At 42.2% G+C, this 144,179-nt stretch overlaps 4 protein-coding genes across 4 annotated transcripts in view; 3 read left to right on the top strand and 1 right to left on the bottom strand.

The window, feature by feature from the left end:
* The first annotated feature begins 8,938 nt into the window (after window positions 1-8,938).
* GYG1 (glycogenin 1) lies at window positions 8,939-32,564 on the top strand. The gene is made up of 7 exons (XM_024208510.2): window positions 8,939-9,015; window positions 15,682-15,817; window positions 18,447-18,621; window positions 18,923-19,085; window positions 25,454-25,580; window positions 29,468-29,687; window positions 31,711-32,564. The coding sequence occupies exons 1-7, from the start codon at window positions 9,009-9,011 to the stop codon at window positions 31,894-31,896; spliced, it is 1,014 nt and encodes a 337-aa protein (XP_024064278.1). The 5' UTR covers window positions 8,939-9,008; the 3' UTR covers window positions 31,897-32,564.
* Window positions 32,565-46,807: 14,243 nt separating this feature from the next.
* HLTF (helicase like transcription factor) lies at window positions 46,808-101,751 on the bottom strand. The gene is made up of 25 exons (XM_024208520.3): window positions 101,613-101,751; window positions 96,538-96,748; window positions 95,380-95,546; window positions 87,515-87,648; window positions 86,256-86,353; window positions 85,334-85,408; window positions 84,883-85,074; window positions 84,698-84,793; window positions 83,550-83,598; window positions 79,599-79,689; window positions 78,212-78,291; window positions 78,085-78,129; window positions 76,880-76,969; window positions 76,546-76,643; window positions 73,946-74,089; window positions 71,649-71,787; window positions 68,308-68,443; window positions 67,830-68,009; window positions 66,549-66,673; window positions 63,974-64,152; window positions 57,930-58,055; window positions 56,568-56,680; window positions 56,115-56,295; window positions 53,106-53,186; window positions 46,808-47,387 (listed from the first exon to the last, which is right to left on the bottom strand). Exons 1-25 carry the CDS (start codon window positions 101,630-101,632, stop codon window positions 47,235-47,237), a joined length of 3,003 nt encoding a protein of 1,000 aa, XP_024064288.1. The 5' UTR covers window positions 101,633-101,751; the 3' UTR covers window positions 46,808-47,234.
* Window positions 101,752-131,323: 29,572 nt separating this feature from the next.
* On the top strand, window positions 131,324-132,256 carry LOC112112625 (G-protein coupled receptor 55-like). Its single transcript, XM_024208604.1, has one exon. It carries the CDS (start codon window positions 131,324-131,326, stop codon window positions 132,254-132,256), a length of 933 nt encoding a protein of 310 aa, XP_024064372.1.
* Window positions 132,257-140,509: 8,253 nt separating this feature from the next.
* Window positions 140,510-144,179, top strand: part of LOC112112498 (tubulin alpha-3 chain) — a 9,201-nt gene continuing 5,531 nt past the window's right edge. The window contains exon 1 of the mRNA XM_029911103.1: window positions 140,510-140,645. Within this exon, the coding sequence (XP_029766963.1) occupies window positions 140,525-140,645 (121 nt within the window). The 5' untranslated portion in view covers window positions 140,510-140,524. The remainder of the gene's footprint in view (window positions 140,646-144,179) is intronic.

Consider the following 144,179-nt stretch of genomic DNA (forward strand, 5'->3'; position numbering starts at 1 on the left):
AGTCTTAGTACAGCTCTCTGGCCCAATGACTAATCATTGTCACTATGAATTACAGTACTATGATTGTAATGATGAATGACTATGAAGTACCACTATAAAAGACAATGAATAGCTATTGGGCGAGAGAGAAAGAGTAACAATTCTGTTATAATTCAAGGGTGTTACGATGCTCACATAGAATGCGGGGTACCCACGTTTATAGGTTGTGAGGATGAATGTTTGTGAAGTGCTCAGATACTACGGTGATGACCACCACAGAAAGGCCTGAAGATATGGGCCAAATTCTATGATCCTTAATTAAGAAAAACTCCCATTGACTTCAGTTTTCAAACTGGCAGTTTTGTTCAATGAAGGACTATTAAATTTGACCCTAAATATATACTGCAAATACAGATGGGGGCATGACACTCCTCTTACAAATACAGTATAATGATATAGGTATTTTTAATCAATATCAGAACATAACAATGGTGGGGTGGGTTTTTTCCCCCAAATCTTAACCAATTGACTAAATGGGGTCCAAACCCAACTTTCCAAAATATTGAAAATAAAATATTCTCACTCAACCCAGTGAAAGGCCTGCTCTGAACCTCAGGGCATTAGCAAACTTTTCAATGTCACTGACCAGCTTTTCTAGAGAATACTCGGAACTCACTAGATCTTATAGGTAAGTAACCCTCCCTATGAACTCAGTATGATCTCGGTCTATTCAAATGTTCTCAGGGTTTCCCAATCTCTAAGAATTAAAAATATCATTCTGAAATCATCAATAAGTATAGAATGCAAAGTCTTTCATAAATTTACCTTTTTCAGAGGCTGACTGTAATATGTCATTCACAGTCTGTAGAAAAACTACCTTTAGCTTAGGGGTTCCCAAACTGGTTCGTGGCTTGTTCAGGGGAAGCCCCTGGCAGGTCGCGACACGCTTTGTTTACCTGAGCATCCGCAGGTACGGCTGCTCGCAGCTCCCAGTGGCCACGGTTCGCTGTGCTTGGCCAATGGGAGATGCGGGAAGCAGTGGCCTGGCCCGAGCTGTGAGCGGACGTACCTGTGGACACTCAGGTAAACAAAGCATCTCATGGCCTGCCAGGGGCTTACCCTGAACACGCCGCAAACCAAGTTTGGGAACCCCTGCTTTAGCTAAACTAAAGATGCATCTGACTCTGACCCACAAAGTTTGTTTAGCTTTGGATTTTGGTTTAGGCAATTTTAGAAATGAAGCAAATTTCAAATCCATAAATAAACTTCTCCAAACTTCAGGGTTATCAGATTTGGTATTTTGGCTGGGCTCAATTCTAATCTAACAGATTCTGAAAACATAACCATCTGAGCATGCCATTTTCTTTCGTAAGTTGTCACTTTAATTTCCTTTGAAGACATACAGCTTTTTAAATGTGGGGTTAAATTCTTTGTCAAGAATAAGAAGCTGTAAGGCTGCCAAACAAAAAAAATACTGGTCTGAACAGTAACAAGCATAAGTGTTTCCAATATTTTTTCTAAAGCTGTATTAACAATTTTCATTAAAGATTTCTTAAACCAGTGATCAGCCAAGACCATTTGCTTTGGGAATGAAACTGGATACCAGAGGGCCATGATTTTTTTTATCTTTTCTCTGCATCTGTATGTCAAATGCTGCTTACTACACAGCTTTGTATTAAGGTATGGAAACTGAATATATTTGCACTCTGTGAATGTTGGCTGTGTATAAAGTTGGTTTTCTGTTTCTCTGCCTTGTTATTCCCTCAAAAATAATAAAAAATATTTGTATTTTAATTACTTTTACATGTACATAACAAATAGTTTCCTTTCCACACATGTGACAACGTGGCACAATTAAAGTCTTTCCACGTGTGACTCAAATCTTAGCTCTGGCCCCCAAGTAAACCTAAAATGTATCTATAATGGGTAGGGGAGGGAAGAGCAGTAATTTAAATGGAGATACTGATATTAAAGGCAATTCCAGAACTAAAATATCTCTATCATCTTTCTTCAGAACTGTAGTTTTCTGGACCAACTGAAGTCGACTTTCTGTTTATTTTTACTGACAGAACAAAACGTTTCCCCAATCCATGTTCACGTAAGTGATGCTCAACTCTATCTATCCAAATGGTCTTCCTGAATATAAGCCATATCAGCATTAAGTGCTTAATACAATACTTGCTAAAAATCTATGCTCTCTCAGCTGGACAAGTATATCCATTAACATTTAATGAAACAGCTTTAACTTCATCTATAAATGTATTCCATCTTATTTTTCCAGCAACTTTCATAACACAAATCACCCAGTATTAGAAGCAATAAAATAAATTTAGATTTAAAATAATGACTGTGAAACTCCCTAGCTATATAAAAATAATTTAAAGAAGTTCAGTAAAGTAGGCATGCTCTCAGTGGAAGATGGGATTATTTTAAAGACATTTTGATCTAAACTATGCAGCGTGTACCTTGTAAACAAGACTGTTTCAAGGTTATAGAGCACCCTCTCCAAATATGAAAACAGGGGCCTCTGAACCATTCAGAAGGCAGTGAAAACAATTCCCACTTTAAATGGTGCTTCTGTTGAGAGATACTGGAGAATTGTGAAGTGGGAGGATCTCTACAATCTATAATTACTATTTTACACAATGTAAAATTAACCTGTAGAACTCACTATTACAAGACAATACTGCGGCCAAGACTTTAGCAGGATTCCAAAATGGATTAGACATTTTATTTAAATAATAAAAACACTCACAGTTACAACAGACAGGATTCAAAAATTATCAAAGACCAAAAAATACTCAAAGCCACATGCCTCAGAGAATAAGCACTGACTGCTGGGGTCATGCAGAAACTTCCACAAAAAACATGGTCTTTGAAACTTGTCCATTATAGGATTTCTTGCATCTTCTTCTGAATCACCTGGAACTGGCCAGATACAGGATACTGGACTAGATGGACCACTAGTTTGATTTGGCACCAGATCCAAACTTCCACAGAGTTTGTATTCAGGTTTTGGTTCATTCCATTACAGAGCTATGGCCAAGCCATCTAGGGTTAACCAAACCTTCATGCAAAATTCACTGTTGTTCAGATCTGAGGGTTTGCTTTAGGCCCATCTAGGATTTTGACATTGTTCAAAGCAGGAAACAAAACATGTTGTGAAAGACATTGTCTTGAACTTTAAAAAACAATTAATAAATTTCAGTAAATATATATGTGTAGAACAACATGTAGAACTACCATTCAGCAACATGTATGTTACCACTGATCCTCTCACAGTTACACTATTCCCAAGCAAATTGTTTCTCTCCATAAAGAAAGGCTCTATGAAAAACTGCACAAACCAGTTTCTTGAAGCATGTTACAACTGTGAAGTTTATTTCACAATTTGGTGATATCAAAATAATATTTATAAAGCCTCTACTCAACCACTTCAGACACTGTGCAATACTGTAACTACACTATGAAGCACAAAAAAACATGGTATTAAAGAAAAACTTTATCAAAATTCAATGGAGTCAAAAAATAAGACTAAAAATGGGGAAAATATGCAGGGAGTAAGATTAGAACTATGGGGCCAACAGTAGTCAACATAAATAACATCTCAGAAAAGAAAAAAGTGAAGGAAGGTTGTTGTTGTTTTTTTAAAGTGGGGTGATATGAACTGAGACAACAGAGAAGTGAGTTACATTCATTATGGGCCTGTCACCTTACACGTGGCAAAGACAGGTCACATAAGAGTGCAAACAGCCATCAAGCCAAGTCATGAAAGAGAGTGCAAATGTAGGCTAGGTCTACACCATTAAGGGATTTAAAAATCAACAACTTAAATTCAATCTGCCACTTTATAAACAGCTAATGCAGAGGAAACAGGGCAGGTGTGATAGGACTGCAATTGCTCAACCCAGTGAGAAAACATGCTGCTCCATTCTGAACAATCTGCGAGCAATAGAGATGCTGAAAACCTGATAAGAAGGAATTAAGTCGTGCAGCGAAAAGGACATGAGTTGCTGTTGTGAGGTTGTCATGAGATAAACAATTGTGTGGTCTGCGCAAACCATGTGGAAAAACACCTTTATACCATCTCTGACACATGGGGGCTAATCTGTGGAAAGGGCACAGTCAAAAATGATACCAAGTTTCTTAACTTGACTCACTATTTTAAAGAGACAAGGTGGGTGAGGTAATATCTTTTACTGGACCAACTTCTGCTGGTGAAAGAGACAAGCTATGGAGCTACACAGAACTCTGAAGAAGAAGAAGAGCTCTACATAGCTCAAAAGCTTGTCTCTTTCACCAAAAGAAATTGGTCCAATAAAAGATCTTCTCTCACCCACTTTGTCGCTCTAATATCCTGGGACCAACACTACTACAACACTGCTATTTTGAAAGCATTTTCAAAAATGCATTGGATGTATGCAAGACACTTAGGTACAGTTAACAGATACGAGGACTGTGACACAGGGAGTAAATTCAGATATTCAACAGTTAATGTAGGGGGAATTATTTGGAGTGATACAGCTGAGATGGCAAAGATGCTTGGTACAGCTGTTATGGAAGCTGTAAATGTGACAGTAGGAAGTTGCTTTCTATATTTTGAAGCAAAAGAACAATTATTTATCTTATAAGAGCTATTCTACTACTATAATCTGATTTGGGAGGGAATCCTTGGGGCCTGGTTTAGTTAACATTTGCTTCTGACCCATGTAGTCATTACTATGGCAGGACACCTTCCCTTCGGTGATATATGCTGCTTACATGGTAGGCTTTAAATACCATCAGTGCAGCCTGTTTGCACTGCTATACAGATGATAAAAGGGATCTCTCTCCAATCATCACTCTAGTTTAAGCCTTGACTAATGAATGGTAGCTTTTATGTGCAGACCTGCAGGTCCTAGAGATTTCAACTTTATGAAACTGAACTCCTATAAAAAGGAAGCCTTATTAATCTGCCTCCATGCAGACACACCTAGGTCAAGAACCCAGGAGTATCTACCTGCAAGCTCACACTAAGTCTACTGTGTTATATGATGAGCAAAGGCTTGATGACGGAGTACAGATTGGGGAGTGGGTTCTTCTGAATTCTGATTCTAGCTGTGCCACTGATTTGCTGCATAGTCTTGGGCAAGTCACTTAGGGCCAATGCTGCTCTAATTTACACTGGTATAAGACTGAAGTAACTCCCTTGAAGTCAATTAAGATAAACTCCAGATTAATGCCACTGTATTTTTACACTAGCATAAATGAGTAAAAAATTATGCTCTTTAATCTCTATGAGCCTCATTTTCTTCCTCTATAAAATGGGGATGATAATACCTGCCTCATAGCTGTGAGGATTAACTGATTAATGTTTATAGAGCCCTTTGAAGAAGGTAACTGCTAAGCACTATTCTTACTGTACTCCCTATCTTGCAACACTGAAGCTGTTTGCACTTTTGGAGCATGAAATGAGTGGATGTCTCTCGACTTGACTACAGCAAATGAGTTTTCTCAGTGGGGTGTAACTGAGAGTCAAATTAATACAGTCAGAAACAAAACTGCTCAAACTTTCATTGGGTCAGTCATTTCCAGCATGTCAACCCTTTTCTCAATCACTGCACCAGCCCTTAGTGAAATCCAGGAATGGCCTAACTGGGTGGGGGAAAACAACCAAGGAAGTCTCATCACAAATATTAAACCAAAGCATTTTCTTAGGTTTGATAACTATGGGTAAGTATCACCCCTGCTTCTTCCCAAACCCTAGCAAGATGCCTACACTTCCTGATCTTGAAATTTCAGAGAATCTCACCACTTTCTGTGTTGTTGTCTTCAAATCTTGTGAATTTCAGGGCTACCTGGCATGAGGGGTACAATATATTCTGAAATGCAGGATGCCTTGCAGTTCATTCAGTGCTAAGACAACAGCACAACAATGCTCACCAGAAAGAATACAAGACTTTAATATTATTATTCGTAGCACCTAGAGACCACAACTAAGGAGAGGATAAACTAAAGCTTGCTGAGTAGTCTGGGGCAAGGTTGGTTCAGATGATAAATGGTGGTTAAAATAAAGCATGATGTTCAGACATATAGTAAGAGACAGTTCCTGCCCCAAACCATTTATAGTCTAAATATATAAAATGGGAGGAAACAAAGACAGAGAAAAGTGAAGCAACTTGCCCAGGGCCACAAAGCAAATCAGTGGCATAGCTGGGTTTAGAACTCAGGTCTTCTAGGTCCTACCCAAGTGACCTAGCCGCTAGATCGGAGTGGCCAAACTTACTGACTTGCTGAGTTGCATATGATAATCTTCAGAAGTTTTGAGAGCTGGGCGTGGCAGCTGGGGCTCAGGGCTTCAGCCCTGTGGGGTGTGGCAGCTGGGGCTCAGGGCTTCAGGTGCCTCCCGCAGGTCTGAAGGCCCAAGATCCCCCTCCCTGCAGGGCAGAAGCCCCACCACCCTGCCACAGGACAGAATCCCTGAGCTCCCCCTACCCCAGTCTGGTGGAGAATGGGATGCGGGGAGGGGGAGCGCCGTGAGCCATACTTTAACTGTAAAAGAGCCGCATGTGGCTCGTGAGCCACGGTTTGTCCACCTCTGAACTGGATTATACTATCACCCATTTGGAGCATCACCAAAGGTAGGGATTATAGAGAGGGGCTTGGCAGAGTTGGGGTAGATCCATACTAGGAAAAAAGGTAATTTTTTAAACCACATTAGCTAGGAGACAGCCTAATGTTTACCTCAATGTGCTAACCTATGTTAAAACTGTACCTGCCTTGTCCACGCTAATATTCTAATATATAATAATATAACTAATATTTAGTTAGCTAATGTGGTAAAAAAAACCATCTGTTTTCCTAGTAAAAACAAGGCCTTGGAGAGGGAACTGTGGCTGTTAAGAAGGAGATAATAGAGTTCTGGGGAAAGATGGGGTTTTTGAAGGGAATGAGGAGAATATAACTGACTTTGAAGCAGGGAGGGAGAAGGATCATTGGTAGGAGAAGGGAACCTTAAAATGTTTGAATAAGAGAGAACAAGCATCTAAACTGTTTGACTGTCTAAACAGAAATTTTTAATTTTTCAGATCTCCCATAGACTCATCCAAACTTGAAACCCTATCAGAGTTAAAATAGTGCACTGATTTAAGTTTTCTGTGCACACTAAGCTTTTAAGTAATAAATGTTCAAACTATTTATTTGGTGTTTCTATGTTCACAACTATTCACTTCAGTCCACCACAGCCTATTTTCTATGGGCAAGGTTCTTATTTCAGGTGCACCTGAAATATGTAAAATGTGGAGTAGTTCAGTGATACCACTGGAGTTTTACACTGATATAAATCTAGATCTGGAGTAACTCCCTTGATTTTGCTAAAGTTTACACAAGTGTAATCTGGAGTAACTCCACTGACTTCACTGCTGTTCCTCCAGATTTTACAGCAGTTCAACTGCTATAACAATTTGTCCTTACTACAGAGTGCCCACAATGTTCAACAAAAAATTTTGATTTCAGATCTTTAGTAACTTTGTTCCACAGCTGCTGAACCTTGCACTTCCCCTGCACTGGGGCTACCATAATGTAGTTCTTAGTATTTAAAATGCAAATATTTTATCTTTAGTATTTTACTTTCTGATTCTGAAGGGAGTATGAGCTATTCTGTTCCATAATCAGCTGTGATTGTTAACGAGGCATATTGTATGGTTTAGTTGTACTATTTATGCTTTGTTTTAACCACCATTTATCATCTGAACCAACCTTGCCCCAGACTACTCAGCAAGCTTTAGTTTATCCTCTCCTTAGTTGTGGTCTCTAGGTGCTACGAATAATAATATTAAAGTCTTGTATTCTCTCTGGTGAGCATTGTTGTGCTGTTGTCTTAGCATTGAATGAACTGCAAGGCATCCTGCATTTCAGAATGTATTGCACCCCTCATGGCAGGAAGCCCTGAAATTCACAGTGTATCAGTGCTCATCCCTAGCCTAAAAAAAATGTCCACCCTCAGTATAGTGTCTGTGGGCTAGCTGATTTGAGCAATTTCATCAAGCTCCTGTGGAAATTTATTGTACTTCTAGTCAGAAAAATGACTGTAAAAATGTAAAGCAAATTTACTTCCTGTAGCTGCTCACCTTACTGAAACAAATAAGATTGTATTTGTGTTATCCCTGCAGAGCCAACACAGCTTTGGGACAAGCAGCTGGATTCTCTCTCTCTCATATGCACTATCAACAGAATATTTTGAGTTGCGATTGCCGAAGTAGCAGCAGTGATGCAAGCAACAGGCAAAATCCAGCTTGACTCTCAGATCCCAGGTGGAGACTGCAGCACTAGGAGGTAGAAAACATATATTTTTATTTGTAAGGTGAACAAACTGGACCTGGAAGTTGTTGAGAAAGAACAATACAAAAAACTCATGTCATTTTTACGGGGTCACTTATCAGAACATAACCCCTGGCTGGCCATAAGCACAAGCAAAGCACAGAAGCTGCTTGGCGTCCCATTCTTTGTGGGAGTCTTGCACCCCACACAAACCCTGCAATTCAGGCCACAAAACTCTTTCTAGCAGTGGGAAAGGAAGAGGAAGCAATGCCACATTCACCACCACCACCCCCCTTCAGCGAAGCAGGCGGCAACCCAGATACCCCAGCAATGAACGCGGCTAGCACCAGGTGAATCCCCAACGAGGCCGTCAGGGCAGCTTTCCGGCAGCACAAAGCACCTGGGAGAGGAATGGAGAATCTGGCTTTTAGCACACGGTGCTGGGTGCGTGCAAAGCAGATACAGGGAACGGAAGGAAGGAATTAGCCCGAGGAAAGACTGTTCTCGGGCAGCCCTGGCACAGGGGCTACTCCTCGCCCCGTGCTGGGAGCCCCAAGACCGGCGAGTCGAGTCTCCCCACGCCGGCGCTAGCGAGAGGCTGCGTACGTGCCCCACGTGGCTCCGCCCGCCCAGATATAAAGGGCGGCTCCGGCAGCGGCTCGCGAGTAGCCGGCGGCCGCAGCATCTGTCCCGGGCGGAGGGGCAGCAGTACGGGCACCGGCACCGGCACCATGGCTGGTAAGTGCGCCCCGCCCGAGCCGGGCCCGCCCGCCCGCGGGGGCTGAGCGGCGCAGCCCCTTGCCCGGCTGGGCGATGGAGCTGCGGGAGGGTTACCGGGGGCGGCTCCTGCGGCCGGGCTGCGCCGAGCCCCCTGCCCGCACTGCCCCGGGCTGGCGCTACCCCCGGCTCGGGCCGGCTCGCGGGAAGGCTGCCCCTCCCCCAGAGCGGGAGCTGCCGCCGGAGGCTCGCGGAGCAGGAAGGAAGCGGAGCTCGGCCTAGCGGGGAACCCGGCGCTCGCTCGCTTATGGCGGCTCCTATTTTTAGGCTAGCTGTGCTGCCTGCCTGCCCCAGTGCTCCCCCGGCCAATGGGCGCCTCTCCTCCCCGCTGGGCAAGCCGCGCGCCCCCGCGGCATGCCCCCACTTCTGTCTCCCCCTCCCGGCTCCTGCGGGAGAGGCCCCTGCAGCACCACTGCCCCGTCACCCAGGGCCACCCCCGGGAGGCGGTCTAGGAGCTGGGGCGAGCGTTACCCCCGTGTGCACGCAACTAGGGTCAGCTTCTCAGCCACGTAACTTGCGGAACAGATGGGCCTGGCCCCAAATGTCCCCTGAACTTTGGGGAAAGGTCAGGTCTGGCCCTGACGCCTATGCCTTGAAGTGGAATCCAGGGGGTGCATCTCCAGGACGTGAAAGTCCTGTTCGGCTTCTTGATCGGGGCTTGTCAAACAGCTCAAGCTTAAATTAAAAAAGAGACAACTCGAAATCTAGTTGCCCTAAAACGACTTAAAGCTACCTTCTAGTGCTATGCCTATCCCTGGGGTCCTTGGCAAATTCCTCAGTGTTGTGCTCTTAAAGACAGCCACCCCCCGAGCTGTAACACCCCTATACATGGTGGAAACTGACAAGACCACCTACTCTCAACTGCATGAAATTTAACAACTCTGATCCTTCAGCTATAATAACATTAGCTCTCGCAATAGCAGGTATCTCTCAGAGAAGTGTAGCTAACAAAAATGGAGATACTTTTAAATGGGTCTGAAGATGTTCGTTTGACTCTGCCTTTCAAATGCTGAAGGGATGCTGTCTGCTCAAAACCTCTATTAATCTTTCCTAATAACACTTGTCATCACAAGAATTTTCTTAAAACTTGCCACGAGTAGATGATCTTCTGTCATCTCTGATGGCCCAGGCCAAGAAAAGTGGAATGAGGAAGTCAGTTTTGCTTTCAGATTATTAGTACTGCTATATCTGGGTTTAACACACTTCTTGGTAATTATTTAAACAACTTTCCTTGCATTTTTTTTCCCAACAGCTCATACAGATGCCCCATTGATCTTACATAGATTCTAATGAAACTTGTATTTACAGAATTTAAACTTGCTACTGTCTGAAACTCAGAGAGGTGGAGTCTGAACACCCCAAAAAAAAAAAAACCCCACCTAGCTAGAATGGAAACACAGGGCAAGCATAGACTTGTAAATATAGTGACCTCAGGCATATGTGAAGGAGGGCTGCTCCACAGAAGGTGTTGGACCAGTCACAATTGCTTAGCAACAGGTCAGTCCTACATAGCTCTACGCTGGCTAAGACAGCCTTTTGGAGGGAGACAGAAGAAGCTTTATGTTCAGGCAAGTAAAACAGGTGCCCCATGGCTATAGATTTGCACGTGTCCACAGTACCCCTCGGACACATTAGTGTGAAGGGTACTCCCCTGTTCAGCTGCTGTAGCCTATAAATAGAACATAAAGTGGGGGTGGTAGAAATAATAGCTAGGGGATGGAGTTGATGGAAGGATGTTACTAAAAAGTCAATTGACAACGTAGCCTGTTGACAGCACAGTTTGGAGCAACTTCATTGTTTCTGATAACTGTTGTGTGTTCAAATTTAAAAGAAGTGGCCTGAATCTTCCACACCAATACAAAGCATAATAACCAGCCTAGGCTTGGTGCTCCATAGGGAGGGTATATTCCATGTTAACACTAACATGTCCTGTTTCATACTGCATAGACTTGAACTATGTCAAATGACCCTCCTCTGAAGGGGTTGCCACACCACGCTTCCATTAAGCAAAAGTAAATAAAGCCTTGCTGTCCCAAGGGAGCAAAACTAGCAAGTAACTCAGAAGGGATTTGCCTTATATTTCTAGCTTTCCCTGTTGCTCATCCTCAAACTTAATTTAATGTTTCAATCAGACCATAAATCCTTATACATGTTACATTGGCCACTCTAAGAATTTCCTGTATTGCTCAGTGGTGTTGGGCTAGTAAATCCAGCAGTGTGGTACTTGAATATGCAGTTTCAAAAAGGCAGGCAGACCCCCTGATGCCATACAAAGGTCTTAACAAGTAAACAATGAGGGTGTTAGATCACTGGAAGAGCCTTGTAGCCTAGAAAACATCTGGACAAAGACTTTAGTTTGAATGATGGCACAAGTGATGCAGTCACTAGTTTGTCAAACTATTATTGTCTGTACAATCCCTGTTTTTAAATGCAATACATTAGCGGCTCACTGAGTCAGGCCTAGTGAATTCTTAGCTTTTCAAGACAAAACTCTTCATTCAGTGGGAAAGTGAGAAGAGTAACTTGCAAATCCAGGGACAAGAACACAAGTGTTTGCTCCTAGAGGAATGTTTACACTGCTTAAGACACTAACAACTTGCTTGTCTGATACAGTTAATGCAAGTAGTTTATATAATTTCTGTATTCATACTGGCTTCATGGGGGCAGAATGGAAAAATAGTTTTTCAGAATTTTTCCAGATAATTACATCTACAGTATGCATGACTTCTAGAGCTGTAGTTCAGCATTAGTGCTACTAGTTTCTGAAGTTCTTAACAGACTGGGAATTGTTCTATCTATACGGTCCCTAGACCAGGGGTCGGCAACCTTTCAGAAGTGGTGTGCCGAGTCTTCATTTATTCACTCTAATTTAAGGTTTCACGTGCCAGTAATACATTTTAATGTTTTTAGAAGGTCTCTTCCTCTAAGTCTATAATATATAACTAAACTATTGTTGTATGTAAAGTAAATAAGATTTTTTAAATGTTTAAGAAGCTTCATTTAAAATTAAATTAAAATGCAGAGCCCCCCGGATCGGTGGCCAGGACCCGGGCTGCGTGAGTGCCACTGAAAATCAGCTCGCGTGCCGCCTTCGGCACACGTGCCATAGGTTGCCTACCCCTGCCCTAGATGCACCAAGCAACATGAACTACTACAAATCACTACTTCTCAGTGAATTTAAGTAGGAAATGTATCCCCTTCGATGCATGACTCCGTAGAAACTCTTCTGAAGTCTAAAACTTGGCTAGGTTGGAAACATTTATAAATACTGTAATCTAGATGACCCAAGATTAATTTAATTTTGTTGCCATTCTAGCCAAAGGTTCTCAGATTGGTCTACAGAACTTGTTGACCACAATGCTGCTGGCTATGTAGGTTCCAGGTACTAAACTGCCTTAAAGTACATCAGACTCTTACAATTGCTTACAATTTGCCATATAGGCAACTGCTGCTGTAGTTGAAAAAAATTAACATGTATGCCTTAAAGAGGACCCTTTAACATCTCACTTGTAATATCAAAGATGTGGTCCACCCTATGAGATTAAGAATACCAGTTTCTTCATCTACAGCAACTTGGTTACACAAGTCAATCTTGACTCCACATAAAATTTTAATGCAAAAATATAAATAAAGTTGAGATAAAGTTCATATTTAGCTTCTAATATTGCATTTCAGCTGCAAGGGCTGGGTTTTATTGCAATAAGAATCTTAATTTGCTTCATAACTAATGTGGCCAATTTACTATAATTTTCCACTAAAATTTTAAGGAGTGGTGGTGGTTGCAGCAAAGAAATGGGGGGGAAGAATCCCCAGTTGCCATTTTGAGGCTAAGACATAGCTGCAGACCTCAGGTTCTAATCCAACCATTCTTGCATAAGAACTATCACAGCAATATGCACTACACACTCAGGCAACTCTCTGGATGGCTCCATAAATCTGCAGTTTGCATTGTGGACTGCAGAAAGTGAATGATACCTGCCACTGGGTTGCTCCACATGGCACTCAAAGCGTGGCCTCTTCTGTGCAGAACTAACTCCTGCAAGACTGTAGCCCTTTGACAGTGTTAGTCTACCTCAGCTTGTCACATCTTAGAGGTTTGTTGTGTCAAAGCTGTTGCCCTGGCAAACTTCTTAAGTGATCACTATTTCTTTTATTCTATATTTATGTAAAATGTGCAATCACCTGAGGTGCTCAGAAGTCTCTGGTTACTAAAGACATGAAGAACAGCTCTGTGAATGCTTGTCTCTCACCAACATAAGTTGGTTCAATAAAAGATATTACTTCACCCACCTTGTTGCTCTAAAAATACCTGCAGTCACATTTCTGTATCATTCAAAATATGAACTACATTGATAAAATCTAGCTAAATCTCCTCAAAGCAAAATAAAAATTCTGAAACTTGTTTCAGTAAACACAGTTCTCAGCACAGCTACCCGTCTTCCTTGGAAGCAACCAGGGTGGACTTGAAATTGGTGGTTTAAACTGATTTAAATCATTTAAATCAGCAAACAGAAAATATTGATTTACATCAATGATTTAAATCATGTTTTGCATTGTTTTTTTCTTTAGTAAAATAAAAATTGATTTTCACTGATTAGTTGCAAACAAACATTTTAATGGCTACCAAATAGAGCCTTCTAACCTTGTTGTTTCTCTTTGCTAACCAGAAAGAGGCCACACCATACCTTTACACATTTAAGTAATTCTATATCTTAAAGTACACTTGTTCAGATTAATTCCAACATTTTATATTATGTTGGAAAATGGTGAATGATTTACCAAATGATTAACCTTTTACTTTTGATTTGTCAAGTTCTTGAATAGGAACTCAAATTCAGTTACAATGCACAAAAACAGCGCTTTATTCTTTATTAAATAAAACTACATTAAGTGTGCTGCACACACTTTTTTCTTATCAAAACTTATCAAATATTTAGTATTTAAATCTAGCTGATTTATTTTACAAAGTAAGTATTACCTATAGTTATTGAACAGATTGTTTCTGGTCAGTGTCCTTCAAGACTTTAGAACTAGTAGATATATTCTTCTCACCTATTCTTATTAATAGACTGGAAGAGGAAAACAAGATTTCCTGCTTTTTCCATTATCAGCTGGTTTCTTAACTCTGAACTGAAATGAAACTAGGAAAATATTCTCTCCTCACCTTCAGAAGAGACTACCACTGTCAAAAGCTGGTTTGGCATGTCATACCCTGGTTACATGTGCTTGTTTTTAGGCAGTGATTTTCACCAGCTTAATGCATTTTTTTCTTTAAAACTTGGCAGCAAATATGTACTAATTAAGATTTTTTTATTTAATTTTAATTATTTTAGGCCTTTATAGGTTGTCATTATTTCAAATTTAATTTTAAATAGGTTTATTTCTAAAACTTTAATGTTGATTTAAAATCTGACTTCTACAAAAATTGTTTCCAAGGTGGACGAATAAATCTGTGAGCATGCTTCTTTGCAAAGCATCTTAATCTTCAAAGGATAGGTCAACTGCATAAATGTGACTAAATTGCAAAAATTGTTTGGTCAATAGTGATTCTATGGTAGGATTGGTAGAGATAGCTTGGCAACTAAAATATGCATTAGCTAAACGTGACTTTAAACTAAGTTCTTGTTGCTGAGTCACCTGACTTGATCAGGGGTAAATGAGAGGGGTATGTTAGTGTATCTAAGATTGTTGGGGCACCAGAGGGATGTATGGATGGTTTTACTGTAGTTTAAAATAATCCAGATATTGTTTGTGGTAGAGAACAATGTGAAATATAACTCTGTAAGTAACTCCTACAAGCCTAAATGTTGCCACCATTCAAGTTGTAATTCACTCCTTTTCATATTTCTAGATAGAAGATAAGACACTTCCCATTAAAAGTTTGCATTCTCATTGTAGTTTTGCAAGTCTTGCTAAACAAATAATCTGCAAGTTCCGATAAAATTTCAGAATACTGTTACTCCATATGTAGATCTCACATGTTACAGCAAAAGTGAAATATCAAATGTACTAACATAACTCCCTGGATATTCAGTTTTAAACACCTTACTGAGAGACTGACTCTAGAACTAAAGTAGTACTATCTGGCAGACAGATACTCACTGCAGGTTGGCCAGTACAAAAACACCTTACATTTGCAACTGATGTCTACTTACCCAGTTAGCAGTCCATGGTGTGGATTTTGAGTTCCTTCTAGATGAGGAACTTGCATCCATTCTAGTTTACACTTTGGATTCAACTCAGCTAGAACCTGAATGAAGTTTCTACTTGGTAAAAACTAGAGGATTGGATGTGGCAGTTGAATTTCTCTCCACACAATCTGGAATGTGCATCCTTCTACATTTAGGACCATGTCTGTCAGTGCACTGGCTGATCTAATCAAGACATGTTGCTGTAGCATATCTCAACTGTGCCAACCTCTTCCATAAATGTTGTGCATGCCTACTAATGTACAAGGGATCTTAAACACAGTGAGTGGTTTATTTATTCTTTTGAGGCTCCTCAACATAACTCTCTGCCTAGCACCTTCTGGCGTGAAATACAATGGTAGAACTGAATAATTTTAGCAAGCATACTTTGATTTAAAACTAAATGTGAATACTAACACAACTTCTCTTCCTTTTCAAGATCAGTCTTTTGTGACTCTAGCTACGAATGACTCTTATGTTAAAGGAGCACTGGTCTTGGGTTCATCTCTGCAACACCACAGAACAATAAAGAAACTAACTGTGCTCATAACGCCTCAGGTCTCTGCTCCCATGAGGTATGTCACTTCATGAGTATTTTCACCTAGTTGTTCATTGAATGCTCCTGTTACAGTAATTTTTAACCCCCAAATGAAAGCTCTCTGTCATGACCTTCTAAAGCTGGTCGGAATATTACAAAACACTAAGGGCAGTAGATGCCAATTAGTATTCTGTGAACTTCTATACACTTGCTGCTTCCAGCAGTAAACTATCCAATCAGAGCATACTGGTTGACAAGTCATACACTGAAGAGACTGACAAATAGCTAAATTTAATCCACTAGCCAACGAGAGAAAGGATGGTCTTGTGGTTAAGGCACTGGTCTGGGACTCAGATGAAAGTTCAATGTCTGGATCCACCACAGACTTTCTGGGCAAGTCATATAATCTTTCTCTGCCTCCCTTCATCAGTAAAATAGAGAGAATGCTTCCTCTCCTACCCCTTGTCTGTGTTGTAGTTTAAGGCTATGTCTATGCTACCACTTATGTCGATATAACTTATGTTGCTCAGGGGTGTGAATAAACCACCCCCGAGTGACATAAGATACACCGACATAAACACTGGCGTGAACAGCACTATGTCCACAGGAAAGTTTCTCCCACCAACACAGCTAACGCCACTCATTGGGGGTGGATTAATTATGTTGACGGGAGAGCGCTCTCCCATTGGCGCTACTGTAAGATCTCTAGTATAGACATAGCCTTAAACTACAGGTTCTTCAAGGTAGGGTCTCTTTTGCTGCCTAGCACAATGGCACAGTAGTTTAGGGCACTAGCCTGAGACTCAGATCAAGGCTGAGTACCCTGCTCTTCTACAAGGCTTCCTGTGACCTTGTTCAAGTCTTAATCTCTCTGCCTTTGTTCCCCATCTGTAAAATGGGGGAGACTAGTCCTTCTCTAACTCATAGATGTTTTGAGGATAAATGCATCAAAAGCCGAGGCACCTGGATAATCTAGTAACGGAGGCCATATAAGTAAATTAGATAGAACTTCAAATTTGAAACAACTCATCCCCCCCTTGCGAACTTTAATACTTACCTTTCATATTAAATTCCTCATGAAGGCAGGAAATAAGCAAGTTGGTTATAGCTCATCCTTTGAGCTTCTCAGTCTTATCTGTCACTGAATATATTAATGTAACAAGCCTGTGCTACAACAAAAGCTAAACTTCGGCATGGAACAGAGCTTAGAAATCTTTGACTAGATGAGTTTAACTTCAGGCCATGACTTCCCTTTGAACTTGGGAGTGGGAAGTAACTAGCTGGACTAGTTACATGACCCTTGTTATCTAATCCACAGGAAGCTGTCTTGGCCAAATACTGCTTGCTATAATGACAGGTGATTCCAGGTTTATCTCTACTATCTAACACAAAATGGGCTACTTAATCAGTCTCAAGGCTCTCAACTCGTGCCTCACTTATACAACAGCATTCTATTCAGGTGAATCATCTTCCTGTCTACCAGGCTAACAGTTTCCTCCTGAAGAGGAGGGCATGAAAGTACAAACTCCAACATAACAATTAAAACAAATCTATTTGGACAGCCAGTGGAATGTGGCATGAATAGAACTTGAAGATTTTATTATTGATCTGCAATATTCATCTATATTTTAGACGTAATTTTTTTTAACTTCCCTGGAACTAGAATAATATTGAATATCACTTAAAGTACAACCGTTGACAATCTAGAGGGTAAAGTTGTAGTTCAAGACCATTCAACTTATACAAATTTACAATTTAACTCCCTGATAGCAGCTCAAAATACTCAAGACGCTTATGGGTTGGCTAGCCCAACCTGCACTACTGGTATTAAACGTAAAATGTCAAGAAATCTGAAACCATAAGCATTAGTCCCTCAAAGTAGTCTGTAGAAATCAAGATACTTCTACGGATACTGATGTTTAATTTTAGTGGGTAGACTAAACGATGATAAAAACTGGACTTGCATAACTGCCAAGAGCTTTAAGAACTCATAGTATATCTTATTTCACTTTAGCTCTTCAGAATTAATATGATGCTTTTAACTTACAGTGGACACAACATTGCTCCAAGAGACTATTTCCAAGTAAAAGAAAGTAAACTAAACTACCTAGATGTCTACTGCACTCACTGCCACATGAAGAGCCATGGCTAAGTAAACACTCTCTTGATGAGCTAGATAAACTAGCAGCAGTTGGGTTTGTTCCTTGTGGCTTTAAAGATCAACAAGAACTGTTCAGGATTCAGCTGCTGTCCAAAGTCCTGCACAGACCAGTCTAATAGCTTCCTGTTTCTTAGCTATAAGCTTAAAATAGTCTGTCACCTCACCAAGAGGCAGTGTTCTCAGGTCTGGCTGAGACAAACTGTGTGGGAGGCTCAAACTACAAGACCTGATCTGCCTGACTTGTGTATATACACAGGGCTTCAGTTCTCATTGCTACTACTCCAGCACCAGTCAGGAGCACTAACTGGTAACTAAGGTATTTCTATGCTAGAAACTTGACAAGACTCTTGTGCACCTGTTTAAATAAAAGACTAAATACAAGACAGTCTAGGCTTCAAATCCTTATTGTGCACTAAGTGTCTAGGCAATACAAAACTATCTTGGGGTTGGGGATATTGGAAAGACTAACTTGCAAAAATAAATCAACAATTACTACTTTCCACAGGAAAGTGCTAGAAAAAGTCTTCGATGAAATCTTATTGGTAGATGTCTTGGACAGTGGAGATTCAGCCCATCTAGCACTAATGAAAAGACCTGAGCTGGGTGTCACACTAACAAAACTCCACTGCTGGGAACTGACTCAGTATTCAAAATGTGTGTTCATGGATGCAGACACAATGGTAAGTTATATATTTGCTATTCAGAATACAGTTCCTTCTAGTGGCTTGCAATAGAAACCTCTTCTTATTGGGGACCTGTAACTTGGTATGCAGGGAAGTGCTCTTAAGCCTACAAAACAACTTGTAATTGGCAGTAATAAGGGAATATATCCATGTCAAAGCTATCCTCCATAAAATGAGACCTTTGATATGAACACTTACCTTCATATCTTGGGGTGGATAGCAAAATCAACAAAACAATGCTATGAAGCGTTAGAAAGCCTAGAAAACAGAAAGCAATTTTTTTCCCCCCCACAACTAGGTTTTATCAAATATTGATGAGCTTTTTGAGAAAGAAGAGCTATCTGCAGCACCAGATCCAGGCTGGCCTGACTGTTTTAATTCTGGAGTTTTTGTTTATCGACCTTCCATTGAAACATACAATCATCTGTTACAACTTGCCACAGAGAAAGGCAGCTTTGATGGTATGTATTGACTCCAACATTCGAAGTTTGGATTGTTTAAAATGCTGAGGGGAGGAGGAATGTCTCAGATGGGCATGCCTTAGGGGACACCACTTACATTAGAATTCTAAAATTCCAGCACCTCATTGGAAAGAGTACTCATGTTTACAGGAAACTCATATGCATGGACTCCTATAAATTGAGTCTGACTTCATTATAGTCAGAAATCTAACATCAAACATTAATAAGCTTATCTTGTATTAAAGGCCTAGATGGACTTCAGAGGGACCTTAATGAGTCTTAAGTGGGAAAGGTAGGCCAAACTAAACAGCCATTTCTAAAACTTTCTCTGTAGCTCTCAACTAGAAGAATGAAGATTCTTTAGATTATAAACCAGTATCCCGCATTTTAGATACAAACTAGTCACTAATGGATTTGATTGTGTTGGTCACTTACTGATTAAATCAGTGAAAATAAGCTCCCATCAACTCAACTTTTCACAAAAATCATTTGTGGATATCCTTAGAGATAAAGTGAACATGATGTTTCCATCCAAAGTTGGACTGCTCTAAGTGGCTTTTTGAAATGATTTGTTCTGAAACATTTCTTCTACTCTCATCAGCTAGTCAAATAGCTGAGTAAAATTAGAGGTGTTTTTATTAATCAATAGCAGCATTTCCTCAAAAAGAAAAGGGGGGGGGGGGGAGATGTCTCTATGGAGACAACAGTGGTATTACTCAGAGGCAATGCATGTGGGGGAAGCATGTAGGGTCATGTGATTTCCCCCCCCTCTTCTCTCCTGCCCCCCCCCCCTTTGCTGCTTGGTTTGTACTGAGCATGCTTGGTAACTGCTGAGGTCAGCTGCCCTCATTCTGCCCCCCACACACACACTATTGGCAAGCATGGGTCATCTCTGGTGTTACTAACTAGTTTTAACAACCTTGTTCATGCTGATTGAGTAGCAAACTGTCTTGCAGGCTTCTTACCTCCAAAGAGAGTTCAGACCTAATAGTCCCAAGAGTAAATTTCCTGGCCCATGCAGTTCCTTGCTTTTTTGTATTCATTCTGGCAAGTACTGCTAATGGGCCCCTTAATCTAGAATGGTGGCCAAATGAGATTCTACAAGTGGCCTATTGACTGTAGATGACCTCTGTGTTAACTTCCTTTGGAGCACCATTTTCAAGTAAGTTGGTAGTACAGTTGAATTTGCTGCCTCACTGAATAACTGGACATGCCAAAAAAAGGGCTTCTGGTTCAGTCCAGCAATCCCATACAGTTGCTACATTGTGGACCAGCAAACTAAACTGGACTATCACCTTGAGGGTTAGATAAGACTTAATGGTGAAGAAACTCTGCCCTTACTCAGGTTTTAGCCCTCAAAAGCAATAAAAAGCAGGAATTTAGCCTTTGAATTAGTCAGTGGTAATCTCTATTAGAATTCTAGTAACAAGAAACTTTACAGACTGAAGATGTATTAATCACAGCCAGTGCTAACAAGTATAGAACTTAGTTGCAAGATACACAAGTACAAAATTATCAGCCATACAAGAATACACTGAAGTTAAACTAATCAGCTACTAGAAACTGCGTTTAGTATTTCTGTAGTACTGAAGCTTTGACTCTCAAGTGGCTACATTAAGTTCAAGTTCATGAAGAAAACAGTATCAAAAAGGATAACTTCAAGGCCGTGGGTTGAATAACCCCATGTTGTCACCTGGCTCTACTCTAGGTCCTGCTGCACTTCATGTTTTTACATATGCCATAGGCATTTTGTTTGACATGGTTATAAAATGTCAGTCAAGCAATATGCCTGTGGCATATGTAAAAGCATGAGTAAACAGGCTTTTGATCTAATTTAGTATCAAGAAATACCTCTCAAATCTAGTTGGGACAAATTCCTGACAACTGGTCTCCCACTAACTCGGTAGTATCTTTTAAAACCTTAGAGGAGCTGTGGTTCACTTGAAGCCCAAGACTCTTCCTGAGAGTAGCTATCCTAAAATACTATTTCAAATGAGGTTAGCTTGACAAACTGGTGTCAGACAGGAAGTTTGACTTCAGTCTCTATCATGCAAAATCCCCACTGTAGCCATAAAGAGCTTGATAAAGCAACTAGTGTAGCACATAATAAATTTAACAGAATAAATCATGGTTGTGCTGCTTTGGGGTCAGACAATAACTTCATCTGATGGTATTGACAATGATACTATGGCCAAGGATCTAAAAGTGCTGCTAACTAGCATGCCTGTCTCAAATTATTTCAGTGAGTGCTAAACTCAAGCATTCTTCCAACATGCAGCTAGTCCCATGTTTATAAAGAAGTGGTTCTCAACCCGCGGCCCATGGGCCACTTGCAGCTGAATCAGCACACATCTGCAGCCTATGTGACATCCTCAGGGCCATACAGGTAGTATTTATGTTGTGTGGATGCGGCCCACATAACACAGACTAGAGAGCTGCATATGGGGCCCTCAATGGTAAAGAAGTTGAGAACCACTGTTATAAAGCAAAACCTACATTATTGCTATGATAGGGACTCTAATGTGGTGTTCAAAAAATCTCACTCCTAAACATGGGAAATGAATTGTTAGTATGTCATTGTACCATCTTAAACTTTGTGCATAAGCATTATTAGATCAATAGGTTTTGATGTAATTGTATAATGTATAAAAAAAGCTGCTTTTTTGCAGACCTAGTTATAAGAATTGAATCTAGTAACAAAAAAGAAGCTTAAGGCTGACCTATAAGGGTAGTGGAAGAGCACTGTTAATGTTCTAACTCTATTCATACTGTTTCCACCACTTGGGTCTGTTATACTCCCAGACCCGTCACTCTCTAAAACAGGAGCACTTTATTAAATTTCTGTCATAATCCAAAAAAAGCTTGCACATGCCCACTGCTGAAGTCTTACAGTAGCATGCCATTCTGCTGTGATCATATCTGCTCACCAGAGCTATCTTCAGCAGAACACCAATCCTTAAGGGATAGGGTACAAGAAAATATAGCTCAGGCATTCCACCCTGGTAAACAAGATTCACACTACAATACTCATTTTAACTCAGTGCCACTTTCTACAGTAAGAAAGCAATTGTCAGTGGCCATAAGACTTGCTGAATATTTTAATACAGCATACAATAGTCACAACTCTTGGATACTAATTCTTTCTTAGGTCCCCAAGAAGTTTGTGAAAATATCTTCCAATATAATACTGCTTGCCTCAAATATTGGTATACATGACTACAAAGTATCAAAATGTCTATTTTATAAGACAGACTAAAAATGTCCACGAGTTTTCCATTTCTGGGAAATGATAAATTGATCTGATCTGTGAACTCAGCTGGCCTAAAGGTTTAGGATAACATGATGCCGTAATCTTGGTCCACGCTACTGTATCTAATGGGGAGGGAGAAGGGAAACTGAACTTAGTAACTGGAATGTCCGATGCTTGCCTTAGACAAGACTTCAGTGTTTTTAGCAAACTTCTAAAAACCTGGGGCTTTATGAATTTAAAAGCAAGACTAGCTAGAATAAAAAGTCTACCTATCTTATAGTTTAGAGGAGTGCAAGGGAAACTGGTTCTACTAGATTTTCTTCTAGCATGGGATCCAAGCTGGTATTCTAGCAGTTAATAGTTTCAGATCTAAAACAACGTGTAGATGTAAGATGCTAAAGTATTGATTATACCTGCAACTGTAGTAGCATATTGCACAATTATTATACAACACTAACTTGAACTGGCATTCCACTTTGGTGGGATTGGAGGGGCTCTTGGTTTTCAGTAAGACTAGGACACTGAAACAGTCATAACATAAGGAGCGAAGAATATGCAGTGGAGAGGAAGTATTGGATAATGGTGTTTGGGAGGAATTTAGTAACCTGTACTATGCAGGAGGACTAGTTATATGATGCAAAACTTACAGCTGTTCTTTGTGTCTACATGCAAATCTATTCCAAACAATCACTCAGGATAGTAGAATCACTTAGTCTAAACTTACAGACCAACACAAAACATGGGAGGTCTGGCTCCTCTACCTCAAACTGTTGTTGTAACAGAACTGTATTAAGATGTGTTCAGTTGGTAAAACACCATAGGAATATGCATCTCAAACATTTAGATGCAGAGACACTTTCTAATATGGTAGAAGTCTTACAAAATAAAGGCATGCAAGTTCCTAATATATAGTAATAGTTGCATATCTCTTGACTTGGAAGAGCTTTCCTAATAACATCGGATGACAAACTCACTTAGTTTCTGTGCTCTCTCAAACTTACCCCATGTCTGGGGTCCTACCAAATTCATACCCATGAAAAACACGTCACGGACCATGAAATTTGTTCTCCCTCTGAAATCTGTATAGTATAGGGTAAAGCCCACAAAAGGCCAGATTTCACAGAGGATACCAGTTTCTCTCAAATTGGGGGTCCTGAGTCTCTGACCCAAAAGGGAGTTGTGGGGAGGGTTGCAAGGTTATTTTAGGGGGGGCTGCAGTATTGCCACTCTTACTTCTGCGCTGCCTTCAGAGCAGGCAGCCAGAGAGTGGCAGCTGTTGGCCGGGCACCCAGTTCTGAAGGCAACGCCCCATCAGCAGCAGCGCAGAATGTTGGCAGTACTATACCATGCCACCCTTACTTCTGAACTGCTGCCTTCAGAGCTGGGAGGCTGGAGGGTGGCAGCTTCTGACTGAGGGCCCAGCTCCGCAGGCAGCAGCACAGAAGTAAGGGTGGCAATACCGTACCATGCCATTTTGCTTCTGCTGGTGGCGGCAGTTCTGCCTTCAGAGCTGGGCTTCCGGCCAGCAGCCAGTGTTCTCCAGCTGCCCAGTTCTGAAGGCAGTGCTACCACCACCAGCAGCACAGAAGTAAGGGTAGCAGTACCACCCCCACCCCCACACACACAATAACCTTGGGATCCCCCCACAATTCCTTTTTGGGTCAGGACTCCTACAATTACAACACTGAAATTTCAGATTTCAATAGCTGAAATCATGAAATTTACTATTTTTAAAATCCTATGAACGTGAAATTGACCAAAATAGACTGAATTTGGTAGGGCCTTACACATGTCACTTCTAACTTACTGCTGTATCAATTGGCTGCTTGGCAAAAAGCTAATAGTAAAACACTGCCATGATTTCTTCAGAATTGTTTTATCTTACCTTTTGGCTCTGCTAGTGGTGATAGTCTGGTTTCTCATACACCTTTTTTGCCCTGGCTGGCTGGCATAAATATAATGGAATTGTTAGTCATACTAACAATGGGGGGAGAGTAGTAATACAATAATTTTAATACTACCTTAATCCAAAAACATACATCAGGAATCTCACTTGTGTGTCAAAGCTGTCTACTCTTTACCAACATTATAAGATCAAATTCAGAATAGCACTATCATGTCCTAAAACAGAGAGAGTTCGAGGGGAGCTTGCGTAGTTCTTGGTCTGGAAAAGTGCTGAGGCTGTTTCTGTAAGTAAAGAACAAATGTCAAGGTGAACAACACAAGCAAAGTCTGACTAATCCACGTTCTCGTCAAATTCCTACATTCTGTTCAGCATTCCAAGTCTCTTAGGAAAACACGTCATAATGGCTCTGCATCCAGGCAATCATTCACTGACTTCTGCTGTTGTAAACTAGCCTACATTCAAAATGGGGGTCTGAACACCTATTGCATGCATCAACTGAAACATAAAACTTCTAGTTTCACATAAGCTTATGAAGCTAACTAGGAGCTTTAATATAGTTGACTTCTAGTGTGACATCTCTCAGAAAATGTAATTAAGGCCTACACTGCTTCTAGCAAACCAATCAGTCCTTGATCCAAAAAAGCAGTTTCATTATGTACAGGACTGCTGAGCCACATGTGGGCCTCTAATAATCAACCGGGGGTCAGAATTATCTTGGTTACATGTGTAAATCTGGAGTGACAGATCATAATCTAGTCTACTGTATTTGCCTCACTGCAACTGGAATAACAAATCTGACACTTCCAATGTTTACTACTCCAATTTAACTCAACTTCAAGTTGTGAATGGAAACTGAGTTGCATCATGCAAGACCAAATGCATGTTCACATGTAAATTATACCTGTAGGGATTCTAAGCCTTTGGCTGTCTTCTGGGAGGTAAAATAGCCTAAAGTATGACTTAAGTTTACAAATCTATAGCTGCCTCTGGCAAGAGGAAGAGGGCTAATGTGCCCTCCCAATGGTGAAAATGTTATAGTTTAAGAAAACTAACTTAAGAAAAATAGAATGCTACTGTATTGCTGATTCCTACTGGGTGTGCTAGCTCACATGACTAAACTGAGTCTTGAATCCGTGATTTAGTGAAGAAACTTAAAACAGGAATACTGATTGTGTTCATGCAGCCTGCTAACTCTCCATCTTTCCCTTTCAGGTGGGGACCAGGGGTTATTAAACACCTTCTTCAGCAGCTGGGCAACAACAGATATTAACAAACACTTGCCATTTATTTATAACTTAAGCAGCATTTCTCTATACTCCTACCTTCCAGCATTTAAAGCGTAAGTTCAACATTCTTTCTTGTAGAAAAATTATTCATAATCTAGTGTAGCCATTATACAGGCCAAATTTACAAGAGCTTTTGTGAAGCAGACCCATCTCTTACTAGATGATGAAAAGGCTGTATAAAATCAGTTCTTTGACTCAATTTCAGTGTGGAGATCCAAGGTTAGGCCAAATGAACAGTATGTGATAGCTAGTGCAATCTCTTAATTTCACTTTGAACCATATAATGGTTTAATTTAGATAAAAAACTAATTAAAATGGAAGTATTCTTTACATGTCTGTGGCCTAAACTACCTCTGTCAGTGGCAGCAGCTTATTCTTTGAATTAATTTACCTAGCATAGGTGCATTTGCTGAGGACCTGTTCTATTGCAAGAGTACAACTCAACACACTTTTAATCACAGGTATACTACTGTGACCAAAGAGGCATTATCTGCAGTTGTCCTTGCTAAAGAGTTTGGTTGAGTGAGGTTTCACCCAAGACAATGTGGGCTGAGTATGGTGACATCTATATAGATTATAATTTCTCTCCTTTTTTGGCCTGTTACTAAAACTAATCACGATACAAGCGTAGTTATTGGGTTGCCCCTTTTGGGAGCTGTCATCGGCGGCATAAATATTTGACTCAAAACAAAAATGCTGCAGGGACAATCATGTTATGCATCCTGCAAATAAGCAGACCTGGGTGTCAAACATGAGGTTTTTCCTCTGTTGCTTACACTCCACCTCACAGCAATCTTCCTAAACCTGCAATAGCCAGCTTCTAGGGCAGCAAGTAACAAAGCTTGTTTTTGTCCTTCTGAGCACAAACGCAAATCCCTGCCATTTCAGGTAACATTTTTCCCATGTAATGGTACTTTGTGTTACCAGCCTAATTCTGATCTAAACTCTAGGATTGTTACAGCATAAAGTGTGTAAAACTATTCAAATATGGGTGCAATTTATGATCTTTTTATTACAACTGGACCATGTTAACTTGCTTCAAAAGCAAGTGAGGAGCAATTGCATGAAAACGCCAAGTGATCTTTAGATGACATCATGTTGCTAGAGATTAATGCAGCAGCTAACATAAGCAGTATTGTTGCTGGCTCAAGTTCAAACCATGTCTTGTGATCTGAACATCTGAAATATTGTCAGGTTAAAATTAGAACGCTTATTTTAAGAAGAAATACATGCAAGCCAGAGTGAATACTCACTACTGAGTAGTCAGAATAAACAGCATTCAGTAAGCTGAAAGCTATTGTGATGTACACAGTAGTCTCCTCAGCTACTCCCTTGCTGAGATTAGTCATGTCGCAAAAAAACTTTATAATTGACCTTGATTTTGCCATGAGAGGTCAGCTGGATCTGTCTGGCCCAGGCAAAAACTTCCTTCAAACTGAACGGAGTTAGATGAACACAATGAACTGTTAAAGCTAGTGGTTTCTGGATTTTGCAAGTAACACATGGGCTGTCAGAGTAGGCATTCTAAATGAACATCTTTTTGATGTAGATGCCCACATCCACTAGACACAGTTCAATAGTTGTAATGAACCAAACTTTAAACCTACTCTGACATCAATATCTAATCCTTCAGAGTCTCTGTACCATGAGGCTAAGATTCACACCTGCATAGAAAGTCTTACATGCTGGGTACCCCTGCTTTTGGGGAGGGGGGGGGGGGAAGGAATACAACTAGTGATTGCAATCTGTTTGAACATACTTAAGTTTTCTATAGAAAATAAAGGCACTTTCATCCTGACTGACTCCAAAGAGAACAATCCAGGAATGCATGGAATGTGCTAATGTAACTATTGTAGAAGACCAGTTTCCTTTACAAGTCTAATCTTATTCACACAACAGAAAGGATCAGCCTAAACCAGTGTTTCTCAAATGCGGCCACCATAGGTACATGCAGCCACTAGGGGCTTTTTGTGCAGCCACAGCCTCCTGGGCAGTGATTGAGGGGGCAAAGCAGTGTTAACAAACAAATATCAATTTTCACAGAAACAGACTTGCTAGCTAGTCTTTTTTAAAAAAAATAAAAAAAACCCACCAAAAAAGCAAAAGAAACAACAAAAGACAAGAACGCACAAAGCACATTATTTGTTTCTATTCTCTTTAGGTCCGATGTAGCGCTGTAGTGTAGACTTACCCTGAAACAGATCCAATTGAGGGAAGACTGATCCTCAAGAGGACAAAATGGTGTTGTCTTAATTCCATTAAAATGGTCTTGACTAGCTTAAAAACTAAACTTGGCCATTTATTCTGATCCCTTAGCCTCTCGGGCACTGCACTTAAAGCCTGAAAACGAAGTTCTTCAATGCAATCTCTTGTATGTTCCTAGTATTTAACAGTGAATTTGACCTAAACTCTGGCAGCAAGATTCCTCCTGCTGATCATACAATAGCTTCACATCACTTTCAAACATTTATGTTGACACATGAAAACATACAATTTAATAAAATTTAGTTTTAAACTACCACAAAACACTAAACTTTTAACATGCTGCATATCTTCTCAATGGAGCTATGTTTACCCCAAGAGCTGAGGAAAGTGGGAGTATTTCCCAGCTGCTGAGGAGAGAGCCAGGGCATCCGGGAAGGTAACCTGGGCTTGTTGAATGATCTGATTTCTGCTGACATGATCAGAAGTGAAATGGGGAATATGGATATCAAAAACCACTGATTTAAAGTTTTCACTAAAATGAAAATGAGGCAGTTCACCATTGGGAAGATTTCTGCCTGCAGACTTGAGAAGACAGCGTACTGCTTGACTAGGTTCCTGATAGAAAGCTTCCTCTGCAACCAGAAGGGCTAGAAACTCTAAGGGCTTGTCTACACTGGCACTTTACAGCGCTGCAACTTTCTCACTCAGGGGTGTGAAAAAACATCCCCCTGAGAGCAGCAAGTTTCAGTGCTGTAAAGCGTCAGTGTAAACAATGCACCAGCGCTGGGAGCTACGCCCCTCGTGGAGGTGGGGTTTTTTTAGACTACACAAGCCACGTTCAAGCGCCGCTGCAGCAGCGCTTTAGCATTGCCAGTGTAGACTAGCCCTAACTCATACTTTGAGTGGAGGCAAAGTCTATAGCAATGTAACACCAAGAGTTCACTGGGGTGGGCTCTCTGATCCTACTAGACTACTACTAGCAAGGTAAAGGGACTTTAAAAAATACACTCACTATAGCTGCATGATGATTTATGTAGCCCTTCCATAAAAACTAAGTGTAATCAGACATTCTTGATCTACCTGGAGAGCCAAGATTTTAAGGGTTCTGAACAGCCATGTATTTGAAGAAAGAAATTTGTCAAGGCAGCAATGGGGGGGGGGGGGGAAGGGGGAGGGAGAATCATTAAAACACCTCCATGCAGGCTCACCATGGCAGGTGAGACAGACTGTATCCTTCAAGGATGCCTGGACTACCCGCTGCAGTGGCAGAAGCTTTCTGAAGCTGGATATTCTGACCAACTCAAACCTCCCCTTCTGTAGGGCTGAAGACTAAAAAAAACCAGTGATCTTGTCACTGATGGCTGATTAGCTAAGTGTATGGTGTCTATCTATTTGGATCACTGAATCTGTAGTGGAAACTCTCACTCTTAAAACTTGTTCTGATTGCAACTGCTGCTTGAGACTGTTCGATCCTGAGCTCTCCTGGACACCAAACTACCAAGAGACTGGCTGCTGTAAGTACTGAAATGGCCCAAACCACTAGGTTTTGGCTATTTTCAATCTCAATAAGCTATTTGAGGTAGAAGTCTATCTGCATTCTCCTCTTGCATAGTGATGCTTTCAGTGCCAGTAGGCAGTTGCAATTTCTTAGCATTCCATCTCCTAAAGAAAAAGCTATCATGTATGTACTTTTCCTGGACATCTGGTATCTAATTCAGATTCCTTTGTTTGGCAGGTTTGGTTCAAATGCTAAAGTGGTGCATTTCCTAGGAAGAATGAAACCATGGAATTACACATATGACTCTAAAACCAAAAGCATAAAAGGTGACACAAGTGATCCCACAATGGTTCACCCAGAATTCCTCAACATGTGGTGGCATACCTTCATCACCAACATCTTACCCCTACTAGAACAACATGGAATTGTTAAAGACGCCACTACAGGTGTAAAGGCGGTATGTCGTCATCTTGTATCTTAGATACCTGCATTGAAACATTCTAAATGCGGATGTTCTGTACTTCCCCCATCCCAGACTTCAAATTACTGAAGGCTTCAGGGAGAATCCATTGACTTGAAGCACAGCTTTTTTCAACTCCTTGTTTAAGACTTGAAATAAAGTAGAACAGAGGAAATAACTGGGTTAGTCTGGTCACTGGTGTAACTGTTTACCCACCTCCCTTTCTAAATAACTACACCTCTACCCTAATATAACACGACCCGATATAACCCGAATTCGGATATAACGCGGTAAAGCAGTGCTCCAGCGGATCAAAGCAAGTTCGCTATAACGTGGTTTCACCTATAACGCGGTAAGATATTTTTGGCTCCCAATGACAGTGTTATATCGGGGTAGAGGTGTACTGTGAACTGCAAAAGTGGCTACTAACAATGGTGTAGAAACCAAACTGGGGTAAATTTTTTCCCCCCCAACTACATACAGAGGCCTGACTCTCACTGACTTCAAGCGAACAGACTTGGTCTTCTAGCTCAAGCAGTAAAGGCTCATTGTTTTGGGGGTCAGTCCCCACAGATGATACCCAAACAAAAATGTTGTATGACAAAACAAGGAGTCAGGATCCTGAAGTCCTTAAGTAATTTGTAGCAACCTAACATTTGTACTAACTAATAGGAATTATCTGGCTGTTAACCAGCTTAAAGCTCACCAGATTAAATTCGAATAGTTCTACAACAGGTGTTCCCAAATATGCTGAACTAAATGTCTCTAACTTTCCAAAGTCCACACATCCCAAGTTGGAAAGTGCTTGAACGTGTGAGACTAAACTTTGTCTCTATTTACTTCTCGTACTGAAGTTCTGCTAACACTGTAGAAATATTAACCCCCTTATCTTTTTTAAAAGGATTTTTGTCTTGTAACAAAGTACTGAATTTTTACTGAATATCAAGACTTACTCCAGATATTCCGGAAATGATTCCATTCAGTGGAAAAGGCCATACAGAAATACCTTGTAACCCACCCTTACTGGCCAGAGTGAACCCCCATTTTATGCTCCCTAAAGACTGATGAAGAGCAAAATGTTGATGCTGAATGGCCTAAAATTAAAACTAGGATTGAGCAGAGACCTCCTGTGTTAGAGGTTCCCCCTTATCACAAAACTGAATTCTGAACATTAGGTGAGAACAAGCAATCTCATACAGTGGTTAAGATCTCTCCCTGGATGACAGTGTGTGCAATGATGGCCACCACTACAGTGATGTGATATATATGGGTGTGATCAGCCTTGCAGTTCAGAAGCTACTCTGTAGAAGTAATGTAGCTGCACTAATATTCATGCATCTCAGACTGAGGCTGCAGATGGTTATAAGCATGACTAAAAGAGAACTTGGCATACTAGGAGTGCTCCTGCGACACTCCACAGGCTGGTATTGACAGTCTCTATAGGAGGGAGGGGAGAAAAGCTAGTCTAGGAAGATTGCATCTGTAGAGCAAGTGGAAAGTATAGGTTAAGGTAACTTTCTATCTTTATTTTAATCTTTTACACATGGAGTTTAATAGCATGAATGGAATGCAGCTTTGCAGTAACTTTATACTAAATTTAGTATAACCAAAAATAAAGTAGTTTTAAGTTCTCAACCTTTCTAAGCCCAAAGTTACTGATCTGTTTTAGAGCTATGCTTTCTCTTGTCCATCTTACACCTTTCTAATGAACTATTTGCAGCTATCGGGCTTGGTCTATTCTCTGGCTTTCTCTTGTGGCTTCTGTAGAGAGGTATGAAGAACTTAAACCGATATTGACCAGTACTTTCCTGTGCGCTCTCCATTGACTTCTCAATTTGTTCATTTTTCTCTTTGGCTAGGAAAGTTGTATAAACCCTGCATTTTTTTTTTTTTTCCAAACAGTGCTTGCTGCTTTGCATGAGAACATCTCATTGGTTCTCCCACCCTCAGCCCTCTATTGCTTGCTTAGAAATAGGCCCTATAACTCTTATACAGTCTACTTACTATGCTCTCCTTCCAGGATGAGATTACAGAGGCAGTGTCCCACATGTCACTTTCAGCAGCAGCACTAACTTCGCCATCATCTCCCCCACCAGCTGAATCTTCAGAAGAACGGAAGGAGAGGTGGGAGCAAGGCCAGGCTGACTACATGGGAGCAGACTCCTTTGACAATATCAAGAAAAAACTTGACACTTACCTCCAATAGAAGCACTTCTATTGCCGATGTTCATAGAGATACAAGAACTTCTTCCAGAGCTATCGCAGCTAGGAAAGTGTTGAATGTGGTCAGTTAAGCTTGCCTAGTAGCTTGATAAAACTCATCAGGCTGAAGATCTTTGCAGTACTACAGGTGAGAACTGAGCAAAAGCTATAAAGTAGAAATCCTTGTGCCGGCTGTACCTGCACAATCCTGAAGTCTTCCCTTTTAAGTAAAACTGCTGGATATGCCTATTTAAAAATAAAAACAAAAAACTGGGGAACAGGGCACTAAACTGGCTTGACACTTATTCCTTTAAACCTGTAGGGCTGTGCTTTACCTCTTAAAAGATGAATGGCGTTACTCCTTTTGCTTGCTATCTTATATAGGAGACCCTATATTTTTGAGATTGTTTAGAAGTTGAAGTGGTTGTAACACTGCCTTACTGTAAATGTTAGTACTAAATTGTTCACATACATGCAAACTTAATACAACTTCTAACAGCAAAGGCACTGCTTTAGGGTATTAGTCTCACACTGAAGATCTTGACCAGGTTTTTATGTACAGTACATACAGCATGGTAGAATGTCTTTGTTTAGTTCTGTATACTATGGGACTATAAAACTGAGTTTTACCTGTAATATTGCACTCATTGCAAAATAAAAACTCGTGATGCATTTCTGGCTTCCCTAACTCAATCTTGAGCCATTCCAAGTAAAATATTGGAGAAATCTGCAGAGGTCTCAAAGTCCTGACTGTTAGAGATGGGAGACCACTGCAGTAATTTAAAAAAAACTAAGATTAGTGATACTCCTATTCCAAACCTTAAATTCACAAGCTATTCTATGAGCCTACAACTTAATGGGCATCTTTATTTTGGGGACATTGTAAGAGTGTTCCAAAAAAAAGGGACTCAAATAGCCAGCTGCCTGGGGCAAGCTCCCTAGTTTCCAGGTAGCACATAACTATCTGGTGTAGTTGCCACTGGATGGATAGATAGTGATGAGTAGCAGTATAAAACACTCACGTTTCTGCTGGTCAGACTAGGAGCAGAGGAGTCCTGTAGAGAGTACCTTTTGACACAAACTAGTCAGCTAAGCAGTCCTGAGATCCAGAGGATGTCATCCCTCAAATGTCAACCAAAAGTGCTTCAGGGAGATTGAGCATACAGGAGGTCTGCCTGCTGGAGGGCAGTGGAGGGGGCAGATCAGCAATCTAGCATACAACAGCTGGGAGAGACTAGACAGGTTTACTCCCCAGCTTTCCCCCCCAAAAAAAAAAAAAAAATCTAACCCTACAGCGACCTTAAAGGGTGCTCAAAGGAACACTTTCAGTAGAAGCTGTCATCTCTGCCTTGAGCAAACGCATGATTTTAAAGTCCAATACACCAAGTTCCAGCATAGCACCCTTGTATATAAATGTACTCCTGATGGGGAAGAAGGGTTACATAAGAATCATGCATGGAGTAAGACAAGGTACTGTGGCTTGCCTACTCACCTACTCCATTATTAGTTGCTGGCCTGAATAGCAAGGCAACAAGAGGTGAGGCAGTACAAGGCGGGAGCACAGGCACTGCAATAAAGCCTAATATAGCTCCAGGTACATGCCAGTTTCATGAAGTGTGTAGCAGGAGTAGGGTGGTCAGGAGAAGCTACATCTGTGATAAAAGAATCTCACTCATTCTGAAGGTTCAAGGGTTTAACCATTACTCCCACAACTTTCCATTGCCTACCCTTCAGCTAGTCCAAATCAGCCTGTATCTTTGGATGCAGACAATGGCATTAACTTGCAGTCACCAATTCATCCTACTATGCTAGTGCCTGATCACTGCTCTAATATTGCCTGTGCACATATTTAAAGGGGCATGTTATCTTACTCAAGATGTAGTGAAGAGTCCAGGCTAATAACTGTATTGACAGGGTTCCAGCTGCTAGTTCTGAGTTTAGCATCCTACTTAGCAGGACTAGCAAGCCTGGAGTTTGCCATTGTATGTAGCAGGACTAGCATCGTTACCATCAATCCCCTACTCCCAGTAAACAGTCCTCCAGAAGTTCTTCCATGGAGGCACACAATCAGTAGTATTGCAACAGCATCCATCTCTGCACACTAATTTATTTACTGCCTGAATACCACAATACTAGCATACTGGGCCTCTGCATACAGCTTGTGGTAGAATGTTTGTCAATGTACTCTTGCCCAACTATGGGTGCACAGTAGCTACAGCAATTGTTCTGCTTTTAAATAGAACACTCTCTACCAAGACTGTTTACATAGCTTTCATTACATGAATCTGAAAGGACTTAAAACTCAGCCAATGGCAGTCTGGTGTGGGCCCTAGGGGTATATGAAGGTCTGTACAAAAGCATCTAGATGTTTAGTTAGGAAGGAAAGATTTCCCATATCCTCTGCTCAGATATCTGCCCCTTTTTCAGACTGCGTGCATTTGAATTTAATTTTTTTTTCAGTATAAAGGAAACAGCCAGTTAAAACGAACTTGATATAAATGAATCTCAGCATTCCTTGACCATCCAACTCACTGAGGGCAAGGTCTTTTTCCTTCCAAAGGAGTTTAACAAAGCTGCACTCTCACTTAAAGCATAGGAGCTCTTCTATAGCTGTGTTCTTGCTACATTTACTGTAGATCTCAATACCATATTCGCTAAGAAAGCTGAGGCTTCACCCGTTTTCCACAGAAAAGACAGTAGCCACCTTCTGTGTTTCCACTGTTTAAGAGAAAAAAATATCCATGTTAGGTGGAGGATATACAATCAGAATTAAGATTGTACATGGAACCATACTACTGAATTAACAGTTTAAGGACCTCATCTTTTAATGAGAGTTTAAAGTGTGTTATTTCCAACTTGACAAGTAATGAAGCTTTTGGCCTAAAAGCTAACATGGGAGTTCTAATTTTAGGAGAGATTCTTCCCTGAAAAATATTTAGTGGCTACAAATATTTTAAGTAAATGTTTTATTAAGCAGAAAGGCTATACATCACTGCTCCAGAGAGCTAGGGAGCAGAAGCAGTCTGTTTAATTGCCTCCATTTATACCTGATAGAAGATGCAGTCAGTTCAGTAGAGTAGTCTGAAAATTTCTTAAGTATGAGCTCGTTTGAGCTCAGAACTTAGAAGCATCTGCTACCATTGCTGTAGACTGCAACTTCTTCAATCCATAGTTATCCTAGTTCAGTGAAACTTAAAAGGTCTATGGCTTTCTTCCAAGGCTGGGCCAAAGCTATTTAGCGTGTAGAGCTTAAATTTTATACAACAGGCCAATAAAACATTTTCAATTCTTTAAAAGTAGGGGAAGGTCATTCAAACTTGACACTACAAACTTTTATCTCAACTAGGCAGAGACTACCATGGCTTTAGTTTGACCAGCCACACCATGTGAGCAGATAGCTACATTCCCAGCCTCTGCTGGTTCATTAAATATTATTTCCAAGCTGCAGAAAGATGAAGAAAATACCCATTCCCACTACTCTGATCTTTTGGGTGTTACCAAAGTAACACCCTTCCTATCTCTACTTCAATTTCTGCACTGAGATACGGCCTCAAAATGCAAGTCTCAAATTTTAACAACTCCTAAGTGAAAGTGTACGGTATAAATGAGAGCAGAATTAAGGCAACACATGGCAAGAAACAGTGTAAAAGCTGAACAAAGCTTAACGGTAGTAGTATAAGTTGACCAGTATGTGCAGTGATCATTCTCTCAGCATTTTCCAAGTTTTAATATTGCATAGTCAAATTCAATCTTCCTGTCATACTCTAATGCTGAAGTCAGTGTTCACCATAGCAACAGAAAAAAGGATATAACACCTCTGTGCTCTCACTTGCATGTTTTCATGCAACTGTATGTTCTCTGCTCTTAGATTTTTGACATATGCACACCTCCTTCCCAAGTGATGTACATAGCTTGTGTCTTTGCAGACCATATGCCACTTTTGCTAATAAATCTTATTGATTCATGCTGTAGGTTAGTACCGCTTCTGCATTATCAACATGTACCAGTTTAGTGTGTTTTCATATGCCTGACATAAAAGTGCAATCAAAGATTAAAAGATCACTAGTGTGTGACATTAGTGCCCCAGGAATCTCAGCCTTCCTAAGACATTGTCAGTGATTCAAGCAGTAAGGCTCCACCTGCTAGAGTGACTGCTTTTATAAAGCACAATATTTGAACAGTTCATGCTAACAACAGCTGTAACATGGTAGAGAGAGCACTAACATACTCCTGTGAAAATTCTGCACCTCTGCGCATGTGTAGAATTTATGTCCCCTGCAGAAAAATGACTTTCTGACAAAGGAAGCAAAGGGAAGCCACACAAGCAGTCATGAGACTCTCCCCAGCAGTATGTTTTGGGTGCCCAGGGCAGCCGGCAGAGAGGTAAATCACTGGGGGGGCAGGGACGGGGCAGGGGAAGACCCAGCTAGTGGCTCAGCTGCTAGTCCCGGCTGGGCTGGGGAGGACGGGACTTCCTCTTCCCCTGAACGGCATCCAGGGCTGGGTCAGACCCACCCCCAGATTTCTCCCCCGGCTGTAGGAAGCTGCAGGGGGGGGAGGGCTCACTGTCCAGGTAGCTGTTTACCAATCTGCCCAACCACCATGCATCCAGACCCCCCTCATACCCAGACCCTCCCGCTGAGCCTCACCCCTCCTGCACCCAGAATCCCTGCAATGAACCCCGCTCCCCTTACACCTGGACCACTCCCAACAAGCCACTTGCACCTGGATACTCACCCTACCAAGTCCTCACCTGCTGCTCCTGGATCCCCACCCCAGAGCCCCACTCCCCCCGTATCTGGACATCCCCCCCCCCCCCCCCCACCCCTGCACACTTAGCCCCCCCCCACATCCACCCCACCCACCGCTGAGCCCCAACCACCTTCACCTGGACCCCCCTACAGAATCCCATTACCATTGCACCCAGAACCCTCCAACAAGACCCTGTGCAGCTAAATTCGCCCATTGAGCTGCTCTCACCCAGATTACCCCACACAGAACCCCCTCAACCCACACCTGGCTTTTCCGACACTAAGCCCCTCTACACTTGGATCCTGCCTTCCTGAGCCTACCTGCCCACACCTGGTTCACCTGGCATGGAGGGGCAGGCCTGGTCCTTGTGCTGTGTCAGGGCTGGGTGCAGGCTCACCGCTGAGTCCGTGTCCCAGGAAGGAGTTGCACATCTCTGTGCAGCCAGTGGCCTGTGCTCCCCAATGCCATGCTGGAGCCACATTTATTTGACAAAATTTGCAGAATTTTAAAATATTGTGCGCAGAGTTTGTAAGTTTTAGGCACAGAATGCCCTCAGGGTAACTAACAGAATGAGAAGCCCCTGACAAGGGGCATTTTAAATTGGTATTTAATGTTGCCAAAATTTGCACTCCAGTTTTTCCCCTATGAATTACTGATGCCCTTTCTTCCAGAATCAGACAAAAGCCCTATTACTCATTCCTTGGCATCCAGGGGCACTTCCAATGGAAAAGTTAGTAGTCCCAATACACATTTTAAGAGCAAAGACTGAAGCACATTGTTCTATTCCACCCAAAAGGGGTAAATAGTCACTTAGAACCCATTCCCCCAATCAATACCCTAGAGTCTTTTATTGCTCAGCCCCTTTATAAGTGGGAAGCCAACTCAACACACAGCCAACCACAATTAAGACAGGTACCTAACTTAGCTACATATACTGAAGGAAATACAGGCCCAGAAAAGAAAGCACTCATCCTGAGCTTTAACCATTCTCTTCTCCCAAACAATATACTCATACATAGGTGAGATCTTCCACTGGTGGTTTATAAAGTATCCCAGCACCATTGTATCTGAACACTTCAGTAGAGTGGGGAAGTAAATTCATGCTCACGCACAAAAGCTGCTGCAAGATGGCGGGTGTCGACTGGGAGGCAGAACTGGGAGGACTAGGGTGGAGCAAGTCTCACCATAATTTACCCTCCCCCACTCCCATGGCACTTTGTTCAAAACAAGCAGCATGACTGATTAAAGTTAATATTTGGTGGCCATATTCAAAATGAACTGGTGATACTATGAAGAAGATATGCTCAACTGGAGTAGAAGTAGCAGATGAAATTTCATATCCACCTATAGTATAATGGTCAGGTAGATTACAGGCAAATCACTTAAAGTAGCCTTTTTGAAGCCATCTCTATCCCTAAATTATTTCTACTGAAAGCTGCCTTTGTTGTGCAGCATGTGATAAAAGCACAATCAGTTCAGAATCAAATACTTTTTTGGGTTCCAGAGAAATGCCATGCTGCATTAGACTAAAGGGATGAGAGCACCTAGCATCTCCAACAGTGAGCAGTAGGATACTGGATTTTTAAGAGGAAGGTGCAAAATTCCCCATCACGTACCTAACCCTGCAATGGTTTAATCACAGAGACAAATGTCAGTTTGTGAGCAGCTTTTGTCACAAAGTCTGAGGATTAAGCTTCATTGTAGTTGTACCTAGTATAACAGAAGATGTTTTTATTTATCTAAATATCTAGTCCTTTTTAGATTTATTAAACTATTGGTCTTGACTTTTGGGTAAGGGGGCAAATCAGTGACTTGGAGGTTTGCTCCAGCATGACACCCCATTCATATCTCTGGGACATGCTATTTCCCAGCTCAGTTTAGGCAATACTGCTATTAGTTAATGTATCCTTGCTGAGGCTAGACCTGTGGTTTCAGTCCTTCAGCATCAGAGCAGCAGCAGCTGATGATGAATTATCAGATTCAGAAGGAAGGCAGAGGCCTAAGGCTAAACTGCACTTTCTAATCACTACAAAATATATACAGCCCCCTTGAACAGCAGCAATAAAGGACAAAACCACTCAACACCCTGCCAGCCATAATTAATTTTATTCTGCTTCACTCCAGTAAGGAGGAACTCAGCTGCAAACAATAGCAAGGAAAAACCTATGGCTAGCCCATGCCAGCCAACTTGGGCTCACAGGGCTTGGACTGTGGGGCTGTTTCACTGCTGTGTAGACTTCCAGGCTCAGGCTGGAGCTCTGGGATCCTCCCCACCCACACAGGGTCCTAGAGGCCAGCCCAAGCCCAAGCCCCAAAGTCTGGACAGCCCCACAAGCCCAAGTCAACTAGCACAGGCCAGTCGTATGTCTAGTTGCTGTGTAGACATACCCAATAAGGCTACTAGCCATTTCATAATCTAATGTCCAGAACAATCACAATTCTACCTTATCATTGTTAGGTCAGCATACCTCAGGACAAATTAAAGGTCAAAAGGCTGATCAGGAAGAGCATACAATAGCACCAGTTGATGTGTAACCTGGTGAGGTTTTCTTGGGAGGGGGAGGAGGAAAGTTAGGCAGGGAAGATTCATTGCTAAACCCACCTCTAATCCATAAGCAAAAACCATTTCCTACTTCTAACCTCACTAATTGGATCCACACAGATATCAAGGAAAACTTAACTTGCCAAGGGGCATAACTGCACAAGGGTGACCTGCTTGTATACACCTGCTCTACAGTTTTTCCAGCATTAGGTTTAATGCACTGAGTTTAGACAATGGGCATATGGGATACCTGCTTGTGGCTGACTGGGATCATACAAACTATATGAATGGCAAATACTAAGAGTCAGACACTAAGAGTCATCACTCCTGAAACTATTTTCTTAGGCTATGTCTACACTACAGAATTAGGTCGGATTTATAGAAGCCGGTTTTATAGAAACCGGTTGTATGCAGCCGATTGTGTGTGTCCCCACCTAAAATGCTCTAAGTGCATGAAGTCGGCGGACCGCGTCCACAGTACCGAGGCTAGCGTCGACTTCCGGCGCATTGCACTATGGTACCTATCCCACAGTTCCCGGAGCCTCCGGCGCCCATTGGAATTATGGGTTGAGATCGCAATGCCCGGATGATGCAAAGCAGTGCCGCGAGGGGTTCTGGGTACATTGCATCAGGCCCCTCCCCCGCCGTCACAGCAACGGCAGACAATAGATTCGCGCCTTTTTACCTGGGTTACCTGTGCAGACAACATACCACGCCAAGCATTGAGCCCGCTCAGCTCAGCTCACCGTCACCATATCTCTTCCGGGTGCCGGCAAACGTGGGACTGCATTGCTAAACAGCAGCAGCAGCTTACTGCCTTTTGGCGGTAGACGGTGCAGCATGACTGATAGCCTTCATTGGCGATCTGGGTGCTGGCAGCTGTGGGGCTGGCAGCCGTAGGGCTGCATTGCACCAGCCCCTTGCCTTTTGGTAGAAGATGGTATATTACGACTGGTAACCGTCGTCATCGTACTGCAGTGGCTGTCGATCATGGGCACCCGGGCAGACAATGATGGTTATCAGTCGTAGTATGCTATTTTCTGCCAAGTGCCCAATATTGTCTGCTAAGCACCCAGAAGAGGCCGAGGGCTATCTGGGTGCTGGCAGACATGGGGCTGGCAGCCGTGGGGCTGCATTGCACCAGCCCCCTTGCCTTGATGATGATGGTTATCAGACGTATTATCCGCAGGATGGGGCAACATTGCTACACAGCAGCAACCCCTTGCCTTTTGGGCAGTAGATAGTATATTACGACTGGTATCCATCGTTGTCATACTGGGTATCAGATCGTGCAATAGACCTGAAGGCTAACTGCCAAGCGCCCAGTATTTGTTGCCAAGCACCCAGAAAATGCCAAGGGCTATCAGTCATGCTGCACCGTTGTCTTAAGATGTAAAAAATAGATTTATTCTGTATTCATTTGCTTCCCCCCCTTCCTCCTGCTAAACCCAGGCTTTTGAGTTCAATCTTTGGGGGGGGGGCATTCTGTGTGACAGTTGTTTGTGTTTCTCCCTGATGCAAAGCCACCTTTCTTGATTTTAATTCCCTGTACCTGTATGCCATGTCGTCACTCGCCCCTCCCTCCCTCCCTCTCTCCCTCCCTCCCTTCTTCCCCTGGTCCGTCAGATACTACTTTCGCGCCTTTTTTCAGACCAGACGCCATAGCCAGCACTGGGATCATGGAGCCCGCTCAGATCACCGCGGCAATTATGAGCACTATGAACACCACGCGCATTGTCCTGGAAAACATGCAGAGCCTCCTGGACATGCCAAAGCCAAACCAGGACCAGCTGAGGAGGAGGCGATTGCAGCGCGGCGACGATAGTGATGAGGAAATTGACATGGACCTCTCACAAGGCACAGGCCCCAGCAATGTGGAAATCCTGGTGTTACTGGGGCAGGTTCATGCCGTGGACCGCCGATTCTGGGCCCGGGAAACAAGCACAGAGTGGTGGGACCGCATCGTGTTGCAGGTCTGGGACGATGCCCAGTGGCTGCGAAACTTTCGCATGCGTAAGGGCACTTTCATGGAACTTTGTGACTTGCTTTCCCCTGCCCTGAAGCGCCAGAATACCAGGATGAGAGCAGCCCTCACAGTGGAGAAGCGAGTGGCGATAGCCCTGTGGAAGCTTGCAACGCCAGACAGCTACCGGTCAGTTGGGAATCAATTTGGAGTGGGCAAATCTACTGTGGGGGCTGCTGTGATCCAAGTTGCCAGGGCAATGAGAGACCTGGTGATATCAAGGGTAGTGACTCTGGGAAACGTGCAGACCATAGTGGATGGCTTTGCTGCAATGGGATTCCCAAACTGTGGTGGGGCGATAGACGGAACCCATATCCCTATCTTGGCACCGGCGCACCAAGCCACCGACTACATAAACCGCAAGGGGTACTTTTCAATGCTGCTGCAAGCCCTGGTGGATCACAAGGGACGTTTCACCGACATCAACGTGGGCTGGCCGGGAAGAGTACATGATGCTCGCGTCTTCAGGCAGTCTCTTCTGTTTCGAAAGCTGGAGGAAGGGACTTTCTTCCCAGACCAGAAAATAACAGTTGGGGATGTTGAAATGCCTATCGTGATCCTTGGGGACCCAGCCTACCCCTTAATGCCATGGCTCATGAAGCCATACACAGGCAGCCTGGACAGCAGTCAGGACCTGTTCAACTACAGGCTGAGCAAGTGCCGAATGGTGGTGGAATGTGCATTTGGCCGTTTAAAAGCGCGCTGGCGCAGCTTACTGACTCGCTCAGACCTTAACGAAAAGAATCTCCCCATTGTTATTGCTACTTGCTGTGCGCTCCACAATATATGTGAAAGTAAGGGGGAGACATTTATGGCGGGGTGGGAGGTTGAGGCAAATCGCCTGGCCGCTGATTACGCGCAGCCAGACACCAGGGCGGTTAGAGGAGCACAGCAGGGCGCGGTGCGCATCAGAGAAGCGTTGAAAACCAGTTTTGTGACTGGCCAGGCTACGGAGTGAAACTTCTGTTTGTTGCTCCTTGATGAACCCTCTGCCCCTCCCCCACCACCCTGTTAACTCTACTTCCCTGCAAACCAACCACCCCACCCTCCCCTACTACCCTCCCCCCTTCGAGCACCACTTGCAGAGGCAATAAAGTCATTGTTGCTTCACATTCATGCATTCTTTATTAATTCAGCACACAACTAGGGGGATAATTGGAAAGGTAGCCCGGGATGGGTGGGGGAGGAGGGAAGGAAAAGGACACACTCCAATTTAAAACTTTAAAACTTATTGCTATGGAAATCATCTAGGGTGGAGTGAGTGGGTGGCCGAAGGCCCCCCCACCGTGTTCTTGGGCGTCTGGGTGAGGAGGCAATGGGACTTGGGGAGGATGGCTGCTGGTTACAGAGGGGCTGTAGCGGCGGTCTCTGCTCCTGCTGCCTTTCCTGCAGCTCAACCATACGCAGGAGCATATCACTTTGATGCTCCAGCAGCCGGAGCATCGACTCTTGCTTTCTGATTACAAGTTGACGCCACCTCTCCTCTTCAGCCCGCGTTTCAGCACGCAACTTCTCATCTTCAGCACGCCACCTCTCCTCTCGCTCATATTGGGCTTTTTTAAAATCAGTCATTGACTGCCTCCACGCATTCAGCTGTGCTCTGTCAGCGTGGGAGGCAGTCTGAAGTTCAGTAAACATTTCGTCACGCGTCCTTCGCTTCCTTCTTCGAATATTCACTAGCCTCTGCGAAGGAGTAAGATTTGCAGCTGGTGGAGAAGGGAGAGGTTGTTAAAAAAGATACATTTTAGAGAACAATGGGTAGACTCTTTCACGTTAGATTTTGCTGTTCACAACATCACACAGCCCATGTGCTTTCGTTACAAGGTCGCATTTTTCCTCTTATATTGAGAGTCTCCTGGTTTGGTGTGAGAGATCACTCACGCAGTGCCAGGACACAGATTTCAGCTTGCAGGCAGCCATGGTAAGACATATAGTCTTTGGGCTTTTTTAACCTTCTTAACATGTGGGGATGGTTTCAAACAGTTCTGCCCTCATTTCCCATACCAAGCACCCGTGCCATTTAAAATGGGTTTGCAATGTAAAAGGAGGGGCTGCGATTTCAGGTTTAACATGCAGCACAAACCCAACTAACTCCCCTCCCCCTCACACCCAATTCTCTGGGATGGTCACTTCACCCCTCCCCCCCACCGCGTGGTTAACAGCGGGGTATATTTCTGTTCAGCAGAGCAGGAAGGGGCACCTCTGAATGTCCCCTTAATAAAATTGCCCCATTTCAACCAGGTGACCGTGAATGATATCACTCTCCTGAGGATAACAAAGAGCGATAAGGAATGGATGTTGTCTGCATGCCAGCAAACACCGGGACCATACGCTGCCATGCTTTGTTATGCAATGATTCCAGACTACGTGCTACTGGCCTGGCGTGGTAAAGTGTCCTACCATGGCGGACGGGATAAGGCAGCCCTCCCCAGAAACCTTTTGCAAAGGCTTTGGGATTACATGAAGGAGAGCTTTCTGGAGATGTCCCTGGAGGATTTCCGCTCCATCCCCATACACGTTAACAGACTTTTCCAGTAGCTGTACTGGCCGCGATTGCCAGGGCAGATTAATCATTAATCATTAAACACGCTTGTTTTTAAACCATGTGTAATATTTACAAAGGTACACTCACCAGAGGTCCCCTGTGTGCCCTCAGGGTCTTGGGTCAGTTCGGGGGTTACTGTTTCCAGGTCCAGGGTGACAAACATATCCTGGCTGTTGGGGTAACTGGTTTCTCCGCTTCCTTGCTGCTGTGAGCTATCTATGTTCTCTCCATCCTCATCTTCCTCGTCCGCCGAACCCGCTTCCCCGTTTGCAGAGAGGGACTCATAGAACACGCTTGGGCTAGTGGTGGCTGCACCCCCTAGAATGGCATGCAGCTCCGCGTAGTAGCGGCATGTTTGCGGCTCTGCCCCGGACCTTCCGTTTGCGTCTCTGACTTTGTGGTAGGCTTGCCTTAGCTCCTTAATTTTCACGCGGCACTGCCGCGCGTCCCTGTTATGGCCTCTGTCCTTCATGGCCTTGGAGATCTTTTCTAATGTTTTGCCGTTTCTTTTACTGTTTCGGAGTTCGGCGAGCACTGCTTCATCTCCCCAGATGGCGATCAGATCCTGTACCTCCCGTTCGGTCCAGGCTGGAGCTCTTCTGCGATCCTGGGACTGGGACTGGGACTCCATCATGGTTACCTGTGCTGATGAGCTCTGCATGGTCACCTGTGCTCTCCACGCTGAGCAAACAGGAAATGAAATTCAAACGTTCGCGGGGCTTTTCCTGTCTACCTGGCCAGTGCATCTGAGATGAGAGTGCTGTCCAGAGCGGTCACAATGAAGCACTGTGGGATAGCTCCCGGAGGCCAGTAATGTCGAATTCCGTCCACACTAACCCAATTCCGACCCCCTAAGGTCGATTTTATCGCTAATCCCCTTGTCGAGGTGGTGTTAGGAAACCGGTTTAAAGGGCCCTTTAAGTCGACAGAAAGGGCTTCGTAGTGTAAACGTGTCCAGGCTTAAGTCGATTTAACGCGGCTAAAGTCGACCTAAACTCGTAGTGTAGACCAGGCCTTTGTTACTAGTGGTGGTAGAACTGGCTATTATGATTCCTCTCTCTGTCTTACCCCACATATCAAGGCAGCATCCAAATCTTGTCAGTTCTTCCTCTGTAACATCTCTAAAATCTGGCCTTTTCTTTCTCACCACACAGTAAAACTCTCACCCAGGCCATCATCTCCTCAACCAACTTCTCCCTAACAATCTGTATTAAGCCATACAAGTCAATTCAAAACAAAGCTGTTAAAAATCATGCTTTTTTTGTCTGCCTTCACCATATCACTCCTCTGAGTCCCTCAACTGGCTCCTCATTTTACAGAGTTCAAGCATATTGTCCTCATCACCAAGGCCCTTCCAACTTATCTGTACGTGTATCTTATGTCATGCCCTCATATAGTTCTTCCCCTCCATGCTTTGTGCATAAAATGTCCACCCCTACCTAGTTTATGAAGGTCCTACCCTCTTCTCCCTAAGACACATTTGTACTGTAAGACCTGCATGAAGTCATCAACTGATAATAGCTAGGTAGAAGGTAAATTCATACAAATAACTAGGTAAATGTGAATTACCAGTTAGCTTCATCCTCCCTCCCCATTCCATACTATTGTTTCTTACACACACTTGTTGCATCTTGTTTTAAATTATATTTGTAACCTGCTGGGGCAGGAATCATGTTTTCCCACCTATTTATGCAGCACCTAGCACAACAGGGCCCTGATTTTGATTGAGTGCCTTTGGGCACTATGGTAATAGACTAAATAAATATTGCCACCATCATGGAATTATCCAGTCATGTTAAGTAACCCTTCCTGTTAGGACCATTAAACCAGAAGGAAAGATATAAATATAATGGCTTTGGATCTGTTATTTTATATCTGAACAGAATAGGAACTTCTACCCTTTATATTTAATTTTAAGAATTTAAACTATTCACCCAAAACTAATATCATTGGATGTGCAGTTGCTATTCAGTTAGTGCAAAATTGTAACACCTAGAATATTGACCAGCTGATGGTAAATGGAAAGAGGAACATGTCAAAAGCAAATTTTGACCCACTTCCCTGTTACTAGAAACCCTTCTTGAATTTTCCCAGACACACAATTCCCTGCTTCTGATTCTGAGCCCATGCTAGTTGAGCCAGGTGTCAGTTATCACATTGGAGGGCAGCATGGAGCAGTAAGGAAGCATATGTCTGGGAACAGAGGCAACTGGGACGAGGTAGGTGGAAGAGGTGATATCCAACTTCAGCTCTTTGGTGCTATTTAATAAGTTTGAAAGAACAGAACTATAGATTCTCAACTAGCATTTGAGTAATTTTTAATCAAATTGCTCCTTCCCCTGTAAATCAAGTTCTAGACAGATCAGTGTTCCACATGGCATCTTCCAACTTATATAAAAAAGTATTTAGTGTTGGGGGAAAAAATTATAAAGCTTCTAACCATTTAAAAAAAGAAATTTTAGTTATTTTCTCCAAGGTCCAAGTGGGGTTACAAAAAAAGCACAACATACTTGTATACTGCATACAGCAAATCTATATACAGTGGCATATTCCAAAATCCAAACACATGGATTGGTTACATGTAATAGTACGAATGTCAAAACTAGAATTTACGTGTTCTTTCCCACATAGCGCCAAAAAAAAAAAAATTCATATAGAATTACAATTTGTAAACACTTAAATGGAATTGTTAACAGAAGGAAAACATTAAATGTAAGTATTTTACATTTACAGTTAAAATAGTTCACTTTGATAAAATCCTGGAGACTCTTGAGAAGCATTCATTCCCTGTTGCAACTGTACATTATACACAAAAGTGTCTTCCTCTATATTTTACTTATAAAATATTTTAGAACCTATACAGACTGACAGAAAATAAATCCATAATTAAATATCAGTCTTCACAAGGAGTTACACATTTTTAGTTTTGCCATTACTATAAACTATCAGTCCTGAAACACAATGAACAAGACCTGACTGGTTAAAAAAAGTTATGTTCTAGTCTGCATTTTATTTACATTTTTTAATGTTTCTATTTGGAGGAGAGCGGGGGGGCAGATGGTCATATTTTCAACGCCAGAAAAATACAATTTGCATTTTCAGTCTAGAAATAGGTCAGAAATTTACAAATAAGAATGCACAGTAAAATAAGTTATATAATTCTGTTTTGAATTTTTTTTGGTCCTCGTCTCAAATAAACTACTTGTATACAGAAATGCTGTAATGTTTGAAATATGACTTATTATAAGTTTAATGAGTACAAAAATATTTAAAGAATTTTTTTAATTAAAATTTAAATAGTCAAACCAATTTTTATCCTTGTCGGCTGATTTCACAGGTCTACATTCTATCTGCCAAAGTACCTTAACAGCATAATTATAAAAACAACATGGAGTGTGTGCACATAAAAACTAATGCCACATCAACTATAGTACTATATCCTTTATTCAGAAAGAATGATTGACCTACCCTCTTACAAAATTATAAATCAATCAGAGTCTTAATTTCATTGATCTTGGTTTGTTTTACTTCACTAACAGTAAGCTTTTTAGCTGCAAAGGCTCCTGCTGCAAGTTCCCTCTTCTTGTTCTGGATTTTCAGCATATTTTCTTCCACTGAGTCCTTCACAATGAACTAACATACATTAAAAAGAAAAAAACAACACACTTAAAGTAAAAGGCAGACATTTTCAAAAATGGGTGCCTAAATTTAGGCACTTAAGTGATTAATTGGAATTATTCTGTACTTAGCATATTTGAAGTCAGGCCACTTATTTAAGTGCCTATGTATGGATTTAGAAATATAGGCCCATGTTTCTGGAAATTTTACCGAATATGGTAACACTCTGAATGAAGTGTGGCTCTGCCACTTACTCTTTTGGCAAAGTAAGTGAATGATAAAGTAAACATAAGAACATAAGAAAGGCCATACCGGGTAAGTCAGACCACAAGTCCATCTAGCCCAGTATCTAGACAGTGGCCAATGCCAGGTGCCCCAGAGGAAGTGAACCTAACAGGCAATGATCAAGTGATCTCTCTCCTGCCATCCATCTCCACCCTCTGACAGACAGAGGCTAGGGACACCATTCCTTACCCGTCCTGGCTAATAGCCATTAATGGACTTAACCACCATGAATTTATCCAGTTCTCTTTTAAACTCTGTTATAGTCCTAGCCTTCACAACCTCCTCAGGTAAGGAGTTCCACAAGTTGACTGTGCGCTGCGTGAAGAAGAACTTCCTTTTATTTGTTTTAAACCTGCTGCTTATTAATTTCATTTGATGATCCCTAGTTCTTGTATTATGGGAATAAGTAAATAACTTTTCCTTATCCACTTTCTCCACATCACTCATGATTTTATATACCTCTATCATATCCCCCCTTAGTCTCTTCTTTTCCAAGCTGAAGAGTCCTAGCCTCTTTAATCTCTCCTCATATGGGACCTGTGACGTTGTGCAGTCTATATCAAGTTTTTATAAAACCATAATCAGTCAATATAATGTAACTGAGATAGTTTTAGAGAAAATACAGTAATAAGTGAATGTAACGTAACTGGGATATGCTTCATGCAAAAGGTCTCTTGTAAGGTATCATTACAAAGCTTATAATCTACGGAGTATGATCATCTGATTTGTATCAATGTACCACTCTTGTATCTAAAACTAGAAATATAAAATGTAACTCTGAGGGCCTATTGTAATTATGTAAAGTGTGGGCCATTAATGATGGTTTGGAATCTTGATGACTCCCATTGTCTGCAGATGGCTGTTTACCTGTGAGTCTCCCTGTATATGTGTGTGCTGGCAAGTGAGTAATGAAGTCTTGCAGTGACATGTGATCATGTCACCTGAACTGGAATCCATCTTTAACCTGGTGCTTTTCCAGTGAGGGGGGGTGGAAACCCAGAGGGACAAAGGGTTCCCGCCTTATGCAAAAGATATATAAAGGGGTGGAACAGAAGAGAGAGATGGAGAAGCCATCATGAAGAATCCCCTAGTTAACACCTGAGCTGCAACAAGAGCTGTACCAGGGGAAAGAATTGTGCCCAGGCCTGGAAGGTGTCCAGTCTGAGAAAAACTTACTGAAGTATCTCTGAGGGTGAGATTATCTGTATTTAGTTTGATTAGACATAGATTTGTGCATTTTATTTTATTTTGCTTGGTGACTTACTTTGTTCTGTCTGTTACTACTTGGAACCACTTAAATCCTACTGTCTGTATTTAATAAAATCACTTTTTATTTAGTAATTTACTCAGAGTATGTATTAATACCTGGGGGAGCAAACAACTGTGCATACCTCTCTATCAGTGTGATAGAGGGCGAACAATTTATGAGTTTGCCCTGCATAAGCTTTATGCAGGGCAAAACGGATTTATTTGGGTTTAGACCCCATTGGGAGTTGGGCATCTGAGTGCTAAAGACAAGCACACTCCTGTGAGCTGTTTTTAGGTAAACTTGCAGCTTCGGGACAAGTGATTCAGACCCTGGGTCTGTGTCTGGAGCCAGACTGGGGTGACTCGCTCAGCAAGACAGGGTGCTGGAGTCCTGAGCTGGCAGGGAAAACAGAAGCAGGGGTAGTCTTGGCACATCGGGTGGCAGCTCCCAAGGGGGTTTCTGTGATCCAACCCGTCACAGGACCCATTCCAAACCCTTAATCATTTTAGTTGCCCTTTTCTGAACCTTTTCTAGTGCCAGTATATCTTTTTTGAGATGAGGAGACCACATCTGTACGCAGTATTTGAGATGAGGGTGTACCATCGATTTATATAAGGGCAATAATATATTCTCAGTCTTATTCTCTATCCCCTTTTTAATGATTCCTAACATCCTGTTTGCTTTTTTGACCGCCTCTGCACACTGCGTGGACATTTTCAGAGAACTATCCACGATGACTCCAAGATCTTTTTCCTGACTTGTTGTAGCTAAATTAGCCCCCATCATATTGTATGTATAGTTGGGGTTATTTTTTCCAATGTGCATTACTTTACATTTATCCACATTAAATTTCATTTGCCATTTTGTTGCCCAACAAACAAACAAATCTTGGGTCTTGGGGGAAAGGAGTAATCTCTCGTCTGCCTCCATTTTGATTATTGGAATAACAAATTCTTCCTACTTGCTGCTGACATCAGAAGAGGAACAACTCCAGTTTCCTAAATGGAGGAGGAGGAGGGGGAGACAATTGGCTGGTGAAGAACAGATCAGCAGCTAAGAGACAATTGGCTGGTGAAGAACAGATCAGCAGCTAAGAGACCTGCAGTGACATAACGAAGAGCATTTGGGTCCCTCCCAAAAAAGACCAACACCCTGGCTGGCTGGACAATAGCAGCATGCCTAGGGACCTACAGACTGGGGTAGTGGCTCGATTCCATTCAGGCTTCTGGAGCTTGAAACACCCTGGGAATCCAGAGCACAGAAGCTCAGATTCCCCTCACAGCAGTTCTAGGGGGTAGCCAGGAAGGGGCGCTTTCTAGGATCTGTGACAGAATGGTGGCAGTGCAGTAGTACGTGAAGATTTTTACAACACTGTTGCAAAGGCTTATACTTTTGCTCTTTAAATTGAAAGCAAGAGCAGGTCTGTTAGTTTGTCTCAGGTAAAAGCTATTTAGCAAGCACAAATTACAAGCGGTTCATGAAGAGTGGCTTCTGGGCCTGTATGCGCAGTGAAGTCTACCTGCTGCTGATCAGGAGAAATTGGAGTTGGTGGCCAGGATGCACTCACATGCCATGAGGCACAATGGGTCACCTGCTCCAAACCAGCAGCCAGAGGGGGTCCCTTTTTCTCCTATACGGCATGCAGTGACCAAGCAGATGGGGTCATAGATGATCCAGCAGAGGTATCTGCAGTGACTAAAGATCCAGCACTGTGGAGGTTGGAGGAGACATGGATGGAGCAGGAAGCCAGACATCAGAGTGAGGAGACAGAGCTGGAGCAACAGATGCTTGCTGACCTGGACAAAACGCAGGCAGCTCGAACAGGAGACGAGGGTCAAGTCATGCCCATGGGACCCAGGAGGAAGGACATAAGTGTGTGCCTCATCAGGGGCTAGCATACAAATAGATGAGGGAATGATGGACGCTATCACTCTGCCTGCAGCTGAATCACTATGGACACTAACCTTTGTTCTGGGATTCTGACTGTGGAAAATTATTTTTCTTGATGTGTTTTCTGTAGTAGTGTACCAGGGTCAAATTATGAGGGTTCAGGTACAAGCCCGTCATGACCAGACTCAGTGCTTGAGGGGGAGAGTTCGACATCTACCCTCACTGGGGAAACTAAGTCAGTGCTGAGTGTGTCTGTGGCACAGCTAAAAGGTGCTGTGGCTCAGAATTTGCTGGGAGCAGCGAGATAGTGGTACAGCTAGGAAATGCTGTGGACCAGAACTCCACTAGAAGTAGGGAAGATTACTGGGGGCGACGAGACACTAGCACAGCTAGAAGGTGCTGTGGACCAGAATGGTGCGGGGAGAAGGGAAAAGAGGTATGGCCGTAAGGTGATGTGCCTCAGAACTCCCCTGGAACGAGGCAGGCTCTGGGTGATAAAAATGCTGACAAATCCATGCTACCCAGTAAAGAATGGGAAAAGCCCAGACAGGTTATAACATCTTCACTTGCCACAGTGGTTAAGGAGAGGGAAAGGTGCCCTTTAATCTGTGGGTTTAGCACTGTCATGGGAGATATAATTAAACCTGAGGGGGATGAGAGAAGGAAACACCTCACCTCTCCCCAAGGGGGAATTAACATGGGAACTAACCTATGACTGTATTTTAGTTTGATTATTGGAACAGTTTACTAGCTGAATGAATGTATGAAGTTCAAATTAATAAGCGGATACCCTGTCCAGGCAGACAGACTTTAAACCAAGATCTGTGGAGTAGCCAGCAGCTAATCCTACTGAATCTATATAGGGGAAAGCTGTGGCACAGAGGCCCATTGGTACCAGCTGACAAAGGATTCGCTGTCCTGTAACCGCAATTCCTAAGAAACCTGACAAATTCACTACAGCTAAACACAATGCTTTCATGGTATTTATCCATAAATTATATCCTGTAAGGTCTCTAATAAAAGCTTGGGTCATACTAATCCTCACAATCATGGCATCATGTATGGATGGATGATATTTAAGGAGTTGTGTGTATGTAGTGAAAATATAAAGACTGTCACCAACTTAAAAAAAAAACAGGTTTCTTCCAGACAGGAAATAGGATGTATATTCACCTATCTCAATTCACAGGTCAATTAAGCATTGTAAACCAACACAATAGGAGCCAAATGTATATATAAAGTGAACAGAGGAATGGTAAGTCACTGGAGACTAACCCACAGGGGTTGTCCTGCCTCGGGGGGGGGGGGGGGGGAATAATAATACAAATAGAATGTAAGGAAAAAAGTCTCATCTATCCACTGAGAAAAAACACCTGGTAGAAGGGGATGCTTCATGAACACTTGGATCCTGGTTTGTCTGAAACCAGCTAGCTCTGCAAAAGTCAACCTTTTTTGGGGGGGAGGGGGGGGGGAGAAGAGAGAGAAATCTACATCATATAGGAAAGAGAACCATTTATAAGTGTAGACCCTGGTTTGTAATTTATCATTTTATATGTAAAAACAGTTTTGTTTCTAATTATCCTTACGCAGTAGCTCTTAAATCTTAATCTTTGATAATAAACTTGTCTGTTTTCACTATAAATATATACCTCAGTGCTATGATGTCAGATAGGCACTGATCCTCAATTGAATCAAACCAGTTAGTGTGTATTCAGTCCATTTGGGGATAGCAAATCTGGTAATTTCTGAGACTGTCCAGTGACAGGTGCTGGATACTATGGGGGAATGCTTCAACAGGGCTCAAGGATTGGGGGGCATCTATTGATAACCTGCAAGGCAAAGAAAGGCCTGGCACAGCTCTGAGGAGATTGTAAGGGTGGCTAACAGACTGGTGGTGTCAGGGAGCAGCTGACACCCAGTTAAGCATCAGCAAGTCTTCCTCTGTCTGGACATAGTGAGGAGTAAGAAGGTGACTCGCAGTCCTGGGCACCTTGAGAAAGCATCACACCTACCCACCTTAAGATTTCGGACAGGAACAAGCAAACTCTGCTCCAAAAATTAATATCATCTCTTCAGAGAGAGAGAGGGGGTTCATACCCCATTATTTTTGCAAAACTGTCACAAAATTTCACATTTCTGTAAGTGAGGAAAACAACATAGCCCAAGCTAACATTTCAAAAATGGTATCCCAACTAAAGTTATAGTTATGTTATACTATTGCTATATCCTCTGCCCAATTCTTTTAAACAACTCTTTATTTAAAAGATCACTACTACTATATCAAAATCACAGTTGTTCAGACAGCTCACCTTAGTAATGATAACATCTTGCTTCTGGCCAAGTCTGTGACATCTGTCAAAACACTGGTCTTCTGCAGCAGGATTCCAAGCCTATCAATGATACATGATCATCAATCTAAACCTTATGGTGAACAATTAGTTTTTCAAAACTACACTTCCAGTACATTAAGACACTAAGAAATTTAAAAAATGAATTCACTAAAACATGCTACCCATAACAGTATGGCCTATGATAAAAGTAGCCATGTGATTAGCATTGTTTATTTTTATCAGTAACTGTTATTCTTAGGGAATGTGACATGATCACACTATTCTATAGAAGGATGTAGGGTGGATTAAAAAAAAATTTTTTTAAGTAAAAAAAAAAAAAAAAAATCATTTATATTTTCAGTAAAACCATGGATGAGTTTGTAATCAGGACCAGCAAATTCCAGCAAGACTCCATAGATGAAAAGCTCATTCAGTTCATTTATGCAACCAGTTCTCCCTTTTGTTTTGTTCAGAACAAACATTCCATTGACATGGTTCAGTCATTACAACCAGGCTACACTCCACCCAGCAGAACAGACATTGCTGGAAGGTTGCTGGATACAGTGAATGAGAAGGAAACTGAACAATGTGCAAAAAACATTGATGAGAAATGTGTTAATCTGAGCCTTGATGGGTGCAGCAATGTACACAATGATTTAGTAATATGTGCTTGTGTGACAACAGAAAATGGGTTTGTCTATCTTTAAGAAAAAATTGATACATCAGGAAATGCCCATGCAGCAGGGGGGGGGAGGGTGGATAGCTCAGTGGTTTGAGCATTGGCCTGCTAAACCCAGGGTTGTGAGTTCAATCCTCAAGGGGGCCATTTGGGGCAAAAATCTGTTGGGGGATTGGTCCTACTTTGAGCAGGCGGTTGGACTAGATGACCTCCTGAGGTCCCTTCCAACCCTGGTATTCTATGATTCTAAGAGCAGAGTACCTAAAAAACAGGCAGTAAAAGCTATAACAAAAGCTGAACAAAAATTCAAGTGTCAACACAGCTTTGTCACTGCAAATGTAGCAAAGATGAGCAGAAATCTAAAAGAGGGAACCTGAAATGTATATAGGTGCAGTGCTCATCTGATTCATCTTTTAGCCAGACTTAAAGTACCACTCCAGGAATAAATGAAAATGTTGCTGAAATTGCAAAATACTTCATCACTTTTTGTCAGTTTCACTAAAGAGAGCAAGATCCAAACTAATTCTCCCCCATGGTGTACAATTGAATTCAGTGGTTGACTGCTTTGAGCTATTTATTTAAAAAACTTGCCTATTCTGATGACAATTTGTGATGAAAATCGGGACAAAATAAATGGAACTATCACAGCCAAAGCTGTGACTAAAGGGAAAGACTAAACATCAGACTAAAGGGAAATGTAGAAGATATGCTGAATGTCAAAAAATCCATTTTCATTGCCTTAGACAAACTGCAGAAAGATTACTGCTGTATTGCTAATACAGTTGACTGAAGAAAGACTCCAACAACAAAAGTTAAATTGCAGGTAGTAAAGAAGCGATGGATCAAGCAGTTACTCCACCTCAATTTCTTGCCAATATTACCAACTCAAAATACTAGAGTAGATAGCTCACTATTGAAGAAGACGCTGCTGCTATGACATAGCATCTAATCTCATCAATCATGCCAACCATAAGAGATTTCACAGCTGGAGGTGAACCATTCAAGTAATACATGTTTGCTGAAGATATTTTAAAGAACATCACACCACCAAACTTGTGGGAAGTCCCTAGCTAAGCGCCTGGAACCAGTTTGTTGAAGTGCTAAATCAGCTTTTGACAGCAATAGCCTCTTCTGCAGGCACAGAAAGAACATTTTCTTCATTTGGACTAATTTATTCAAAGTTGAGAAATCGAATGGGAGTTGAAAAAAAGCAGGAAAATGTGTCTCTCTTCCAGTCTAAGAATAAAAACGATGAAGGAGGGGATGAGATCTACTAGTTTTAAAAGTATGAAGAACAGCCTAAGTGACTTAGGAGACTGTGCTCTCATTTTCAAGATACTTAGGTGAGTAGGAACTTGAGCTCCAGTCTAAGCTAATCCTAAAAATACAAGGTGAATCACATAGTGCACAAGCGAAGCAAACACTGCCAAGGAGTTCATCTTGCAGCCATGGTCATCAAAAAGGAATATGGGGCAAGTGAGCCTGCTCCACTCTTTATGCCCTCAGTGGAGGACACAAGAGGGTATAGAAGCGGCCCCAAAAGAAACTGCTGACCAAAAAAAAGATCTGATCTCATGTGCATGGGGTGCATGTGCTCCAAGAGCGGAATCTGTGTGGACAACACAGAAAGAATAACCACCTGTTTCTCCATCTGCAGTCACTTTGTAACAGGAGTGCTAAACTCAAAGATGTTTAGACTGAAAATGGCTCATGCACAACCCCAGTCAGCTGCACTCTGTTTTCTGTGGTAGTTTTTAATGTCAGTACCTCACATGACGTTCCACTAAATTTGACTTTTAGCAAAAAGTCTACTACTACTGTTGCACAAGTAGTTCTGCCTTTTCCAATTTTTTTTTTTTTAAAGAATACAAAAAAAAAAAAGTGCTACATTACCAGAGAAAGACAAAAGATATTCTTTTCTTCCTTTATCTGCCCCTCGCCCAGATAGAACAGATGTCATTAATTCTTAGGGTATGTCTACACTGCAATTAGACACCCGCAGATGACTCTGGCTAAGGAGCTATTTAAATGCAGTGTAGGCGTTTGGGCTCAGGCTGCAGCCCACACTCTGGGCCCCTCCCACCTCAGAGTCCCAGAGCTCAGGCTCCAGCCCGAGTCAGAATGTCTATACACAATTAAACAGCCCTTTAGCAGAAGCCCTGTGAGCCCAAGTTAGCTGGCCCAGTCCAGGGTTGGGTTTTTAATTGTAGTATAGGCTTTACACCCACCCCTTCCTAAAATCCTGAGGGACCTACAACTAGTTTTGCATAGATCACTGTCAACATACCAGTGTTAAGTTTATTACTTACAGGATCCATTAAAAACACTCGTGAAGCAGCTGTCAGATTTAAACCAACTCCACCAGCTTTTAAGGATAGCAGCATTATGGTCGGGGACCCTGTTTGCCTGTCTTGGAAGCTCTGAATTGCTTGTACCCTCTTCTTTTGTGCCATGGACCCATTCAAACGAGTAAACACAAACCCTGATTCTCTGCAGTAAAAGAAAAACAACATTTATCAAGTTACTATGACAACAGGAAATATATTTATTTAAAATCCTGACCTCTGCTGTGAATGTTTAAAAGGTTATGCTTCTAGTCAAAACAGAAATTAAGATACATGGATCTATACCGTTAAACAAAGAGTAATATGATTCTCTAACATTCTAAAAGAAAAGCATATTTTGTCCAATTTATTTGAAATGGACATTTCACAGACATTTCAGCCACTAAGAAGTACAAAATTATAATTAGTTCAACTTACTTCAGTGGAGTTTCTATTAGAGACAGGAAAGTGGTGAACTGAGAAACAATCAGACACTTTACAGCTGGATTCTGCTTCCTTAGGTCTATCAAAGCATGCATTAGAGCATTGATCTGAAATGCCAAAAATTAAGATTTATGCAATAGGATTATTATCCCAATCTTATGGATACTTCAAAAGCTTTGTGCTTAGGCACTGTGCTGATGCCTGATAATTTATCGTATTAGCCTGTAATAAAACAGGGCAATCCTAAAGACTTTTTTTTTTTTTTAGAACAACTCCTGAAAAGAAAATAAGAACTGGCCAGTTTTTATGGTTATAAAAGGTGGCTATTGGGAGGTTGGCAACGTTTGGAGAAAGTTTCCTGGAGGAATTAATATCAATCTAATCTGTGTAGCCAATGCACTTTTCTCCTACTGACAAGTGTCAACAACCTTCTTCAGGCCAGAAAGCATGCAAACAGGAAGGAAGTGGAGGTGGAACTCAAAGCAGTGAGACTGAGGTAGGGGTTCAGGGGAGGGAAGGGGTAGGAGGGGTAGCAGTGCTATAGAACATCAGAGGAGGAAAAGGAAGATCAAAGCTGAGAAGAATAAAAAGAGTGACGTCCCTCCACCTTTGAGCCCAAAGGCCAAATATATTTGTTCTTCAGCTTCTATAACCGTCAGGATAGAGTTATTTTTAAGGGCTCAATATATACTGACTTTGAAAGAGCAGTAACCTTCTTGCAAATTTCAATTAAGTTTGTTAAGAAATTGTCAAATTCTGCAATTAAAAACAAAAAAGGAAATCAAATGAAGGCAGGAAAATTTCAGATTTGGCAGTAAGATCTTGTACACTGATGAGGTTGAGGCTAAACAAAAAAAAAAGATAAACTTTAAAAACAGACATAACCAGTTACCTGAACTAGTGAAATGTTAATAAAACATTTGTGAAATATAATGTGAGAAGCTCATTTATTTAATTTTAAATGTATGAACCTCAGGGATTTTAAGAATTTTCTAAACAAATTTATTCATTCATTTCTGATAAATTAAAAATGATTTACTTACATTTAGTTACAAAATATATCTTCAAAAGAAAAAAACATTAGGATTTCTGCTCTTTTACTGAAACAATATTTTAATTAGTACACTCCACAAACAGCCCTTCACTAAGGGAGTTCTAGGTCAACAACATTACTTAGCTGCAATTTGCACTACTTTTGTGTGTTTCCTTGTTGCAACCAAGGCTTGTGGTAGGATTTTATGGTTTTAGTAGTGTTGTATTAACTTGATGTATACACTGAAAATTCAATTTTAAAGCTTAGAAAAATATTTCTATTTAACATGCTACATTTCACTACACAAGACAGTGGGAAATTACTTTTGAACTGGATATCCATTCCCGATCGCCCTTCTTCTCAATGCTAGAATCCGACTCCTCCGGAGGACATTCTACCAAATGTTCTACTCGAAGTTCGTTCCTACAAAGAGGACATTTGGCATTTGGCTATAAAATAAAAAGTGAGTTGAAACATTAGGAAAAGCACTTTCTTCATTTTAGATCAGATTAAGAGCATTTCCCCCCCCAAAAACTACTTTATCACTTGCACATCAAAGAGTTCCAAGATTGCCATTATGAAGTACATTCAGTGAAATTGAGGACTGCATTTTCATCGAGGCTAATTCACACATGGTACATTTTTCCACATGATAAATAACTCCTCCAAACCACACCTGACTGCAAAAGCAAAATGATTGTATGTGCTACACCAGGGGTAGGCAACCTATGGCACGAGTGCCAAAGGCGGCACACAAGCTGATTTTCAGTGGCACTCACACTGCCCAGGTCCTGGCCACCAGTCCAGGGGGCTCTGCATTTTAATTTAATTTTAAATGAAGCTTCTTAAACATTTTAAAAAGCCTTATTTACTTTACATACAACAATAGTTTAGTTATATATTATAGACTTATAGAAAGAGACCTTCTAAAAATGTTAAAATATATTACTGGCAAGTGAAACCTTAAATTAGAGTGAATAAATGAAGACTCAGCACACCACTTCTGAGAGGTTGCCAACCCCTGTGCTACACCATTAAGACTACACTGACGTTTCCATTTTAATACTATTTTATTTACACTTCTTAAAAAAAAAATTGAAAATATTTGTTTGGAACAACCCAAACATTTGTTTATTTTTAAACTTTGAGCTAAATATGGTATATCATTCAGGTCCTCTGGAAAAGGGAGGGAAGAGAAAACCTCTGTCTTCAAAATATTAGAAGCAGAAAAATAAACCATTTTTTAAAAAATATCTGAGTTCTTAGCTCAAGGATAGTCTTCTCTCTTTGCAGTTAATCTTTCACATTTCATTTTTAAAGTTCAGCGTAGGGATGTGCTTATGCTATATTTAGGGGCAGATATTCGGACACTGGCGGTCATTTTATAGGTGCAAATAACTGCAGACATAATTTTATGCCTGCAAATATTTGCTCTCACTGAAATGGAGACCTGGTTAAGGCAGAGCCAAGAATTTCTCTATTAATATTTCCATGGGGCTGTATTCGACAAACATAGTATGGATTGTCTGTGCTGCAGGAATGGAGAAGGGCAAGAGTTCTAGTCTACGAGCTCTAGAGAAGGAAAGGGAAACTTTTTTTTGTTTTTTGTTTTTTTTTGGTAAAAAACACCTAACAATGGCCTTAACAAAAAAACTTCTGGTTTGAGGTTTTGACTGCTGAATTATGACAGGAGAGAATGACATCCATGTAAGAAATAAAGTTTGACAATTTTGAAATAATTCTTCTCCCCTGGCAGTTGACTAACACAAGACTACTCAAAAATGATAGGTAGTGTTGTAGCTGTGTTGGTCCCAAGGAATTTTTTTTTTTTTTTTTTTTTTTTTTTTTTTTTAAGCAGGTATCCTTCCCAACAGGCAATGGGGCCACTACACAACAAAAGTGTTAAAGGAGCACTCAAGGAAGACAAGGCCATTGCAGAGAAGCTAAATGAATATTTTGCATCAATATTCACTACAGAGGATGTAGGGAAGATACAGATGCTTCTCGACTTACGCAAGCATTCCGTCCGGAACGCCTTGTGTAAGTCGAATTTTGCGTACGTCAGGGACATATACCCAACAATTACGCAAAAAAACAAAAAAAACGCTTACGGAACTTCTTCCGTAAGTGCAGGTTTGCGTAAGTCAGGTTTCCGTAACCCAGGGAGCATCTGTACCCACATCAGAGCTATTCTTTTGGGGCAACATATCTGAAGGACTGTCCCAAACTGATGTGTTAATAGAAGAGGTTTTAGAACAAGTTAATAAACTAAACAGTATTAATTCACAAGGACCAGATAGTGTTCACCCAAGAGTTCTGAATATGAATCAAATATGAATTGCAGAACTACTAACAGTAGTATGCAACCTATCACAGAAATCAGCCCCTGTACCAGATGACTGGAAGGTAGCTAATGTAATGCTGATTTTTAAAAAGGGCTACAGGCCAGTGAGCATATTTTCAATACTGGGCACTTTGGTGGAAACTATAGTAATGAACAGAATTAAACAGACACACAGATAAATACAATTTGCTGGAGAAGGGAAATCATGCCTCACCAATCTATCAGAATTCTTTAAGGGAGTTAACAGCCATGTAGATAAGTTGACACACGTACTTGAATTTTCAGAAAGCCTTTGACAAGGATCCTAATCAAAGGCTCTTAAGGAAACTAAAGTAGCCATGGAGGGAAGGTCCTCTCATAGATCAGTAATTGATTGAAAGATAGGAAAAAACTTGGCCATATATACCTAGCCTTTCACAATGGAGAGGTAAACAGCAGGATCCTCCAAGGATACAGAGACTGGATGGAACCTGTGCTGTTCAACATAATCATTGATGATTTAGAAAAGGGGGTGAAGTGGCAAAGTTTACAGACTGTACAAAATTATTCAACATAATTAAGTCCAAAGCAGACAGCTAGGAGTTACAGAAGGGTCTCACAAAACAGGGTAACTGATCAACAAAATGGCAGATGAAATTCAATGTTGATAAATGCAAAAGAATCCACATTGGAAAAAATAATCCGAATTATACATATTCAATGATGGGTTCTAAATCACCTATTACCACCCAAGAAAGAGATCTTGGAGTCACCATGGCTAGCTTTCTGAAAACTTCAGCTCAATGCACAGCAGTGGTCAAAAAGGCTAACAGTATGTTGGGAACTATTAGGAAAGGGATAGAAAATAAGACAGAAAATATTATAAATGCCACTATATAAATCCATGGTGTGCTCACATCTTGAATACTGTGTCCAATTCTGGTTGCCCCATCTCAAAAAGGATACAGTTGAATGGAAAACATTCACAGAAGGGCAACAAATATATATGATCAACTGTACAGAATGGCTTCCACACAAGGACAGACTAAGAAGATTAGGGCTATTCAGTTTAGAAAAGAGACAACTAAAGGGCAATATGATAGAGGTCTATAAAAATCAAGAATGGCGTGGAAAGAGTGAATAGAGAAGTGCTATTTATGCTTTCACACAATACAAAAACTAGGGGTTATGAAATTAATAGACAGCAGGTTTAATACAAATAAGAGGAAGTCCTTTTTCCACACAATGCATAACTAACCTGTGAAACTCGTTACCATGGGGAGAGAGATAGCTCAGTGGTTTGAGCATTGGCCTGCTAAACCCAGGGTTGTGAGTTCAATCCTTAAGGGGGCCACTTAGGGATCTGGGGCAAAATCAGTACTTGGTCCTACTAGTGAAGGCAGGGGGCTGGACTCAATGACCTTTCTGTTGTGATAGCCAAAAGTATAACAGGATTCAAAAAGGAAAAAGGTCCTATCAATGGCTATTAGCCACAATGGTCAAGGACGCAACCCCATGCTCAGGGCCTAAACCTCTAACTATCAGAAGCCCAGAGTGGATCACTCCATAATGTCCTGTTCTGTACACTCCCCCTGAAGCTCTGGTAAAAGTCACTGTTGGAGACAGGTTACTGGGCAACATGGATCATGGTCTGACCTAGTATGGCTACTCCCATGTGAGAGAGACAGGGTAGGTGAGGTAATATCTTTTATTGGACCAGCTTCTAATGGTGGAAGAGATAAGCTTTCAAACTACACAGAGCTCTTCCTCGGGTCTGGAGAAAGTAACCAGAGTGTCTGAGCTAAATACAAGGTGGGGCAGATTGTTAAGCATAAGAGTTTCAACGCATGCTGCAGGAGACCACTCAAAATGAAGTGGGCAATTAAGGATTAGCAGGCAGGAGGGTGGTGTGACAATTTGCTGTAAAAAGCCATACAAATCAGTGCCGCTTTTTTTTAGTGTCCAGAAGAGTTATGAATTTAAGTTCCCAAACTTGTCTTTAGATAGCGTTATGCAGGTTTCCTTTGAGGACTGGGACCGAGAGGTCAGATATGGAGTGATTGCTTTATGACAAGTGTTCATCCACGGGTGATATGGGGTTTTTGTCTTTTATCATTTTTCTGTGTGAATTCATTTGACAAATCACATCATGGAACAGACCACCCAAATACCCCAGAACTTTCTGCAGCACAGAAAACAACAAACCCACAGACAGCACACTTTTAGTTGTTACCTACCATCCCCATACTGGAAACCATACAGGGTATCATTAAACAGTTACAACCCATACTTGATGGGGACCACACAATTAAATAAATCTTTACTAAACACCCTCTTCTGGCCTTCAACCACCACCCAACCTCAGCAAGCTCATCATCAAGCAGGCTCCCCAGAGGCCAGGATACACCAACTCAAAGCAGCATGAGACCAGGCCAAAACAGATGTAAAACATGCAGACATATCTCCACAGCTAAAATGATCAATACCCCCAACAAACGCACCTTTCAAGATGAATGGGTCTTACACATGCCTAACGCAACATGTAGTGCTCCAAATGCCCCAACCACTGAGGACAATCAATATGCTCTCGAATGAACACACACCGAAAAATTTAAAAAACAAAAACATTATATCACTCCTGGGTGAACACTTTTCACAATCACCTCAAATCTGACCTCTCAGTCCCCTTTCTCAAAGGGGACCTGCATAATACCTTCAAAAAAATGAGCCTGAGAACTTAAATTCATAAGTCAGCTCAACATTAAAAATCATGCACTTAACAGAGACTTATCTGTCACACCTTGTATTTAGCTCAGATCCACTGGTTGCCTTCAAGACCTGAGGAAGATCTCTGTAGCTTGAGAGCTGTCCCTTCCACCAACAGAAATTGGTCCAATAAAAGAAAAAAAATTACCTAACCTACCTTTGCGCTCTCAGTTTTCGCTATCTCATGCTATCATTCCCCAACCTTCCACTCAGTTTACTATGGGGATAGACAATAGCTTCACCAACATCAACATAGTGTAGGTAGCCTCAGAGTGAACTATTATAAAAGGATTACCACTGACCTCTGGTGACAAATCTAGAGTACACATTTCCTCTGCTCAATGCATAGGTATATAGCTTGAACAGATGACAGCTGGCATACAAAGGGGTTGGTGGGTCGACATGCTGTAGGGGAAATTACAAGACTGCTGGGGCTTCCAAATGATCTTTTTACTCACTTGCACAAATTACAAACAGAACTGCTAAAAAGGATCAGTTTTCATTAGGGTCTCCCATATGATGCTAGCGACTATTTCAGTCACTGAATAATTTTTTTAAAATTCCAGTTATTTAAGTGCTGTTAAAACAGTACAACAGAAAGTCGCAGTCAAATAGTAAAGAGAGGTGTTTTTGTCCTCACTGTAAAAAAACACACCCCTTCCTTTTTAGATTCACTATTAATTGGTCATCTTCAAAACACAAAATAATTTTGATTTCTTTTAAATGCAGATGGAGAACATGCTAGCCAAAGGCTTGAACAAAGTATGCATACAACACTATACACGATGCTATCATATTCATTTCAAAGACTAAAAAGGAGTGACCTGGTATAGCACAGCAGTAATCTCAAAAAATTAATCCCATTTTATCATGAGATTTAAAAAAAGTGAACAATGACTGGTAAAATCTGCACCAGAAACAGTTGTGAGGCTCTCATTAAAGCTTATGGGACATGCGGGTGCACATCCAAAGACAAAATTTGGGCCTTAGGCTATTACAGTAGGCTTAGCATCCATCATATACTCTTTAGCCTTACAGCTGCTCTCTATTTATTAATAGGATTATGATTTGTCATCTGGAATGCAACGTTACCGCCGCTCTGGTTGAAATTGACTGACGTCAACAGAGTTACACCAGGGATGACTATGGCCCACTGCCTCAACAAATTCTATGTAGTTTATCAACACAATGGGCAGATAAGCTTCTGGCTGTCCAGATTCAATCTATGTTGCTTTGGGATTGGTCACTATGATTAAATGCAATAACAAAATAGCTAACCTGTTCACTTTGGATGACTTCACAAATGCATGGTTTACAAAACACATGTGCGCAGTGTGTTATCACAGGAAGGTTCAGAGAATCCAAGCAAATTGCACATTCTTCATCTGAGCCAGAGCTGAGAACCAACTTCATTTTATTTACTAACTTCTCACGTAATTCTTCAGGAGTACTATCACCTAATACATACAGAAAACATAGTTTTGTTAAAAACCAAAAAAAGATTTTACACATGGGGCCAGATCAGCAGCATAGTTCCATTGAATACAACAGAACCATGTTGATTTACACCAGGTAAGGATCTGGCCTACAATTTATAAACACACTTAAATATGGCAGAATCATCAAGAATAATTCTGTATTACTATCTAAAAACATTTTTAAGAATATTCAATTTGAGTCACTCAGACTAAAAACTCAAGAAACCCTAACTGACTATGGGCACACTGATCAGTACATGGTGCAACATGCTCAGTGACTGAGGGGAAAAGAGCATTGTTTACGCAACAGCAGTTTTACACAGTGCTTCTATTATGGAGATATTGGTAGCTACTCTATAGTTGAGATTGCACTGTGATTACTGCTTAAAAGGAGGAACAAATCTATCCGTTTCACACTAATTGAACGTAGTGTCCAAATTTAGCACAGTAAAACTCTACATGGAAAATTTATGTCCTATGAATTATTTTTTTTTTAGGAATAATGTTTAGCAATATTTTAAATTGCTTTCTTTTAAGTTTTGCCCCATTTTTTCAAATTTCTTTGTTGCCAGAAGCTCAAAACTTCATACTGATCCTGATGACACATCAGACATATGATCATTTTGAAATTTTAGAACTGGCCATCAGAAGTTATAACTTATATTCAGGATATCTTAACTGGACTGTGCTAAATGCAGTCAATGGACCTACTCAGATCCAGCAGCTATTTTCCATTTTCTGAAGTTACAGGGACAACTGCCTCTGCAGTGGAGCTGCACACTCTTGGATTCCGAAAACTGTGCCTTCAACTCTCACCCTTCCCCCCACCATGTCCTAGCCCCTATAATGGCAAAGGATCATGGGGAAAGAAAAACCCACAGCTTGCAACTCCACTGCAGAAGCAGTTTCTTCTTCTGATAAAGCTACAGGGCTGTCCCCCCACACCTCACTCATCCTCTTGTCCTCAGAAGGGGAGAAGTGGGCCCAAGACATTAATAAACTTTCTATGGCTCAGCAGAGCACAGCAGTCCTCTGATAAACGTCCTGCAGTTCAACAGTCAAGAGCTTGACGGAGGTCTGTAACAGCAGAGCTGTCAGATTCAGGGAGGAGAGTATCATCTCCTCCCTGTTTTTAGCCTCCATGACCTCCTATACTGCTCTGCTTCCCCCACATGTACTTGCCGACGTATTCAGCTTTTAAATGTGTACTAGTGTTGATAGATCTAAACATTAAAAGTTGAATATAATAGGAAAGAAAGACAACATGGTGGGAGCATGGGGAGCAAGGCTACCCAGGGGCAATTTAGGCTGTGAAGGGCACTGGGGAGGAGTAGGCCAGGACAGGGAGCAAGGCATAGGGGCAGGGGAGGGAAAGGAGGTCATGGGAAACATCAGGGCTTTGCAAAGGGCTTACAGGGGATAATATATGTATTAAATACCAAATAGCTAATCACGTGTATTAAAAAAAGACTGTCAACGCTGATACATACTCATTAAACCCTGGTAATTTCCCCCACCATAAAAACCAAAACATGTACCTTAAAGTTAAGTTTGCTAGACTGTACATCCAAATTCATTAAAAAAAGGCAAAAAACATGCAGTTAAGCCATTCAACACCCTCCTCCTATTTACATGTCGCTCCTTATTCCTCCATTCATAATATACATAGGTCCATTTTCATCCTTAAAACTACATGTTGATTGAACTTAGTCCACAAATATAAAATTCACTAGCGCATGCACATGCAGACTTTACATAGCAATCACAGAACTGATATCAAATTTAGAATGACAGATCACCCATTCACAAATTTTCATAAGCATCACAGAAAAAACAAAAACAAACAATCTCACAGCCACCATTTACAGAGACAGCATACCTCATTTATTTACACACTAATACAAAATCATGTATGGAACTACAGTACAATTTATAAAAGCCACCCTAACCCTATATTAATGATTAAAATAATCAGCATTTGAACACTCAGAATGGTTGTTCAGGAAAAAGATAGCGTAAGGGAGATATTTAAGGATGACAATGGGAACCAATGAGTAAACTGTAGATGGGTTGTTGAATGACTCAGCTAGATATTTCGTTCTTTTTTTAGGGCTTGCCTTTGGTCGGATGTGAAGAGTAGCATATATAACTATAAGTTAGGGGGAGCAGGTAAGTGGGGGGGATGTTTTAAAGAGCAATCAAAAATTCCAAATATTGTAGGTAGAACACATTAATATACCCAATTAAAGACTAATTGTTTTTGTCCATAATGCAGCAGGTAAAAAAAGTCTACCAATAACATTCCTATTCTTGGGACTTGAACTAAAATGCTGTTACAGTTTTTAGAACGATATACAGAAAGTACATCTACTCACCTATTTGACAACTGGAAGACGATGTATTTGTGCAAAGATGAGGATGGCAACACAGCTGCCTCAATCTGAGCAAGACACCAAGGACATCTGCATAATGTGCTAGAACAGTTCCTTCATTAAAATACCTGAAAAACAATTTTAACATTATAGTGTGAAAAACATTATACCCTAAATACATGGTCTCAATGGGTCAAGTTCAGCAACATAAATCGTGTCCTATTCTTACAGTCACCTTTTACCTGTTTTTCATGCAAAACATGCCCTTTCATTTTTTTTGTGGTTTTTTTTTTTTTTTTTTAAATGTGTACACACCCGAATGGCAAAACTGGAGCACTACCACTTACCTAAACAGTGGTAGACCTGAACATTAGTGTTACCCCTGAATCTGACCCAGACTTTAATGAAATTGCAGCCGATTACACGCTACACTTTAACTCACAGAAACCAGGGACTTCTGAATGTCTGAACATTCTCAACTATTAAAACTTCTTGTGGTGTAGATTTTCGAAGAGGTAAATGAACTTTTAGTCACCTATTTTACACTGGCCCTGGCTCTCCACTCACCCATACTAGTGTAACTTCACTGAAGTAAGTGGGCCACCAACTAAAATAAATCATGTGGCTGAAACCTTGTGCGATGCTTTGAAAAAATTACTGCTCTGTGTAAGGTGTGTGCGCCACGGTTTCTTTGTCCTGTTTTGTTAAAGCTGTGAAATGCAAAAGCAAAACTGAAAATCTTTCAAGGTTATCTAAACTTACTAAACTATATATATGCGCTTACCATACAGGTCAAAGTAGGAAGTTCCATATACCATCATATATCAGTAACTAGTTCCTAAGACTCATTTAAATTTAAGTTCTACTTGTTTCTGGAGAACATTACATATATTCTCATACACTATTTCAGGAAACAAGTTTTTCAAGTGCTAAAGAATTATTTTTAAGACCACTGTTAGTGTATTTTGTATTCTTTTTGCTTCTCTCAAAGACAGTTAGGCTCATTTATGGCATATGCTAAACCATTCTTCATTTTCTTCCTCATACTAACAATTGAACAGATGCTACAGTCATTTGCAATTATTAATTCAGGGCATACTAAGAGTGAAAAGTGGGGGGAGGGGGATGAGAGAGAGAGAGAGAGAGTTTGGCATATTTTAGATACATTCTGCTATTACAGCTAATATGCTTGAAACATCTGAACCGGTAGTTTTCAGAAGTCAGACTACAAAGAAAACTGACAACTCTAACAGTAACTGCACAGTCTATCTTCTTTCTATCTACCTGCTAATAGCAGCTTTGCCTTCGTTCTTCACAGACTGATAGATTTTTCTCTCTTCCTCTGTAAGCGTAACATGCTGAATAAATACCTTACGTTCTGGTAACTCCAAAACAGGCTTTCCTTTAATTTTGCTTGTTTTCGTTCTCCTAAGGGTGATGTTTTTAATTAGGGACTGTAAACGCCTAGAAAGACACATGAACCAGTCTTTAGTACACTAACACAAATTACTCAATTTTTTTTATTCAGTTTACTGTCTAACTGATTCTTTTGCATAAAATCTAAGCTTGATAGTATGCTACACCGCACTAAAATTAAGTTATATACAATGTATTGCATTTTACAACCGAAGTATAAATAAATCTCATGAACCAAAAATGTACATTATGTTTAAACAAAGTACAAATGTGTAAGTTTGTCATGACGCACTGGCAATCAAAGATTAGATTTATTATCCACAAACATTTTACAAGCTCTTCATACCTCAGTCCCCCTTGCTCTCCCAGCATGACAGGGCGCTGGATTGTTCTGTGCCACCACTCTCTATCAGTAAAAGGTTTCAGTTTTAAAAAGGAGAGAAGAGACCACAAATCCTTTAAGGAATTCTGGATAGGAGTGCCTAAAATAAGAAAAAGAATCTGGAAAACCTTAAGAACCAAAAATATAAATTTGATTAAAAGTAGTCCACCCTGCACAAATACACAGAGCAAAGCTTTAAAACCCAGAGCACAAAAATATTTTTTTTCCAGATTGAGTCACAGATCCACCATATGAAACAAAGTATTAGTTTTCACAAACAAGGCACCATTACACTAGCATACACTTTTTCAGGGGAGTCTTTCTGCAGCTATTTTAACTGCATATTTTAAAATGTATTAGTTTTCCCATATAGTTCCACTTCAAAGAAACAGGCAGGATTGAGGAAGAGAGAGAGAATTGGCTGACAAAGATTCTAACCCATATAATAATGGGACAACATATTAAAATCTGTCAGATAACACACCCCAGGTAAAGGGAAGAGCTGTCAAAAAAAAAAGTAGTGTTAGGACTTTAAATGATCTTAAAGAAATAATCTATTTTAAATGAATTTTTAAATACACCCCAACAGCTGATAATAAAATGACTCGTTTTCTGCCCAAAGTGGCAGTCTCAGCATCTACCACAGAAAACCCCTGAAGTAGCCATACACTTGGCTGAAGCTATGTCTGCAATTTAGAAGAAACTGGTGGTTTGGAAGAGTTGGGGGGATTCCAGCCTGCTCACAGCAGTTTTGACACAAAAGGGCTTTGTTAAGATCGATAGGCATAAAATGTTACTCTGTATTTGTTCATTTTTCATAGATCATCATCATCTTGTCAGACCTCTCATCTTTTAGTCTAGTTGAAAAGGTCATTACAAATCCTTTAGTCTTTTTAAAAAAATAGTTTTCAGAACTAAAGCTTCAGTGCTTCTCCCCTCCTTTTAAAACAAGCAGCTGAGTACTAATAGGAATTCAAAAACAAAACAAAACCACACACAGTAGTTTGTTAAGTAAAGAAAAGCAAGTATAGTGAAAGTTTTCAGTTTCAAGGGTTATTCTTAAAACAAGCAATTTTTAAATACTGAAGAGTTCACACTACTTGCATGCAGATCTGAAAGGATACAGCCAAAGTCTTCTCCACCAACAATATTTTCTGTCAGATGCAAAGATAGCTTCAGCCCAAACTGAGCACATAGTACAGTAACTCCTCACTTAAAGTCATCCTGCTTAACGTTGTTTTGTTGTTACGTTGCTGATCAATTAGGGAACACGCTTATTTAAAGTTGTGCAATGCTCCCTGCTCCTCTAAGTTCCCTGTGCAGCAGCTGCCCAGCAGGCTATCAATTGCTGGCAGTTCAGCTGTCCCTCCCCCCACTGTCATGTGCTGCTCCTGCCCTCTGCCTTGGAGCTGCTCCCTGAGACTCCTGCTTGCTGTGCGGGGAAGAGGAAGAGGGGGGCTAATGTCAGGGTGTCCCCCTGCACCCCACTTACCCCATCTTCCATAGAGCAGGGGACACACACAACAGGGTCTCAGCAAGCTGGTCTAATTAACAAGGCAGTGTACTTAAGAGTAGGGTCAGCATACTTAAAGGGGAAATGCACATCTCTCTCTCACGCACAGGGTGTGTGTCTCTGTCTGGGATGCAGTCTCCCCCTCCCTCCATTCCAGCTGTCTTGTAGAGTGTGAGAGTTAACCCTTGAGGGCTCAGCCAATTGCTAATTCATCATTTAGCAGTAAGGCATTTTCTGGGAAATATCCCAGCCTCTGACTCCTCCACCTCAACCAAGGTAGGTAGGTAGGTGTGTGAGAGAGATATGGTCTTTTGTCTGATGAAAAAAAATTTCCCTGAACCTAACCCCCTCATTTACATTAATTCTTATAGGGAAATTGGATTCGCTTAAAGTCGCATTTTTCAGGAACATAACTACAACGTTAAGTGAGGAGTTACTGTACCAGAAAACAAAAAAAAACCTTGATTTAAAAAAAGGGCACATATAACTTCTTAAGAACGACTGAAAACGGAATAAAATGATTGAGTCTTCTTTTTCTAAGAGGAATACTTCAAAATACTCTGAAATGCTAGACTGTTGTGAGAAGTCTAAAGTTTGCAGGCACTAGAGAAACTTAGCCACTGATCTTGTGATTTGATACTATGAATGACAAAGAATAATTTTTGGGCCTAGGAAAGAGAATGAGAAAGACTATATAGGCTGGTGCTTAGAGTACTCACCTAGGATGTGGGAGACCCACGTTCAAGTTCCTGCTCCAATGACTTTTTAATTTATAAAAGGTGGAACAGGAGAGACAGAGAGACCCATACCAGAATCTCTCATAGTCCAGTGTTAGGGCACACTCCTGTAATGTGGGAAACAAGTTCAAATCCCTTCTCCACATCAGGCAGAGAAGATCTCCCACAACACAAGAGAACACCCTAGCCACTGAGGTAAAGGTTTGAGAGGTTTTCTTCCTTCCCTCGCAGCTGTTTTGTGAATCTAGACATCCAAATGCCCAAAATTAAAACCAAAAATCATTTTGACTCTTTTTTTTTTTTTTTTTTTTTTTTTTTTTGACTTTTTGATTCACTAATTCAACCCAAACAAAATTTTGTTCGGTTTTTCAGAATTGACAACAAATGGGAAAAAATCCATTATTCATCCATCTCTATTCATAATACATGCCTTTTGGGCATTATTCCTTAGACAGCACGTTTGCAAGTCGTTCTAGATGGTTTGCAGTTCACTTAGGCCCCAGATCAGGAAAGCATCTCTACTCAGGCCAACACTTAGGCAGATGATTAAGTGCCATTGATTTAAGCCAAGCACGTGCTTATGTGTTGTCCTGAACAAGGATTTTTCCTGAATCAAGGACTAAGTGAACAAAAAATCTGGGTTTCAAAGAAATCAAACATGCTGGTTGGTGAGTCAGTCCCTTCCTTCTTTGCTGATCATGTAAAATGAAGCTGGGATAATAGCATTATTTTAAATAGTTTAATTTGGTTGCATTCTCATCAACTTTTATAAAGATGATAGCTACAGCAGTTTTCTATGGACTTCTAATTTGCTACCGAGGACTTATGAAAAACTCTGACACTACTTTTTCAAAACCATTTTGAGATCTTCTTTCTGAACTAAGATTAATTTAAGAGCATTCTAAAATAAGTGTGAACTTAGAGCCCAGCAGCCAAAATAAATGTTAGGTTTTCTGGATAAAGCCAAAATGAAAACATTTCTTTAAAAATGTAGTGTCACTGTAGTACAAAAATAAAGGTTAACACTGCAATTACTGTGGTGTAAAATATTTTACCTGTCAGTATCCATCTTCTCTGTGCCTCCAAATTTAATGCAGCTTTAGTTTGCTGAGCATTTGGGTTTCGAATTGTGTGCCCCTCATCCAACACCACTCTCAGCCACTTTAATCTGTGTAACAGGCTATCGCCTCTGCTCTGAAAAACAATTTTATTTTTGATCCTGTAACTCAAATCAAAATAGACCTTTTTGCAACTATGATAAATCAAGTCATAGACCTAACACATATAGCACAAGTGAGGTAGATTCATTAAGACAGATTTCTAATAGTAGAAAGTATATTCATTTTTATCTTGCTTACTCAAAGAACAGTAAAACGAGGAATGTGAGGAACCCACTCTTTTGGATTTAAAGATTCCCTGGAAATGTACATCAAGTGCCTAGGACTAAGAGGATGCAAAAGGGTGACCAGAGCAGAAAGCAGAGGAGTGGGAAGGGGGCTACATGATGCTAAATTAAATAGGAGGGGCCATTTCAAACAACAGATACCCAGATATTTTAAAAGGACTGTGATTTGCATGAAAACAAACCTAGCCAAATGCATGGATTCACATATAACATATCTTATTCAGGAAATTAATACATCCCTCAATAAAACAATCAGTTTTTACATACTTTCATAGACTATGCATAGGGTCCTACCAAATTCACAGCCATGAAAAACACATCACGGACCGTGAAATCTGGTCTTTTGTGTGCTTTTACCCTATACTGTATAGATTTCATGGCGGTCCTGCCTTCAAAGCTGGGATCCCAGCCAGCAGCCACCGCTCTTCACCTGCCCATCTCTGAAGGCAGCGGTGGGGCCAGCAGCAGCGCAGAAATAAGGGTAGCAGTACCACAACCCCCCCTCACAATAACCCTGTGACCCCTCCACAACTCCTTTTTGGGTAAGGAGCCCCTACAGTTACAACACAGTGAAATTTCAGATTTAAAAATAGCTGAAATCATGAAATTTATTATTTTTGAAATCCTATGACCATGAAATTGACCAAAATGGACTGTGAATTTGGTAGGGCCCTAACTATGCAATTCAAAAAGCTTGACTGAAGTGCCATGGCTGTGTAAAATTAAGCAGCAGACAGGGTTGGAACCTTTAGATCCACTGCAGAGAGCTCTCCAAATTGAGCTAACAGAGTAACTAATAGCAGTAGTATGTGGTCATCCTTAGTGTGGATCACCACTAGAAGGGGATGGGACATTTTGCCAGAGGGTTTCACAGATTTTTTGCTGACATCAGAGGAAAGGTGAAACTCAGGAATCTTGGGTTCCATTCCAAGCTCCTGAGGGGAGTAAGCTATATAGTGAGAACAAACACTTCTGCCTAATCCCCTCCCTCCCCCCACCACTGCCCTTCAACCTCAACCTCTTCTGCCCTGTCCCAGTCCAGTCTCTTTTCCATCATGGCTCCTTGCCCCAGTCCCATTCTCCTTGTCTACCCAATCCCAGCCCCCTTGCCCAGAAAATCCTTGCCTCACCCCTAGCTTCCTGTCCCCAGTCTCCTTGCTCACACAGTCCTCTGTCTCTTTTCTACCCCAGCCTCCATCTTCCCCTCCACCTACATTTCCCATCCTGACTGGCCTCCAGGGCTCCTCATTCAGTTTTAGTGTCCCCCATACCCCCAGCTCTTTGTCTCAGGTCTCTTTTCCCAACCAGCCCTTGTTCTACCTTTGCACCCTAGTTCCTTGTCAGATTAGTCCTCCCTCTCATCTTAGAACCAATGGGGGAAGGAGATAAGTCCCAGTCTCTCCCTCAAGCTCTTCATCCAATCTCAGTCTCTACCCATACCTCTATCTGCTGCCTCTCAGCCCATCTGCCTCCCCTACTCCTAATCTCCTTGCACACTTAGTCCCAAATTACCAATTGCTCACCCTGCCCCAAGTCCCAGTTTTCGCCTTCCCTCCAGTTGCCTGTCCTAACCTGCTCTCCGCTCAAGTCTGACTCTTGTCCCCCCCTGCAGCTGAATCAGGCAGCTTCCTCCTCCATGCTGCCAGGGGACTGAGGGGTCACTGACAGCACTAAAGATACACACTCCCTGCTCTCAGTTCAGGTGCCCAGATCTAGCACAGCCCACTGCTACCCAGAACTGAAATTGTAAGGAAAACCCTGCTCAGCCCCAGACTAGATCAAACCCAATGCAGTCAGAATCTGTGGGGAATTTAACTGCTAAAAATAATACAATAGATACATTCAAAGAACGCCTCCCACTCTTCATAAATGGCCATTTTAGGTTTGTTTGGTTTTATATCCTCTGATACAAAAAGTTGCTATAAAGACATTTAGTATTTTACTTACTCCATAATCGCTGGCTAAAATGTTGTAGGTTGTTAGTACTATGTCTTGTTTTGAAAGAAATGATGGGTCTTTGCTGCGGTCAGGACCATAATAAACATATATATTCAAGTGAACATCTGGCCTGATATGTTGTTCAAACTGGTCCTGAAAGAAAAGTCATTAGAGAAACTGCGATGAATCAAATGTTGCCACATAACTATATTCCTTAAGGATGGCTTACAAAAACAACTGTAGATTCTGTTCCGACTCTGTGGCATACTGCAACTACCAATGGTGGAACATAGGACATATAACAAAAGTCAACTGTTTTGGGGTAAGAGAGGCAGAGGGAATTGTAGTAGCCAACTTAGTTACAGCAAAAACAGAACCAAAAACAAAGCAAAGCTTCATAGTCAGTCACAAGTAATTGTACTGCAATGGAGTTGAGGGGAGGGATGAGATATTTTTTACACATGTAAAATAAAGCTACAATGGCATTTCTGAATAAATAAGAAAAAATAAATGAAAGAATGACAGTTTAAAAATTATTAGTATGTCTCGTGTTACTAAAAACATTTTATTTAAAATGAAAGATTTTCAAGATCTACTTTTCATCATTGGTGTTTAATTTTTGCCCCTCTTTTAAATAAAATAGTTAATCTTCACTTGTCACTTTCATTTTTGTTTCTGAAGTGCTTCGCCTTTGTCGCTCTCCAGCACTAGCACCATGTTGCAGAATTTGAGCTGCTGACAAAAAGAAGGGGTAAAGTCTAAAGATAAACTGATTTCAATAAAAACTATCACAGTTCTAGGACGCAAATATAATATATGGAGGGAGTACTTTAATCTCCCTCACTCTGAGTTCTCCACAGGAAGCTTCATTTGTTGAGTTTTCTGCAAGTTTCTCTATTACTGAGTAAGTATTAGGCAGCATTGTTTCTGGTAACTTTATTACAGTAACTTCACGAATCACCAGAATCTAGAGAAGGAATTATAGCTAGAGCGAGGCAAGATTTTTCAGATGAATAGTTTGCAGTTTCAGTTGATTCAAAACTATTTGTGAATTTGTCTCAGTTTCAAACAATGACATGAAAACAGTAGTTTCAAATGCCAAGTCCACAGTCCAATTTTGTAGTTTTACAAAAAAAATTTAAACAGACCAACAACAAAAAATTGAAAAAGCAAGAGTATTTTCTCTCATCTCTTTTCAGTTTTAATTATCTTTGCGTTGTAAAATCCAATGGCATACAGCTTCGACAAAGACATGCGATTTTTAAGCTGTGTCCCCCTTTAACATGTTTACAAACAACGAACTCCTCTCCTGCAATAAAAAAGGAGGGTGGAACTGTGAACCTGTGTGGAACCCATTTGCTCAATAATGACTCTTCTCACAGGGTGACCAATATTTGTAGCTCTTGAATGGACATGAAATCAGTGAATAAAAGCCATTTAGTCTCATGGCAGTACTAGGTCACTTCAATTTGTTCTAGTATCAAAAATTACTAGGACTGTCAAGCGATTAAAAAAATTAATCATGATTAATCACCCTGTTAAACAATGATAGAATACCATTTATATAAATATTTGAAAATGTGGAAAACATCCAAAAATATATTGATTTCAATTACAACACAGAATACAAAGTTTACAGTAACACTTTATATTTAATTATAAATATTTGCACTGTAAAAATAAAATAGTATTTTTCAATTGACTTAATACAAGTACTGTAGTGCAATCTCTTTATCATGAAAGTTGAACTTACAAATGTAGAGTTATGTACAAAACATAACTGCATTCAAAAATAAAACAATGTCAAACTTTAGAGCCTACAGGTCCACTGAGTTCCTACTTCTTGTTCAGCCAATCGCTCAGACAAACAAGTTTGTTTACATTTGCAGGAGATGTTTAGCATATCTGACACGTAAATACTTTGCAATGCCGGCTACAAAAGTGCCATGCAAACATCTGTTCTCAGTTTCAGGTGACATTGTAAATAAGAAGTGAGCAGCATATCTCCCGTAAATGTAAACAAACTTGTTTCTTGTAGCGATTGGCTGCACAAAAAGTAGGACTGAGTGGACCTTTAGGCGCTAAAGTTTTGCACTGTTTTGTTTTTGAGTGCAGTTATGTAACAAACAAACAAAAAACTACATTTGTAAGTTGCGCTTTCATGATAAAAAGACTGCACTATGGTACTTATATGAGGTGAATTGAAAAATACTATTTCTTTTAACATTTTTACAGTGCAAATATTTGTAATAAAACATTATAAAGTGAGCACTGTGCACGTTGCATTCTGTGTTGTAACTGAAATAAATATATTTGAAAATGTAGAAAAAATCCAAAATATTTAATAAATTTAAATTGGTATTCTATTGTTTAACACTGTGATTAAAACGGCAATTAATCGCAATTAATTTTTTTGAGTTAATCAAGTGAGTTAACTGCAATAAATCAACAGCGCTAAAAGTTACTTTTTTTAATAACTGCTTTATTTCAAAATTAGGAGAAGCAGTAATTTTTAGTCAAATGACATGTTACTGGAGCAATGTTATTTGTACTGTCATAATTAAGAGTCACAACATATTCAAGAATTAACATGATAATGTAAAACCTACAATCCAGTTGCTTAGGACAGAGAGCGGACATATGATCAGTGTTGTTCTGGGACCCTCTTCAGAATCATTTTTCTTAACAGACTGTACACTTGCAGTACCTGAGAAAATAGAAGTGACACTCAGCAGGATAATCATTTACCTTAATCCTTTATTTTGAAAGATTATAACAAATACAACGCTAAAAAAAAAAAAAAAAAATTGAGTAGTTCCCTGTAGTCCTTTTGGAGATCCCCATCAAAATAATGTAAGCTTCACAGGATAAGAACCATCTGTATAGTATTTCAGTTTGAAAAGAAACAAAAATTCATAAGGCTTGTGTTTATTTCTTCATTACCTTTTTTCTTTGCTTTCTTTTTTAATGGAGCGGATGGAGATGCAAGAGCAGACGCAAAGCCTGTGTCTTCTTGGATAATGCAAGAAGCTGCTGCCAAAAGACCACATCCAAATGCAAGACATTTTAAAAATGTGTGCATGGGTAGGTATATTTTTGTTACATTTATGTCACACTAAGTGAAACCTGTTAACCAAACGAACTGATTTTCTCACTGTTTTACAGGTAGCTACTAACATGGAGTAACTCTCAAAAGGGACAGAATCTATCGGCCATTAGGACAAACGATTTAGCACAAGTTTCACTCCAGGAGTACACACATACATAAAGTACTTTAGACTTGTTTACAGAAACACTTAGCTCACATCAAGCTGGGGTGTAAACCTACCCTCCACTAGCCTGCCATGCACTAAGTGTCCATGTGGACCCTGCTGCCGAGCACTAAAAGTTCCCTAGTGAGCTGTGATTTACTCTTGTTTCAAAGCAGCATAGATCAAAGCGCACTAGGGAACTTTTAGTGCACGCCAGCTGTGTCCTCACAGACAAGTAGTGCAGGCAAGGTAGCATGGGGTAGATTTACATCCCAGCTTGCTGCAAAGTGTTTATGTAAACAAGCCCTCAATGCAGAGTACCTATAGTCTTTCAGATTTTCTTCCATGCGAGGTATTTAGTTTGACAGATAACATATGTTCTTGTACTTTTAGATTAGCATCTAAGCTAATTATCTTGTAATATAGCTTTGCCTTTCAAATGCGCTTTTTCCATCTCTGTGCCTACATACTACCCATGCTTGTCAGAATCTAAAGCATCTCATGTTTCCTCACTACACCTTCCACCATCTCATCCCTTTTACCACTGAGGAAAGGAGTCTCTTCAAAGCCTGTCACATCATTACTTAACAGCTTTTCTGGCTGAAGAAGTAAGAAACATAAGCCCAGGGAAGGAGTGCATCATCACTAGGCTAGCTCAATAGCCCTTTCTTAAATAAGAGTTCAAGGTTCTACTTCTAATAGATAAATTTACTCTTATAGATGGTTAAACCGAGTTACATGCTCACAGCATTAAACACACGTCTGCAGGAGTTTTACTGAAACATTTGTAATATAGTTTATTTTCTTGATAAGAAGTTGGTCTGAAGTATCTTCTAGTGTACAATTTCTGCTTAAATTTCTGGTATGGAAACATACTTAACCTCCAAAGAAACATACTTTTACTTCTCTTTCTGGTTGCTGGGAGATCTTTTTCACATTTGGCTGAAAAGAAAAACAACAATTGATTTTTAAAAACTGAATGAAATTAATTCTATTTTAACCCAATTATTTAAATACAGCTCACTTCTTGTTTGTTGTGGTAGCCACTCTTCAGATTCTTCTGAGTCACTGCTTACTGTATATTTGGGTTTCTCAGCTTTAGCTCTAAAACATTAAAATAAAAACACTTCACAACCAGTACTAAAACTTGAAGAGTGTGTTTTAGCCACACAGACTAACATGCAATAGATATGGCCAATATGCTTTGAAAAGTTCCTCTGAGGGTGGGGGAACAAAACAAAACGTACTCTGTTCATTGTTGTACTTCAATATGCAAAAAAAATTCTGTAGACAGTTTTCTCATAAATGTAAAAAAAAAAAACAGATCTTTACACTAACCAATAAAAAGAACAAGCTGTGCCATGATGAAATGGCATGAACACATTAATATGTTTCAAACACAAATCAAGCCAAAAGCTGTCCCTTTTGTCTACAGAACAATGCATCTAAAGCAGTGGTTCTCAAACTTCATTGCACCGTGACCCCTTCTGACAACAAAAATTACTACACGATCCCAGGAGGGGGACCAAAGACTGAGTCTGCCCGAGCCCCACCGCAAAGGTGTGGGGCCAAAGCTGAAGCGCAAGAGCTTCTGCCCTGGGCAATGGGCATGTAATCTTGGCCCTGGGCAGTGGGGCTCAGGCTTCGGCTTCAGCCCCGGGCGGTGGGGCTCGGGCTCTGGCCCTGGGCCCCAGCAAGTCTAACACCATCCTTGGCAACCCCATTAAAATGGGGTTGTGACCCACTTGGGGGGTCCCGACCCAGTTTGAAAACCCCTGATCTAAAAGTATACTTGAAACACTGACAAAAACTACTGGAATTTAGCCCAACATCAGAATTTTATATCAAGTTTTTTAAATAATAAATACAGAATTTCTGGTTCATTTTAATTGTGAAGTCAATACCTGGCACTGCTATCATACCTATCGCTCAGTCTCAATTAGTGGTCTGTGATACTTCCCACCTTATAATATACACTACAGCATATTTCTGACAACAGTAAGCTGCAGCTTGGGAAAGAAAAGGGAATATTGCTGCTATGGACACTGGCAGATAAACGAAGCAATCTAACCTTGTTGTTTACATTCTTTTTAAAAAATTCAAGAATGGGTATCAAAACAGCATTACTACAAGAATGGATTACAGTTACCACCTTTGATACTATTATACTGACAAGAGGGATAAAAACAATTGAGAATGTAGGCAAGAGTCACTTAGAAAAAAAGGTCATGATGGGCAGAGGAGAGGACACAAAACACTTACCACCTAGATAAGATCATCCTTACTCCAATCCAACTGATGTAAAAACCAGGAAGGCACTGCATCTTCTAGTTTCTTGCTAATCTCTTTAACTTTATTCAAATATCATGTAGCAAGCCAGCAAAGAGAAATAATGTGTTTCAGGATATTACCTTTTTGGTCGGGAACTAGAAAATTGTGACTGAACAGTTTCACTCTTCTTCTTTACATTAGAAATGTTGGGCTCCACATTACAGCTGGCCTCTTCAGGAGAAAAAAGAAAAGAGTTATGAAAAGGAAAATACAGTCTTTTTGCCTGAAAGCCAAGCTGCCTGAGAGCTACTTGATGAATAAAACTAGTACAGATTTAGATCACAAATAATGTTCTACATTCCTCAGAGTGAAATTAGCATAACTGGCATTTTGAGTCACGTCTGTAAATGTGAAATAAAAATACTATGAAGATCTTCCTAATATATTTCCAGCCATCTAAAATGCTGACATAGTAAAACAACCACTCACCACCTTGCCCAGCTAAATTTGCATACAAAAAAAGTAAAAAAGTGTTAATGGCCGTGTGACGGAATACACCCCGGCATTCACACCCTACACACTACTGTAATAATCTTCATCGTAGGTGTGCCTTTGTAAGATATCATTTGAAAACTCATACTTTGCTGGTCAATATTGACCTGATAAAATACATGTGGCAACATTGTATGTGAAGTTATAAGACTACTGTGTATGATGTTCAAAACTCACGTTCCACCAAAGTGGTCAAAAAGTCCTGTCTTGAACAAAGGAGTGTATGTTTGCCTTAAGTTGCATTTAAGTAGTAAACAGAGTCATCAAGTAGGAAGGGAAAACAAAGGAAGCTCAAACAGGTAGAAAAAAAACAGTGGAGAACATCCTTCCACACAGACTCTGTCTCCCAGTTCCCAACTGGAAAAAAATTTTCAGGAGGGGGCAGGGAATTGAAACACCCCAAGACTCCCACTCTCTCTCCCTGTCTGTCTCTGACATGGCACCTAAGTTGACAAAGGAAAACAGCCGTTGGACTCTGGGGGGGCGTCCGTACCTGAAGAGTTTGGTCAGTAGCCTTGCTGGAAGCATGTGTTGAGAAATTTTGCTTGAATTTAATATAGTTTGTTAAGTTAAAACACTTACTAGTGCCTATCCTGATTTTTTTTGTAACCATTTCTGACTTTTATGCCTCATTACCTGTACTCACTTAAAATCTCTCTCTTTAAAGTTAATAAACTTGTTTTACTGTTTCATCTAATCCAGTGTGTTGAAGCTGAAGTGTCTAGGTAACTCTATGTAAGATAATAAACTGGCATATTTTTCCCTTAAAGGAAGAACAGCCTTAATATATCTATGCTGTCCAGGAGTAGGCTGAGCAGTACAGGACATATGTTTCTGTTGGGAAATCTGGGACTGGGGGTGTGTTGAGGTCCCCCTGCAGTATAACCAAAGCTGATGAGAACCAGTGGGTAACCAGCAGGCTGCAGTTACACACGACACTCAGGTTATGGCTTGCATGCTGGAAGGCTGTTTGTGAGCAGCCCACGTGGGAGCTACTTCAGCAAGGCTCTGTAAGGCACCCAGGGTTGCAAGGCACCCAGGTTGCAAGGCAGCGGTGACACAGCCCTCCACTGATCTGAATTGTACCCTAGTATGCCACAGCCTGGTTCTAACTGACATAGCTTTGACTTAGAATTTCAAGCTAAAGATACAAACTAGCTTTCTAATCAGACCCTGAAAGGTATCCTAATACATTTATTGGCTTTTGTGGGATTATTCTAGACCCTTTTTATTTTAAAATTACTTTTGAAATAGATGACCCTTTTTAATGTTAGCTTAAAAAGAATACAACATTAAGGATGGGCCTGTATTTAGATATTATTTAATATTTTTTAAATCATACATTATTCTTGGACACTTAAATTGTTATTTAAGTATCATATAGACAATCATGTAAGTTCATACTTAAATACAAAGCACTTTGAGAGAAACACAACTTGTCCCAACAGACCACAACAGAGAAGACCAAAAGGACTCAGTCCACATAACAAGAGACAATTAAACATTATTTGACCAAGTACAGTATCAGAGTGTGGCTCTATCCAAAGCAGGTTTATTATATTAGAAATGGTAGTTAGTAGAGATTTGGTATGTCCTTGTTACTAGCACTGTTTATACCGAGAGGAGAACAGATATTGTGAAATGGAGAAATATGAGACCAACATTGAGCTGATGAAGAGCTAGGGAGCAGAAATAACTAGAAATGATTTACAACAGAAAAAAAGTCTTTCCTCTATAGCGGGATACAGTGACCTTTACCTTATATTAAAGTACATAATAATAAAACCTTACACTTGTGTGCAAGATCAAGGCATAAAATTGGGTCTGACCACATTATTGTAGTAGACCCAAGTACAAAACTTACAAGACATAAGGAGAAAATTAATGTAAATACCATACGGATAGCAAGGACAGTCCCAACAAAGCTATGTCAGGATAGAGCACTTCCAAGATGAGGGTTATTCTAGCTGCAGACTTGACTAATTAGGGATATCTGAGTTTCTGGGTTACCTAAAACTAGTTAAAGTCAACAGAAACAGAGAGCTATGTTGTAGCGGATCCATAAGTAAAAAAGTAAGTATGATCTTCATCTTAAATAATTTTATCTGTTGGAGAAAAAAGAAACGAAGAATTTCCAAGAAGAATATACATAAAAGTAAATTCTAGAGATAAAATGTAGTAGGATAGACCTGGCGGAGGAAAACTGAAGCGGCTAAACTTGCAGAAGCAGTTTTGGTGTAAGTGTAAATAGTACTCAAAAATTTGTGCACTTAAATACCAGAAAATAAACGGTGAGGAAAAAGCATGTACTGTATGCAATTTCTGCTCTCTCCAACTCAGTAACTTTCCTTTCACAATGAGTTCTACCAAATGAATGCAATGGTGCTACACTTTTATATTACTAAAAAACCCTCACAATCTTGGGGAAGAGAGTGGAAATAACAAGTCACTTTGACAAGTCAGATGGTCTCCATATGCCTCAGTTTAAATGTGTATTTTATTACTTCTCTTAGAGCTACTGAGAGGCTTAACTAGTTTGTTTCACGTCCTCAGAGAATTGCTATTGTAAGCAGACCTGGCGAAAACTCGGGATTTCTGATTCATCAGAAATTTTGGCATTTCAAAATCTGGTATAGAACGAAACCAAAATTATCAATATTTCTCACAAACTAGAAATTCTAAAAAGATATTGGTTTTTGGAAACACTGCCTTATGATGTTTCTGAAACAAAATTTGCTCTCGGGGACCACAGCAGAGGTAACACTGAGAGGAATAGCGATTTGATCCAGCAGCTGCCAGCATTACCAGGATCTGTGGCTCCATACTTACTGCCAAGGGGCAGGGACCCCAGGGCTTCCAAACTCCAGGGGAGCCAGCTAACACATGAGTCTGGGGTCCCTGATCTGAGGCAGTATGCATGGCAGGGTTACCCTGGAGCTACAGACCCTCAGAACCCATCCCAGGACTTCCAGGCTCCCAGTTCTGTGGCAATAATCCTGGGATCTCTCATGTCTTCCCAGCTCCCTACCGCAGAACTGGGAACCTAGCCTGAGAGCCCTGGCAAAACCCCAGTTTCTTAGGGCTTCCAGACTCTGTACTGCAGAGCCAGGACCCAAGCCCCAGTTAGAGTCAGGACTTCCAGGTCTGCCAGGCTCTTCGCTGCGTAGGAGCCTGGAAACCCTGGCATAGCAGAGCTGCCCCAGAGCCATGGACCTTGCAAACCCCAGGGCAGCCCACATGGTTGGACTCCTCAACAGCCTGCCAGGCAAGCTTGCAGGGTTCCATTGGGCTCTGCCAGAATCCTGCTTGTGATTTGGCAAAAGTTCATCAAACTTGACTAATTTTTGTGAGCGATTTCAAGTTTGATGAACCGACATTTTCCAGTTTGGTTGGAAAATTTCCAACTAACTCTAATTGTAATTGCATATTGCTATTCTAATAATAGTGTTGTTGTATATTACTGAGTTAACAGATCTAGCGCTAGCATGTATTATTCATAATTCAAGTACTGTTGTGTCCTTTCACATTTTTACTGTTACCTTTCAAAAGTTCATGTCCTTCATTTTTCACACCAGTGACAACAGATTCCTAAGGAAAAACAACAGTTTATTCTGTAATGTAGTAACAACTAATATGGTAGCTACGGGTTTCATGTCTAGATAATTATTTTTTTGCATTCAAAAAGATTGATTTAGTGGTAATACATTTACATTAATCAAAAGATTAAAAAGTTACGAGTTTAACACATTCATATAGTTAAAAAAAAAAAAAAAAAAAAAAAAAAAAAAAAAAAAAAAAAAAAAAAAGCAGATACACCAAAAGGGAACTGTAGACAGGCAGAAAGAGAACTTCAAATTACACGGGTATATTGGAAGGAAAATAAACCACTAAACTTTTCGGACTATTCTGAGCCCAGACACAAAGCATTACCACATAATTTTGATGCAATCATGCTTTTAAAAAAATCCTAATTCCTGTACAGATTACAATAAAATAATCAGACAATGCTTGTACTTACTCTTTCCACGGCATAGTTAAATCAATTTATGGGAAAGGGAGTGAGTGCAGCAAAACTGGCATTTGGATTAGATGATCCAAGAGGACCTTTTCAATCCTCCCTCCCTCCCCACCCTTTTTTAAACTATATGGTAAGAAGGTGTTCCACAAAGTAAATAAATCTGAGGTGTTTCCCCCCCATATTCAGACCCTCTGCTTCATATTTTTAGGTATAGTCTCTGCAATGCATGGGAACTATATAAGCGAGTCCTTAGAGGAAAACATACTTATTTGTGTATTCATGACAAAAAGTAAAATTTTAAAAAGTAGACCTTTATATTTTATTTTATATGAATTAACCTAATAAAACTTGAATAAAGTACATTTTCATGATCTCTAAATTTAACTCTTCCCTGGAGTACATCGTTTCAAAGTTCAAACACACAGACTATTTTGTTTCAAAATATATTTAAATTAAGTCCTCTAATTATATCTGACCTGGCGGTGTAACATAATATCATTCTGCTTCTTATAATATCCAGTGATATAAAGTAAGCATAAAAAGCTCATATCAACTATAAAAATGATATGAGGTAAGGATTTTTGATTACTTGCTAGAAGAAATTATTTCACACAAAAAACAGTAGTCATGGTGTGCCATCCTTTTAAAAAAAATAAAAATACATCTTACCTTATGCAACTGATCGCTTTTAATCTTTTCAACAGGAAGAAGTTTGCCATCATGAAAGTTGGTAAGAATCAATGCAATTGTTACAAGTGTTTTACCCTAGATAAAATGCAAAGGATAGAATTTATGTTTTTTCCAGAGATAAGTCAAACTGTATTCAAATTCACTAAAGCACTACACATAATTACCAATCCCATATCATCAGCCAGTATTCCTCCAAGAACATTTTCTGGTCGTTCTTTTTCAGCGAAGTTTGTAAGTGTATTATAGTAGAAGTTATTTTTCTCTTCCCAAAACAGTGGCAACTCCTTACTGTTCTCACGTGAAACCATCCAAGCTAAAGCCTGCTTTTGGTGTGGAAGTAATGGTGTTCCAACAGCCTATAAGTCAAAAAAAGTAATGTTATACATCTTTCACATGAAATAACCCTTTTCCCTTTGGGAAGGGGGAGGGGAAATAACGTTTGATTAATTGCTCTCTTAAAACTTAAATTAACTGGTATTTAGGACAACTCATTATTCTAGCATGACACTGCTAAACTTTGAAGATATGTATATATGTTTATATGTGAAGTTTGCAACACAGAATTTAAGGCTTGATTTAAAAGCCTATGAAAGACTTTTTCAATAGAACAAATACCTCTGCTCCTTCCATTTCATGAGTTTTATCATCTTCTTTCAGATCTTCAAACAATTTGTCAAACTCACTTTTAAGCTGCAATGCATAAATACAGAAGTTGCAATTAAACTCAACTTCTACATTAAATAAATACTTGATGACATAACGGCTGCCAGTCACATGGCCATATGGATACCCAGATCTCCAAATGACTCCTGGAGCCACTAGAATCTGTAAACTGCTGCTACTGGGGAGGTAGGTAACAAAGAAAAAGCAGAAGTAGTGGGGGAATAGCCACATTCAGATCCCAACTTGGCACTAAAATGTGCATTATAAAATAGGGTGAGGTATACTGGTACAGCTATGTGAAAAAATCTTCACGGTGCTGAGTACACCTGGCCAAATTTAGACTTCAAATGGGTGCAATTCAAATTATATCTGTGAAACTCTTTAGCGTAAACCAAGGCTTTTCATGGCTTGATCATTTAAATGGACAAAAGTAAAAAACAACAATAGTGAGCAAATATTGACAAATATCTAAGATTACTACACAATGTATGTTTCTTTTAATTTTAATTTGAGCATTTGACAGCACCTTGCGTCCAATTGGTTTCACTGTTGCTGTATGTAAAGCCCACTGAAACAAGGTATAGAAAAGTCATTTAAGAAAATAGAAGAATGGCTTTAAAACCATAAAAACTGGCAAATGGACTCTGGGGCAGGTATAGTAGCTGAACCTATAATGGTTAAAACAAAAAACAAAACAAAAAAAGATTTCAAGTTGACTGTGCCCTTTAAAAGATATTTGTTTCAGAGGGGAAAAAATCAAAATACTTCAGTGCTCATGAAAAAGGACTAATCCTCACTTTCATGAGCACCAAGTTCACTTTTTTTAAAGTATATATCTTCAACATAACTAACGACCAAAAAAACCACCACACACCTGTTCTGTTGTCATCTGCACAGCAGCATGTCCTGGAGCACTGTAGCTTGGTCCAGCTCTCCCAGAAACCCAGCTTGATCCAAATCCAAATTCTGAACCTGTGTTCCATTTAGAAAAAACACAAACACAGCAGTTAGAGACTTGGCTTGCTCAGATGACTGATAACAGGATATGGTGCATTTTTCTCCCAGTTTGTTTTTTATTCAACTATGTGCAGCAGAAACCAAAAATTTTTACCAACTAATGGCTATTTGTGACATATGGGAAATGACTATGAGCGTAGTTCCTTGTGAAGAGTCCTATTGCTTACCAGTTAGGCATTTTTATTCTTACATTTTGTAATGTTTTAGTAGTCTAACAATTCAATGCACAATTAGATCAACAAAAAAAGGGAAGTGCTGCATAAGGTTTTGCAAGTATAACATATCAAAGCATGACCTGTTGATTTCAAGAACCCTGGTACAAGGGGTTTCTGGGGAAAAAGAAATGTTGACATGATTACATTTCTGTTATAACAGGGTTTGATTTTTCACCATGCAAAAAGATGAAACTCTGTTTCACTCACATTAAGATCAGGACTATGGTATAGTTTCTTTCATCTTTGTTTTAAAGATATTAAAGCACTTAATTATATCTACATGCTCAACAATTTTACAAAAAACACAACTTTACTAATGTCAACATTGTATGTTCATCCACCTTTAAATTATATACCAACTCTATGATCTATCCCAGTCAGGAATAAGGAAAAGAAATGGGCCTAATACTATGCCAAAAGCCAACAGGCTCTCTTTTGCACACCTGCAGGAGAAGCAATATTTTGGGTCAACACTATGAAAAGAATTAGCATGAACACCTGACCCCCTTTCTTTCACGAGGAGGTTAGTGATACTAACACAATTTCCAGGTCATACCCAGGCTGAAACACAGAAAAGGATAACAAAAAACAAAAACAAAAACAAAAAAGATTCGAGAGAATAACAGATCTGCTTTACCACAACCTTCAATCACTTTTCATGTCTACAAAGTCAAGGAAAAACCCACATTATAGCACAGATGGAGCACAACTGCACATTCACTATGAACCCGGATCTGGCCCGTTTGGGGCTGGTGATGTTGCCAATGAATCCACTGAAATATTACCATTGACTTCACCAGGAGCAGGATCAAGCCTTTAAAGTTTCTTCTAAAGACTGAGGATTTGCAAAGGTCATCTTTGAAATATTTTAAAGACAAAAACAAACAAATCTATAACTTACTTTTTGAAGGAGGAGCCAATTTAAATCCATGCATTTTCAGTTCATCTAGAACAGCTTGCTTATTTTCTTCTTTTCCCCAAAAACTCATTTGTACAGGCATAGTAAAGGCATTCTTTGCTCCATAAGGGACAACCCTGAAGAATAAAGAAAAAAGGAACATACCTCTCACTTAAAAAGTAAAACATTTCATAGCAGACTCCAATGGAGAAAATATATAATTAATACTCCCATGAAATAAAGAACTTGTTATAGTCATTAGAACATTGAAACAGTAAATCACAAGTTCCACCAAGGAAGCAGACTCCTAAGAAAACTATCAGGCATTCATCTATATAGTAAGATTCGATTACTATCATTCTGCATGTCATTATGAAACCCAGAATCTCCATCGTGTCAGTGTAAACGGTATGGAAACGGCTACAAGCATGGTTGAGAGTTCTTTTTGTTCGGACAATCATCAGGTTGAATCATCAATGGGATTTGTGGTGTGTTACCAATTTGTTTTAAGTTCTCAGCCATTTTGACTTTATGAAGTATACCTATGTGACATACAGCTACAGTAAGGCAAGTATTTGTGCCATACCAAGAGTCTCCAGACCATCATGATATCAGAGAGAATTCAACCAATCATCGTTGTTCTACAGCTAATTTTCATGCAACAATTTCAATTGGCTGTATGAGGCAAACTGCCTGTCTTTGTAGTGCTTGTGTATGTAGAGGCCTGTAGGGACAGTGTGCTGGGAGGGCTGCTGAGCCCGGAGCCCTGATTAGGGGGCGGAGCTTGGCTGATTAGGGGGCCTATAAAAGAGGCCTCCCAGCCGAGCAGCGGCACAGCAGCGAGCAGGCAAACAGGGCTGCTAACAGGGGAGTTTAAGTGGGAGTTTACAGGGGGAGGTGGAAGGGGAGGCAGGAGGGCGCGGTGCCCGCTGTGTTCTGTGTCCCCAGGAGCAGCAGGCAGAGACCACAGCAGCCATGAGCCAAGCAGCGGGAGACACAATGCAGATGATTGCATGTTGCAGCTGTGGTATGTACATGGTTCTAGCTGGGGAGCCTGAATAAAGGTATGTGTGTATGAAATGCCGCCTAATAGACCTGCTAGAAGAAAAGATTAGAGGGTTGCAGATGCAGGTAGATACCCTGGTAGAGTTTAGAAGGGGATTCGAGCAGCTAATGGAGCAGAAGCAGGGTGTGGCAGAAGGGGAAAGCTCAGGGATGCATGTGGAAGCACAGGCTATGGTCTGCGGGGGGGGGAATGTCAGGGGCAGAACAAGAGCAGTGGAAGCATATGACTGTGAGGAGCAGGCCAAGGAAAAGGAGAGCTAGTGAGGGGGAAATAGAACTCAGGAACAGGTTTGGGTGTTTGGATAACGAGGAGGAGAGGCAGCAGGTGGTAACTGATGGTGGGAGGCAGAGGAAGAAGAGAAGAGCGGCTAGTCCCATAGAGAGAGGGGAGGAGTTGATGGAGACAGCATCAATGCCAGGCCCCAGTAGGATAGAGGATGGCACTAGGGGGACTATAAGGGAAAATAGAAAGACACAGGAGGTACGACTACAGGGAACAGGGGATAGATTTGTAGATCGTACTGTCACCAGGCAAAGGCAGGTTTATGTGATTGGAGACTCCTTGCTGAGGAGGTTGGACAGGCCTGTGACCAGAGCGGACCCAGAAAACAGAAGGGTCTGCTGTCTGCCAGGCGCTAAGATACGGGATGTGGACCTGCGGTTGAAAAGGATCCTAAAAGGAGCAGGTAAGAACCCCTTGATCATCCTTCACGTAGGAAAGAATGACACGGCTAGGTTCTCGCAAGAGAGAATTAAGGGGGATTATGCCAGGCTGGGGAAGACGCTTAAGGAAGTTGAGGCTCAGATTATCTTCAGTGGGATTCTGCCTGTTCCTAGAGAAGGACAGCAAAGGGCTGACAGAACTGTGAGGATAAATAGCTGGCTAAGGGAGTGGTGCTATAAGGAGGGCTTTGGGATGTATGGCCACTGGGAGGCTTTCGGGGACAGACAGCTGTTCTCGTGGGATGGACTTCACCTGAGTAGGGAAGGAAATAGACTTCTAGGAGGGAGGCTGGCTCATATCATCAAAAGGGCTATAAACTAGGAAGTTGGGGGAGACGGTTGGGAGATGTCCAGTTAATCTCCACGCCAGATTCCAACACTGAAAAAGAGAGTGAAGAGATAAGCACAGATATAGATAGGGGTAGGGGATTGGACATAAGAAGGAGGGGGTGGATGGACAGTATGGGGTCCGTACCAAATTGCATAACTAATGGGAGAAAGGATAGACAGCATACGGTAAGATGTTTATACACCAATGCGAGAAGCCTAGGTAACAAAATGGAGGAATTGGAGCTCCTGGTCCGAGAAATGAAACCAGATATCGTAGGAATAACCGAAACTTGGTGGAACGGTAGTCATGACTGGAGTACAGGTATGGAAGGGTATGTGCTGTTTAGGAATGACCGGAAAAAAGGTAAAGGTGGGGGAGTGGCATTGTATGTCAATGATGAGGTAAAATGTAAAGAAATAATAAGTGATGGAATGGATAAGACTGAGTCTGTCTGGGCACTAATTACACTGGGTAAAAGAACTACTAAAGCCTCCCCTGAGATAGTGCTCGGGGTGTGCTATAGACCACCGGGATCTAGCCTGGATGCGGACAGAGAACTATTTAATGTTTTTAGGCAAGTAAAAACTAATAAGAACTGTTTAATTATGGGGGACTTTAACTTCCCAGATATAGATTGGGGAACAAATGCTAGTAACAATAATAGGGCTCAGATGTTCTTAGACGTGCTAGCAGATGAATTCCTTCATCAAGTAGTAACTGAAGCGACAAGGGGGGATGCAATTTTAGATTTGGTGCTAGTGAGTGGTGAGGACCTCGTTGAGGAAATGGTTGTAGGGGACAACCTTGGCTCGAGTGACCATGAGCTGATTCGGTTTAAACTAAATGGAAGGATTAACAGAAATAAAACTGACTAAGGTTTATGATTTCAAAAAGGCCAACTTTAATAAATTAAGGCAACTACTTAGGGAAGTGGATTGGGCTAACATACTTGGGGATCTAAAGGCAGACGATGCCTGGGATTGTTTCAAGTTGAAGTTGCACGAGCTGTCCGAGGCCTGTATCCCGAGAAAGGGAAAACGGTTATTAGGCAGGAGATTTAGACCTAGCTGGATGAGTGGGCGTCTCAAACAGGCGATTAAGAAAAAACAGAAAGCGTACAAAGAATGGAAGGGGGGAGGGATCAGCAAAGAAACCTACCTTATTGAGGTCAGAGCATGTAGGGATGCGGTGAGAAAGGCCAAAAGCCGTGTAGAGTTGGACCTTGCGAGGGGAATTAAATCCAATAGTAAGAGGTTTTATAGCCACATAAATAGGAAGAAAACAAAGAAAGAGGAAGTGGGACCGCTGAAGAATGTAGATGGAGTGGAGATTAAGGATAATTTAGGCATGGCACAATATCTAAATGAATATTTTGCATCGGTCTTTAATAAGGCTAATGAAGGGCTTAGGAATAGAGGGAGCAGGACAGAGGGGAATAAAGGAGGGGGGATTGACATTACAGTATTAGAGGTGGAAGCCAAACTTCACCAGCTAAACGGGACTAAATCGGGCGGACCGGATGATCTTCATCCTAGAATATTGAAGGAACTGGCGCGAGAAATTGCGAGCCCCTTAGCGATAATTTTTAATGAATCTGTAAACTCGGGGGTGGTACCGTTGGACTGGAAAATAGCTAATGTGGTTCCTATTTTCAAGAAGGGGGAAAAAAATGACCCGGGTAACTACAGGCCTGTTAGTTTAACATCTGTAGTATGCAAGGTCTTGGAAAAACTTTTGAAGGAGAAAGTAGTTAAGGACCTTGAGGTGAATGGCAATTGGGACAGATTACAACATGGGTTTACGAAAGGCAGATCGTGCCAAACCAACCTGATCTCCTTCTTTGAGAAGGTAACAGACCTTCTAGATAAAGGAAATGCGGTGGATCTAATATACCTCGATTTTAGTAAAGCGTTTGATATGGTACCGCATGAGGAATTATTGGTTAAATTAGAAAAGATGGGGATCGATATAAAAATCCAGAGGTGGATAAATAACTGGTTAAAGGGGAGACTGCAGCGGGTAGTACTGAAAGGTGAACTGTCAGGTTGGAGGGAGGTCACCAGTGGGGTTCCTCAAGGTTCGGTTTTGGGTCCGATTTTATTTAATCTATTTATTACTGACCTTGGAACCGAATGTAGGAGTGGGCTTATAAAGTTTGCGGATGACAAAGTTGGGAGGCATTGCCAATTCGGAAAAGGATCGGGATATTCTGCAGGGAGACTTGGATGACCTTGTAAATTGGAGTAATAATAATAGGATGAGATTTAATAGTGAGAAGTGTAAGGTGATGCATTTAGGGATGACTAACAAGAATTTTAGTTATAAGCTGGGGACGCATCGGTTGGAAGTGACGGAGGAGGAGAAGGACCTCGGAGTCCTGGTTGATCGCAGGATGACTATGAGCCGGCAATGTGACGTGGCTGTGAAAAAAGCTAATGCGATCTTGGGATGCATTAGGCGAGGTATTTCTAGTAGGGACAAGGAGGTGCTGTTTCCGTTATACAAGGCACTGGTGAGACCTCATTTGGAGTACTGTGTGCAGTTCTGGTCTCCCATGTTTAAAAAGGACGAACTCAAACTGGAACAGGTACAGAGAAGGGCCACTAGGATGATCCAAGGAATGGAAAACCTTTCCTATGAAAGGAGACTCGAGGAGCTCGGTTTGTTTAGCCTAACCAAAAGAAGGCTGAGGGGGGATATGATTGCTCTCTTTAAATATATCAAAGGGATAAATACCAGGGAGGGAGAGGAATTATTTCAGCTCAGTACTAATGTGGACACGAGAACGAATGGATATAAACTGGCCGTGGGGAAGTTTAGGCTTGAAATTAGACGAAGGTTTCTAACCGTCAGAGGGGTGAAATTCTGGAACAGCCTTCCGAGGGAAACGGTGGGGGCGAAAGACCTCTCTGGCTTCAAGATTAGGCTAGATAAGTTTATGGAGGGAATGGTTTGAAGGGATAACGTGATTTTAGTCAATTAGGCAATAACGTGCCATCGCTGGTAAAATGTGGGTCCGGCTGGAGAATCTTGCCTGTATGCTCGGGGTTCTACTGATCGCCATATTTGGGGTCGGGAAGGAATTTTCCTCCAGGGTAAATTGGCAGAGGCCCTGGAGGTTTTTTGCCTTCCTCCGCAGCATAGGGCAGGGGTCTCAAGCTGGAGGATTCTCTGCGACTTGAAGTCTTCAAATCACGATCTGGAGACTTCAACAGCTGAGATAAGGGAAATTGGGTGGGCCAGCTTTTGTGGCCTGCATCATGCGGGGGGTCAGACTAGATGACCATAATGGTCCCTTCTGACCTTAAAGTCTATGAGTCTAAGATATCAGAGAGAATTCAACCAATCATCGTTGTTCTACAGCTAATTTTCATGCAACAATTTCAATTGGCTGTATGAGGCAAACTGCACAGATAGTGGATTACTTGGCCCAAGTGCTAAACCCATGCAACAGCCCAAGCTTTCAGCTTCTACTACAATATTAAAATATACAATGGGCCAGATTCACATTTGTACGAAAGCCTGTTTTACACCACTATGGCAGCATATAACTGTGCTTGAACTAACTTTATGCTCATTTTAAGCCCCTTTACCCTACCAAAATAGTGTGAAGTGCCCTTAGCATAAGTAAGAATAAGGCTCATAATACAGTATTTTTATATGATATTAATACATTAGAGATGGAGCAGAAAGTTACAGTTGCCTAACGTTTTCAATTATAAGATCCTGTTTTAGTTACTTATAACTTTTTGAAACTTTACCCACTCAGGTTGAAGTTTTCCATGCAAGATGTCTGCCTAGGGATGAATTTTTCTGGAAAGTTTCAGCAAACACAGTTCAACTGCTCCTCAAATTAGTTTAGGGGAAATAATGTATTATTTTGTCCATGTTAAAAAAAAAAAAAAAATCTTACAAATATTTCATTGGGAAGCTCTAGCACTTCCATGTTTTGGAGCAGGGACATGAAATTTAGCAGGAAACAAAAAACACCAGGGTGCCAAGAAAAGAGCTAGGGAAATTTTTAAATCAATTTTTTTTTTTTTTTTTGGTGAGAGGGGAAAAAAACTGCAGATTTGACAAAACCTTTCACAACTTCATATCAGTTCTGTCAAAGTTGGTCATGTGTTAAAAAAAAAAAAAAACCCTAAAATTGAGAAAAAGTTAAAACAGTTTATGACATTTACTGTGGGAAATGTTTCAAATTTTTTGGTTCAAAACAACTTTGTTTCAATATTTCCTTTAATTTTATAAAAAATATCAAACATTAAAAATCACTTGAAATCAAAACAAAAAGTTCTGGTTTAGGTTGTCCTAAACATTTTATTTGACCCAACACATTTTCCCCCCCAGCTTTCTGGAATTGCCAGTGTACCAAAAAAACCAATCCATTGTTGGCACAGCTCTAGAAATGTTCCTTTTGCTGTCCCTCATGACAAAATGTCTAAATGTAGCCAAGTCAGAAACCTACAAAAAATATCTCAGTTCCCACATGTTCAGTAGAGGTATATTAGAGGCTGGCAGCATTAGTAATAAGGTTTCCAGAGGATGCTATTCATGAAGGATAAAAACAAAAATGACATAAGACGATGAGTCTGCAAAGATAATAAAGCTGCAAATATTGTTAAAAATAGTGCCGGAGTGGGAGCTGGGATGGGTGAGGAGAATGGAGAGCAATTGCTTGTACAGGACAGTTTACACTTTAAGAGCTCAAAATCTGAAGACAATATTCAAATTTAATAAAAATCTAAAAAAACGATTTAAATAGTTTCAGGATTTTTCCACTCATCTCAGCATGTGTTCTGATTTTTGAATTCTTGGAGTTTGGCACTACAGTCACAGAAAGATGGAATTAGCAAGAGTTAGCCAGGACTGCCAAATTTTCATGACAATTTTACCGGTTTAACATTATATAATTGCTACTTAACATAGAACATTTTTCTGATTGTTACTGTGTATCAAATCAGAATCAGAAACTGATTCACAGCCACCTATAATTAAAATTTTGCAAAAATCACAATTTTGCCTGTGTTACAAATTGTCATTTTCCAATAAGACAGTTGCTCAGAAGTACCAATTTTATTGTATGTGCATGATGAGAACAACTTTTTGCCACATTCACTTTCAGGGGGGAAAAAAAAAAAGAAATTTTCTTTTACAATAAGTCTGCATAATGTATTAGAATATAGATTAGTTCAAAATTTTCCCACAGAAGAAAAAATGTCAATGAAAATTTAACTTTTTGTTTTTGTTGAAATTTTCCATGGAAATATTTTAATTTTCTGAAAATACTGAAAAATTTCAGTCAAAAACTTTCTGGTTTGGAACAAATATTTTGATGAATAAACAAAAGTTTTCCATGGAAATGAGACAGTTTGGGAGGAGGGGGAAATCATTTAGTCAAAAATCCAAATTTTCCATCAAAAACAGTTTCAAACAGAAAAATTTTCACCAGCCCTACTAGAATCCTTTAAAGGAGCCAAACCAATGTGTAAGAATTACAAAGTAAGCTTTTGTCAATTCAACTCTCACTGATGCCTCTAGAATTTGTCATTTACAGAGGAAAATGAACTGCAATCTGGATGGTTCATAAAGGGAGCCTATAGTCTGTTATGGCAGCCATCAGTGTTACTGCCAGTAATCTCAGCTAAAGGAAATACACTTTCATTGTTGCTACATAAAATATACTAAAAATATTAAAATTGCCATTACCTTATAAAAATGAAGCTAAATATTTCATCTGCCCACTTACCCTTCAACTATTGCTAGCTTGTTGTCCATGATGTACGCCAAGGGCGCTGCAAGTTCTTTTTTGATGTGGCCTACCTGGTTTCCATTCACATTGTTTACTTTTACTGCATTTTTATCATAGAGGTTACTGGGCTCTCTCTGAAGTGCAACCATTTCATTATTGTTAACCTGCAAAAAAAAAAAAAAAAAGCACAGACTTGTTTAGTTACAAGTTATTTACAGAAATACCTAAATGTATAGCCATTCTGAAGCTAAATTTAAAGATTATTTTAGCATAATAGGCTGGTTTTACCTCTAATAATTCTTTATTCAAAATACTGAAGACTTTAGAAGTTAGGTAAGAGGTGGGCTTCAGAGCCCAAGCTCCATCCTGAGCAGCTACTTCAGAGTACTGTCTACACAGCTATTTTTAGAGCACTAGCACAAACCCTGCTAGGCCAAGTCTGTCAACCTGGATTGGTACGTTAGCTGCCTGCGGGCTGGTTAGACATACCCTATAATACTTTGTACTTATTCAACACTTCTCATTTGTAGAATTCATGGCCCCTTACAAAAAGCTAGTAAATATCATCATTCCCTTTTTACCAGTGGAGAAACTGAGGGATAGGTATGTTAAGTGACTTGCTTAAAATCACATGGGCCAGATATACAATCCATCTCTCCTGGCTTCCAGTTCTATTGAAGTGCTATATCATCAAAAGTCTCCTCCATCCACCAACACTATAAAGACTGTGGCTAGCAGGACTGAGCTAGCTACAAGGATCTTTGCACAGTTCTAAATGAGTGTACAACTGGAGAAAGCAGAAAGGGGAGGGCACTTTAAGGAAAACATCTTCCCTTCCACTACGGTCAACTTCCTGGGGGCTGCTCTTATCTTACCTCCAGCCAGCTCCAGAGTAAATAACTAAAGCAGATCTAAAAGATACCTTAACAAATCCTGAAATTTAAATTGCGAGTTTAGACTACTGAATTCTTCTCTTGGAACTGTGTAGAATCTTAAATACACTGATACCAACAAATGAATGAGAAAGCCTTAGGACTTGTCAGAAAATACTGGAAAGCTGTGAAATTTTAACAACAAAAAGGCAAAATGTTCAATTTTTTCCCACTTTCCAACTACCACTGCTTAGTAGCATTTTATTATTCATACTGCACTTACAACCCCTGTGTAATAACGTAATCCAACCACATTTCCTCGCAAGGTTCCAAATAAAACAGCTGAATCTGTATCTTCATCTGTCCCAGGAATGTCATCTGTAGATAGAAAGTCTTCTAACCCAAACTGGGAATAAAAATCACGAGAGGTATAATGGGAATAGTTCCTATCTCCTCCAAGATGGGCAGATTGTAAGTATTTCCAGGCAGAATCTCTGCAGAAAGACAGAATAGAAGTTATTTGACATTGTATTTAAAAAAGTAGTCTGAATGTTTCAATTACTCTTGATCCCCTTTTATAAATGTCTATTTAATTTTCCCTTTTATAGTGTGAATATATATATTTCACATCTTTATGTAATCATTCTACCTTACCTGGCAATTTTCACCTAAGTTATACCCTACAAAAACAAAACAAAAAAAAACTGTCTCCAGGACAATACAGACTCACACAAACAACACATAGTCAAATTATTTTTACTATTTAACTGACTAGAATATAATCTTCAAGCACTCAGAAAAAGAGTCAACACTGTAGAGTAGGAGGTTTTGAATGCTTTTAGGGCAAGATTGAGCAGCAGGAGCAGAAGACTAAAAGGACCTTGGTTTTATTGCTTCAGAATTTTTTCTGCTGAGTGGGGGATCAAAGGAGCAAGGGGCAGAAGAGAGTAATGTCTCACACAACAGAGCACCAGAATACTGAGTTGGTCAGGGTTCCTCATGCTCAGAGGTTTATAATTTTCTGCTGAAAAAGGATACAGAGACTTTGCCATGGCAAAAATGCTTTCACTTCATTCTTCAGAAAGGGCTGGAAAAAGGGCAACACTGGCGTTTTTTAATAAAATACTGCCCTAAGCTTCACTGCCCCCCATATTCCTAACTTTGTCAAAAGTCATAGAGAATACGCAAAAAGACTATGTTTTTCCAACCTTAATAAGAACATAAGAACGGCCGTACCGGGTCAGACCAAAGGTCCATCTAGCCCAGTATCCTGTCTACCAACAGTGGCCAATGCCAGGTGCCCCAGAGGGAGTGGACCAACAGGCAAGTGATCAAGTGATCTCTCTCCTGCCATCCATCTCCATCCTCTGACAAACAGAGGCTAGCGACACCATTCCTTACCCATCCTGGCTAATAGCCATTAATGGACTTAACCACCATGAATTTATCCAGTTCTCTTTTAAACGCTGCTATAGTCCTAGCCTTCACAACCTCCTCAGGTAAGGAGTTCCACAAGTTGACTGCGCGCTGCGTGAAGAAGAACTTCCTTTTATTTGTTTTAAACCTGCTGCCTATTAATTTCATTTGGTGACCCCTAGTTCTTGTATTATGGGAATAAGTAAATAACTTTTCCTTATTCACTTTCTTCACACCACTCATGATTTGATATACCTCTATCATATCCCCCCTTAGTCTCCTCTTTTCCAAGCTGAAGAGTCCTAGCCTCTTCAATCTCTCCTCATATGGGACCCGTTCCAAACCCCTAATCATTTTAGTTGCCCTTTTCTGAACCTTTTCTAGTGCCAGTATATCTTTTTTGAGATGAGGAGACCACATCTGTACGCAGTATTCAAGATGTGGGCGTACCATCGATTTATATAAGGGCAATAATATATTCTCAGTCTTATTCTCTATCCCCTTTCTAATGATTTCTAACATCCTGTTTGCTTTTTTGACCGCCTCTGCACACTGCATGGACATCTTCAGAGAACTATCCACGATCACTCCAAGATCTTTTTCCTGACTTGTTGTAGCTAAATTAGCCCCCATCATATTGTATGTATAGTTGGGGTTATTTTTTCCAATGTGCATTACTTTACATTTATACACATTAAATTTCATTTGCCATTTTGTTGCCCAATCACTTAGTTTTGTGAGATCTTTTTGAAGTTCTTCACAGTCTGCTTTGGTCTTAACTATCTTGAGCAGTTTAGTATCATCTGCAAACTTTGCCACCTCACTGTTTCCCCTTTCTCCAGATCATTTATCAATAAGTTGAATAGGATTGGTCCGAGGACTGACCCTTGGGGAACACCACTAGTTATCCCTCTCCATTCTGAGAATTTACCATTAATTCCTACCCTTTGTTCCCTGTCTTTTAACCAGTTCTCAATCCATGAAAGGACCTTCCCTTTTATCCCATGACAGCTTAATTTACGTAAGGGCCTTTGGTGAGGGACCTTGTCAAAGGCTTTCTGGAAATCTAAGTACACTATGTCCACTGGATCTCCCTTGTCCACATGTTTGTTGACCCCTTCAAAGAACTCTAATAGATTAGTAAGACACAATTTCCCTTTACAGAAACCATGTTGACTATTGCTCAGCAGTTTATGTTTTTCTATGTGTCTGACAATTTTATTCGTTACTATTGTTTCGACTAATTTGCCCGGTACAGACGTTAGACTTACCGGTCTGTAATTGCCGGGATCACCTCTAGAGCCCTTTTTAATTATTGGCGTTACATTAGCTAACTTCCAGTCATTGGGTACAGAAGCCGATTTAAAGGACAGGTTACAAATCTTAGTTAATAGTTCCGCAACTTCACATTTGAGATCTTTCAGAACTCTTGGGTGAATGCCATCTGGTCCCGGTGACTTGTTAATGTTAAGTTTATCAATTAATTCCAAAACCTCCTCTAGTGACACTTCAATCTGTGACAGTTCCTCAGATTTGTCACCTACAAAAGCCGGCTCAGGTTTGGGAATCTCCCTAACATCCTCAGCTGTGAAGACTGAAGCAAAGAATCCATTTAGTTTCTCCACAATGCCTTTATCGTCTTTAAGCGCTCCTTTTGTATCTTGATCATCAAGGGGCCCCACTGGTTGTTTAGCAGGCTTCCTGCTTCTGATGTACTTAAAAAACATTTTGTTATTACCTTTGGAGTTTTTGGCTAGCCGTTCTTCAAACTCCTCTTTGGCTTTTCTTATTACATTCTTGCACTTAATTTGGCAGTGTTTATGCTCCTTTCTATTTGCCTCATTAGGATTTGACTTACACTTTTTAAAGGAAGTCTTTTTATCTCTCACTGCTTCTTTTACATGGTTAAGTCACGGTGGCCCTTTTTTAGTTTTTTTAGTTAATATAGTCCTATATAATAAGTGCTTTACAAACACTAGTTTATTTGGCATGGTTTCTCTCAAAGAGCAGAGTGGCTGTTCTCATTGATGATACCTGATCACTTCTGCCTGACATCACATTTATGGACTGTCAGAATCCACTAGAGACAGCAAGTGGGAAGTAATATAAACAAATTATTATCTGCATTAGAAATCTACACTTTTCAGGTGAGATACAATGAGGTACAAAGCCAAACTGTAATAAGTCACTTAAGTTGCTTTATTGAATACGGTACAGTTCAAGAAGTGAAATTATTACTTTTATAACATACTTTATAACACTTCTGAGACAACTACTCAGTCCTGGCATATATAGTCATACTGGATACTCACAGTAAGAATCATCTGGTTGGTGAAGATTCTTTCTTATACTCCTTCTTTCTTATTATAAAGAGGAATCCTCAATAACTGCTCAGTATATTGTACTTTTTGGCTAACTCATAAAAACATCTGTGACCATGTATGTCAAATACATGTATTCATATCAATGCAAAGAAAAGCACTAACACTTGCTGACCTTTACAAAAGCAACACAAAAACGAATGCTCAGTGCTTTGGAAGGCTGTTAACAGTTAACAGCATAGCACATTATAACTGCACAGCAAGACCTTCCTGCACAGTCATTATTTAGTTAAATTATCTTAAACTACTGTCAGTGTGACTAGGCTTACAAATGCTGTGTATTTGGAGCTTTGTCTGGATCAACTTTGGTTTCTTTTGCACAATATCACTCTAATTTTAGAGCAGGGGTAGGCAACCTATGGCATGTGTGCCGAATGCGGCACGCGAGCTAATTTTCAGTGGCACTCACACTGCTGGGGTCCTGGCCACCGGTCCGGAGGGCTCTGCATTTTAATTTAATTTTAAATGAAGCTTCTTAAACATTTTAAAAACCTTATTTATTTTACATACAACAATAGTTTAGTTATATATTATAGACTTATAGAAAGAGACCTTCTAAAACGTTAAAATGTATTACCGGCACGCGAAACCTTAAATTAGAGTGAATAAATGAAGACTCGGCACAGCACTTCTGAAAGGTTGCCGTTCCCTGTTTTAGAGTAATCCATGGTTGAGTAAGAACCATGGAATCAGACCCACAATTTAGCCAGGGTTTACCACAAAGTCATCTAAGCTTTGCCCACCTGAGGGCTATACTAGCAACCTGTCAATTCGAAAGCCACATATATGTTGTGCCACATACCTCTTATGTTCTTATAGGACTAAACTGGCATTACATGGGTGTGTGACGGGGAAAGTGAAATACGCAATCAACTCCACCAGCTACTGGCTTGACATGGAAGGGAACACATACCATACCCGTATAAAGGGTGGCTGAGCAACTGGTTCAAGGTGTATTTGCTTCCTGTGGAACTCCGGGTGAATCATCCATAATTCCCGCTGGGACTCCTGAGGCAGCACTTTCCTCTCTATATACTAATTCAAGTAAGATGTGCTTTAAAGGCACAATCCTGCCCTGATTTTGGAAATGTGGTGGTAGCAGAGAATAATGACCTAAATGCATTAATGTAACATGTATAACTGAAGTGGGATGCCAAGATTTAAGGAGCACTAGAGCCCAGCTAAGGAGAAACAACAGCGCTCACAGGATGGGTAAGGGAGGATGGAAGAGACAGGCATCTCACACCAATGAGAACTGGTCACTCTCTCTCCATTATAACTGTCACATCCTCTCAACACTACAAATGATAACTGTCTCCATAATAGCCCCACTAACGCCCCCCCTCCCCCAGCCCAGGTAACCCAGCTCCAACCCACCCCCTCAGCTCCACCAGCCCCCCCCCTCCCCCCAGGCCCCCCCGCCGCTCCACCAGCCCCCCCCTCCCCGGCCCAGGGCACCCAGCCCCAACCCACCCCCACCACCAGCCCCTTCCCCCAGCAACCGGCCACGCTGACCGCAGTTACAAGAAACCTGCCCCTGGCTTCCCACCCCGGCCCTCACCTCATGCACATCCAAGCCATGGTGCTGCCGGGGGCCGCCGCACGGCGAGGGTGACAGGAGAGCAGGCCCAGCGCCCGGCAAGGGACCGGAAGACGCGCAGCCCACCAGCGATTTCGGTCCCAAGCCCACCGCCGTCAGTGCAGCGCTTAGCGCTACCAGCCTGACTGACAACAACAGCACCAATCCCACCCAGGGTTTCACAGTCCTCAGCCAATGAGAACAGAGCTGTGGAAAAGGGGCGGGACTTTCTCTATACGTTCTCTGTGCGACGAGAACAGAGCCGACGAAGATGCGCCAAACCCTCCATCAGCCTCCGCAGTGTCCCTCCACCTCCCTTCCACCGCCCCTGCGAGTAGGCTGCAGACGGGCTGGTTGCAAATTAATCCCCCCTCACCGTAAGCGGCCACCCTGCTACTGACAGCTCTGTCCGAGGTGGCCTTCGGCGGGCTCCGTGTCCAGACACAACACTCATGTTGCAAAGCGTGCAGAGAAGAGATGCAAGCGGGAGGCAAGGTCGTCTGGCTCACCTGCCTCCTAGTAAATAAACAAGGAGTCAATTCAGTCAGGGTGGATGTAGTCCACTCCCAATAATTGATGAGGAGGTGTCAATTCCAGGAGAGGCAAAGTTGCTTTTGCAGTGAGCCAGCCACTCCCAGTCCCTATTCAAGCCCAAATTAATGGTGTTAAATTTGCAAATGAATTTTAGTTCTGCAGTTTCTCTTTGAAGTCTGTTTCTGAAGGGTTTTTTTGTTCAGGTATAGCTACTTTTAAATCTTTTACAGAATGTCCAGGGAGATTGAAGTGTTCTCCTACTGGCTTTTGTATGTTATCATTCCTGGTGTCTGATTTGTGTCCATTTATTCTTTTGCGTAGAGACTGTCCGGTTTGGTCAATGTACATGACAGAGGGGTATTGCTGACACATGGTGGCATATATAACATTGGTAGATGTGCAAGTGAATGAGTCCCTGAGGGTGCAGCTGATGTGGTTGGGCCCTCTGCAGAGCCGGCTCTGGCTTTTTTGCCACCCCAAGCAAAAAACGGTGGGCCAGCCGGAGCAGCAAAGGGGGTGGGGGAGACAAATCAGCCGGCTGGAGCGGTGAAGGAAAGGAAAAACAGAAACAAAATACCTGCGGGGCAGTCCCCGGGCAGCAGAGTGCTCACCCCGGCTAGCAGGGGGAGAGAGAGAAGGGGGGCCCCCAGGGCTTCCTTAAACGGGGCGCTGCCACACGGCCCCTCCGCGCACGCCGCCTGCCGGGAGGGCTCTGCGCCACTCCGGTCGGCAGGCAGGGAAGGGAGCGGGCTGCCCTCCGGGCTTGCTGCAGGGCGCTCCCGTCCTCCACGCTGCCACCCCCTACAGGGCAGCGGGAGCAGCAAACCAAAAAGAAAAAACCTGCAGGGGCGGCCAAAGCAGTGAAGCACAAAAAAAAAAAAAAGGATTAGATGGAATGTCGCCCCTTGGAATCTGCTGCCCCAAGCACAAGCTTGCTCTGCTGGTGCCTGGAGCCGGCCCTGGTCCTCTGATGGTTTCGCTAGAGTAGATATGGGGACAGAGTAGGCAATGAGGTTTGTTACAGGGATTGGTTCCTGGGTTAGTGTTTCTGTGGTGTGGTGTGTAGTTGCTGGTGAGTATTTGCTTCAGGTTGAGGGGCTGTCTGTAAGTGAGGACTGGCCTGCCTCCCAAGGTCTGTGAGAGTGAGGGATCATTTTCCAGGATAGGTTGTATATCGTTGATGATGTGCTGGAGAGGTTTTAGCTGGGGGTTGTAGGTGATGGCCAGTGGTATTCTGCTATTTTCCTTGTTGGGCCTGTCCTGTAGTAGGTGATTTCTGGGTACCCATCTCGCTCTGTCAATCTGTTTCCTCACTTCCCCAGGTGGGTATTGTAGTTTTAAGAATGCTTGATAAAGATCTTGTAGGTGTTTGTCTCTGTCTGAGGGATTGGAGCAAAATTCGGTTGTATCTTAGGGCTTGGCTGTAGATAATGGATCGTGTGATGTGTCCTGGATGGAAGCTGGAGGCATGCAGTATAGCAGTCCGTAGGTTTCCAGTATAGGGTAATGTTTATGTGACCATCACTTATTTGCACTGTAGTGTCCAGGAAGTCGATCTCTTGTGTGGATTGGTCCAGGCTGAGGTTGATGGTGGGGTGGAAATCCAGGTGGAATTCTTCAAGGGCCTCCTTCCCGTGAGTCCATATGATGAAGATGTCATCAATGTAGCACAAGTAGAGGAGGGGCGCTAGGGGATGAGAGCTGAGGAAGCGTTGTTCTAAGTTAGCCATAAAAATGTTGGCATACCGTGGGGCCATGCGGGTACCCATAGCAGTGCCACTGACTTGAAGGTATAAGTTGTCCCCAAATCTGAAATGGTTGTGGGTGAGGACAAAGTCACAAAGCTCAGCCACCAGGTGTGCCGTGGCCTCATCAGGGATACTGTTCTTGACAGCTTGTAGTCCATCCTCATGTGGAATATTGATGTAAAGAGCTTCTACATCCATGGTGGCCAGGATGGTGTTTTCGGGAAGATCACCAATGCATTGTAGTTTCCTCAGGAAGTCGGTGGTGTCTCGAAGATAGCTATGAGTGCTGGTAGCGTAGGGTGTGAGGAGAGAGTCCAAATAGCCAGATAATCCTGCTGTAAGAGTGCCGATGCCTGAGATGATGGGGCATCCAGGGTTTCCAGATCTTGGGTAGCAGATAGAATCATAGAATATCGGAGTTGGAAGAGACCTCAGGAGGTCATCTAGTCCAAGCCCCTGCTCAAAGCAGGACCAATCCCCAGATTTTTGCCCCAGTTCCGTAAGTGGCCCCCTCGAGGATTGAACTCAGAACCCTGGGTTTAGCAGGCTAGTGCTCAAACCACTGAGCTATCCTCTCCCCCCCGGTTAGAGCTCTGGGGGTGTGTCCATGTAGATTTGTTCCTGTGCTATAGCAGGGAGTTTCTTGAGCAGATGGTGTAGTTTCTTTTGTTACTCCTCAGTGGGATCAGAGGATAGTGGCCTGTAGAATGGGGTGGTGGAGACTTGCCTGGCAACCTCCTGTTCTTAATCCAACCTGTTCATTATGACTACAGCACCTCCTTTGTCAGCCCCTTTGATTATAACGTCAGAGTTGTTTCTGAGGCTGTGGATGGCGTTGCGTTCTGTACGGCTGAGGTTATGGGGCAAGTGATGCTGTTTGTTCACAATTTCAGCCTGTGCACGTCTGTGGAAGCAGTCTATGTAGATGTCTAGTCTGTCATTTCGACCGTCAGGAGGAGTCCACGCAGAATTCGTCTTCTTGTAGTGTTGGTAGGAAGGTTCCTGTGGGTCAGTGCACTGTTCAGTGGTGTGTTGAAAATATTCCTTGAGTCAGAGACAACGAAAGTAGGCTTCCAGATCACTGCAGAACTGTATCATGTTCGTGGGGGTGGTGGGGCAGAAAGAGAGTCCCCGAGATAGAACAGACTCTTCCGCCAGGCTAAGTGTGTGGTTGGATAGATTAACAGTATTGTTAGGTGAGTTAAGGGTACCATTGTTGTAGCCCCCTGTGGCATGTAGGAGTTTAGATAGTTTACTGTCCTTTTTCCTCTGTAGAGAAGTGAAGTGTGCATTGTAAATGGCTTGTCCTCGCTTACAGATAGCTCCCCAACCTGAAGCAAATACCAGCAACTACACACCACACCACAGAAACACTAACCCAGGAACCAATCCCTGTAACAAACCTTGTTGCCTACTCTGTCCCCATATCTACTCTAGCAAAACCATCAGAGGACCCAACCACATCAGCTGCACCCTCAGGGACTCATTCACCTGCACATCTACCAATGTTATATATGCCATCATGTTTCAGCAATGCCCCTCTACCATGTACTTTGGCCAAACCGGACAGTCTTTATGTAAAAGAATAAATGGACACAAATCGGACACCATGAATGGTAACATACAAAAGCCAGTAGGAGAACACTTCAATCTCCCTGGACATTCTGTAACAGATTTAAAAGTAGCTATACTTGAACAAAAAAAACTTCAGAAACAGACTTCAAAGAGAAACTGCAGAACTAAAATTCATTTGCAAATTTAACACCATTAATTTGGGCTTGAATAGGGACTGGGAGTGGCTGGCTCACTGCAAAAGCAACTTTGCCTCTCCTGGAATTGACACCTCCTCATCAATTATTGGGAGTGGACTACATCCACCCTGACTGAATTGGCCCTGCCAACACTGGTTCTCCACTTGTGACGTAACTCCCTTCTCTCCATGTGTCAGTATAATAATGCCTGCATCTGTAATTTTCACTCCATGCATCTGAAGAAGTGGGCTTTTTACCCACGAAAGCTTATGCCCAAATAAATCTGTTAGTCTTTAAGGTGCCACCGGATTCCTTATTGTTTTTGTGGATACAGACTAACACATTTACCCCCTCATACCTGCCTCCTAGTGATATTTAAACAGCTCCAGCTACTTGGTTTATCAAAGAGCAGGTTAAGAGCTGGCTTAATTTCTTCGTGGTCCATAGCTACCTGTATGGGAAAGAGATTTCAGAGCTTAGATGGGTCTTTAATTTAGCAGAGAAAAGCATCAAAATGAGGAAATTTTAAACTGGTTGGGTAATTAACCATTGCAATAATAACTCACCTGCGGAGGTGGTGACTTCTCTAGCACTTGCAGTCTTTAAATCTGGACTGGATATCTTTCTAAAAGATATGCTATAACTCAGGGGTCGGCAACCTTTGGCACGCGGCTCACCAGGCTAAGGACCCTGGCGGGCCGGGCCAGCTTGTTTACCTGCTGCGTCTGTAGGTTCGGCTGATCGCGGCTCCCATTGGCCGTGGTTCGCTGCTTCAGGCCAATGGGGGCGGCGGGAAGTGGCACGGGCCGAAGGATGTACTGGGTACCGCTTCCCGCCGCCCCCATTGGCCTGGGACAGCGAACCGTAATTGCCCTGTTCCGTTTATTCCCTCTGAAGCATCTGGCACCAGCCCATAGGCACCAACTCCGTGGGTGCTACGGGGCTGGAGCACCCACTGGGAAAAATTAGCGGGTGCTCCGCACCCAGTGGCAGCCAAGCTCCCCCCACCATCTCCTCGCCTCCTCCTCCCTCAAGCTCGCCGCATCCCCGCTCCTTCCCCTCCCAGTGCTTCCCACCCGCCTCCTAACAGCTGTTTGACAGCACTTAGGACTTTCCGGGAGGGAGAGGGAGGAGTGGGGACGCAGCGCGCTCAGGAGAGGAGGCAGTAAAGAGGCGGGGCAGGGGTGGGGACTTGGGGGAAGTGGTGGAATTGGGGCGGGGTAAGGGTGGTGCAGGGACAGGGCAAGGGGTCGGGGGGGGGTGTCGAGCACCCATGTGGCAGAGGGGAAGTCGGCGCCTATGCACCAGCCTTTGTTAGAAGACAGGATACTAGACTAGATGGATCATTGGTCTGACCCAGTATGGCCATTTTTATGGTCTAAAGTACTTGTCTCTTGCAGGATTGGGCTTGTTGACAATAGTTTAGTTATGAGTGCTCCCAGAAGTGAAACTGAACTGAAGCTGGCTACCACTGCTGCCACAGCTGTAACTGAATGAGCTGTAATTTGAATCTAAAAGCTATCACTGTAGTTGATTAATGATGAGGAGAATGCAGACACAACCAGTTTTTTGTTTCGCAACACAAGACTAATGCAAAATAAAAAAAAAAGGAAAGGAGGGAGAGTGGACTTTTTAAAAGCTTTTTTGGCTGCATACTATATAATACCCCCACCATTCAAGAATACATGAGATTTCAATAAAGAAACTCAAAGGATGCTTTCTGAGGTCATTAAGGAAATAATGCTATTTAGTGAAACAGTGGGTCTTTTGGAAGGGGGATCTATAATGTAACCGTCACTGATAAATCTTCCTGCTAGCTAGGAGAAAGTCACAAATACAAAATTGTGTTTTTTCAGCTGTTTATCCATTAAAGTGTTCCACTGGTTCATATAAGGATTATCAATTGGACAAGCATTCTAAGTAGTGAAATTAATACATCAGAATTTGTTGACTGTATAAGGTTTTCCACAATAACTTCAGTTCTCTGTTACAGCCAAAAGGAACATTGACAACAACTAAAGTCAGACTTTTTTTAAAAACTAAAAACTATTCATGCAGTGAATGGCTTAAACAGCAACTCTCAGGAAGGACAGTTTGAAAACTGAACTACTCTGCCTTTTAGAAGCCAATTTAGATGAATCAGGGAGCACACTGATGTTTCAAATAAGAAGGTTGCTTTCTGGACATAATCCTGTTCCCACTGAAGTTAATGGCAAAATTCCCATTCATTTAATGGTATAGCATCAGAGTCTTCAAATGCATCTCTACTTTGTTGATTAGAAATTTTCAGGTCGTGGATACTCCAGCAAATTTCAACTAGCATTTGTGCCTAGATGCATGCAAGAAAAGGTACATCCAGTTGAAAGAAGAACAGGAGTACTTGTGGCACCTTAGAGACTAACAAATTTATTAGAGCATAAGCTTTCATGGGCTACAACCCACTTCTTCGGATGCATATAGAGTGAAACATATATTGAGGAGATATATATACACACATACAGAGAGAGCCCAGCAGAAGAGTCTGTCCTATCTCGGGGCCTCTCCTTTTGTCCCTCCAGACCCACGAACATGATACAGTTCTGCGGTGACCTAGAATCCTACTTTCGATGTCTCCGACTCAAAGAATATTTCCAACATACCTCTGAACAGCATACTAACCCACAGAATCCCCCCTACCAGCACTACAAAAAAAAAGGATTCTGCGTGGACTCCTCCGGACGGTCGAAACAACAGACTGGATTTCTACATAGATTGCTTCCGTCAACGTGCAAAGGCTGAAATTGTGGAAAAGCAACATCACTTGCCCCATAACCTCAGCCATGCTGAACACAACGCCATCTACAGCCTCAGAAACAACCCTGACATCATTATCAAAAAGGCTGACAAAGGAGGTGCTGTCGTCATCATGAATAAATTGGAATATGACCAAGAGGCTGCTAGACAGCTCTCTAACACCACATTCTACAGGCCATTATCCTCTGATCCCACTGAGGATTACCTAAAGAAACTACACCATCTGCTAAAAAAACTCCCTGACAAAGCACAGGAACAAATCTGTACAGACACATGCCTAGAACCCCGACCAGGGACATTCTATTTGCTACCCAAGATCCATAAACCTGGAAATCCTGGACGCCCCATCATCTCAGGCATTGGCACCCTAACATCAGGCTTGTCTGGTTATGTGGACTCTCTCCTCAGACCCTACGCTACCAGCACTCATAGCTATCTTCGAGACACCACTGACTTCCTGAGGAAACTACAATCCATCGGTGATCTTCCAGAAAACACCATCCTGGCCACTATGGACGTAGAAGCCCTCTACACCAATATTCCACACAAAGATGGACTACAAGCTATCAGGAACAGTATCCCCGATAATGTCACAGCTAACCTGGTGGCTGAACTCTGTGACTTTGTCCTCACCCACAACTATTTCACATTTGGGGACAATATATACCTTCAAGTCAGCGGCACTGCTATGGGTACCCGCATGGCCCCACAGTATGCTAACATTTTTATGGCTGACTTAGAACAACGCTTCCTTAGCTCTCGTCCCCTAATGCCCCTACTCTACTTGCGCTACATTGATGACATCTTCATCATCTGGACCCATGGAAAAGAAGCCCTTGAGGAATTCCACCATGATTTCAATAATTTCCATCCTACCATCAACCTCAGCCTAGATCAATCCACACAAGCGGTCCATTTCCTGGACACTACTGTGCTAATAAGCGATGGTCACATAAATACCACCCTATACCGGAAACCTACTGACCGCTACACTTACCTACATGCCTCCAGCTTCCATCCAGGACACACCACACGATCCATTGTCTACAGCCAAGCTCTAAGATATCACCGCATTTGCTCCAATCCCTCAGATAGAGACAAGCACCTACAAGATCTCTATCAAGCATTCTTAAAACTACAATACCCACCTGCTTAAGTGAAAAAACAGATTGACAGAGCCAGACGAGTACCCAGAAGTCACCTCCTACAAGACAGGCCCAACAAAGAAAATAACAGAACACCACTAGCTGTCACCTTCAGCCCCCAACTAAAACCTCTCCAGCGCATCATCAGAGATCTACAACCTATCCTGAAAGATGATCCTTTACTCTCACAGATCTTGGGAGACAGACCTGTCCTCGCTTACAGACAACCCCCCAACCTAAAGCAAATACTCACCAGCAACCACACATCACTGAACAAAAACACTGACCCAGGAACCTATCCTTGTAACAAAGCCCGATGCCAACTCTGTCCACATATCTATTCAAGTGACATCATCATAGGGCCTAATCACATCAGCCATACCATCAGGGGCTCGTTCACCTGCACATCTACCAATGTGATATATGCCATCATGTGCCAGCAATGCCCCTCTGCCATGTACATTGGCCAAACCGGACAGTCTCTACGCAAAAGAATTAATGGACACAAATCTGACATCAGGAATCATAATACTCAAAAACCAGTGGGAGAACACTTTAACCTGTCTGGCCATTCTATGACAGATCTGCGGGTGGCTATCTTAAAACAGAAAAACTTCAAAAACAGACTCCAACGAGAGACTGCTGAGCTGGAATTGATATGCAAACTAGACACAATCAACTCAGGATTAAATAAAGATTGGGAATGGCTGAGCCATTACAAACATTGAATCTATCTCCCCTTGTAAGTATTTTCACACTTGCTTCTTATCAAACTGTCTGTACTGAGCTATCTTGATTATCACTTCAAAAGTTTTTTTCTCTTACTTAATTGGCCTCTCAGAGTTGGTAAGACAACTCCCACCTGTTCATGCTCTCTGTATGTGTGTATATATATCTCCTCAATATATGTTTCACTCTATATGCATCCGAAGAAGTGGGTTGTAGCCCACGAAAGCTTATGCTCTAATAAATTTGTTAGTCTCTAAGGTGCCACAAGTATTCCTGTTCTTTTTGCGGATACAGACTAACACGGCTGCTACTCTACATCCAGTTGGGAGATCATAAGTATGTCTGCATATTTGTCACAGCCTTTTTAATAAAAAATCACAAAGCTGTCACAGTAAATTTAGTAAAAGTCAAAGGTTACTAATTTTACCATAACTGCTCCCTGAGTGTTGATAAAAATTACCCTCCTCCTCACCCAACAAGGGGGCTGGTCACCTGAAGCAGCACCCTTTACCACTGGCTCCACAACCTTAATCCTGGCCTCGTGCAGAGGGGAAGCCCCAGACATATGCAGAGGGGTGGCTGGTGTCCTGTGGGGCCGAGCTCAGCACCCCACACTTACCCAAACTGGCAACTCCTGTGGCACCTGTGTGGGCTGGGCCCAGTGACCTGCCCTGGGCATTGCAACCTGGCTCACAGGGTTACAGTGCTGCTCAGGTTTGGCCCACCCCCATCATAAGGGAGAGTGGGTCAAGCCTCAACAGTTCTGTGAACAGAGAGCTGGCCCCATCCCTATTGGACAGGAGCAGCAAGAGCCACTACTTTGGGGTGAATCACACACACAGAAAAAAGTCAGACAAATGGGAAAATCACATGATCCATGACTCTCCCCCCTGCATACCCCTGTGACAAATCTGCAGCCCTAATGAGGCTGCTTATTAGAGATGGTCAGAAACATTCTGATAAAAACATTTTTTCCATAGGAATTTGCTGATTTGTCAAAATCGGAACATTCTGTAGAGATGGTGTCAACAAAGTTCCGATGGAACCCAGGCAGGGTCTGACAAAACCCTGCCGCCCAGGTGGGGCCTGCCAGGCAGGCAGGTTTCTGTCACAAACCTGCCTGGTTTCCTGCCAGTTCACCAGCCTCCTCAGTGGCTCTTCTGACAAAGTGTGGGAGAGCCTGGGCTTTCTGGCTCCTTAACAGCCCACCTCGGAGACTGATGGGGAGTCAACAGGGAGCCCTGGGTTCTTGGCCAATCCCAGTCTCTCCGGTGGTAGGGAATAGGAAAAGAGGAGCCCTGGAGAGGGGGCAGTAGCCCCCAGGACCTGGCTTTCCACTTCCCAGAACCCTGGGCCACCATCTCCTCATGCCGTCTCCTTCCCCACTTTCATTTCCAGGAGAACTTCAGAAGGAGAGATGGCAATTTGGTGAGAACATGGCAGGTAACCTGGGCCCCCTCATTGGGATACTTCTGGTTGTGGCTTTGCCAGGATCCCAGGGCTTATAGGACCTGGGGCCCTGAGGCAGCCTGCCATGCAGACCATCAAAAACCTCCATGAATTGGAGTTACCTTTCTCTACCCTTCTCCACCGCTTATCATGCTAATTATGATTACCTTGTGCTCTCCCCATATGTTTGTTGTAGCCACCTGTTGCGGTTCCTCTCACAACCTCATCTTGTAAACTCTTTGTGGCAGGGAATTTATTTTTAGTACATATTTGTACAGTGCCCCTGGCCCAACAGGACTGGGGCCTCTAGATGCTGTTGCGATACAAATAATAATAATAACAAGACAGTAGCACAGGCACTGACTTTTGTTTTTCCTGGTGGGTATTTCACCCCAACTCCACCCCAAGACCCTGCCCCCACTCCTCCCCTTCCATCGAGGCCCTACTCTTGCTCCACCTCGTCCACCCCGCTCCGCCCTGCCCAAGGCCCCTCCCTCGCTCCACCTCTTCCCATCCTCCAATCCGCCTCCTCCTCCGATGCCCCCCTCCCGTGTGCCACTCTCTTCTCTCAGAAACCTACCTTATTGAGGTCAGAGCATGTAGAGATGGAGTGAGAAAGGCCAAAAGCCGTGTAGAGTTGGACCTTGCGAAGGGAATTAAAACCAATAGCAAGAGGTTTTATAGCCATATAAATAGGAAGAAAACAAAGAAAGAAGAAGTGGGACCACTGAAGACTGTAGATGGAGTGGAGATTAAGGATAATCTAGGCATGGCACAATGTTTTGCATCAGTCTTTAATGAGGCTAATGAAGGGTTTAGGAATAGAGGCAGCGTGACATAGGGGAATAAAGCAGGGGGGGTTGACATTACCATATCCGAGGTAGAAGCCAAACTTGAACAGCTTAACGGGACTAAATCGGGCGGACCGGATGATCTTCATCCGAGAATATTAAAGGAACTGGCGCGAGAAATTGCAAGCCCGTTAGCGATAATTTTTAATGAATCTGTAAACTCGGGGGTGGTACCGTTGGACTGGAGAATAGCTAATGTGGTTCCTATTTTCAAGAAGGGGGGAAAAAGTGACCCAGGTAACTACAGGCCTGTTAGTTTAACATCTGTAATATGCAAGGTCTTGGAAAAACTTTTGAAGGAGAAAGTAGTTAAGGACCTTGAGGTCAATGGCAATTGGGACAAATTACAACATGGTTTTACGAAAGGCAGATCGTGCCAAACCAACCTGATCTCCTTCTTTGAGAAAGTAACAGATTTTTTAGATAAAGGAAATGCGGTGGATCTAATATACCTCGATTTCAGTAAAGCGTTTGATACGGTACCGCATGAGGAATTATTGGTTAAATTGGAAAAGATGGGGATCAATATGAAAATCCAGAGGTGGATAAAGAACTGGTTAAAGGGGAGACTGCAGCAGGTCGTACTGAAAGGTGAACTGTCAGGTTGGAGGGAGGTTACCAGTGGAGTTCCTCAAGGTTCGGTTTTGGGTCCGATTTTATTTAATCTATTTATTACTGACCTCGGAACCGAATGTAGAAGTGGGCTGATAAAGTTTGCGGATGACACAAAGTTGGGAGGTATTGCCAATTCGGAGAAGGATCGGGATATCCTGCAGGGAGACTTGGATGACCTTGTAAACTGGAGTAATAGTAATAGGATGAAATTTAATAGTGAGAAGTGTAAGGTGATGCATTTAGGGATGACTAACAAGAATTTTAGTTATAAGCTGGGGACGCATCGGTTGGAAGTAACGGAGGAGGAGAAGGACCTCGGAGTCCTGGTTGATCACAGGATGACTATGAGTCGGCAATGTGACGTGGCCCGAAAAAAGCTAATGCGGTCTTGGGATGCATTAGGCGAGGTATTTCTAGTAGGGATAAGGAGGTGCTGCTTCCGTTATACAAGGCACTGGTGAGACCTCATTTGGAGTACTGTGTGCAGTTCTGGTCTCCCATGTTTAAAAAGGATGAACTCAAACTGGAACGGGTACAGAGAAGGGCCACTAGGATGATCCGAGGAATGGAAAACCTGTCGTATGAAAGGAGACTCGAGGAGCTCGGTTTGTTTACCCTAACCAAAAGAAGGCTGAGGGGGGATATGATTGCTCTCTTTAAATATATCAGAGGGATAAATACCAGGGAGGGAGAGGAATTATTTCAGCTCAGTACTAATGTGGACACGAGAACAAATGGATATAAACTGGCCGTCGGGAAGTTTAGGCTTGAAATTAGACGACGGTTTCTAACCGTCAGAGGGGTGAAGTTCTGGAACAGCCTTCCGAGGGAAACAGTGGGGGCGAAAGACCTCTCTGGCAAGATTAAGCTTAATAAGTTTATGGAGGGGATGGTTTGATGGGATAACGTGATTTTAGTCAATAGGTCAATAACGTGCCATCGCAAGTATTTAGTATCAATGGTCAATGCGGGTCTGGCTGGAGAATCTTGCCCGCATGCTCGGGGTTCTGCTGATCACCATATTTGGGGTCGGGAAGGAATTTTCCTCCAGGGTAGATTGGCAGAGGCCCTGGAGGTTTTTCGCCTTCCTCCGCAGCATGGGGCAGGGGTCGCTTGCTGGAGGATTCTCTGTGACTTGAAGTCTTTAAATCATGGTTTGGGGACTTCAACAGCTGAGTCAAGGGAGAGAATTATTCCAGGAGTGGGTGGGTCAGCTTTTGTGGCCTGCATCATGCGGGAGGTCAGACTAGATGATCATAATGGTCCCTTCTGACCTTAAAGTCTATGAGTCTATGAGTCTATGAGCCCCTCCCGCAAGGCCTCCCCACCCGCCCGCTACTTGCTCCTCTCTGCACTCCCCTGAACGCCTCCCACGAGCAGAACAGCTGGGCGGCCCGCCAAACAGCTGATCGTCTGCCATCCCTGGGGCCCGCCCAAACAACCGATCGGCAGCCAGTCCCAGGGCCTGCCCGAACAGCTGATCGGCGGCCAGCCCCAGCACCAGCCCAAATAGCTGATCAGCGGCCAGCCCCAGGGCCTGCCAAAACAGCTGATCGGCAGCCAGCCCAGGGGCTATGGTTGCCAGGCATCTGGTTTTTGACCAGAACACCTGGTTAAAAAGGGACCCTGGCAGCTCCAGTCAGCACTGCCAATCAGGCCGTTAAAAGTCTGGTCAGCAGCACAGCAGGGGCTGGAGCTAAGGCAGGCTCCCTGCCTGCCCTAGCTCCGCATGGCTCCCGGAAGCAGCTACCAAGTCCTTGCAGCCCCTAGGTGCATGGGCATCCAAGGAGGCTCCACGTGCTGCCCCTGATCCTAGTGCCGGCTCTGCAGCTCCCATTGGCCAGGAACCTTGACCAATGGGAGCTGTGGGGGCAGCCACTGTGGGCACAAGGGCAGTGCACGTAGCCTCCCTAGCTGCCCATGTGCCTAGGGGCTGCACTGCAGGGACTTGCGGCCGCTTCCTGAGAGCTGTGGTAGGCGCTGCCGGGACCCCGCACTGTTAGATTAGATTCCGTTCTGTTGTGTTTCCCTCAGTTGCCATTTTGGGTTTATAAAAGAACAACTAGTTCTCCATATTGGGAACCCTCCTTCATGGAGCATTTGGCGCCTTTTTCCAAAGAGTGGGAAAGGTAGGGTCATGTGACAGCCTAAGTCTGCCCAGCAACTGCAGACTACTTAAGGGTGGTGCGCCCATCACTCTGAGCTGTCCATCAGAGAGGCAGTCAGTCTCCCACACACACAGCCTGCTGTTATCAGCCCCAGAGCAGAGCAGGATTTGGGTGAACCCCCTGCCCCAGCCTGGAGCTCTCTCCCACACCTCAAACCCCTCATCCCCGGCCCCACCCCAAAGCCCACACCCCAGCTGGAGCCCTCACCCCCCCCCATGCACCCTAACCCCCTGCCCCAGCCCAGTGAAAGTGAGTGAGGGTGGGAGAGAGCGAGCGACGGAGAGAGGGGGGAATGAAGCGAGCGGGGGCAGGGCCTTGGAGAAGGGATAGGGCAGGGGTGGGTCTCAGGCAGGGGGCAGGGCAGGGGTGTTCGGTTTTGTGCGATTAGAAAGTTCACAACCCTGCCAAGGGCCTGCCCAAACAGCTGTGGCTGGTGGGTGCTGAGCATCTGCTATTTTTTCCCAGTGAGTGCTTGAGCCCCGGACCACCCACGGAGTCGGCACTTATGGCTAGTAGGACTGTAAGGCCAAGCCCCCCAGCTGGAATGACCAATGTGACTGGGTGCAACACACAGGAGTGCACCCTGCACCCTGTAAAGGGGTGTAGTAGATTTCACAGCTGTTTAGATCCATCCAATGCTCTGAGGCATTGTACTTGTCATTGTGCAATGAATGAACTGTAGCACACCAGTAGACCCATATAAGAATAAAGGATAAGGATGCAGGGATCCAGAGTCATTGTCAGCTCTATTGTTTTTAGTAAAGTTTTATTGACACTTTCTTTGGAAAATATATGAAAGCAACTGAAGCATCAGTTGCAAGCTTGCTCCCCAGCTACAGCCGATATGTTGAAAACTCTCTCAGTCAGACTCATTTGCAAAAAATTGAAGTAAAATAATGGTGGACAAGGACCAAATTATCATTATTTAGGCCAAAGAATTTATATTTTTGAGTGCGAGGCGAGAGGGGAAGCAAAATCAGGACTTAGGTAAATTTACTTTCAAGTTTTAATAAATGAAAAATATCTCCTCTCTCTCCTTAGTTAATCCAGTCCATTTCATACACATAATTCCCACAAGATGGCACTGCTGTGTACTTTTTCCTTCTACCAATGCATTTATCACCTAAAATCTGTAATTACTTTGTCTTTGATCCCAGTGGAGAGATACCTCTAAGCAGTTCCTTAAACCAGATTTCTTTTCTTATTTTATCATTAGCATATACTGTCTTATTTCTGTTTGATCTGTGAATGTGTCCCCATGCTAATAAGTGCCTTGTAGTGATTAGATCAGAACTTCTCAACAAGCATGACTGCAGCAGCAGACAAATGGAATAATACTGCACTCCAGTTCTCTTTACTTCCAAATCAATATACGTGATACTAGTAAGAGTATTCCATAGTAAGCGTATCTCTTCAACATATCGCTCTCTCTCTCAAATAGAGAGTGAAACTCTGCTAGGCAGGTGGAATATTAGGAAAATGGAAGAAACTTTCCAGATAGTAACGATTCAAGAAATTTCTACGTTAACGAAACTGACACTGATGTAACTATGGGTATGTCTACACTACGAGAGTAGTTCGATTTTACTTAAATCGAATATGTGGAATCGATATTACAAAATCGAACGTGTGTGTCCACACTAAGGACAGTAATTCGACTTTGTGAGTCCACACTAACGGGGAAAGCGTCGACATTGGAAGCGGTGCACTGTGGGCAGCTATCCCACAGTTTCCGCAGTCCCCGCTGCCTATTGGAATTCTGGGTCGAGCCGCCAATGCCTTCTGGGTAAAAAAATGTGTCGAGGGTGCTTTTGGGTAACTGTCGTCATCCGTCCGTCACTCCCGCCCTCCCTCCCTCCCTGAAAGTGCCGGCGGGAAATCAGTTCGCGCACTTTTCTGGTCAGTGACAGCGCGGACGCCACAGCACTGCAAGCATGGAGCCCGCTGCGACCATGGCTGCAGTTATGGCTGTTGTCAACACCTCGCAGCTTATCATCCACCTTTCCCAGAGGCAGATGCTGAGAAATCAGGCAAGGAGGCTACGGCAGCGCGGTGAGGACCTGAAGTCTGAGAGTGGCACAGACCTGTCACAAAGCACGGGACCCCGCGCCGAGGACATCATGGTGGCAATGGGTCATGTTGATGTTGTGGAACAGCGATTCTGGGCCCGGGAAACAAGCACGGACTGGTGGGACCGCATAGTGCTGCAGGTCTGGGATAAATCACAGTGGCTGCGAAACTTTCACATGCGGAAGGGGACTTTCCTGGAACTTTGTAAGTTGTTGTCCCCTGCCCTGAAGCGCAATGACACCCGGATGCGAGCAGCCCTGACTGTCCAGAAGCGAGTAGCCATAGCCCTCTGGAAGCTTGCAACGCCAGACAGCTACCGGTCAGTCGCGAACCACTTTGGCGTGGGCAAATCTACCGTGGGGGTTGTTGTCATGCAAGTAGCCAACGCAATCGTTGAGGTACTGCTCTCAAAGGTAGTGACCCTGGGAAACGTGCAGGTCATCATAGATGGCTTCGCCGCGATGGGATTCCCAAACTGCGGTGGGGCTATAGATGGAACTCACATCCCTATCCTGGGACCGGACCACCAGGCCAGCCAGTACATCAACCGAAAGGGCTACTTTTCAATGGTGCTGCAAGCACTGGTGGACCATAGGGGACGTTTTACAAACATCAACGTCGAATGGCTGGGCAAGGTTCATGACGCTCGTGTTTTCAGGAACTCAGGTCTGTTTAGATGGCTGCAGGAAGGTATTTACTTCCCGGACCACAAAATAACTCTTGGGGATGTGGAGATGCCTATAGTCATCCTCGGGGACCCAGCCTACCCACTAATGCCCTGGCTCATGAAGCCCTATACTGGCGCCCTGGACACTGAAAAAGAACTCTTCAACTACCGGCTGAGCAAGTGCAGAATGGTGGTGGAGTGTGCTTTTGGAGCTCTCAAGGGGAGATGGAGAAGCTTACTGACTCGCTGTGATCTCAGCGAAACCAATATCCCCATTGTTATTGCAGCTTGCTGTGTGCTCCACAATCTCTGTGAGAGCAAGGGGGAGACCTTTATGGCGGGGTGGGAGGTTGAGGCAAATAGCCTGGCTGCTGATTACGCCCAGCCAGACAGCCGGGCGATTAGAAGAGCCCAGCGGGACGCGCTGTGCATCTGGGAGGCTTTGAAAGCTAGGTTCCTGAGTGAGCAGGGTAACCTGTGACTTTTAAGTTTGTGTACAGAGAAGCTGAACCTGCCCCCCTTTATTTACCCACTAAATGTTCAGCATCCTCTCCAGTTACATACCCCGTTCCCCCCTTCCAACACAGGTTTAAAAATAAAATCACTTGAATTTTGTTAATGAACACCGTTTTCTTTATTACTGTTTTCGCGGGAAAGTGTTGAACCTGGGACGCAGACTGTGGTGGGGAGCGGGTGTAGTGTAGTGATGCAAATGATGCTTCTAAACTCCAGGAATGACAGGCTCCGCAGTGGTGGACTGGTTGTTTCAACGGAGCCTGCCACCCCTCCTGTTCGGGACTCTGTGTGGGGGGGGGCTATGTGACTTTGTGGCAGGGGGAGGACGGTTACAGATCCCCTGCTGCGTGGCTCTGTGATCCAGGATAAGGACCGCTGCATAAGATCTCTAACTGCCCTCCCCCGCCACAAAGTCACAGAGCCCCCCCGCCCCCCCCCCACAGAACATGAAAACCACCTCCCAGACTGACCAGGGTAACTAGTGACTGCAATGTGTGTGTGCCCTGCTGCTGAACCTGCCCCCGCCTCTGTACCCTGGTAAAGGTGACTGTCCTGTCCAATTACCAACCCCCTTCCCCCCCTTCAGACAGACTCTCCTCTAAAAGAACATGATGGAAACAGTAATTAACAGAAACGTATTTTTTATTAGCAACTACACATGAAAGTGGGGGGTGAAACTTGGATGGGGGCTTGGGTGAGGCGGGAAGGAAAGGACTTGTCAAATTTTGGGGAATGAGAGCCTTCTAGTACTAGAGCAGTCTGCAGGGGTGGAGTGAGAGTTTTCATGGACTCTGCCGCCCCTCCTTCTTTGGACTTTGGGTGAGGGGGGTATGGGACTTGGTGGCGGGGGAGGGCGGTTAGAGAGAGACTGCAGCGGGGCTCTGTCCTCCTGCCTCCGGTCCTGCAGAACATCCACAAGGCGCCGGAGCGTGTCCGTTTGCTCCCTCATTAGTCCAAGCAGCGTTTGAGTCGCCTGCTGGTCTTCCTGCCGCCACCTCTCCTCCCGTTCCATGTGTGATCGGTGCATTTGGGACAAGTTATCCCTCCACTGGGTCTGCTGGGCTGCCTGGGCTCTGGAGCAGCCCATAAGTTCCGAGAACATGTCCTCCCGTGTCCTCTTCTTCCTACGCCTCATCTGCGCTAGCCTCTGGGAGTGTGATGCCAGGCTAGGTCGGGAGACAGTCGCAGCTGTGGGAATGGGAAAAAGGGAGTGAATTCCTCAGAAAGATAAATTTAGTTGTGAACAAAGAACATAGTCTTTCTCTGTGAACAAGACCATGCACGGCACCTATCACATGCGCACTCAGGACAAGGTCGAATTTTCGGCCTTCGCATTCAGTGCCTGGGGTCTTGCAGTGCAGATCAGAGAAGCGGGGCAGGACACCGGAATTTGTGTAGCAGGCCGACATGGTAAGCCGTAGACTTGTGGCTGCTTAAAACTTTAATAGTAGCACTGGCCTCCTTTCACATTGAAAGCAATGCCAGTCCCTGCTGCCAGCAATCCGGCAAGCATGAACTCTGCCCCTGTCCCACCCCCTCGCGGCTGTCCCAGGGAAAGATCCCTGTATGCTGCCCCTCTCCCGCCTCCACCGCGTGGCTGTAAACCGCCGGTTACAGTTCTGTAAATGAACAGGCAAGCAGTCCCAATACTAACATTCCCCTACCTAATTCAAAGCAGGTCACCATGAGCGACATCACTCTGATGAGGATTTCAGAGACGGAAAAAGAAAGGATGCTTCGGGAAAGCCTGCAAAGACCAGGGCCGTATGCCGCCATGCTCTGCAGGGCAATGATCCCGGAGTACTTGCTTGTCTCCTGGCGCGGAAATGTTTCCTACTATGGAGGACCCAATAAGGCCGCTCTCCCCAGGAGCCTGATGCAAAGGCTTTCCAATTACCTCCAGGAGAGCTTCGTGGAGATGTCCATTGAGGATTTCAGCTCTATCCCCGGACATATAGACCGCATTTTACTGTAGCTGCACTGGCAGGGACTAAACAGTAGAGCGGCTTGGGCAGAACAATCATGCTAAACCGGACATTGTTAGATTTTTTTCAGTAGTTGCACTGCCAGGGACTGAAACGTTAAGCGCCTAGGGCAAAGTAATCATGCAAAACCCATTGTTAATATTGTTAATATTCCTGTTCTGTTAAAAATAAATGTTTAGATGTTTTAAACACTTACTGAGTGATCCTTCCCCTGATTCTGTGTCCGGGTTAACGGCTGGGGACGGTTGGTAGGGGATCTCTGTAAGGGTGATGAAGAGATCCTGGCTGTCGGGGAAATCAGCGTTGTAAGTGCTGTCGACTGCCTCGTCCTCCTCATCTCCTTCCTCATCTTCCCCGTCCGCTAACATCTCCGAGGAACCGGCCGTTGACAATATCCCATCCTCAGAGTCCACGGTCAGTGGTGGGGTAGTGGTGGCAGCCGCACCTAGGATGGAATGCAGTGCCTCGTAGAAACGGGATGTCTGGGGCTGGGATCCGGAGTGTCCGTTTGCCTCTTTGGTCTTCTGGTAGCCTTGTCTCAGCTCCTTGATTTTCACGCAGCACTGCGTTGCATCCCGGCTGTATCCTCTCTCTGCCATGGCTTTAGAGATCTTCTCGTAGATCTTTGCATTCCGTCTTTTCTATTGCAGCTCGGAAAGCACGGACTCATCGCCCCACATAGCGATCAGATCCAAGACTTCCCGATCAGTCCATGCTGGGGCCCTCTTTCTATTCTGAGATTGCATGGCCATCTCTGCTGGAGAGCTCTGCATCGTTGCCAGTGCTGCTGAGCTCACCACGATGTCCAAACAGGAAATGAGATTCAAACTGCCCAGACAGGAAAAGGAATTCAAATTTTCCCGGGGCTTTTCCTGTGTGGCTGGTCAGAGCATCCGAGCTCGGACTGCTGTCCAGAGCGTCAACAGAGTGGTGCACTGTGGGATAGCTCCCGGAGCTATTACCATCGATTTCCATCCACACCTAGCCTAATTCGACATGGCCATGTCGAATTTAGCGCTACTCCCCTCGTTGGGGAGGAGTACAGAAGTCGAATTTAAGAGACCTCTATGTCGAACTAAATAGCTTCGTGGTGTGGACGGGTGCAGAGTTAATTCGATGTAACGGCGCTAAATTCGACATAAACTCCTAGTGTAGACCAGGCCTATGTTGATATAATTAGAAACAAGGCCTGTCTCAAAGTTAATTAACTTTATCTGAGGGTTCTCTCTCTTTTTGAATTCACTTTACTTGCTTTGGGTAGAATGAGACTGATTTGGGCATTAGGTAAATATGAAGTTTGCAACTGGACAGCTACCACTAACTATCCAAACTTTGTATTTTATTTCTTCAAAATCTCTGTTCCATTCCTGTCCTGTAGTTACTAATTTGGACTAGATTTCCTATTCCTTGTGACGGGCTTGATCCTAAGAAGTTTGAGCAGTGGGAATTCATGGGGAGTTGCAGGTGCTTAGTACATCTGGAGGTCAGGCCAAGTTTCAGCACCCCAGTTTGAAAATGCTGGCCTCTCTGACTGGTCTCTGAATACAGTAGTGCCAACAGCTTGATGAGAACTCAGGAATGTCAGCTTTCAGCCACACACTGAGGCTAGGTCTACACTACAGCGGGGTTCCGACCTAAGATACGCAACTTCAGCTACGTGAATACCGTAGCTGAAGTTGCGTATTTTAGGTCGGCTTACCTGGCGGTGAGGACGGGGGAAAGCCGACCGCTGCCGCACTGCCGCCGACTCCGCTGCCGCCTCTTGCCGAGGTGGATTTCCGGAGTCGACGGCAGAGCGATCAGGGATCGATTTTACCGCATCCTCACGAGACGCGGTAAGTCGATCCCCGATAGACCGATTGCTACCCGCCGGATCGGCGGGTAGTGAAGACATAGCCTCAATCCACAGGACCAGGCTGCCTTTTAATTTCTGGTACTAAGACTCAGCTGAAATACACTACAATTTGAAAACAATAATAATTTATTGCCAATACTACTGGGATACCAAGACAATTTTCCTTTAAAACTCACTGGTATTTTGGTGAGAATTATGTTTACACTTCGATTGTCAAACAAATAAATAATGCAAAAGAATTCAGAATCTTATAATTTAGGAATTCACTGCTTCTTCCTTATTTGAAGTTATGGGGATCATGTGAAGGCACAGTGGGAACTCCAAGAGGCAATGTGCTGGGAACAAGCATAATGCCTACTGGAGTAACATGTAGCATGGCCATTTCAACATCCTGTGACAGTATACAATACGTGTTGCCCTGGAATGGAGTTGAGAGTAATGGATTGTGGCCCTCCCCTTAAGGCTAACATCAGGTTAAAGGTATCAAACCTGGCTGATAACTTTGTCCATGCTCCTCTGCTCTATTACACTGAGAGTTCCCTCTCGAAAGGTATAAACTAAGAGAGGTTACTGTATGGGTTTCATCAAGATCCTGTTCCATTTGCATATAGATTGGCATAGCAGCTGGTGACCTGCTGCACCAGCAGTTCTAGGTCCTGTTGTAGAAAATTAGACTTCCCCCCTCCTCTTAGGTTTAGAAGTTGTATTTGCTCCGGGAATTTCTCTAGATTCTAGGGCCAGCCTCAGAAGACATGTAAATCCCAGCAACTTCCAAATCAGCAGAAGACTTATTTGCTGCCACAAAAATAGAGTTGTAAACAGTTTCCATGAGAGTTCTCCTCTTGTGTGACAGAATCCTATAGAACCATTCCAGCTTGTTTTTGCATCTGAATAAAGATGTGCATATGCCTTTCCTTTAATTAGGTGAAAACCAACTGCTGACACAATTTTGAAAGTGAAATCGATTGTTTTCCTAAATTCCACTTAGATGGCCTTACGCAGTGGCACATTGTAGATATCAAGAGAGCAAAGTACCATCCCAAGTACATACCCCCTCTCAATGCATTGGACTGGAAAAATGCATGGGAAAGCTGAGAAGAGTAAAATAAGGACATTAGCTTTTACTACATTAATCCATGGTGGAAATAAGTTTGAAAATGCTGAATTTAGCACTGTGGAATTTAATGACAGTGTATTGGGTATTTTGACCAATTTTTATTAATTATTTACAGTAGCTCTCATAATGTGCTAGATGCCTTCCAAATACTCATGAAGGAGGGTCTCTGTTCCAAGGATCACACAAGCTAAAAACAGATTGACAAGGAGACAGATTAGAGGAAAGGGAGCAATAGGCAGTTCATGTATAATTCAGTTCTGTTCACTGAAGGCCATAGATCAGAAGAGGGTCTTTAAACAGGATAATGGCCTTGTGGCTGAGTATCAGAAGGTTGTACCACACATTGGATAGCATCACACTTCTGCATGGAAGACATTATGGAGGTGTGTCATAGAAGGTGTCTCTTCAGCACACCCCTTTATGTCCTCTCATGACTCTGCAGGTGCATTGCACTCAGCCCCACTTGGGCCTTTTCAGACAATTACCCAGATCAGATTAGTTCAACCCCTCTTTGTGGGGGCTGGTTTATTCACTCATTCTACAGAGGGTAACTCACTTATTTAGCCACTCAAGTTCATACTCACTGAGTCCATGTAGGAATCCTGGTCAGTTTGCACCTCTGTTCAGGAGGTCCCAGCCCTCCTGCTAGAGCTGAGGTGTATTTCAGACAATCCCTCTGTCCCTCTTATTAAGACAGAAGTCTCCTACCTCTCCTCTATGGAGCTAGAGTTGCACTTTAGGCCAGCTGTAAAGCTTCCGATAGCTTGTCCTCCAGTTGGCCCTTTTCCCAATCAGTCTCTCCACCCTCAGATCTTCCCCTGATCCTGTCTTCTCCCCACTCCCTACAGTGCTTACAAACTCCTGCACTGCTGTGAAAGAGGAGGCAGGATTTATACCTGCCCCTTCTCCCAGCTCATTCCTTATTGGCTGGGTGAGAGGGAGCCTTGCCCAACCCTCTCTGCAGGGCTCCAGGTCTCAGGTCCGTAGATACAGTAACAGGATTCCTTCTAAATGCTACTTCTTCAGGGGACCCCTTTCCATTCTCCCCATATCTCCCTAAGTTTTGTGTATCAGACAACCCCAAACTCTTAAAGGGCCATGCCTTGTGACTGGGGGGACTGACCAGTAAGCAGTACTGCCTTTAACAGGCTGACTACCCCCATACAGGTGATTGTGCAAAAAGCTGAGAACCAGGAATACATGGCTGGAAACACTGGCAGAGTGGAAGAGACATGGATAATTCAAAGCCTGACAAAGGAGACATAGGGAGATGCAGAGCCACAAAGAGCTTTGAAGGTTGTGACCAGACCCTTGCATGTTATGTGATAGCAGAACTGGACCCAGTGGAAGAAGCTGATCATATCAGTAGATGAAAAGGGAAGGAAGCTCATAAACTTTTATTTCTCATTTATTTCTTTATTCTCTTGTCTCAAAGATGGAAAGACCTTTTGTATATTGCCAGAGATACAGAGAGAGAGAGAGAGAGAGAGAGAGAGAGAGCTGGTAAAATATCAGGACCCAATTCTGCTCTCAGTTATACTGAAAGAGGTCTTTTTAATTTATAATTGAGAGTAGAAATCAGCCACAAAAGAAGTAAAGAGTCAAAGAAAAATTAACAGTACAAATATCAAATGATCCTCAGCTGATATATATCAAGGTAGCTTCACTGATCTCAAAGGCACTATGTTGATTTATACCAGATGAGGATCTGGCCCTAGTGTTTAGTTGTTAATTTTGATGGAATAATGGAAATGGAGGAAAAAAGTCTATTATGCTTTCATCAGAATTTGCAATGTATGAGGATGATAATGGCCTATCAAAATGAGACTATTCTCAAGGAAAGGTTCTTCAGGCATAACTTATCAGTTAATTTTGAGATACTGTAGGCCTTTCTGATATGGGCATATTGTAGAACATTTAGCACATATTGGACCTGATCATCCACTCTGTTATACCAATTTTATACCATTGATTTAAATGGAGTTACACTGCTGTAAACGTGTACCTAAATGGAGGTCAGACCCATCCTATTTACTTTGCAATGTGATGTTTTAAACAAAGGGAGTCTGAAAGGCTTAGAACAGAGGTCTTTTAGGGGATACATCAACTCATCTAGATATTGCCTAGTTTTACCACAGGCGACATAAAAAGCACTAGCGAAGTCAGTATAAACTAAAATTTCATACAGACAAAGACTTGTTTATACTGCTTTAGATACTATACACTGAAATATAAGTACAATATTTATATTCTAATCAATTTATTTTTTATAATTTTATGGTAAAAATGAGAAAGTAAGGAACTTTTCAATAATAATGTGCTGTGACACTTCTGTATTTTTATGTCTGATTTTGTAAGCAAGTAGGTTGTAAGTGAGGTGAAACTTGGGGTATACAAGACAAATCAGACTCCTGAAAGGAGTACAATAGTCTGGAAGGGTTGAGAACCGCTGGCTTAGAAGATTGCTAATGAGATATGAAGCCTTTTACCTTTTGATCCCAGATTTATATCCAGCGCACATATATAGTGACTATAAATTGTTGTCAGCTGATGGCTGTAAAATTAGCTGGTATTTTCATCCAAATCTTAGTGGACTGGAGTTCACACCACTAAACTATCATTTAATTTGGTACTTCAACCATATATCAAGCATTATTTCTTTATGGAATAAAGAGCTTTATATACTGTAATAGGTAATTTAAACAAACAACCTCAATATGTTTCCCTTTCAAGATGGCTACTGAAAGGTTAGATCCTGGTTCGTCTCCTAGAATAGACTACAAAGACTGTACCAGTCTTGGTATGGATAAGTATGCTATGGACCTGAATCATCAGTACACTCTGGATACTTTGAGCCACTATAGTGATACAAAGCAGCCACAAACCCAGATAAATTGACTGGCCATCAGAGCAGCACAAACTAGCTGTAGTGTATTGGTGAGCTGGACCCAATGTACATGTGATTTATGTATATGTGTGCACCCCCAATTTTAAAAATGTCCACATTAGAAGATTGAAAAGCAAGCAGGTTAATAAGCAAGTTCTATATTAACAATATTGAGCAATAACAAGGTGACACTTTGTCTTTAGATGCCCTGCATCCACATAGTGCCTTAATCAGAAACAATGGGCCAGATTCTGAGTTAGTGTTAATCAGCATAGCAGCTTCTATGGACTTCAGTGGAACTTTCTAGTGACTTCAATGGGATTATGGCAATTTATTCACTTCAGTTGTGGCCAGTGCTTACTGGAAACAGCTAAGGATTCATCTTCACTTGTTTGTTAAAGCAACATGAGAGGTAAACTGCAATATAGCAAATATTCTGTGTTATGTTGTTGTTTTTTCCGAATAGCAAAAGGATGTGGTGGACCAATGCCTTTAGGCAGATGATTCTGATGTAAGGGTGTTTGCGACCGATTTATTCTATAAACTAAGCTCATCTGAAGCAGTCCCTTCAAATTTGCTAGCTGAAAATTAAGGTAAAGTAATTAATATTTTAATTCATGTTTAATTTTAAAGAGTTTAACAAGAACTTTAAAATTAGCAGAGCACTAATTTTAACCTAGTCTGATGAGTAGTTCTGCTAAAAATAAATAGAAAAGATCAAATGCAATGTACTGTTTGTCTTATAGCAGAAGACATACTTCTGGGATTTAGTGATGAATATAAATAAATATGATGATCAAATTATTAACACCTTAGTATAAAAGGAAAAATATGTAAATATTGTTTAATTACATGAAAACTACATGGGACTTTTGTTAATTGTTGTGCTGAATAACTCCATTCTCCTGTTGACTACCTATAGTACATCCAAAAATAGTGTCCCTGCATCATGGATAATGATCTAGAAAACAGAAATAAATAAATTCTACTTAATAGCAGAAATTAACAATACTTACTGTCATGTTTTAACTATAAGGGGAATCTATCATAAAGAGCCAAATTCTGCTCTCCATTATACTGATGTAATGCTAGTGTTAGTTGTGAGCAGAATTTGCCCTGTTACTGTATTGCAAAAATTGCTATTTAATTATTGCAATTAAATTAATATGTCTAGGCACTTGTGTTTAGTTGTCATCAGTTAACCTTTAGTTTCCTTTCTATTTAAAACTGCACCTGCACTTTGCATCAAGATCTAGATTATATGGTAAGAGAGAGTTTAATATGCGCAAACTGATTCTGAATCAGTAGTTTCCATTTATTATTAGTGCTCAGATTTGTAGGGGGTCCACAGTACCACCAGATCAGCTCCAATTTTAGCTTCATAAAGGAACACATGCACATAGTCTATATTTCACACTGGTCAAAAACATGATGTTTCCTGGTTTACTGTAATTGACTTTATTAATGACATTTGTGGTATTCTCTCTACTTGAAGGGCTAGACTGTGGCTTTTAAGCCACATCTCTGCTTACACAGCTGTGCAGAGCCAAAATGCCCTGAAGGAGCATTGGAAAGGATTGGTGGATGGTGCAGATTAGCTCCGTTGGGTATTGTGGGTGATGCAGAGGGGACTGGGCCACTGGAACTCCTTACTTGCATACAATCTAGCACAGGATGGAGAATATTATGACCATGGTAATATTAATTATGGTAAAACAGTAAATGTCACACATTTTTGCCTTTTTTCTCTTTGTGAATTGTCTATGATTTTTGCAAATGTATTCATAAATCAAAAATTAGTTTCCAAATACCTGTGGTAAATAATGTGTGCTCTGTAAGGAAGCTGCGGTAAATATTCAATTATGATATTCAAAGTCTGAGAGGTGCTGATCATTTTTGATTGGAGGGATAAGTCACAAGTAGTATCTTGTCCCGAGCTTTTGTCAAAATGAGTGAGATAAGAGATTGATGGAGTGATAAGGGTGATTGTGTCACCAAACATGTTACCTGCTATGATGATATCTCAGAAATGATGTTATGACCTAAACTTTTGCATTTCCAGGGTCTGGCCTTACCCCTTACATCACCTGACCCACAACCCAAAGGCCCACCTTACCTAGTGAGGGAAACCAATAGGATTTGGTTTATGGCCCCAAATCCCTAAACCATTGTCTGATATGTTGCACCACCCATAGAAATAACAGACAGCTAAAACAGTGACAAAGCTAAAATAAAAAGAGAGAGGTTTAAAATATATGAAAAGAAACACCCATCTGTGCTACGTGCACACATTCATATGTGATGTTACAGCAATTTCAGAGAAATAAAAAGAAATGTTATCATATCCCCATACATACATGCAAAGCCTATATACACTGTCCTGCATGTATACAGGACATGCGGAAGACATACCCCAAAGTACAGAGACAGGCATATTTGTTTTTCAGCATTTTTTTTAGAGAAAAAAACACAAATGTGCTAGCTTAAAAGAACTGTATGTGAGAAATATACATTTTTGCTTATTTTCTGATTTGCTGTCAGAGCTACACATTATCTAACTTTAGACTAAAGCTAAGTAATGATGCAAAATGCAGGCTTTGTTTAAACTTTTCTCTGTAAAAGAGGTGATAACATTTTTGACTGTTCTTACCAAATACAGTCCCCATTTTGTAAATTAAATCTGTAATTCTGCCATAATTTAAGTTACCCATAGACAGAAATACACGCAGGCATCTTATTTTATTGTGTTTTCAAATAATAGAATTTTATAAAAATGATTAAACTTGGATTTAATAAGTAAAATAAAAATAATGTTAGAGCACTATGGAAAGCTTCTTTTCGTAGTTGTGTAGCAGTAAATACAAACAAAACATTCTCAATGTATCTTAAATGTTTTAGCAGTACATATTTTGCATTATGAATGTATTTGGTTCATTTAGCAAAATACAAATTAAAAATCTAAAACACGAGCCCCATAGGTACAAACTTCTCACAATACATATCTCACATGAAAATACATACTGGCAGATAATTTGTTTAAAAGGAAAACTGTGAATACCAGGAGGCCAGACTGCTTACAAGAAAAAACTGGCTTTCTTTCTGACTTCTTCAGGGTTGTCAAAAGACCTCATTGCAAGGCTACATCTAACCTAATACTTCTTGTCTACAGACACTGAGTCAGTGTGGAATTAAGTTTTGGGCCCATAAACTGTGAGCAATGCACACAGGTTTACAGACCATCTTCCTCTGCTCACCCCCTCTCTTTATACAAAGGTCTCATTGGATTAACATTTCAGAAATACGGGAGAAACTGCACACCAGTTTTTGTGCAAAAGTTAATGCATATACAGATTTACTTAACAGAGAGGCTTTGCCAATTTTGCAAATACATACAGGGCCCATATGAACATCAAGAGCAAACCAGTACAAGTACACCCAAACAGAAACACAGGAAGTTAAGTTAGACATAAACATCCACAGGAGTACAAAAATGCCACTTGTAGATATACATGGTTTTATAACAATGATTTCAGAAAAATAATAAATTTACACAAATTAATTTAAAAACAGTTGCACCAAATCCTTTGGTTTCCCTCTGCAGGTAAGCAGGGTGTGTTTGGTTAACACTTAGATTGAAACATTCCTTTTCTACAAACATCCATTTTTTCATTTACAGATCTTTTTGCAAATATTTTAAAACACCTTTTTTCTTTCTTTTTACATGTTAACTTTTTCATGCTTTTAGTGGTATCTCTTTATCATTTCTATGGGTTGTGCTGCTTATCAGTCTATTGGTTTCCCTCCCTAGGTAAGGTGGGCCTTTGGGTTGGGGTTCAAGTGGCAATAGGGTTAGCCCAGACCCTGAAAGAGCACCAGTTTAGCACTATTTCCAAGACATAGTCATTTCACATATGTGAAATCATAGCCAATTACATCACTTCTAGTGAGGATGTCATCCTTATCTTCCCTCTCCATCAGTCTCATTTTGTCATAAATTAGGGGAAAGATACTACTATTGCATGATATGAACAAGCATAACTGAGAATCTGGTTTCCAGTGTGAATACTTGAAATTTCAAGTTAGAAATTTGCTCTCTATGAATATTTGCTGATGTTTTCTTGAAATTGGTTATTTCCATCAATTATTCTACTAGTGAATACATTCACTAAAATATTCAAAAGGAAATTTACACAGTGGAGGTTATGAACAGAACTGAAATTAATTCTGTTTTTGTGATTTTTTCACTCAGTCTTCTGAGGTATTCACTCAGCTTTAAATGACGAACACTTAATATCTACAATAAGGAAGTTAGGTGCCTATGCTCTTTGAAAATCCCACGAGGCATCTAACTACATTTAAGCACCTAACTACATTTAAAAATCTGGCCCTAAGTCCCATTTTCAAACATTAATGAGACTGGGGCATTTAATATGCTACAGCAGCACACTGCAGTGCTGCAACTGTACCACTATAGGGCTTCAGTGCAGATATACACTACAGCTATGGGAGAGGTTTTTCCATCACTGTAGTTAATCCACCTACCTGAGAGGCAGTAGCTAAATTGACATAAGAATTCTTTTGTCAACCTAGTGCTGTCTACCCCGGGGTTAGGGCAGCATAGCTACATCTCTCAGGGGTGTGAATTTTTCAAACCCTTCATAGATGTAGCTATGCTGATGTAAGTTTTCAGTGCAGACCAGCCCTTAGGCACCTAAGTCATTTTTGAAAGTGACACTTACCCTTTAATATGTTATCTATTTGGAATATAGGAATATAGTGTTGTTTAACCTTCTCTGTATGTTTTAGAAGATAAATGAATGCCAGCAACTTCAGCGAGGAATGCGTCTTTGAGCATGTTGATACCATAATGAAATATCTCCAGCTGGTGATCTACATACCTACTTTCATTCTTGGTTTGATTCTCAATTTGCTAGCCCTATGGGTTTTCTGCTGCTTTTGGAAGAAATGGACAGAATCATCAATCTACATGATAAACCTTGCTCTTATGGATCTTCTTCTTCTTTTCTCTCTTCCTTTCAAGATGTACTACTCCATACAAAAGGGGCAGTGGGTCTTGTGCACATTTATGGAATCTCTCTATTTTGTCAATATGTATGGAAGTATTTTCCTCATTGCCTGCATTAGCTTGGACAGATATATTGCTATCAGGCACCCTTTAAAAGCTAGGATTTTCCGATCCCCTAGGAGGGCAGGCATGATATGCTGCTGCGTTTGGGTTATAATTTGGCTTGGCGGCATCCCCATACATAACTTTAAAAACAATGACAAGGTCAGCTGCTTCCACAATATGTCAGAACAGACATGGAGCATGTCAGTCATCCTTTCTGTTGAAATCTTTGGATTTCTCATCCCATTTACTGTGATGGTTTATTGTTCTGTTAAGATCATCCAGACTCTTCTAAAATATAACAACCAACAAGAAAAGAGGGCTGAGCAAGTTACCAGTGTATGGATCATTGCAGCCAATCTCATCGTATTCATGGTTTGCTTCATACCAGTCCATCTGGGGATCTTTCTACAGTTCCTGGTAAAGTGGAACATCATTGTGGACTGCAGCGTGAAACAAAGTATTAGCCTCTTCATTCAGCTGGCGATGTGTTTAGCCAATGTCAACTGCTGTCTGGATGCCATCTGTTACTACTTTGCTGCAAAAGAATTTCGCAAAAAAACTTACTTCAGGGATTTAGCAAAACCATTTTCTGTCTCTCAGACTAGTGCTGGATGATTGAACTTCATGCTAGAGAATAATGTTGTTTCCTCAGATAAAGCTTGTCTAATAGATTTCTGACAAAACTTAAGTTTATTGCTTTCAAGTAAGATTACCCCAGTAATCTTGTATGTGTGCATGCATGTATTTGGGGGGAGTGACAGAATGTGGGCATGCATGCAAATGTGTGTGAGAGCGCATATGCACATAGAAAAATATTGTAAGCATTGTAAAACTGAACATCTTTCTTTTCTTTGAAACAAAACAAAAAGAAAATGTAAAAATAAAGAACAAAAACAAGATGGCTCAGAGGCATAATAGGAAAGAATTTTATCATCTCAAACTGTAAAATGTCTGTTAAAAAGCTGAAATAAACTTGCTAAAGTAGAAGAATCCTTGTAGTACAAGTGTACACTGAAATCACTCATTCACCCCAAATCTACCCTTTCTAAAATAAACAAAAACTGTTAGGGATGGATCAAAAGCAGAACTATTTATCTGAAGGTCTTCTCCATCTTTGGAGGTAACTGTGCACACAAATTAGGCATGCATTTTGAGTGTGCAGTTGTGCAAGTGGCTTATTAAAAAACAACAATTTAAGAGTCCAGTCAAAATGTAGTCATCATGACCACTATAAGTTATCTGGTCCTGGCTTCCTATAGTGACGATTTTCAGAATATCCAACAGGAGCAACACTAGTTTGGGATTTGTGAATGTTTCCTTATCAGAACTTTTCAAACCAGCACGGGATGTTTTTGCAATTTTGGCATGAATTGTCCATGTGAAAAAATGAGACTAGTGCTCTTATTGAAACACGATATAAAAGGAATTGTGGTGTAATCTAGCGTACTTATACTTAAGGCAAAGATATAGAACAATACATGTAAGAAATTTGCTGCCTTCCTTTGCATTGTTTAACTTTGATAAGAGTATTATAAAGGCATATGAATCATGCTGCTATAATCAAAGAGACTTTCAGTGTTTCAGTTATGGAATTTATTTTTCATGACCTTTTAACCCCATCATAACAATTTGCTCTTCCTGACTATTCACATAAGAAGTTTCTAGTCCTTGGAGTAAATCAGTTTTTTTCAAATTTGAAAAGAAATTGATTTCCCTAAAAGGGCACAATTGTGCTGCTTTTAAAAGAAAATTGTATAGGCAGTTGATCAGTTGTATTGACTAACTGCATGCGTGCTGCAGCTGTGTATATTTATGCCTGTATCGGGTGCATATATGTTTGACCTAAGATGTGTTAGCCAATACTAGGAGAATGACTATAACTAATAGGTACAAAGAGCTCTATTGCACAGAAATGGCTCTATTGTAACTTGTAATTGCGGCAGACGGGAGAGCTTCTCTGCAGTGGTGGATCCCAGAGACAAAATGTGGCTTTCTTAGTGCTGCAGTTTCAGAAACTCATATTCTTGAGGATATTATGAGTCATTTCTGTCTGCATCAGCCATGTTACTTAGCAAATTGTCAGCTAAAGATTTTTGTGAGCAATAGGGTATTCTTTTTTTTTTTTAATTAATACATATTTTTATTTTAATTATAGATTAGAAAACCATATCTTCTTTGAATTTCTTGGGATGACTCTCCAATGTCATAACACTTGTGGGCTCATTTGCATCGTTCAAACTGAATTACTGCTTTCAATGCCTGTACTGGACATTTTCTTTTGAAAACAGTTATAAAAATTAGTCAGACTGCATTCGCCAGGACGATAATGGGGACTCACAATTGTGGCAGTAGACCACAATTGAATCGCCAGAAATAAACTCACAAGAAGGTAAGAAGAGGCCACCAACTCCACAAATTTTAGACAACTAAAAAAAGAATGGAAAATAATTTCTAACTCTATAATTTCCTTCACCCTATCCACTTTATTCCCTGAGAAATCCCATGAGTTCCATCACTCCTCTTTCATACTATGTAATTATCTGACAACTTATATTATAATTTAAATAATTTAGCACTCTTTTAAAATAAAACATAACATTTTAAAAGTTACAGTCATAGAACAATATTGATCCTTCTTTAAAAAGTTTTGTTTATTTTGAAAATTAAATTGAGAACCATCTGTATGAAAATTCATTTATTTATTTTTTTGCTTCAAGAAGATCCTTCCTAAGTGCTGCTGATGTAAGTAGCAAAGATACTGGAGGCTCTTTGTAACTAGGAGCAGCAAAACTGAAGAAATCCAGTGTTTCTCAGGCTAAATAAATAAATAAAATCCTCTGGCAGTCATGAAGGACAATCTCTGACGCAAGGCCACTGATCAGAGCTACTGCATCTGGTGTCAGAGCCACTGCAGAAGGGTTCTGGTTAGTAAATGATTTTTTTTTACTTCTCACCAGAGTAGCAATACCTGTTAGGTTTAAGGGGGATAGGTGCACAGATTCAGCAGGCAAGGGAAGGAAATATTTGGTTGTTCTCACAGTTACAGGGAGAATCTTAATTTCCAGAGCCTGCCAACACCAGAAAGAGGACAGGCTGGACATCCATATATTCATACCACTGGCCAGAGAGTCCAGGTTGCACTATGTCCCTCAAATGCAGATGGAAGTATGCAGGGTGCAGAAATCCATAATCAGAGGAGCCTCTTGAGGAGATTAAGAGAACTCTATGTACAGATGTGCAAGGATTGTGGTTCTATCTGTAATGAGAATTCAATTTAATTTTTAAAATTAAAAAAATTGTGGTCTACCTCAGAAAATTAAAAAAATAGCATCATGGGATTGTGTCTGAATGTTTTGCTGATCAGATTTGCTCTATTTATGAATAAAAATATAGTTTTCCTAATTGCTAGCTCTACAATTTCAGAGCAAGATCTGAAAGTCAGGCTGGGTTATTTCTTTGTTATTCTTGGTCATCACCAATGAGAAAGATTTTGCTGACCCAACATACTTTTATATAACTCCCTTGTCTTCAAATTATGTCTTCAGTCACACATGTAGATGAAAGCAGAATGTGGCCTGGATTTATTCAGAAATTCATAGCAGTGCTGAGTATTTATGACCAATAGGAGTTTAGAATAGTCAAATCTTTTCATCACTAACTTAAGCAGATCTGGTAGTACTATTCAGCAAAAAGATGCCATTTTTGCATCATCACTTTTCAGAGATGAACTGCACTTTTAGAAAAATAAAATCAAGATCAGTCTTTGTAGCTAAACTTTCAATTTTTTTAGTTATTATTTTGAGTATAGCTTCCTTTAATATAAATTGTTGTTAATTGTTGAAAATCTTATGAAAAAATAAAACAGAGAAGCTCCAACCCCTGAAATCTACAACTACTATTTGTGAAGTTTTGTAGTTGTGTGTGAGTTTTTTTTCTTTTCTGCTTGAAGCCCAGACACACCATTTCCCATTTTGCAGACAGAGACAAACGGAACTGGCTGCCCACAGTAACCGTCTGAGATCAAGACTCAGAGGCAGACTAAAGTAGAAGAACACCTCTTTTGCTCAGCTCAGCAGTCTGAAAATTCATAAGAAACACTTTTGAATAAACGTTGACATTAAAAACAAAAAAACACATTGGTCTTTCTGAGTCAATGCTTTTTGCCATTTGAACTTTCTGGTTGCTCTGAGCAAAATGAGAAGAGATTTCCTCTCTAATGTTTATTCCTAACACATTCTGCCATATATAGTCACACTAGGAGCCTGAAATTCTTGCACAACAGAAACTCCCACTATGGTCCGTGCCAGCCGTATTAAGATGTTAATGAAGTATCATCCAGATGAAAAAATCAGGTGATGACAGAAAAAAAGTAAGGACCCGTTTAAAATTTCACATTTTCAACTCTGCTTTCCTCTGCAATCTTGAATAAAAGTTGATTCAAATAACTAAACACTTTAATAACAGTCTGTATTTGATCTGAATTCTTTTGAACGAGATACTAGGTGCTTGTGTTCAGTTGGTTATCTGTCATGATCCGACCCCCCTCAAGTCCTTTTCAGTGTCACTGCATTCCAAGATACAGTCCCCCCATCGTGTAAGCGTGACCTACATTCTTTGTTCCTAGATGTATGATTGTAGCATTTGGCTGTAAAACATATGTTGTAAAAATGAGCCCACTTTTCTCAATTTTCCAGATTGGTCCATCTCACTGACCTGTCCCCAGCATTATTTACCACTTCACCAGTTTGTTTCATCTACACATTTTACCAGCAATGATTTTATATTTTCTTCCAAGTCATTGATAAAGATATTGAATAGCATAGGATCAAGAACAGATCCCTGCGGGATCCCACTGGAAACACCCCGAATGGATGTTGAGTCCCCATTTACAATTACTTTTTGTGATCTACCAGTTAATCAGTTTTTAATCCATTTAAGATGGGCCATATTGATTTTGTATAGTGCTAATTTTTTATATTAGAATGTCATGTGGGAATAAGTCAAACGCCTTACATAAGTCTATTATATCAACACAGTTACCTTTATTAACCAAACTTGTGATCCTGACTACCTAATCTCCTCTCCACCCATGTGCCATTCAACTGAGACACTTTTGCTGACTACTGCTAGATTTGATAATCTGGGGGCAAAGTATTCTCAGTGGAGGTTCCCTGACTCTAGAACTCATTTCATCAACTGGTCAAATGAGCCAAAGACTACTGATCTTCAGAACACAGTGAAAGGACCATCTATTTTCTCAGGTATTTCTGTCTGAGGTTGGTTATTGTGTTGAAGATACATAGTTAATGGTGGATGACTTCCAATATTGACAGTAGTTAACAAGTATTTTTGTGATGGGTGCTTTTACAAGGTAAATAAATACGTATAATGAAAAGGGGCACTGTCCAGTACTTTAGGCCCAAACAAGGGTACATTTTATGTGTAATGTTTTTATATTGCTACATTCCTCTCTTCTGTTCCTTAGGCATGCAAGTTACGTTAGCTTAATTCTTAAACTCCCTGCCTGATTCACCTCTGCATTCATGACGACATAACTGACTTAATTCCACTATGCCACCCATGTGGTGAAACAGTGCTTTAAGGGAGGCTCTAAGTTTGGGTCAAAGGATGGATATCTTTTCCCTACCTAGTATCCTTCAAGCTGAAAGTTGCTATTACAAAGAGAGGGCAGAAACCTTTCTGTTGTCTTTGTTCTTTACACAACAATATGAGGAAACCACAGGCACACAGATAGGTTCCAAATAACCCTGTTTATTAACTCTATACAAACATGCAAGGCCTAGTTATGTGTTTAAGTAATGTGCTCCTTGGCAACCTTCCAGCAACTTTTGAAATACAGAGTGCAGTTAGTGCCAGTAGAAGGTTCACAACTATTTAAAGGTATACTACCTGTTCCTATAGGCTACAGCCATTAGTGTGAGAACTGTGGGAAGCCTCCCTTATAAAGAGGGAGTGGGGAAGGAAAATGTCACCATTACAGAAAACTTGAAAGCGGCTATTATAGAGTGAGACGAAGAGTGGCTATTGTTACACAGAAAGGGAAAGTGGCCATTACAGTTTGCTGATCGCGCCTCCTAGAGCCCAAGGCCTGCAAGGTCACACTATTGCTAACTCTTGCCATTTTGGGGTGAGTGGTTTGATGTTAGAGCTTCTTAGAGCACTTCTTGCAAAGCTCAGCCATGCTAGAAGCTGGCAGAGTCTCTCCCCTCCACTGGCCACTCTCACAGGAGGGTTGGGGAGAGGAGTGAGTAAAGGGACCTGCAGCTCAGCACAATTTCATTCCTTCCTCCCTTCCTATGAGAAAAACAGACAGGCTGTCACCCCTGCAGCACCCAGCCTGGGGAGAACCAGAGGGGGTGAAGAGCTTCTACTGGAGAAGCCCCTCCCAGCCTGGGAAAGTGGAGATGGGACCCTGCTGCGGCCCCCAGGCCTGGGAGAGGGGGCTGAAGAACTCCAGAGGTGAGGCTGGGGGAAGGCTGAATTGAGGGGGGGAGCAGAGGGGTCAGAACTGAGAGGGGGGTGAAGTGATGGGAGCACAGAGAGGCTGAACTGAGTGGAATGGGAAGGGGGGGCAGCTGAACAGATGGGGGATTAATACACCTAACCAGCACACGTGGGACAGTGCACAGATCTAATTAGAGCGGGCAAGGGCTCTTCAAGAATCAAAAGGGAAAGACCAAAAACACAACACAGGATTGTTGTAGTTTTTAAAAAAAAAAAAAAAACCTCATCACGTTTGGGCCAACGTTCATTCTGTGACATGCCACCAACTGTCTCAGCCCCACGTGGCAGAGGAACGCGCCCAGCCAATGAATGGGTAGGGGGCAGGGCGCGAGAGGCTGGCCGCCAACCAATGGGGTGATACCGCGTGGAGCCAGAAAGCGCGAGGCGAGGGGCAGCGGCGGTTAGCTGTTCACAGTTGGGGCGTCTAGCAGGCAGAGGCGGACGTAGACTCGTGGTTTTGAGGCGTTCCCCCGTTCACGAGGCACCATGGTGGGGAGCGGGAGCCTCAGGGACGCGGGGTTTGAACTATAGGGTACCGCGCGGGGGAAGGAAACCAGGCAGCAGACTGGAGGGAGCTGCAGGCGGGGTTGAGGGGATGCGCTGCGGTGAGGGAGCCGCGGCGGCCGTTAGGTAGAGCGAGAATGGGAAGGGGAGCAGCTTCCGCGGGCGTGAAGCGCTTGAGCAGAAAGTGAGGTGGAAATTGGGGGAACGTGGGCAGTCAGTGGAACTGTAGCAGCGTACGCAGCCGCGAGGGGAGTTTGTTGGCCTTTGGTGGTTGGCCCCTCGCCCAGGCAGAGGCGGACAGGGAGTCTGGGTTGTGTAGCGCGCTGCAGCGTGGTAAGGGAGGATTGAGGCCGAAGGGGAGCACATGGGGAGGCCGCGGAGGGGAAATGAGAATGAGGGGAAAGCGCGCGCGCGCGGATATTTGCGCGCCAACCCATGCCCCAGTATTCTGCGCTTCGGGAAAGTGCCCCCTTTCCCTGTGTGGAGAGGAGCGCGCGCGCAGCCAATCGGGGGGTGGGAGTCTGCCCGGCAGCCAATGGGGTTGTACCACGTGTGGCCTAGAGGCGGTTGGCGGGCACAGTCCTGGAGCAGATTCGATCTTTTGAGATGGAGTTTTTCGCGCCATGGTGGGGAGCCATTAGGGCAGAGGTCCCGAGGACTTGAAGCTGGGCCAGTGGTGTTGAAAAGGGGCCTGGAATAGAATAGTGAGGGGAGCACTTGAGCATGAAAGTTCTCGGGGAGATAAGGGATCTGGAGTGAATAAGGTGGCAACTGGGGTGAAATCAAGGAGACTTTGAAGAGACAAGGAAGCTATGGTGCGGCCAGGTGGAGAAGAGGGGGCACAGGCACAATGGAGCCCATTTTTTCTCCCTCCCCCAACCTATTTACTCCCTGATACAGGGTCCGGGGGCCATTTAGCTGATGGAGGAGGCTGATTTAAAGGTGCATGGGTGTGTGGTACAGAAGTGACTTATGGGATGATAGTTGTAGGATTAAAGGGTGCTCCTGAGCAGGTAAAGTGACATTCAGGGGCTGAAGGATGACATTTCTAGATAGAGAAAGAGAAGGAGATTTGCTGCCCGGTGGGGAGGGGGGAATATTGCTGAGCAAGTAGTGGTAAAGTACATGAGGTCTGTTTAGATTCAGCAGGGAAAGTTAAAGGCAGATTATGAGATTTGGTTCTGGACCCTCAAAGGCTCCAGTAGTGGAGGCACAGAATGAAGAATTGCCAGGCAGATGACCAGAAGTAGATTTAGTGTTTATAGTAATTTTGATTAAGCTAAGAAAGGATGTTTTGGGGATCATTAATATAGACATTTCTGCCCTGAGTATATAATATTATTCAATGAAAAATAACATGCAAATTAAAGGTGTAAAGGAAGCTAACAGGAACACTTATAAATGATAATATGTATGCAGCATGCTGGAAGGGGAAGATGAGATAATATAATACTTGTACAACTAATTTCATTCATAAGGGTTAAAACTGGAAGATGGAAGAAATTTTGCACAGTACTTGATTATTTAACCATTGGAACAATTTACCAAGGTTCATGGTGGATTCTCCATCACTGACAATTTTAAAATCAAGATTGGATGTTTTTTCTAAAATATATATTTTGGGAATTATTTTGGGGAAGATCTTTAGCCTGTGCTGTACTGGAGGTCAGATTAGGTGATCACAATGGTTCCTTCTGGGCCTAGAGTCTGTGAAATCAATCTGTTTGTTCCCCGTTTTGTCCTCCTTTACAGCGTGAATGTATCTCTATCCATGTTGGTCAGGCTGGTGTTCAGATTGGCAATGCATGCTGGGAATTATATTGTCTTGAACATGGAATCCAGCCTGATGGTCAGATGCCCAGTGACAAAACCATTGGAGGTGGAGATGATTCATTCAATACTTTCTTCAGTGAGACAGGGGCTGGTAAACATGTGCCCAGAGCTGTATTTGTGGACCTCGAACCAACTGTGGTTGGTATGTATACAGTATGAAGTTAAGAGATCTCTTACTTAAGAATACTTCACTATAATTTGTTTTTCCATTTAGTTTTTCAAATGAAATGGGAACAGTCCACCTTTTAGATTGTGATAGTCTTAAATGGACACTGTAAACTTAAAAATACATTTCTATCTACATATTTTTACTGTTAAGTTAATAAGTTAATCAGACTATTGTATTTAAAAGAGGCTGAAATGTTTTCCCTTTTGTGTGGATAGCAAAGATAAGAAAGCACACTTTAAAAAAAAAATTAGGAAAATATGAAAATCCACAAAATATTGGTTGGAGGTTCAGGGGCAGGTATTGTACTGGAAATTATATTGACTGACCGTTAAAGTACTTCCAACTCATGTAGTAAAAAAAACATGTTTGAAATGCTGTTCTTCTGTATTTTTTAGAAACCATATGTCCTAAAATGCTTTTGTTGCAATGAGTGTTTGCAGTTTATTTTGTCTCAAACATAACTGGGAAGATACACAGTTGTAAAGACCTTTCATGAATAAGGTCGTTTGAAGTGCACTGGTGGCATATGAGGAGAATGTAAATGATATCTTGTTTATCTGAAGGTGATTACTACAGTGCAGTGGTCTCCAACCTTTTTACACCCAAGATCACTTTTTGAATTTAAGGGCAACCCAGGATCTGCCCCGCCCTTTTCCCAAAGCCCCGCCCCACTCACTCTATCCCCCCTCTCCGTCACTCATTCTCCCCCACCCTCACTTACTTTCACCGGGCTGAGGTAGGGGTTTGGGAGGGGGTGCAGGCTCTGGGCTGGGGCTGAGGGGTTCACAGTGTGGGAGGTGGCTCTGGGCTGAGCCTGGGGTAGGGGGTGCAGGAGGGGGTGAGAGGTGCAAGCTCTGGAAGGGAGTTTGGGTGCAGGAGGGGGCTCCAGGCTGGGGCAGAGTGTTGGGGTGCAGTGTGTGGGCTCTGGGAGTGAGTTTGGGTGCAGGAGGGAGTAAAGGGGGTTGGGCTGCGGGACGGGGTACAGGGTGCTGGCTCTGGGAGGGGGTCAGGGCTGGGGCAAAGTGTTGGGGTGCAGGATGGGGTGGGGTGCTGGCTCTGGGAGGGGGGTCAGGCCTGGGGCTTGGGGTGCATGAGGGGATATGGGGTGCTGGATCCAGGAGGGGGCTCTGGCCTGGTTTGGGGTGCTGGCTCTGGGAGGGGGCTGGGAGTTGGGTTGCAGGAGGAGGTTTGGGGTACAGGCTCTGGTAGGGGGAACGGCTGGTTGAGGTGCGGCCTCCCATTGGGCAGCACTTACCTCTGGCAACTCCCAGTTGGTGGCGCAGCGTGGCTCCCGCTAAGGCAGGCTCCTTGCTTACCCTGGCCCCACCCCACTCTTGGGAAGGGGCCAATGCGCCGGGGGGGATGGGTGGTATGAGGTTCCTCGTGTGCTGCCCCTCTCTGCAAGCACCACCCCGCAGCTCCCATTGGCCACAGCTCCCCGTTCCTGGCCAATGGGAGCTGTAGGGACGGTGCTTGCAGGCAGGAGCAGTGTGCGGAGGGAGGCCCCTGTCCCCCTCCACCCATGGGACCGTGCCAACCACTTCCGGGAGTGGCATGGGGCCGGGGCAGGCAGGGAGCCTGTCCTAGTGGCAGCCCAGCTTTGCTGCCGGAGATTGCGATTGACTGGTTGGTGACCGCTGCTATAGTGGCTAATGGACCAATTAGCAGACCAGATTATAAATTGAAATAGAAACAGTTTGTATTTCTAACGCATGTTTCATTTGAGGATTTCAGGTTACTTTACCAAAGTGAGTAAGTAGTGTAATCTCCATTTTATAGAAGGCTTTCCATCTAAGGCAGGGGTGGGCAAACATTTTGGCCTGAGGGCCACATCTGGGAATAGAAATTTTGTGGCGGGCCATGAATGCTCACAAAATTGGGGTTGGGGTGTGGGAGGGGCTGAGGGCTCTGGGATGGGGCCAGAAATAATGAGTTCAGGGTGCAGGAGGGGGCTCTGGGCTGGGGCGGGGGACTGGGGTGTGGGAAGGATAAGAGTTCCAGCTGTGGGTGCAGGCTCTGGGGTGGGGTGTGGATGAGGCGTTTGGGGTGTAGGAGGGTGCTCTGGGCAGGTACTGGGGGGTTTGGAGGGCGGGAGTGCTCTGGGCAGGTACTGGGGATCACAGTTGGGGTGTGGGAAGGGGTGCAGGCTCTGGCTGGGGGTACGGGCTCTGGGGTGGGACTGAGGATGAGGTGTTTGGGGTACAGGAGGATGCTGCAGGCTGGGATCGAGGGGTTTGGAGGGCAGGATGGGGATCAGGTGCAGGCTTGAGGCAGCGCTTACCTCAAGCTGCTCCCAGAAGCAGCGGCATGGCCCTGCTCCAGGTCCTCTGCATAGAGGCAGCCAGGGGGCTCCACTTTGCACACTGCCCCCTCCCCAAGTGCCACTCCTGCAGGCCAGGAAGTGCGGCCAATGGGAGCTGTAGGAGTGGGACTTGGGGCAGGGGAGGGGGCAGTATGCAGAGCAGAGCCCCCTGGCTGCCCCTATGCATAGGAGCTGGAGTGAGGCCATGCCGCTGCTTCCGGGAGCTGCGTGGAGCGGCCCCCGACCCTGCTCTCCAGCGGGAGCTCAAGGGCCAGATTAAAACGGCTGGCGGGCTGGATCCGGTCTCCAGGCCATAGTTTTCCCACCCCTCATCTAAGGCATAGAAAGGGGAAGTGACTTGATTAGGGTCGGACACTGTTAATGGCTAAATAGGTAGAACTTGTGTGTCACAGGAATGTTAGGACCCAATGCCTTCAGCCTCCTGGGAAGCACATCCTCATCTGGGTTATTTCTCTTGAGCTTGGCTTCCTAATTAATATTTTTTTTTTCCAATGAAAAAATATTTTTAAGGATCTTTATGGAACACATCCTTTGAAAAAGCAGCTCCTTAGAGCTTTACTGATACAGGAAGCATTGATTTCCTTTTGAAATGTCACTGCTGCTGTTTCTCCTTGCCATAAGATGGAAATCACCACTTCTTAGCTCCTCCATGGCGCCCTACCCAGCATCAATGCAGTAGTAATATGTTGCTTTTAAAATCAGACTGAAATATAGTATTGGGAGCTGTTATAGGAATCCCAGTTTGCCTTCCTCAGTTATGAAGATTAAGTACAGTGGTCCGGATGAGAGGCAGATGCACAAGTAGTGAGACAAATATAGGAGCAAATATAATTACCAGTTTTGGATCCCCTTGCTCCTATGAATCTTCTAAGATTATCACTTAAAGAAGAAGAAATATAAAAGTCTTATTTTCCCCTTACCCAAATTACTTCCGTCCTTTAAAATAATGTGGTTTTATTTTTAATTGTTTTACTGTTGTCACAGCATTGTATTTCCATTTTTTTGTCCATTTGACATCTATGCTGAGCTGCAGGCAAAGTTCAACTCAGTCTCTAACAGCAATCTAAAGGCATGAGATGGCTCCCAGGGTAGGCCCCAGTTTTCCCTGGTGGTCATAGGGAACATCGGCCACAACCACCTCTTTGTAGGTACATCATGTCTCCTGAGCAAAGGGACTGAAATTG

This window comes from Terrapene carolina, unplaced genomic scaffold, assembly GCF_002925995.2.
Source record: "Terrapene carolina triunguis isolate 2854851 unplaced genomic scaffold, T_m_triunguis-2.0 Scaffold88, whole genome shotgun sequence".
NCBI lineage: Eukaryota > Metazoa > Chordata > Testudines > Emydidae > Terrapene > Terrapene triunguis.

What these genes read in the sequence shown, in the direction of transcription:
- GYG1 (XM_024208510.2), top strand. An exon ending in AGAGAAAGGCAGCTTTGATG is followed by an intron (nt 19,086 to 25,453) that starts GTATGTATTGAC and finishes TTTCCCTTTCAG; the next exon opens with GTGGGGACCAGGGGTTATTA. An exon ending in TACCTTCCAGCATTTAAAGC is followed by an intron (nt 25,581 to 29,467) that starts GTAAGTTCAACA and finishes TTTGTTTGGCAG; the next exon opens with GTTTGGTTCAAATGCTAAAG.
- HLTF (XM_024208520.3), bottom strand. Translation starts at nt 101,632, where the DNA reads ATGGCTTGGATGTGCATGAG. An exon ending in AAGCTAGCAATAGTTGAAGG is followed by an intron (nt 87,649 to 95,379) that starts GTAAGTGGGCAG and finishes TTTATTCTTCAG; the next exon opens with GGTTGTCCCTTATGGAGCAA. An exon ending in AAAGCGATCAGTTGCATAAG is followed by an intron (nt 83,599 to 84,697) that starts GTAAGATGTATT and finishes GTTTTTCCTTAG; the next exon opens with GAATCTGTTGTCACTGGTGT.
- LOC112112625 (XM_024208604.1), top strand. Translation starts at nt 131,324, where the DNA reads ATGAATGCCAGCAACTTCAGCGAGGAATGCGTCTTTGAGCATGTTGAT.